General features: G+C 41.5%; 1 protein-coding gene across 1 annotated transcript; it reads right to left on the reverse strand.

Moving 5' to 3' along the window:
- Positions 1-25162: 25162 nt before the first annotated feature.
- Positions 25163-97663, reverse strand: LOC115022594 (cadherin-6-like). Its single transcript, XM_029453636.1, is given in 13 exon segments — positions 25163-28573; positions 28575-28873; positions 34599-34850; positions 36147-36264; positions 39219-39340; positions 40292-40428; positions 43918-44168; positions 45977-46164; positions 58883-59056; positions 60790-60909; positions 61013-61307; positions 72586-72886; positions 97548-97663. Coding segments are annotated over 12 exon segments (2424 nt in total). The 5' UTR covers positions 72805-72886; positions 97548-97663; the 3' UTR covers positions 25163-28324.
- Between the last annotated feature and the right edge of the window lie 46516 nt (positions 97664-144179).

Below are 144179 nucleotides of genomic sequence, written 5' to 3' on the forward strand. Positions count from 1 at the left end.
CAGATATCTCACACGGAGGTTAAGAACGCACGTACAGATACTCACAGAGGTTAAGAACCGCACATCAATATCTCACACGGAGGTTAAAACCGCAGCAGATATCTCACACGGAGGTTAAGAACCGCACGTCAGATATCTCACACGGAGGTTAAGAACCGCACGTCAGATATCTCACACGAGGTTAAGAACCGCACGTCGATATCTCAACTAGAGGTTAAGAACCGCACGTAGATATCTCACAAAGGTTAAGAAGCACATCAGATATCTCAACAAGGTTAGAAACCGCACTTCAGATATCTCACATAGAGGTTAAGAACCAAACGTCAGATATCTCACAGGAGTAAAGAACGCACAGTCAGATATCTCACACGGAAGGTTAAAAACCGCACGTCAGATATGTCAACATGGAGGTTAAGAACCGCACGTCAGATATCTCACACGGAGGGTAAAGAACCGCTTATCAGATATCTCACACGGAGGTAAAGAACCGTTTATCAGATATCTCACACGAAGGTTAAGAACCGCACGTCAGATATCTCACACGGAGGTTAAGAACCGCACGTCAGATATCTCACATAGAGGTTAAGAACCGCACGCAGATATCTCACACGGAGGTTAAGAACCGCACGTCAGATATCTCACACGGAGGTTAAGAACCGCACGTCAGATATCTCACACCGAGGTTAAGAACCGCACGTCAGATATCTCACATAGAGGTTAAGAACCGCACGTGTAGATATCTCACACAAAGGTTAAGAACGGCACATCAGATATCTTAAACAGAGGTTAAGAACCAGACACACGTCAGATATCTCACATAGAAGTTAAGAACCACACGTCAGATATCTCACATGGAGCTAAAGAATCGCACGTCAGATATCTCACACGGAGGTTAAGAACCGCACGTCAGATATGTCACATGGAGGTTAAGAACCGCACGTCAGATATCTCACATAGAGGTTAAGAACCACACGTCAGATATCTCACATGGAGCTAAGAATCGCACGTCAGATATCTCACACGGAGGTTAAGAACCGCACGTCAGATATCTCACATGGAGGTTAAGAACCGCACGTCAGATATCTCACACGGAGGTAAGAAACCGCTTATCAGATATCTCACACGGAGGTAAGAACCGCTTACGTCAGATATCTCACACGGAGGTTAAGAAACCGCACATCAGATATCTCACACGGAGGTTAAGAACCGCACATCAGATATCTCACACGGAGGTTAAGAACCGCAGATCAGATATCTCACACGGAGGTTAAGAACCGCACGTCAGATATCTCACACGGAGGTTTAAGAACCGCACGTCAGATATCTCACACGGAGGTTAAGAACCGCACGTCAGATATCTCACACGGAGGTTAAGAACCGCACGTCAGATATCTCACACGGAGGTTAAGAACCGCACGTCAGATATCTCACACGGAGGTTAAGAACCGCACAGTCAGATATCTCACACGGAGGTTAAGAACCGCACGTCAGATATCTCACACGGAGGTTAAGAACCGCACGTCAGATATCTCACACGGAGGTTAAGAACCGCACGTCAGATATCTCACACCGAGGTTAAGAACCGCACGTCAGATATCTCACATAGAGGTTAAGAACCGCACGTTAGATATCTCCACACAAAGGTTAAGAACGGCACATCAGATATCTCAAACAAAGGTTAAGAACCGCACGTCAGATATCTCACATAGAGGTTAAGAACCACACGTCAGATATCTCACATGGAGCTAAAGAATCGCACGTCAGATATCTCACACGGAGGTTAAGAACCGCACGTCAGATATGTCACATGGAGGTTAAGAACCGCACGTCAGATATCTCACACGGAGGTAAAGAACCGCTTATCAGATATCTCACACGGAGGTAAAGAACCGCTTATCAGATATCTCACACGAAGGTTAAGAACCGCACGTTCAGATATCTCACACGGAGGTTAAGAACCGCACGTCAGATATCTCACACGGAGGTAAAGAACCGTTTATCAGATATCTCACACGAAGGTTAAGAACCGCAACGTCAGATATCTCACACGGAGGTTAAGAACCGCACGTCAGATATCTCACCAGAGGTTAAGAACCGCACGTCAGATATCTCACACGGAGGTTAAGAACCGCACGTCAGATATCTCACAACGGAGGTTAAGAACCGCACGTCAGATATATCCATTCACACCGAGGTTAGATACACTGCCCGCACGTCAGTATCTCCCCGCACGTCAGATATCTCACCCGAGGTTAAGGAACCGCACGTCAGATATCTCACACGGAGGTTAAGAACCGCACGTCAGATATCTCACACGGAGGTTAAGAACCGCACGTCAGATATCTCACACAGAGGTAAGAACCGCACGTCAGATATCTCACATAGAGGTTTAGAACCGCACGTCAGATATCTCACACCGGAGGTTAAGAACCGCACATCAGATATCTCACACGGAGGTTAAGAACCGCACATCAGATATCTCAAACAAGGTTAAGAACCGCACGTCAGATATCTCACATAGAGTTTAAAAACCACACGTCAGATATCTCACACGGAGGTTAAGAACCGCACGTCAGATAACTCACATAGAGGTTAAGAACCACACGTCAGATATCTCACACAAAGGTTAAGAACCGCACATCAGATATCTCAAACAAAGGTTAAGAACCATCCATCCATCCATCCATCCATCGTCTACCGCTTATCCGGGATCGGGTCGGCGGGGGCAGCAGCTCCATTAAGGAACCCCAATCTTCCCTTCTCCGGGCCACATCCTCCAGCTCCGACTGGGGGATCCTGAGGCGTTCCCAGGCCAGTGAGGAGATATAATCTCTCCACCGAGTCCTGGGTCTTCTCCGGGGTCTCCTCCCAGCTGGATCTGCCTGGAACACCTCCCTAGGGAGGCGCCCAGGTGGCATCCTTACTAGATGCCCGAACCACCTCAACTGGCTCCTTTCAACGTAAAGGAGCAGCGGCTCTACTCCGAGTCTCTCACGGATGGCTGAGCTTCTCACCCTATCTCTAAGGGAGACGCCAGCCACCCGTCTGAGAAAACCCATTTCGGCCGCTTGTACCCGTGATCTCGTTCTTTCGGTCATGACCCAGCCTTCATGACCATAGGTGAGGGTAGGAACGAAGATCGACCGGTATATTGAGAGCTTTGCCTTCTGGCTCAGCTCTCTTTTCATCACAACGGTGCGGTAAAGTGACTGTAATACCGCCCCCGCTGCTCCGATTCTCCGGCCAATCTCTCGCTCCATTGTCCCCTCACTCGCGAACAAGACCCCGAGGTACTTGAACTCCTTCACTTGGGGTAATGACTCATTCCCTACCCGGAGTAGGCAATCCACCGGTTTCCTGCTGAGAGCCATGGCCTCAGATTTGGAGGTGCTGATCCTCATCCCAACCGCTGCACACTCGGCTGCGAACCGATCCAGTGACTGTTGAAGGTCACAGACCGATGAGGCCATAAGGACCACATCATCTGCAAAGAGCAGCGATGAGATCCTCAGGTCACCGAACTGCAACCCCTCTCCTCCACGACTACGCCTCGATATCCTATCCATGAAAATCACGAACAGGATTGGTGATAAAGCGCAGCCCTGTCGGAGGCCAACATTCACGGGAAACGAGTCCGACTTATTACCCTAACCCTAACCCTAACCCTAACCCACTTCACAGATGGCAATTAGTCGAGGCCAGGGCCTAATAATTTAACCCAATACAGGGAACATATGAACAGAGATCATTTTTAATACAAATAACAAGAAAGCAACAGCGACTTCATGAATTCCTATGTCGTTGTTGTGCATCGCGGGGGCCCGGAGGGGTGAACCTGCCATGACGAAGGATGAGGATGGCCAGTGCACTTGATCCTGCTGTCTTTTTAAGCGGCGGGATCCAACCACACCCCTACCTAACCCAGCCCGTGCCCCGAGTCCTTTATTAGTGGTGGGTTTTGCTTCTTCCGTGCCCTTGTGATGCTTCACTTTCTTTGTTTTTATGATGCTCGTGATTCCAATCTAGCCCTGACCTTTGACCTGGCCCTAAACATAACCCAATTGTGACCCCTATTTAAACCCAATACCCAGCTTCTACTCAATGCCCAACTGTATGCATGAGAGAGGAATATACTATGGTGGGAGGAGTCACAGGCTATATAAGTGGAGCAGCTCTTCTCTCTTTCTCAGTCCACACGCAGCTGCTCAGCCAGACAGAGCTTAACATAGCAGCTGCCATGAGACGTAAGACTCGAAATCCTCGAGCAGTACTCCACAGACATCCGAAAATACGGAGTCTACCGAACAAGTCCGCCTGATGAAGGTCAAAATAGACCGAAACGTTGCGGGCATTAAAACTTGTTCAAAGATCAATCGATCAATTTATTTTAGTGTGTGACATTTATATATGAGAGATACTTACCTGATGGGAAGAACAAAGAATATTTTAATACTTACCTCATTAGCGATACACATAGCACTTCACAGATGGCAATTAGTCGAGGCCAGGGCCTAATAATTTAACCCAATACAGGGAACATATGAACAGAGATCATTTTTAATACAAATAACAAGAAAGCAACAGCGACTTCATGAATTCCTATGTCGTTGTTGTGCATCGCGGGGGCCCGGAGGGGTGAACCTGCCATGACGAAGGATGAGGATGGCCAGTGCACTTGATCCTGCTGTCTTTTTAAGCGGCGGGATCCAACCACACCCCTACCTAACCCAGCCCGTGCCCCGAGTCCTTTATTAGTGGTGGGTTTTGCTTCTTCCGTGCCCTTGTGATGCTTCACTTTCTTTGTTTTTATGATGCTCGTGATTCCAATCTAGCCCTGACCTTTGACCTGGCCCTAAACATAACCCAATTGTGACCCCTATTTAAACCCAATACCCAGCTTCTACTCAATGCCCAACTGTATGCATGAGAGAGGAATATACTATGGTGGGAGGAGTCACAGGCTATATAAGTGGAGCAGCTCTTCTCTCTTTCTCAGTCCACACGCAGCTGCTCAGCCAGACAGAGCTTAACATAGCAGCTGCCATGAGACGTAAGACTCGAAATCCTCGAGCAGTACTCCACAGACATCCGAAAATACGGAGTCTACCGAACAAGTCCGCCTGATGAAGGTCAAAATAGACCGAAACGTTGCGGGCATTAAAACTTGTTCAAAGATCAATCGATCAATTTATTTTAGTGTGTGACATTTATATATGAGAGATACTTACCTGATGGGAAGAACAAAGAATATTTTAATACTTACCTCATTAGCGATACACATAGCACTTCACAGATGGCAATTAGTCGAGGCCAGGGCCTAATAATTTAACCCAATACAGGGAACATATGAACAGAGATCATTTTTAATACTAAATAACAAGAAAGCAACAGCGACTTCATGAATTCCTATGTCGTTGTTGTGCATCGCGGGGGCCCGGAGGGGTGAACCTGCCATGACGAAGGATGAGGATGGCCAGTGCACTTGATCCTGCTGTCTTTTTAAGCGGCGGGATCCAACCACACCCCTACCTAACCCAGCCCGTGCCCCGAGTCCTTTATTAGTGGTGGGTTTTGCTTCTTCCGTGCCCTTGTGATGCTTCACTTTCTTTGTTTTTATGATGCTCGTGATTCCAATCTAGCCCTGACCTTTGACCTGGCCCTAAACATAACCCAATTGTGACCCCTATTTAAACCCAATACCCAGCCTTCTACTCAATGCCCAACTGTATGCATGAGAGAGGAATATACTATGGTGGGAGGAGTCACAGGCTATATAAGTGGAGCAGCTCTTCTCTCTTTCTCAGTCCACACGCAGCTGCTCAGCCAGACAGAGCTTAACATAGCAGCTGCCATGAGACGTAAGACTCGAAATCCTCGAGCAGTACTCCACAGACATCCGAAAATACGGAGTCTACCGAACAAGTCCGCCTGATGAAGGTCAAAATAGACCGAAACGTTGCGGGCATTAAAACTTGTTCAAAGATCAATCGATCAATTTATTTTAGTGTGTGACATTTATATATGAGAGATACTTACCTGATGGGAAGAACAAAGAATATTTTAATACTTACCTCATTAGCGATACACATAGCACTTCACAGATGGCAATTAGTCGAGGCCAGGGCCTAATAATTTAACCCAATACAGGGAACATATGAACAGAGATCATTTTTAATACAAATAACAAGAAAGCAACAGCGACTTCATGAATTCCTATGTCGTTGTTGTGCATCGCGGGGGCCCGGAGGGGTGAACCTGCCATGACGAAGGATGAGGATGGCCAGTGCACTTGATCCTGCTGTCTTTTTAAGCGGCGGGATCCAACCACACCCCTACCTAACCCAGCCCGTGCCCCGAGTCCTTTATTAGTGGTGGGTTTTGCTTCTTCCGTGCCCTTGTGATGCTTCACTTTCTTTGTTTTTATGATGCTCGTGATTCCAATCTAGCCCTGACCTTTGACCTGGCCCTAAACATAACCCAATTGTGACCCCTATTTAAACCCAATACCCAGCTTCTACTCAATGCCCAACTGTATGCATGAGAGAGGAATATACTATGGTGGGAGGAGTCACAGGCTATATAAGTGGAGCAGCTCTTCTCTCTTTCTCAGTCCACACGCAGCTGCTCAGCCAGACAGAGCTTAACATAGCAGCTGCCATGAGACGTAAGACTCGAAATCCTCGAGCAGTACTCCACAGACATCCGAAAATACGGAGTCTACCGAACAAGTCCGCCTGATGAAGGTCAAAATAGACCGAAACGTTGCGGGCATTAATACTTGTTCAAAGATCAATCGATCAATTTATTTTAGTGTGTGATAATTTATATATGAGAGATACTTACCTGATGGGAAGAACAAAGAATATTTTAATACTTACCTCATTAGCGATACACATAGCACTTCACAGATGGCAATTAGTCGAGGCCAGGGCCTAATAATTTAACCCAATACAGGGAACATATGTAACAGAGATCATTTTTAATACTAAATAACAAGAAAGCAACAGCGACTTCATGAATTCCTATGTCGTTGTTGTGCATCGCGGGGGCCCGGGAGGGTGAACCTGCCATGACGAAGGATGAGGATGGCCAGTGCACTTGATCCTGCTGTCTTTTAAGCGGCGGGATCCAACCACACCCCTACCTAACCCAGCCCGTGCCCCGAGTCCTTTATTAGTGGTGGGTTTTGCTTCTCCGTGCCCTTGTGATGCTTCACTTTCTTTGTTTTTATGATGCTCATGATTCCAATCTAGCCCTGACCTTTGACCTGGCCCTAAACATAACCCAATTGTGACCCCTATTTAAACCCAATACCCAGCCTCTACCTCAATGCCCAACTGTATGCATGAGAGAGGAATATACTATGGTGGGAGGAGTCACAGGCTATATAAGTGGAGCAGCTCTTCTCTCTTTCTCAGTCCACACGCAGCTGCTCAGCCAGACAGAGCTTAACATAGCAGCTGCCATGAGACGTAAGACTCGAAATCCTCGAGCAGTACTCCACAGACATCCGAAAATACGGAGTCTACCGAACAAGTCCGCCTGATGAAGGTCAAAATAGACCGAAACGTTGCGGGCATTAATACTTGTTCAAAGATCAATCGATCAATTTATTTTAGTGTGTGACATTTATATATGAGAGATACTTACCTGATGGGAAGAACAAAGAATATTTTAATACTTACCTCATTAGCGATACACATAGCACTTCACAGATGGCAATTAGTCGAGGCCAGGGCCTAATAATTTAACCCAATACAGGGAACATATGTAACAGAGATCATTTTTAATACTAAATAACAAGAAAGCAACAGCGACTTCATGAATTCCTATGTCGTTGTTGTGCATCGCGGGGGCCCGGAGGGGTGAACCTGCCATGACGAAGGATGAGGATGGCCAGTGCACTTGATCCTGCTGTCTTTTAAGCGGCGGGATCCAACCACACCCCTACCTAACCCAGCCCGTGCCCCGAGTCCTTTATTAGTGGTGGGTTTTGCTTCTTCCCGTGCCCTTGTGATGCTTCACTTTCTTTGTTTTTATGATGCTCATGATTCCAATCTAGCCCTGACCTTTGACCTGGCCCTAAACATAACCCAATTGTGACCCCTATTTAAACCCAATACCCAGCCTCTACTCAATGCCCAACTGTATGCATGAGAGAGGAATATACTATGGTGGGAGGAGTCACAGGCTATATAAGTGGAGCAGCTCTTCTCTCTTTCTCAGTCCACACGCAGCTGCTCAGCCAGACAGAGCTTAACATAGCAGCTGCCATGAGACGTAAGACTCGAAATCCTCGAGCAGTACTCCACAGACATCCGAAAATACGGAGTCTACCGAACAAGTCCGCCTGATGAAGGTCAAAATAGACCGAAACGTTGCGGGCATTAATACTTGTTCAAAGATCAATCGATCAATTTATTTTAGTGTGTGACATTTATATATGAGAGATACTTACCTGATGGGAAGAACAAAGAATATTTTAATACTTACCTCATTAGCGATACACATAGCACTTCACAGATGGCAATTAGTCGAGGCCAGGGCCTAATAATTTAACCCAATACAGGGAACATATGAACAGAGATCATTTTTAATACAAATAACAAGAAAGCAACAGCGACTTCATGAATTCCTATGTCGTTGTTGTGCATCGCGGGGGCCCGGAGGGGTGAACCTGCCATGACGAAGGATGAGGATGGCCAGTGCACTTGATCCTGCTGTCTTTTTAAGCGGCGGGATCCAACCACACCCCTACCTAACCCAGCCCGTGCCCCGAGTCCTTTATTAGTGGTGGGTTTTGCTTCTTCCGTGCCCTTGTGATGCTTCACTTTCTTTGTTTTTATGATGCTCGTGATTCCAATCTAGCCCTGACCTTTGACCTGGCCCTAAACATAACCCAATTGTGACCCCTATTTAAACCCAATACCCAGCTTCTACTCAATGCCCAACTGTATGCATGAGAGAGGAATATACTATGGTGGGAGGAGTCACAGGCTATATAAGTGGAGCAGCTCTTCTCTCTTTCTCAGTCCACACGCAGCTGCTCAGCCAGACAGAGCTTAACATAGCAGCTGCCATGAGACGTAAGACTCGAAATCCTCGAGCAGTACTCCACAGACATCCGAAAATACGGAGTCTACCGAACAAGTCCGCCTGATGAAGGTCAAAATAGACCGAAACGTTGCGGGCATTAATACTTGTTCAAAGATCAATCGATCAATTTATTTTAGTGTGTGACATTTATATATGAGAGATACTTACCTGATGGGAAGAACAAAGAATATTTTAATACTTACCTCATTAGCGATACACATAGCACTTCACAGATGGCAATTAGTCGAGGCCAGGGCCTAATAATTTAACCCAATACAGGGAACATATGTACAGAGATCATTTTTAATACTAAATAACAAGAAAGCAACAGCGACTTCATGAATTCCTATGTCGTTGTTGTGCATCGCGGGGGCCCGGAGGGGTGAACCTGCCATGACGAAGGATGAGGATGGCCAGTGCACTTGATCCTGCTGTCTTTTAAGCGGCGGGATCCAACCACACCCCTACCTAACCCAGCCCGTGCCCCGAGTCCTTTATTAGTGGTGGGTTTTGCTTCTTCCGTGCCCTTGTGATGCTTCACTTTCTTTGTTTTTATGATGCTCATGATTCCAATCTAGCCCTGACCTTTGACCTGGCCCTAAACATAACCCAATTGTGACCCCTATTTAAACCCAATACCCAGCCTCTACTCAATGCCCAACTGTATGCATGAGAGAGGAATATACTATGGTGGGAGGAGTCACAGGCTATATAAGTGGAGCAGCTCTTCTCTCTTTCTCAGTCCACACGCAGCTGCTCAGCCAGACAGAGCTTAACATAGCAGCTGCCATGAGACGTAAGACTCGAAATCCTCGAGCAGTACTCCACAGACATCCGAAAATACGGAGTCTACCGAACAAGTCCGCCTGATGAAGGTCAAAATAGACCGAAACGTTGCGGGCATTAATACTTGTTCAAAGATCAATCGATCAATTTATTTTAGTGTGTGACATTTATATATGAGAGATACTTACCTGATGGGAAGAACAAAGAATATTTTAATACTTACCTCATTAGCGATACACATAGCACTTCACAGATGGCAATTAGTCGAGGCCAGGGCCTAATAATTTAACCCAATACAGGGAACATATGTAACAGAGATCATTTTTAATACTAAATAACAAGAAAGCAACAGCGACTTCATGAATTCCTATGTCGTTGTTGTGCATCGCGGGGGCCCGGAGGGGTGAACCTGCCATGACGAAGGATGAGGATGGCCAGTGCACTTGATCCTGCTGTCTTTTTAAGCGGCGGGATCCAACCACACCCCTACCTAACCCAGCCCGTGCCCCGAGTCCTTTATTAGTGGTGGGTTTTGCTTCTTCCGTGCCCTTGTGATGCTTCACTTTCTTTGTTTTTATGATGCTCATGATTCCAATCTAGCCCTGACCTTTGACCTGGCCCTAAACATAACCCAATTGTGACCCCTATTTAAACCCAATACCCAGCTTCTACTCAATGCCCAACTGTATGCATGAGAGAGGAATATACTATGGTGGGAGGAGTCACAGGCTATATAAGTGGAGCAGCTCTTCTCTCTTTCTCAGTCCACACGCAGCTGCTCAGCCAGACAGAGCTTAACATAGCAGCTGCCATGAGACGTAAGACTCGAAATCCTCGAGCAGTACTCCACAGACATCCGAAAATACGGAGTCTACCGAACAAGTCCGCCTGATGAAGGTCAAAATAGACCGAAACGTTGCGGGCATTAATACTTGTTCAAAGATCAATCGATCAATTTATTTTAGTGTGTGACATTTATATATGAGAGATACTTACCTGATGGGAAGAACAAAGAATATTTTAATACTTACCTCATTAGCGATACACATAGCACTTCACAGATGGCAATTAGTCGAGGCCAGGGCCTAATAATTTAACCCAATACAGGGAACATATGTAACAGAGATCATTTTTAATACTAAATAACAAGAAAGCAACAGCGACTTCATGAATTCCTATGTCGTTGTTGTGCATCGCGGGGGCCCGGAGGGGTGAACCTGCCATGACGAAGGATGAGGATGGCCAGTGCACTTGATCCTGCTGTCTTTTTAAGCGGCGGGATCCAACCACACCCCTACCTAACCCAGCCCGTGCCCCGAGTCCTTTATTAGTGGTGGGTTTTGCTTCTTCCGTGCCCTTGTGATGCTTCACTTTCTTTGTTTTTATGATGCTCATGATTCCAATCTAGCCCTGACCTTTGACCTGGCCCTAAACATAACCCAATTGTGACCCCTATTTAAACCCAATACCCAGCCTTCTACTCAATGCCCAACTGTATGCATGAGAGAGGAATATACTATGGTGGGAGGAGTCACAGGCTATATAAGTGGAGCAGCTCTTCTCTCTTTCTCAGTCCACACGCAGCTGCTCAGCCAGACAGAGCTTAACATAGCAGCTGCCATGAGACGTAAGACTCGAAATCCTCGAGCAGTACTCCACAGACATCCGAAAATACGGAGTCTACCGAACAAGTCCGCCTGATGAAGGTCAAAATAGACCGAAACGTTGCGGGCATTCATACTTGTTCAAAGATCAATCGATCAATTTATTTTAGTGTGTGACATTTATATATGAGAGATACTTACCTGATGGGAAGAACAAAGAATATTTTAATACTTACCTCATTAGCGATACACATAGCACTTCACAGATGGCAATTAGTCGAGGCCAGGGCCTAATAATTTAACCCAACACAGGGAACATATGTACAGAGATCATTTTTAATACTAAATAACAAGAAAGCAACAGCGACTTCATGAATTCCTATGTCGTTGTTGTGCATCGCGGGGGCCCGGGGAGGTGAACCTGCCATGACGAAGGATGAGGATGGCCAGTGCACTTGATCCTGCTGTCTTTTCAAGCGGCGGGATCCAACCACACCCCTACCTAACCCAGCCCGTGCCCCGAGTCCTTTATTAGTGGTGGGTTTTGCTTCTTCCCGTGCCCTTGTGATGCTTAACTTTCTTTGTTTTGATGATGCTCATGATTCCAATCTAGCCCTGACCTTTGACCTGGCCCTAAACATAACCCAATTGTGACCCCTATTTAAACCCAATACCCAGCCTCTACCCAATGCCCAACTGTATGCATGAGAGAGGAATATACTATGGTGGGAGGAGTCACAGGCTATAAAGTGGAGCAGCTCTTCTCTCTTTCTCAGTCCACACGCAGCTGCTCAGCCAGACAGAGCTTAACATAGCAGCTGCCATGAGACGTAAGACTCGAAATCCTCGAGCAGTACTCCACAGACATCCGAAAATACGGAGTCTACCGAACAAGTCCGCCTGATGAAGGTCAAAATAGACCGAAACGTTGCGGGCATTAATACTTGTTCAAAGATCAATCGATCAATTTATTTTAGTGTGTGATATTTATATATGAGAGATACTTACCTGATGGGAAGAACAAAGAATATTTTAATACTTACCTCATTAGCGATACACATAGCACTTCACAGATGGCAATTAGTCGAGGCCAGGGCCTAATAATTTAACCCAATACAGGGAACATATGTAACAGAGATCATTTTTAATACTAAATAACAAGAAAGCAACAGCGACTTCATGAATTCCTATGTCGTTGTTGTGCATCGCGGGGGCCCGGGAGGGTGAACCTGCCATGACGAAGGATGAGGATGGCCAGTGCACTTGATCCTGCTGTCTTTTAAGCGGCGGGATCCAACCACACCCCTACCTAACCCAGCCCGTGCCCCGAGTCCTTTATTAGTGGTGGGTTTTGCTTCTTCCGTGCCCTTGTGATGCTTAACTTTCTTTGTTTTGATGATGCTCATGATTCCAATCTAGCCCTGACCTTTGACCTGGCCCTAAACATAACCCAATTGTGACCCCTATTTAAACCCAATACCCAGCCTCTACCCAATGCCCAACTGTATGCATGAGAGAGGAATATACTATGGTGGGAGGAGTCACAGGCTATATAAGTGGAGCAGCTCTTCTCTCTTTCTCAGTCCACACGCAGCTGCTCAGCCAGACAGAGCTTAACATAGCAGCTGCCATGAGACGTAAGACTCGAAATCCTCGAGCAGTACTCCACAGACATCCGAAAACTACGGAGTCTACCGAACAAGTCCGCCTGATGAAGGTCAAAATAGACCGAAACGTTGCGGGCATTAATACTTGTTCAAAGATCAATCGATCAATTTATTTTAGTGTGTGACATTTATATATGAGAGATACTTACCTGATGGGAAGAACAAAGAATATTTTAATACTTACCTCATTAGCGATACACATAGCACTTCACAGATGGCAATTAGTCGAGGCCAGGGCCTAATAATTTAACCCAATACAGGGAACATATGAACAGAGATCATTTTTAATACAAATAACAAGAAAGCAACAGCGACTTCATGAATTCCTATGTCGTTGTTGTGCATCGCGGGGGCCCGGAGGGGTGAACCTGCCATGACGAAGGATGAGGATGGCCAGTGCACTTGATCCTGCTGTCTTTTTAAGCGGCGGGATCCAACCACACCCCTACCTAACCCTGGTATAGTAAGAAACTATGTGCAAAGATTCAAAGAGCAGATGTACTCTATTATCAGAGGGATGTTACAGACTTGCATAATGAGCCAACAAGCTCTCCAACAACATGTCTCATTCGCTGCTCACCCAGTTACATGTTGCACATAACGCACTGCTTTATGTCGACAGAGACACTTCCTCTGCTGTCAGGACTCCCGGGTATCTATAATTTAACAGTAGCACAGCGAGTGTAAGGAGGTATGAAGAATTCAGAGAGCCACTAGCCTCAGAGACCTCTCTCTCTATCACACACACACACACACACACACACACACACACACACACACACACACACACACACACACACACACACACACACACACACACACACACACACAGCAGAGAACAGTGTGTCCTCCCCTCCGCTGGGGAATCTAAAAGCAGATACCATTAGTTGTCTCTCAAGACCTGGTGGACTTGAATCAGTGATTTGTTTTTCTGTTTCAGCTTCGTGCTTGGGGACATATACTCTCTCATAAGCCCTCAAAGTAATTCCCAGAATGTTTTGATATGTTTGTTAAACATAATGTTAATTTGAATAAATCCATTGATTTCCGTTTTTGTTTTGAATTGTGCTTTTGAACAGCAACATTATAACAGTACACATTAGTACACGTCTGCAGTGTCGCTGCTCTCATGAACCTGGGTTGAATCAAATCCAGACTCGTGAAATATTTATGGTCTTTGTAGAAATGAAAGTCCAGACTTAATAAATAGATATTATCATTTTGAATAAAAAAGCTCCATTACTATTCTTCTCCTAACATTTTGGTAAACACAACTCTTAATATGTCAGCTTTTTGCGCTCATGAAGTAGTTTGGCATTATTTTGGATTTAAATAAAAAACACAGTCTGACAATACCAGAATAAATGGACCAACCCTCCAGTTCACACAATCTGCATAAGCCACACTGATGAATGTTCCTCGTGTCTATTTTAAAATTACTGTACATTTTGATTTCAATTTCAATACATTAACCCAAAAAAGAGAAATGGGTAGTCATAATGGCATGTGTATTGGTAAAGTATATATTTAATATTATTAAACAATGAGAATAAATGTTATTCTCAGCAATTTATGTTTTCTGTATGAATGTATTTGTGATGCGCTTGTTTTTGGTTTTGTATTGACGGAGAGACTCACAGATTGTCAGGGTTTTAGTCAGATATGGCAAATACAAGACATACAGTACATCCCAAATCCAATTTAGCAGCAGTGTGTGAAACATTGAGTGTAGTGCTAAATAAAGGGCTCACATGTTGTTCTGGCTTTTAGGCATAAATAGATCATCTCATCCCATTACGAAGCTCAGATCTTGCTGCACTGTATCAGAATCAGATTGCGGGCTTACGTAGGAGCACAGAAGACAAAGACGGCGGATCTGCTTTGCATCACTGGCAGGTCTACATACGCTTTGTGTGTATTGTATGTATTTATCTTTCATTTGAACAAAGATGGCACAGTAATAATCACATTAAGTCTATTTTACAGTGTAAAGGCCTCGTCTTTGAAGATGCATGGCCGCTAAAAGAATTACGTTGGTGTACTTAGCTGCCTTTTACTTAAAGTTATGTATTGATCAAGTTAGAGTAGTGCCCTCTGACAGGGAAAAACAAGCTATTTTTAGGCACAGTCACACTTTGATGCGTTCAGTCTCAATCGATGGGATGACTGAAACAGAGCATGAAGGTGTGCTTTAGCTGTGAGGGGAGTGATGCGAAGTTGATGTGATGAGATGTAATTACTGCATTCAAAAAAAGTACCGCAGCAACATTAAACTCTCTCTGCTGCATGCAAGCTGCAGACAGGAGATCTGAATTTCAGCTAGAATGTGGTGGTGGTGGAAATGATGAATCACTTTGCTTGTTTGAATCATTTCATTGATCCAAGAATGAAGATTCAAAGGCAAACCCAAAAATATATACATATAAAATAGAATAAGTAAAATGAATAAGAAATGTAAAATGAAATACGGTACAGTAGAACAAATAATGTGTACTTTATATATATAAATATGTGGATGATAAACAGATGTGTGTACTGTAAACGCGTGTAAGTAGTGACACTTCACAAAGCTCAGGAGTTCAACTGTCTGATGGCCTGTGGGATGAAACTGTCCCTGAGTCCCATGCTGACGGGGGTCTTTGATGGCTGTGTGGCACCGCTGGGTGTAGAGCTCCTCCATGGATGGCAGCTCCGTCCTGGTGATGGCTTTCACCCTCTGTAGACTCTTGCGGTTGAGGGCGGTGCAGCAGCCGTACCAGGAGACTCTGGATGGTGCATCTGTAGAAGCTGCAGAGGAGAATCCTGGAGTCCATGTTGAACCTCTGCAGCCTGCGGAGGAAGGAGAGCTGCTGTCCTGCTGTCTTTGTGACGGTGTTTGTGTGATAAGTCCGGGTCAGGGCCTCACTGGTGTGAACCCCGAGGAACCTGAAGCTGCTGACTCTCTCCACCCTCGTCCTGTGATGGTGATGGGGGCGTGTCCCCCTCCCTGTTGCTTCCTGTAATGTTCTGTGATGATGAAACTATTGATAGTCACTTGTTCAAAAGTTATACCACCTCCTCTGCATGTGTTTGGAATAATAAAAAACAATTTAATCAGTATTTCAAAATAGACCCCTGAACAGAACACAAATGAAAGATAATTCAGTAAAGCACATGCAAATAGAACATCTCTATCAAGGACACTAAGCAGGGTTAGTTTCTTTACTGTTCAGCTGAGGTTAACATAAACTTTTCTATTTTCATCATGTGAAACTAGTTACCTCAGCTGTCAGAATTACTTTGATTACATGCTAGCGAGTCCAAAGTGAGTATGTTTTCTGCCACCAGTATGGCAGCTGATCCAGCCTGTGATGTCAGTTGCAGCTGAGTGGACAAGAGAGCTCCACTGGTAACTCATTACAGTTAGTTCAGCTGGAGGATTGGCTGTGAAATATTTGTTATTCTCCAGCCTGATTGCTGAGATTGGTGCTGGTCCTCTACCGTGTTGGAGTTATTAAGGAGCCGTGCTACAGAACAGTGAACTTGTGGAGTTGCTTTGTTCTGCCATATCTGGTGTGTCGCTTTCTGCTAAGAAAGTTGTTTTCAGTTTTGCCTTTTAGTATTGGTTGGGGAGTTTTTCTTTGTATGTGAATTAAATGCCCTTGTTTATGCTTTACAAATCGGTTGCCTCGTTTTCCTTTCTTCACCTGGGTTTTATTTCTAGTTGTTACTTCCCTTCCCTCCTAGACCAGTAGGGAACGTAACAGTACATGAAATAAACTGAGACACATTCAGTGTTTAAGTGTAAAACTGTGTGATGGTCTTTATATTGTAAAGTCCTGACGGCTCCTTTAAAGGCAGTTTCTGAATACGGCTGTGTGTATTTCTTCATGGAGTTAGTGTTTTGAGACTTTCACAGTATTTGTATAGCACTAAGAACACTAAGAAGACATTTTAGGCTCGTCTTCCCGGTGTGGAATCGATCACCAGCATTTGCCGCACAATGCATGCTGGTTAGATTTGTGTCAGACTTGATCCTGACGTGCTCTGACGACGTGCACCTGTGGGTGATGAGAACCTCACAAGATCGAGGCCACCGCAGCTTTTAGAGCCAGCACCATAGCTGCTCTAATAAAGAAAGAATCAAGTGAATGGTTTGAATTGGTGCTTATTTACACGTGTGCTTTTCTTACGTTGACAAGTCACTGCCGGCTCCTTCTAGTTGAACTGGGAAGTGGCAGCAGCAGAATATACAGGAAGTCATAGAAATATTTACATCCAGTGAGATCCATCTGTAAGTTAACTGTGTTTGCATTGATTTATTTATATGTGTTACTAATTATATATATATATATATATATATATATATATATATATATATATATGTGTATATATATATATATATATATATATATATATATTTAGGTTATGGTTTCCCATATGTGTTTGACGTTAGAGCACACAAATGTAACCTGCATGTGTTGAGCTGCGCAGGCCTGGCCCATCTTATGAGGAAAGCCTATCACTTCCTTTTCTACCGTCTTCCAAATCACACCAATAATCAGATAACCATCTTATTTATAAATACCAGAAGAACATAAAAGCAAGTAATAAACAGCAAGTGCTGTACAGTGGCGACACACAGCCATTCTACAACACACGTTTGGCTTCTCCTGCTCTCCTCTTCTAACCCTTCACGGTTGCTTGCTGGTGCACTACAGTGTTGGAGATCAATGACAAGACGAGAGCTCATTATTATTCTTAGTATTTATTATTTATATTACATATTGCTTATATTAATTTTGTATTTAAATTCTTATATTATTTTCTTCTTATTAGGCTGCTATATTATGCTATTATACAAACTCAATTTCTCTGAGATTGAAGTTACATAATAAAGTTTCTAAATAATAATAAATATTATATTATTTAAAAATAATATTTTTAACCTTCAATTGCCCTAATACACCATGTACCCAGGGAGCAAACAAAGCCATTTTATTCAGGAGTGTTAAACAAATGCAACGGTAAGAAGTTTGAGATTCAAACTTTAATCAGTGTCATAAACTGCAGCCAATCAGACATTCAAACTGTAACCGGTGTTAAACACAGCAGCCTCAGAAATGTGAAACAAGTTGCACAAAGGAACAAGCCTGAGGCGCTGCCCCCCCCCAACGGAACCCCATGTTTTTTAAAGGTTTTATTTTTATATATAGCGCCAAATCACAACTCACTTTTCACGTTGAACAGGTGCTCTTTTATTGCATAAATAAAACACTTATGTTATTTATCTAATTTATGTGCACGTGTCCGTGTCTACGCTCTGTGGTTTTGCGTTATTCACATTCTCTCCTCTGCTGTTTCGCGAAGGGCGGGGCTCCGCTCCCGACACACACACACACACACACACACACACACACACACACATACACACACACACACACACACACACACACACACACACGTGCGCGTGCGCGTGCGCGTGCACCTCCAGTCAGACACAAAGCAGAGGAAAGGAGAGGAGTGAACTACAAAGTGCAAAAAAGTCAAAAATCCAACACATTAATTATAAATGGATTGACGTCGACCTCAACGTACGGAAACTCAGGCAAAAATATCCACATTTTTTAAAGGCACATAGCCTGAATCAGCAGAAGTGATGCTGGTGTTAGCTCTGCTACTACCAGCAGCCAGAGTGCAGCTCGTCTGCTGCTGGTCCAAGTCCCGACCAGAGCAGTAGAGTTTTAACATTAATTTAGATTAGTTTTATTCATGGTATATTCTTGGAATAACATTCATGCTGTCGAGCAGTGGTGGCTGAGGGGGCGGCACTGCTTTTCTTTCTTTTTTCAAGCAACACTTTATCGCTCAGCAAATCACTTTATCGGTCAGAATCAATTCAGAATTTGCTTTATTGCCAAGTATATTTACACATACAAGGACTTTGTCTCGCTCTTTTTTTCAAATCTCAGATTTAACAACATAGCAGAGCCTATAAAAGGGGGGGGGGGCTTTTACTATCAAGGACCATTTACATTTTTACAACATCCTTCGAATTATTAAACTCATAGCCTCTGCTAAATATTTTAAGATACAGCCCATTAATTTCAACTTTCTTTCATGCTGTTCAGAAAAAGCAACTTTTCCATCCACATATCTTTCTGTTTTATCTTTCCATGTTTTTATGTTACGCTCTGGAGAGACCTGCTTGTTGGGCAAAACTCTGCCGAAGAGCGTTAACTTTAAACACACTCGTCCTTTCAGCTCGTTTCCTGCTATAATGATGCTCGAGAGCCTTTTTCATGACCGCACAAACTAGGCACACTGGCCTTTAACTTCCACAAAGAAATAATCGTTCGTCCATTTCTCCTGGAACATTCCGCATCCACCTTTCTTTTTTTTACACTTGCCATGCTGCGTTCACTGATGTCAATGACAGTCTTGTTTAATATTGAAGTTCTTTGACTTGACGTGATGGCACGTTTCGCTTGTGTTGTGTTCAAGGACCCTGCCAGGAAAAAAAGTCAGTTGTCCGTTTTATTTTATTGCTGACTAGATTTAGATTAATGTTTTTGGAGTTGATTTTTTCATGTGTTTATGAATTACCTCGAAGGCCAGAGGTTCCCCACCCCAACAAACGCCCACCAAAAACACATGAACGCCCCCCTTTCTAAAATATTGCTTCCAGCGCCCCCCGACGTTCTCTGAACGCCCCCTAGGGGGCTTCCCCACCGCCCCCGTGGAGAACCCTTGACATAGACTGCATTATCTTGCCAATACTACATTAACATAACTTAAATCTGGCAAATGGAATGCCACATTTTGAATTTAATTAAATGTATATCATGTTAGTGACATTTCAGACATTTTAAATATGTGTGATCACATTCTAAACTGTAAAAGTTGTAAATAAGATTTTTGTCTTAATAACTGATGCACTTCAGGCTAATTAGCCACATTATGGTTCTATTTTAAACAGTGCAGTTGGACAGGATGCTCAGTTTCTAAAAGGCTGATCTGAGCTGGCACAGTTTATTCAAACAGATGGTCCCTCACTCTCTCTCCTCTGTTTCACACTTCACAATTTCACACACAAAAGAAACTCTTCAAACATGCCTCCCTTCAAATCTAACTGTCTAGGCATCTTTACCAGAATCCATTAAGAATTTCAACCTCCCCCTCCCCCCCACACACACCTGAAAACACCTCTTCTCCATCTTCCAAAAAGCACTTAGGAGCCTGTGACCCTCCCTTCTGTTCTCCCTTTCCTCATTTCTCTCCCACCTCCCGGAGAGCCTTCAGATGGAGGGTCTAGATGGAGCCTTCTGCCTGAGTAAAAGCTCAATGCTCAATTCTAGTGTCTGATTATGCACATTATCGAATGTTAATGTGCATCCTTCTGCTGTATTAAGTTGCCTTATTATTAATGAGCAGGGTGTACAGTACGGCCCTTCATAAACTGAGTGTGTCCAAGCAGCACTGAACAAGTGTACGGCTTAATTAAAGCTTCACTTACGGATGTACACAATTATTAATTTTTTCCTCTCTTGCCTTATTTGTAGCAACAGTGTTGCTCTTTGTTGTAATATCTTTTTACATATTATTCTTCATAGGAAGAAGAGGACGGCAAGCAATCGTTCCAATAGTTGTAAGGGGGCATGCACAGAGTCTGATAAAGAAAACCTGGTTGATAGCCACCTGTTATCTCTGACGGGGGCTTTAGGCTTTGTCCAGCCAGCTAAAGCAAAGACAGGCTGGCTCTGTCCAACTTGCTTTGCGCTGCAGCCCTTAGGCAATTCTTTTCAGTGAAAAGGTCTGATAAAGGATGTGTACTGCAGCAGCAGACAGCAGACACACACTGCTAGAGACACACTGCTAGAGACTAGCTGCTAGACATATGGAGCATTTAGCATAAAGAGACAGAGATTATTCTCAGGAGTTGATTGGAACCAAACCAGAAGAAGATTCATCAGGTGGACACAAACACGACTCCAGATCGATGCTAATCAGAATCAGAATCAGAATATCTTTATTGTCATTATATTAAGTTTACAAATTTACAGGTGAGTTATAAAATTTCCATTGTGGATGTAATCTTTGAGGGGTGGGGGTGTGTGTTTTTATGTGTGCCACACAGTCCTCGGTGTGTGTGTGTGTGTGTGTGTGTGTGTGTGTGTGTGTGTGTGTGTGTGTGTGTGTGTGTGTGTGACAGTCACAGTTATTGTAATGTATTCTGTGGTTGCGTAGGGATTGGTGTGATGGAGGCCACAGCTCTAGGGAAGAAGCTGTTCCTCACTCTGTCGGTGTGTGTTCTTATGATCCTGTATCGTCTGCCGGACGGGCTTTTGCATCGGAAACACTTTTATTGTTGACACATGTTCTGTGCAAAGGTTTATGACTCAGTATATTCCCCGAGATCTGATCCTTCTGTAAACAAATCCCATTCTGTGTTTTATGTTATTATGTTTAATGTTCCTGTGTCTGCAGGATGTAAGTAAGTAGCTGTTAGCCAACATGTTTAGCACATCAACTTTAAAGGGGATGTCTTTGTCGTTTGTTTGTTGTGTTTCCAGTCTGTTATTCTGCTTTAAACTATTTGCATTCCTAAACATTTTAATAATTCTCATAAAGTCTACACAGAAATGGCCTTGCCACTTATAATCTGTCAATTGATGAAGACATATAACTTTCAGTCAATAATCTTTTCCAGTGAAGGGTTAACAAACCGCGTGGATGGAGTTTCAGGTATATGATAATGAAAGCAGGACAGCTAGGGTGATGCAGGTGTAGAGGTGAGGTGATGATGGAAAGGTGGAATACTGAGGACAGCCGCAGAGCAGGGAGGGAGCAGCAGGCTCTGCAATGACACAAGACTTACAGGCAGAGATGGCAGGCGATGTCAACATCATTTAAAGTTCTTAATACAAGTGGAAGTGAAAAGCTTGAAGAACGAAGATGTGATCCACTGGTCTCATACTACACATACATACATGAACTGTACATGCACACGTTCACACACATAGATACACTGAATACACACACACAGATACACTTATTCACATGTTAAATGAACTGAGAAATAATTAGCATTTAATCATTCTGTACACTATTAATGTATTGAGTCTTAAAGTTCTCTCTTGCAGTTCTCTGTTAGAATCTGGAAGTTAAAGAAGGATGTGTCTCATTTAGAAAAGTATGTATTATAATAATCAAAGCAGAGGATAATCCTTTAATCATTGGGAAATATAATGAAACAATTTGTTATACATTAGAAGGTATCTGATTAAATGTTACACATGAAGAATGTGAGTTGCTCTCTCTCCCTCTGCCATCTGTCTCTCATTTAAGCACATATTTAATCTGATTTGACTTTACTGCCCTTGCTGTTTTAATAGTTCTACTTTATTTTTACTTTCTACATTAACTGTTTGCTTCTTCTTTTCCTTATTTATCTCCACTGCATTTCATCTCATAATATTTTCCTCTAATCAAAGTGGTCCAACAAGACTTAGCAGTTACGTGCCAAATGTCAGCAAATGCCATGGATTGGAAAATGAGCTCATATCTAATAATGTTTTAAATAATGTCCTAATATGGAACAACCTGTTTAAACCCAAATACAGAAAAAAAATGGAGTGGATTTTTACTTTTAATGCACTCTTAAATCATTAGCAACACTTTTTGTTTTAAATACAATACTTCAATATTTGTTCTTTTTTCTCTCAATTCCAATGGACAATGAATCTGAACGTGAGAAACCCCCTAATAGTAAAAATGACAATACACAGTCTTGAGAGACGTTTTCTCAACAAAAACAAGAGGGTTTTTTCATGAATAGTTAACACCAGTGGCGGGCCGTGCATTTCACACCTAGGCCTTCAGTGATGTCCTACACAGTCCTACTTGAATTATTCCACCTCTTAATACCATCATTATGACATCATGGCTCTAGAAACTATACATTTAGACAGAAACGCAGTATAACTGGGCGTTGCATCACCCTAGCAACAGAGTTATATTAATATTTCTGAAACATTTAGTTGTAAATAGCAGGCATTCCCAGCAGTACAATGTGCAGTGCCTCTCGGAGGCTGTGAGCCGGGGGTACCGCTCGTAGTTAGTGAAGTGGCGGACAAACCCTTTTCCCAGCTGTGATAGGCTCGCTAGCGTCGGGGTTGGCCGTTCTCTTCTCACAATGTTGATTCTGAAGGCCTAAGGGCAGATTTCTTGGACCCTGGCAACACATTATGGCTGAAATATGATTGGATAAAAGCTCTAACATAAAGGCCAGCCCTCCAAATCTCGATCTGAGGCTGGAAGCAGCGCAACCAAGAGGAAAGCTATGAAATGAAGAGAATAGACTATGGGGAATATTTTAATACATATTTGGAAAATGTGGAAAGAATATATCAAAATTATATTTATATTCTGATGATGTTTAGGCCAGCAGAGAAGGCCTTGCTGGCCCTGAATGCCCACCACTGGTTAACACATATCACTAAATAAAGTGAGGCTTTAAAACATGTATGTGTGAATGTTTGTTTTTAACAAACATGAAAAATGTAATTATCTACAGAAAACAGTATGTTCAAAGTGCAGAGCAGCAGCAGAGCAGCAGCAGAGCAGCAGCAGAGCAGCAGCAGAGCAGCAGCAGAGCAGCAGCAGAGCAGCAGCAGAGCAGCAGCAGAGCAGCAGCAGAGCAGCAGCAGAGCATGATGTGTTCAAACCCCTCTGGACTAAATGTTTTTCCTGACCTACAGTCCCAGTGAAAAAGAATACATGATTGCATCAATACAGTTGACAACATTTCCCAATGTTACAATGTTGCTAAAAGAACCGATGTATTGTCGTTCTCTGTCTTTCAGTAGCAGCCTGTGTTGAACCTGTGGTGGAGGAGAAGCCCTGCCCTGCAGGCCACACAGCAGAACCTCTCAGTGGAGCAGCTCAGCACCTTGTTAAATCCGTGACTTGAAGAATGAATGGTCATGTATTTCTGAATAAACAGTGTCAATATGTGTGTGTGGTAGACTTTGTGCGGGGGTGGGGTTAACAAGTTTGACAGTCATTTTTTATCTCTTTACATGACAGCCCCATCAAAGATTAACAGTGAGAAAAAACATGGGGCACTAATGGAGGCATGCAGTGTACTTGTGGCATGGTAAAGTTACAGCTGTCATCACTAATGCTGCCACTGTGTAACCACACACACACACACACACACACACACACACACACACACACACACACACACACACACAAACACACAAACACACACACACACTGAAAGTTGGACTGAAGTGACTGAGTCTGCCCATCAGCTGCTGACAGATGGTTCACAGTAGAACAGGCTTGACTGTTTTAAATATGTCCATTCTGGGGAAAAGAAAATCTAACTGCCCTCCATCCACATAAAACAAAATCAAAACCCCAACAGTCCAAAATGAATCAGCCCGATCACACTTCTACTGTCTGACTTCAGAATAAAAAAGTGCAAAAACCTTTATGGAATTCTGTTTTATCTTTATAGGTTATTTATTCATTTCTCTGTTTCAATTACTGACAAAAACATGGTCATGTGGAGTTAAACATTTATATCAAAGCAACGGTGGCCCATTTTAAAAATATGATATTATTCAGTATCTGTGCTAACAAAATAAACCAAGACATCAGTAACGTCCAAACGCACAGGGATCCCACATTGTAGAAATACTCTGTTACAGGTAGAACTCCTGCACTAAACGTTTTACTTCAGTAAAAGTATAAAAGTATCAGCATCAATATATACTTATGTAGTGGAGTAGAAGTAAAAAGTAGCATACAATGGAAATACTCAAGTAAAGTACAAATACTGCAAAATGATACATAAGTAAATGTACTTATGTGTCTCATGACAAGGTAAAGATATAGGATTTGCATTACTCAAAGCTTTAGCAGGATATTGCATAGCTAGCAGTATTTTAGATGATATTGTGTATTGTCAGAGCATATTCCAACATTTTGCAAAAACATTTGGCATTAATTAATTTACAACAAAATTACTGACACGCAGTGAAACTGAGTTTTAATTTTTTACCAGGGCCGTTGGGGTGTAGTACGCTCTAGTCATAATATAATTCATAATATAGGCCTACTGTTTTAGAAGTTTGTTTACAATAAATCAATCAACACCAACAGCATATCAAAAATGGATTTAATATGTATACTGACAAATGAATTTGAACTTGTGAATGTGTCCTGCTCCAATAGTTTTCAAACATCCTTTGGAGACTGAGACAGGAAACAGTATCCAATGAGAGTGCCGCAGGAGATCAGGAGGCGGGCGGTGGACACACATCTCTAACCAGACACACCTCAGCTGTGTAGTTCATGTCAGCAGGACAGTCTGCGACAGAAATATCTTATGTGAACTTTTGTAGATTTGCTTTTAGTGCCTTGTGTGTTGCATGCACTGGGTCAGATTGAGCCTCAGGGCGCCCCCCCGGGACAAACAGGCTGTGGGCACTGGGCAGTGGAAATACTTTTTACTGAGCTACAGAACTGAGTTTTGTTTCTGCTGTTGGAAGGAAAAGCAGAATGTGTTTTCCCTCTGTGGAGACTTCATTTTCTGTAGTTGAGTAACTTTTTAGAAGAGGCATTTGTAATGAGTGGTTTCCCGTGGTTGTTTCTTTCACTGTAAAACTTTATTTTGATAAAATTAAAGAACTTGATAATACATCATATACGGACGGTAGACTGCCACAAAGAGTTTCACACCTCCAAAATGACATTAAAAAACAGTGAAGCTGGACAGTATTTACATTTTTTTCCCTCCAAGAATATCATCATCGTTTCCTATAAATATTTGGTACAAAAAGAATGAATTACAATATAAAGAAAAATATGTGGACATTGTTGTTTTCAGCCTTCAGAGCAGATCACAGTCACAAAACACAACTAGAATAAACTGCTGCTTTTACTGGAACTGCCAAAACACACAATACAAACTCCTGATATCAATTCAGGATAACAAAAGTCTGAATCAGTAAATGATCCCGACTTCATACTTTCATCCCTCACTTGAATTATGTTATTCTGAACATAGCACTGAGGTTGACTGTTGTGATTTTGACCTTTTGCTTCAGTAGTACTGGGACATCAAAGCAAATGATGAATACGGTGCCTTCCAGTGTCAGTTAATTACAACATTTAACAACAAAACCTCAAGTCTCTGAGTGGGCTGAATAAAAGTGAGCAAATAAATCAGGAAAGCTTTTTTTTTTTCTCTCAGACAAAGTAGAGAGTAAAACACATGGAAGAAAGCAGGTTTGAGCAGGAATTAATATGAAGCTGAAAATAAGGTTACCAGTCATTGTAAGACATTCAAGCTGCAATGCTGGCTGTGAAGTAGGGCTGTCACTTTTTCAAAAGGTCAAGTTTGCACGATTCAGCCCGAACACATAATTTGTTGAAATGAATTTGAATCAAGCCACAGAGCCAGTCCTAAGCTAATGGTGGGCCGACATTGTTAGACTGATGGCGTCCTGCTGCCTTTACTTTTATCTTTTTCAGCATCCATCTAAAGTGTTCAATCCAAAATGCTTCAGCACTTTACTTCTCAGATGGTTTGGTGTCATGATTATCTGCTGAGCACATTTTGTTAGTTTGTGTTAGACCTTCATTTATTGCATTTTTGGCCATTTGCCAGGCAACCAGGGGACGTTGGCGCACCCATTCAACAAATAGACAGAATAGAAATAGAACCTCACCCTGTTTATTTTTACTCTTTGGTTTTTGTATAAAAAAAAAACGAGATACACGGTGTTAATTAATTAGCTTTAGAGGTGCTGGCAGGTGGATGCTGTTTCCCCTTTTTTCAGTCTTAATGCTAAACTAATCTAAGCTAAATTAAGCTAAAATAAGCTAAACTATCTGTCTCTTTACCTGCTCAATGCTCCAAAAGAGGTTAATGAGAGCGGTGAGACTCAGTCCAAACTGTAATACTGCGGGGCGGAAAACCAAATCATAGAGCTGAAAGAAAAAGTGAATCTGAATTCTGAATAAAAAGTGACAGCTCTACTGCGTAGGCAGGGATTCCACATGTCCTTTATGTAAATATAAAGCATATTCTCAATGTAAATACTTTTTTTTTTAAAAACATTGTTCAACATACTGTCTGAAGTTGCATTCCATCATAGAAAAAAAGAGTGCAGTGAAATTAACTATTTATAGAACGTACATAACTCAGTTCAACCACATTTCTGACACAATATACACATACTCAAGAGGAATACAATCTAGAAATTATGCCATGAACATTATCTTCTTTTTGTGTACTGCACAAACATAAAAAAAAATATGTAAACATAAAGAAATCAGTGCATTTAGTCAAATGGTTTGTCCTCTTTTTACTCTGTGCCCCGAAGAAGGCGTTTTTCAAGCGAGGATTCTTCCATCAGCTCGTCTGGAATGGTCCATTTTTACAAGACAGCAAAAAGACAAAAAGCAATCTTGCAAGAGTCATTAGCCCCCTCCAGTCTCAGCCTACAGGCATCCATAGTTCAGCTTGAAGGGCAGCAGAAGGGCACTTAGTCAAAAAGAAAAAATGTGTCTTCCTCACACTCTTCACTTTATATCTGCAGAGGTAAGTGTGTGTGGTCCGGTCCTGAAATAACTACACAGGGGTTTTGTTGACTGACCTGGTTGCCAACACTTTACTCCATTCAGTTTGCCTTCTATTGTGCATGTAACGCCACAAGAAACACTCTGCAAAATGGTGAATTGGTAACACAGGAGAAAACCTGAAAGTATTTTAAGTCGAAGTCTACAAAATACAGTCCAATTTTGATTAATTGAGGGTCTTTGAAGAGGTTCACACTGCTTCATTGTTGCACTGTTTGATTAGCATTTCTATATCCATTCGTTCCCATCCCCAAAATGAGATATTTAGGACTTTTGTCCCCTGTTTAAAATGACTTGGTAAGCTCTCCATTGTTGGATCCATGTGCAGTGAAGACAGGCCAAGGATCAGGTGGCATTCTCTAATATCCCATTAAATGGAATAAACATCTGCCAGCAAGATTTTCTTAAAGCTCATCAATAATGTTCGTAATCCCTTATATTGAGTTTGTGGAAGTGGAGTGTTGCTGTCCTTGCCCTGCATTGATCAAAATCTTTCCTGAAGCTGTCTCTGACAGGGAAGTGAGTTTGTGTTTGTTAGGAGAAGTCATTGTCGTCAGCCCCGTACAGGTCAGCTAGTTTCCTGAACCTGGGCCCCCAGTCACTCAGGTAGTGGTAGTCCTGCTCGGCCTCTGACGACGCTGAGCCCAGTGAGCTCAGTGACTCGGCCACTGAGCCTGCGCCTTCGTAGGCGTAGGTGGCCAGCGAGTCGTATGGCGGTGCTGTCGGGTTACAGTCGTTCTCCAGCACTCTCTGATTGATGAACTCTCGTACGTCCCCGTTATCCCGTGACTGGCATGCTTACCGGCGGCATGATGAGGCCAGAGGTGGCAGCGGCATGTCGGCGGTGTGGCGGGTAGAGCAGAGTGTCAGTGGGGATGATGTCACGCCTCTGTTTGGCCGACTCCTCTAAGGCGGCGGCTGCGTCAGGGTGTCGCAGTGCTCCAATGTCAAAAGCCTGAGTGTCCTCCTCGCCTCCACCCTCGTCATTGTAGCTCACCACATTGTCCCGGACATCTTCCTTGGAGATGATGAGAGGCTCCTGCTTTCTTTGGCGTTTCAGGGCTGTGAACAGAACCACGATCACTGCAGAACACAACAGCAGAAAGATACGAGATTAGATCATGCTACAGTGAACAGTACTGATGGGAATATACAGATAATACATCAAGGGAACATTGTAGTTCAATGGTCTCTTACATGTAAAAACCACATTGCACCAAACAACAATGTGCATGTACAGCTGTGGTAACTTCATTCACACAAACCTGCAGCTTGGTGTGATCCACAGAGAACGTGTCTGAATCTGAATTCCTCACATTGCCCCTCTACCACAGCTGGGTCGTCTCTTTTCAAAGGTTTGGTTCCACGCTTGTTTTATTTAATTCAAGCTCCAGTAGCTCATTAAAGTTAGATTGTAAAGAATTAAAAAACATTAGCTCTTTATTCATTTAGTTTGTAGTAATTTTACAGAAGTTAGGGCAGTAAAATCAACAAGTATAGTGTGATGGGGGTCGTTGGGTTGCCTCTCCCGAGTTCATTTACATAAAGCGGAACCTTTTTCATCTTTCCTATGTTGCGCCATGGGACGCCTTTGGAGTCTTTGTGCCGCAGTGGTAGGCACCAGGGGTTTTTCAATAATGAATGTCATATCCAGTGTGTACCTGTGCATGGCTGCCTAAATTAGATAGAGGTACGTAGTATGATAAGTCAAAGTTGAATCACGTGAATCTGTAACTGTGATAGATGTAACAAACAGAAGCAGGCAGCCTGGGTACAAATGTTATTTAGCATTAGCTTCCATAGAACTTAACCTGGAGATTTGTTTATAACCACTCTGATTGTGTGTCGCCAGATTCCCAAATCCAAGCAATTAACTTGGTGAGTACTATCTTATGAGTACAGATAGAGCTGCACACGCCGGCTACAGGCAGACAGGACAGCAGCCTTTGATTTCAGAGAGGACTCAGCCATAAATAATCAAGCAGAACATTTGATTGGCTAAGCTCATGCAGGCCAGTTTAAATTTAAATCAAGTCAGTGCACAGTTGCAACAAGAAAGAGCAGAGGCGGAGTTTAGGTCAGGGAACTGAAATAACCAATAATGCATACACAGTAGCACAGTATGAAATGTCTGCAAAGGAGCAGGAGAGCGTGAGCTGTGATGTGAATGAGATATCAGATACTGAGAGAAAGAGTATAAGCAGATATAAAATACAGAGTAGTCCAGATAGACAGTTAGTGCACAGTATGTACAGGGATAGGATGAACAGAGGCAGAGAAGAGCAAAATGAAAATGATATGATGATTGAGGTGATGATGAATATCAGCACTACAAAAATACTACAGCTTGAGGCTGTATTTTGATTACCATGTTAAATAATATTCCAAAATGTGATTTCTCCGAGGAGCCAGACTGAGGACTAGCTTCACCATTTGCTCTCTTTTCTAATATTGATCACTCTGAATACACTTCCTGTCTGTGTTACATTTACAAGTGTTACAGACAGTGTTCACATCTAGAATGAAAAGCTGCTGTATTTCTGTGCACAGTTACGAGCACACCAGGACTTAATAAGATGAGTATGATGGACCTGTCTGCACTCTTCGCTGTCATTTATCTCCTTTGGTGTTCATTCCTGTTGAGAGCACTGTTGTATCGTATAGTATTGTATCATATAGTGTTGTATCGTATAGTATTGTATCGTATAGTGTTGTATCGTATAGTGTTGTATCGTATAGTGTTGTATCGTATAGTGTTGTATCGTATAGTGTTGTATCGTATAGTGTTGTATCGTATAGTGTTGTATCGTATAGTGTATCGTATAGTGTTGTATCGTATAGTGTTGTATCGTATAGTGTTGTATCGTATAGTATTGTATCGTATCGTGTTGTATCGTATAGTGTTGTATCGTATAGTATCATATAGTGTTGTATCGTATATTATTGTATGGTATAGTATTGTATCATATAGTATTGTATCATATAGTATTGTGTCGTATAGTGTTGTATAGTATTGTATCGTATCGTATAGAGCAGTGGTTCCCAAACAGTGTGCCGTGAGACAAATCCCGGTGTGCCGTGGGATTTTGAAACAATTAGGCCTATTGCATTTAACTGTATGGTTATGAATGATTTTTTATTTACTTCAGTGTTTCCCCTAGGTATACTGCTCTGCAGGGTGTTGCCTGGGCTGGATCAGGTCCGTGCGTGGCGCAGATTTTTTAAGTTCTCTCCTCACCTTTTCTCCACTCTGTCTCTAAAACTGTAATTGTGTGCGTTCGCGCGTTTGTGTGGGTTCGGAAGCGGAGCTCCGCCCTTCACGAAGCAAAGCAGAGGAGAGGAGAGAATGTAAATATGCAAAGCAACTGAAACATGCACATAAATGAGATAAATGAAGCGTTTAGTTAATTTAATAAAAGAGCACCTGTTCAATGTGAAAAGTGAGTTGTGAATATATATATTTTTTTAAACGTCTTGAATTTCAGGGGGGGGGGAAGGAACGCAGCGCAGGGAAACACTGTACTTTATCAGTACTTTGTCCTACACACTTATGTCACAATATAGAAACAGTAGGTCTTATATGCTTTGGCCTAAATAAAAATAAAACAATCATTAAAAAAAAGAAATCTGTCAAAGCGAAGCCGTTTCAGCCATTTGCGCATGGTGGGAAATATTAGAGTGTGACACATCAAAGGCTCTCTGCTAGTGTGAAGAAGAATAGCTTCTTACAAGGACTAAATAAATGATAACAGTGATACTATGTGTTATAGAGGGGATTTTTCCCGGATATGAACTCAGGTGTGCCTTGAGATTTTGGCTTGGTCTTTGGTGTGCCTTGGCCACAGAAAGTTTGGGAATCCCTGGTATAGAGTATTGTATCATATCGTACAGTATCATATAGTGTTGTATCGTATAGTATTGTATAGTATAGTGTTGTATAGTATCGTATAGAGTATTGTATCGTATCGTACAGTATCATATAGTGTTGTATGGTATAGTATTGTATCGTATAGTGTTGTATAGTATTGTATCGTGTAGAGTATTGTATCGTATAGTATCATATAGTGTTGCATCGTATATTATTGTATCGAATAGTGTTGTATGGTATAGTGTTGTATCGTATAGTGTCATATAGAGTATTGTATCGTATAGTATCGTATAGAGCATTGTATCGTATATTATTGTATCGTATAGTGTTGTATCGTATATTATTGTATCGTATAGTATTTCATCGTATAGTATTGTATCGTATAGTGTAGTATCGTATAGTATTGTATCGTATATTATTGTATCGTATAGTATTTCATCGTATAGTATTGTATCGTATAGTGTAGTATCGTATAGTATTGTATCGTATATTATTGTATCGTATAGTATTTCATCGTATAGTATTGTGTCGTATAGTGTTGTATCGTATAGTGCTGTATTGTATAGTGTTGTATCGTATAGTGCTGTATCGTATAGTGTTGTATCGTATAGTGTTGCATCGTATAGTATTGTGTCGTATAGTGCTGTATTGTATAGTGTTGTATCGTATAGTATTGTGTCGTATAGTGCTGTATCGTATAGTGCTGTATCGTAGTGTTGCATCGTATAGTATTGTGTCGTATAGTGCTGTATTGTATAGTGTTGTATCGTATAGTGTTGCATCGTATAGTATTGTGTCGTATAGTGTTGTATCGTATAGTGTTGTATCGTATAGTGTTGCATCGTATAGTGTTGTATCGTATAGTGTTGTATCATATAGTGTTGTATAGTATTGTATCATATAGTATAGTATTGTATCGTATAGTAACACTCCATGCCAACATTGACCCTTTCACACAATGTAATGCTTACACTGATGGCTCAGGGCTGTCATACAAGGTGCCAAACTCATCTAATCTAACAACACACTTATAGCTATGGGAACAATTTGGGGTTAGAGTTACGGATTGGAGGAGCCGGGGATTGAACCGCCATTCTGACGATTAGTGGCCCGCTCTACCTCCATTGCATCATGTTGGATCGTGCCATGTAACAATAATTTCCAAATGGAGACAATAGGAGTATGTGAGTGTGTATGTGTGTGTGTGTGTGTGAGTGTGTGTGTGAGAGTGTGTGTGTGTCTGTGTGTGTGTGTGTGTGTGAGTGTGTGTGTGTGTGTGTGTAAACGTGGTCTCTGCATTACAGCACTGCCTACATACTCAGTGTTTGTGTGTATAGTGACAACAGGATAAGAGATTTAGTTTTCACTCATAATTATACAAAAAGATAGATCTAGTAACTAGAGGTTGCTCTTAAAATTGGAGGTTTGCCACATTATTCATTTAATACGTTTTGAATGACACCTGAGTGACTCACTGGAGAGACTGCTGACAGGGACAAACAGAATGGCTGTATCGGCATATTTATGAAATGGCTGTTTCTGCATCACTATAAACTACTGTGTGATTAGGTGGTTATAGGCCACGTCTCTCAATCCCTCCTTCTCTTTTTTACAGTTTTCTCCGGCTGACTTTAGTGTTCCTTCCTGTGTTGCTGTGTCTGCTTCAACATACAGTATGTTAGTGTTTAAGTTTGCTGTCTGTAACACATTGTAAAATTGGTATACAATGTTGTTAATAACTGTTAGATATAAATTATCCTGGCCATTCAAATGAATGCAAAAAAACAAACACAAGTGGCGTAGCATTTAGTATGACATCATTACATTGAGTTTTTCTCAGTACCCCCGACTCTGATTAACTTCCAGCGTTCCTGGTGTGTGTCCACTAAGTCTGCAATGACTGCACTTTCAGAAGCATAAATATGTATTCCTTTTCCAGCAGCCTACTGGACTGTGACCACTGCATGAATAAGAGGATAAGTGGGGATGTGGTGGCAGATGAGATGCATTCATTTCCATGTGAAGTTGTATTCTGATGAGCAGCAGCAGACGAGCGCTCTGAACCAACACTGTTTTCCATTACAGCAAATGAAAAAGCACAACGGCTACTTGTGTTTTCAATTTTATACGGATGGAAGTACTGCAACGGGCAGACAGAAGTGTGATCATACATGCTGCATGTTGTGTGCACCTAAATTTCACATCATTTCTGTCACAATAGATTTGCTGCTATTTTAAGAGAGCTTGTTTATATTATCGTTATCATCTTGCAAACTACATAAAATACTTTGCATCTGGAGAGGATCAGACATGTCCTCAAGCGATTGTGGAACCATTACTTTTGCATTTGGAAATGAACGGAGAGTTGAAATAAGCTTTGTGATTTAGGGGACTTTAAAAGCACTCCTCAGGAGGGATGGAAGGACAGCTGTCTGGAGGGGCCTGAGTGGGGTTCATTTTGCCATTTTTATTTATAATTGTTCTTCATTATTTCCCGCATGGTCGGTTTGGAAGGCTTGTTTTAAGATTCTGTGTTATTTGTATTTCATTTATATTTTGCATCTGCTGCAAGAAAAAGAAGCGTTATGTTATATTACTTTGCTATAAGCTTACCGGCTTTTACTAAAAGCATAATAGTTTTGTAATATGTATACATACCAACTTTGGTTTTATTTTGACCTGTGGTTTATAAACGGGGATATTATGAGATAAGGGGATCACACACATGACATAATAGAATCATCACTATTGTTTTCTGATAAAACTGTGCAAGCTGAAGAGGATCTGCTGATACGCCACATCTGCGCTGATATTCTCCTTGTATCAGTCTCGTGACAGTCCACCTACAGTGTCAGTTGTCAATGTCATTTTAAAAGTTAGTGTTTCTGCTAATGTGGCACCACCTGTGGAGTATGTCTTACTATATTTTCCCACACTTACTCAGCAGTATGATGGCGCACAGGAGGATGGCGATGAGTGCTCCGGTGCTGAGACCTGGAGAGCTGCTCAGAGCCTCTGCATTGCACAGTTCCATGTTGCCTTCACGGTCGCAGGTGCACACCCTCACAGTGAGAGTGCCGGTGCTGCTCTGCATGGGGTAGTCGCCGTCGGTGATCACCACAGGAACAAGGTAGATGCTCTGGTGAAGGCGGCTGTAGCTGGCTCTACGTGTCAGGATGCCAGCAGTGTTATCTGAGTAGGAGAAAGTATCATTGTAGCACACATGCAGAGCACAGCAGCCTGCCCATAACAATCTTTTTATTACCCGGTTGTAAAAAATGTAGGTCCAACAAGGCATTCTGTCTCACTGAGGAGACAAAGCGTGCGGATGAATCTGTTTTACAACTTCAAACAAACTATCAAGCAGGGCTGGCTGAGAGAAACAATATGTATACTTATAATGCACTACAGGAATGCAGTACTGTTTCTCTTTTCTTTCTTTTGCTCTCCCTGAGGTTTCTAACATGCCCCCTTTAATTGTGAGGTTAGGAAGTTTTTCCTTGTGCGATGTGAAGGTCTAAGGACAGAGGGTGTCGTATCCTGTACAGTCCGTAAAGCACACTGAGACAAATTTGTCATTTGTAATATTGGGCTATATAAATACATTTGATTTGATTTGGATTTGTTCTTTCTTATGTAGCATGTAATGTATTAAATGGACTACAACTGCATTTGGTTGTGCAGACCTGTGTTGCAGAAAGACAATAAATGACCCTTGAATCCTTGAAATCCTTGAATTTATGAGTACAAAAAGGTTTTTACAAAATCCAATCTCTGATGTACTGTGGATAGGGAACATGGGCTGATAGAGAGATGTGGCCCACATTGACTAGAGCAAGGCAAAGAACTGCCATTGTAATGACCACTATAGACTGGGACCAGAATCAGTTGTCAGTATAACAAAAGTGACTGTACATACTGTACAATTTACTGGGTACAAAAACTCTATTTAGTGTCAAGTTATTTCATTCAGAAAAAAACAAGTGCAAGATTTAAACTGATCAACGTGATTGAACTGATTGACCCAAACTATGAGTTCTGAGGCTACAAACAGATTCAAGCATGAGATGGCATGATTTTAGTAGATTTTATTTATTAATCTTCTACAAGAGAATTATACAATTAAAGGAATAAGTCAACATTTTGGGTGAGCTTCAGAGCTTCAGAGGTGCTGGTATGTGCATTCTGTTTCCTTTGGACAGAGCCAAGGTTAGTGTTTGCGGTCTTGATGCTAAGCTAAGCTAAGCTGACCGACTGCTGGTTGTAGCTTCATATCTAACTGACATGAGAGTGGTGTCCATCTGTTCAGCTAACTCTTGACTAGAAATCAAATAATCTATTTTAAAAATGTTGAACTTTAAGGCAATTAAGGCAAAGAAATATTGAGTTTATATAAGGCAATTGTTTAACATGTAATGCCTGTTTTATATCAGGCCCTTGTATGAAATGTCAGTCATGAGTAACCTGTGCTGGTCAAGTGTTGCCTACCTCCATTGTCTCGGACAGTGAAGTTGCTGCGATGTGTCCCCTCAGGAGCCAGGCTGAAGAAAAACTTGTGTCCCATCGACGGCTCATCGGCATCGACGGCACTCACTGTCTGGATCCGCTGTCAGAGACACAACAGCAATTAACATGAGCATCCTGATAAAGTGAAGTGAGGAGCAGCAGTTGGTGAGTGGAAGGGACTGTCAGGGTTAGAGGTTCTGCTCACTGCTGTCCTCACTGTGTGTGCTGCCAACAGAGCAGCCTGGATGTTATCAGGATCACTGCTGCACAATTCAGAACATAATGTATCACACTGAAAAAAGTCACGCACAACAACCAATCCAATCAAACTAAATATTTGATCAAATCTATGACAGGTTTCTGATATTATGCATTTTCTGCTTCCCGTTATGCAACTCCCTATGCTGCAGCTTTACACACCATTACACCTGACATGTTAGCCTTATACATATTTATCAACTGGAAATGGTTGTTACCATGTAAAAACTATTTTCTTTTTGATATTCTAATTTCTTTGCTATCCTTTAGTATTTCTTATATATTATATTAAAATGTGATTTGTTCATTTATCATTTTTGGACTAAATACCTGGCTTCCTGTGGAGCTTTAAGGAGACACACAGCGGGACAGGAGCCATGTACTAAGCCTGATTGGAGTGTTTGGATTGAGTGAAGAGGTGGATTATGCTGCAGTAGTGGTCTGACAACTTTCTTTTCCCCCACAGTGTAAACTTGTCACCATTGGGATCCATCATGGCTGACTGAATGCAAGATGAGCACAGCTGCTGTTCTCTGTGAAGACGCATGCTGCAACCTTTTTACAGCTAGCTTTCAACTCTACAGAGGGCGAGAGCTTCGTATTCCAAACAATTTTGCGTTTTGAATCACTTTAATATCCAACAACACTGACACAAGATCTAAATGGAATGCCTCTGAGTTTCAGGGTTGTGGATGAAAACCCTGAGTTTAGTTTGGAATGTGAGCTTCAATCACAAGTTAAAAAAGGGCTGGCTTTTGATGCACATATGACACCTACGTTTCAGCACCAATACCAAAACAGTATGATATTTTGATATCTTAGTTCTGGAAATGTAAACACATTTTACCCTACTCAATACACCTGTGTTAAATAAGGGATGCTAGCTAAATGAAATAAAGTCTAAAGCTAGAAATATTTCTTGTTTGACGTCAGCTTTAATGTAGAATTTTTTACATATCAGTGCAGGGCACCACGAGGAGCTGTATACTCATCTCTCATTCATTCTATAACTACAGTCTTATTTAATTGAATAGGAGACACAATCTGAGAGATTAAAGGCTTTAACAAAGAGTTGTGGCAATAACACACACATGCACCAAACAAATCCAACAAACAAATAGTGATGATGAACAGTGATGGACAGATGAAAGGGCAGAGGAATTAAAGGATGACAGGATGACAGGGACCAGAGGAGATCAATGGCAGCGAGCCACCATACAGCACACTGTCAGGATGATGCCGTGTGTGAGCGTGTGTGTGGCATTAGCATAGTGTAGTTGTGCATTATTGTGTTATATTTAACCTGTTATGTGTGTGTGTGTGACGACATATACAGATTTGTGTTTTTATCCTATTAATTGTTGCACGATATTACATGCGTGATATCTGTGTGTATATTTGTGTGTGTGTGTGTGTGTGTGTGTGTGTGTGTGTACAGTATGCGCAGATGAGCTTGTCTGCTTTAGTCACATTAGTTACATATCATACATACAGAATGTGATGACTCATATCATGAGGTATTACAGCAGGGTACAATTACACTAAGTACTGTGCAATCCAAATTCAGATTTCTGACTGATGAAAGATTCACTATTGATGTCTAACAAAGTCAACGTTGCTTCCTATTGGACAGTCAAGGCCGTCAATTTGTAATCTATGGGGGAGCTCATTAAAAATGTTCTGTGTTATTACTTGCATTTGTTAAAACACAGAATGTTCAGATTGTTGTGATGCATGTTATTTGGTATGAGACATGTTGGCCTATATTCATCAAACCCAGTAAAAGGGTCATTGTGGTAATAATGGCTGATTCCATGCAACCGCTGTGTTTTTCTATTCATAAAAGGGGATTAGCAGCTCACTTTAGCCTCTTGCACTTGACATCTCCCATTAGTGATTCATAAAAGCACATCCCTGCACAATAACTACAGAGCCACCTGCTCTGGGCGCGCTGCAGAGCTGCCAGCAGTTCTGTATTGGAGGGCGTTGAAGTTGAGTGTTTCCCACTAAAACAATGTCACAGCATTTGTGAAACATCAGTAAACAGCAGCAAACCACTATGTTTTGTTTTTGTGTATAATACAAAAAAAACCTTTCTAATTGTCTGATGCTTGCGCCTATTTAGTGTCTTTAAGTGTCTTGTTGTGAGGGGTTATCATGTTGATTTCCTATCATTTCCTGTCCTCTTCTATTCTGTGAGCTGTCTGTCATCCCTCTCCAGAGAGAGCCCCTGCTGGCTCACAAGAAGCAATAACTTGCAGCTTGAACAACGCCCTTTCTTATTTGCAAAGAGAAATATATAAAACATTCAGGTTCTCAGTAACAGTCAGACAGATCTGCTTCTGCTGGTTAAAAGGACAAATGAGCTGTCGCTAATTAATATTAATTCTGTAAGTAACTTGTCTGGGTAATGTGCCAAAGAAGTTTGTGGAGTAAGAAACAGCCCGATATGATCCTGAGAGTACTGCTGGTGCTTCTCTCTCCGCTCAAACATTGGGTCTGAACCTCCCAGTTATACTTCATGCATAGTTTGAATTTAGAGCATGTGCCTCATCAAAAATAAGAAGTGCTAAAGTGCATGGATTTGAAGATGAATGTGGTAAATAAAGTACTATTGAACCCCCACCCTGCACTCTGATGGTCCTTCAGTTTGGTTGCTTAGCTGTCAAAAGGACCTTGTATGCTGTAACTGTAGTGACTTATAAAACATTCATTCAGCACTCCTCCTGCCAGCCCCAAGCTATACAGTACAACATCTCCACTTTCCAATACTTTGAAGTGATAAAGTTGCAGTACCTGACCAGCCTTTGTCTTCTCACAGACAAAGGTTTCGTACACGGTGGCGAAGGTGGGAGCGTTGTCGTTGATGTCCAGCAGGCGGATGTAGACGGGAACATGGCTGCTCTGACGGGGGTTATCTGAAGGGCAAACATAGGGAGAGTGAGCACCCCGCTCCACTTTCACGTACTTCCACCGACCCACACTGCCAGCTGTCTGATACAACATCAACCTTTCTACTGACGGACACCACTGAGCAGCTCATTGCCTTGCTCAAGGGCACTTTAGCTGATAGTTAGTGTTAGTCATCTACTTTCATCAGACACAGTGTGTTCCCTCCGGTTCACAAGCTGTCTTCACAATCTGAGGCCACACACACACACACACACACACACACACACACACACACACACACACACACACACATGGTGAAATGTGAAAACATGAAAGAAAACAACTAAATAAGCTTTCAAGATGTAATAAAAAGGCATATTTTTGTAATTTTCACAGCGTGTCTCAGTTCAAGCCAGGAAACTAATCAGGCTTTCATTTCACACTTGTGTCTGAGTCCAGCTGTTTGTGCAAGCTTGATGATAATAAAACCTGAAACTACAAACATAAATTATTAATTCGACAAAAACTTAGCTTGACAATATTTAGGGGATTCTGTTTTCATGAGCAGAAAATCATCAAGGTCCAACCGAGTGTCGGCCCTGAGCAGCCGGCAGGAGCAGAAACACACTCCTGTACAAAGTGGTGCCGATGGGTCCCTGCTTCATGTTAAAAGCCACAGCCAGTTAATGACATATTAATGTTTCTTTTTCTTTACATTAGCTTCAGAGCGAGAAGTCGTGTGTAGCCTTGTTTTAGCTATCTCCCTACTGTGTGTGCGTTCACTTTCTCATCAGGACGTACAGGGAGCTGCATGATGGCAGATTTATTCCATATCAAATCAAATAACCATTTCTTCTGTGGAAAGTAGTTTATATTTAGGTCTGTAGATTACACATGTTGTTTAAATGCCATTTGCAGATGCTCTGATGAGCACGGGTGACATTCTCTGCAAATAGTCCCGGGCCTGCTGGACTTACTGAACTCAGTGGCGATGATGGAAATATTATGCCAGGCAGTCTCCTCTCTGTCCAGGGCTTTGAGCAGGAACACAGATCCATTCCCTAGATGGACGTTGAACAGGTGGTCCATGTCTGTGCGGCGGTCAATAGAGTACCTGTAAGAAGCGAGACAGAAGGTGAGAAAGGGCTAAATTAAGCCAGCGGGTGGGATAACCTACAGTAACCCTTTATCTGTGCAGCCCCTGCAGGGACTTCTCTTAATCTGTGATGGACCAGAGCTCATGGTCATGTTTAAGTTTGTTAAGTCTTTTTGTGGTGTCAAATGTTCCATTAGCCCTCTGGCCAGACATAACAAAAGCACAATGTTTTAAATAATCCCAATACAACAGCAATGTTTCCATGTGAGTGTAAATAACACATATCCTGCTGTGTGGCATAGGAACATGTATAAATATGTCTTCATTAACCCACATTTACAACTACAATCTGACACTGAAAAGTCATTAAATACAGACCATCACATTAAAAGAATAGTTTAACTCTGATCTTGTTCATTTTCTTTCCCAGATTGAGTTGAGAAGATCGATGTGGTCATCCCAGCCTAGTTACAAAATATGCCGGCCAAGCCCTGAGTAATTATCCTGTAACACACAGTAGTATATGTAGAAACGTCCAGGGGGAATCACATGCTTCAACATTTTCTATTCTATTTATTTAGTTTTGTACTTTGCAGTACTAGTCTTTATTCTTCAGTCTGTATGCTAAGCGATAAGGCTAACTGTGTCCTGATTCTACATGTATGAGATTTAAATAATGTCTATATATAGATAGATATACATTGTACATGTATATAAATGTCATTTGTTTAACTCTGAAGTGAATTCTAAACAAAGATGTATAGTCTTGGATGTGTAAGGGTGGACAACAAGAACAATCTTGATATTGTAACAGTTGGAATCACATACATGTGCTGCATTGTGTGTTACTGTAGCCTGTTCAAATGTCTCTCTGTCTGAGGACTGCTCACAGAGCCTTCTCTATTCTCAACTAGTTGTTGAATGCAGCTATTCACAGCTTCACAGCACTTCATAGATAATAGAAGTGAGATGCCTTTGTTCTGCCTGTCAAAGTGGAGGCAGACTGCTCTGTGAACAGGAAGTGCATAACGCACTGTACTGTACGTGAACATGTTCACTATGGACTCCACAATATAGCATCACACTGCAATCAGCTGTTAATGATGTAGCATTCAATCTAAATGAATGTTTTCCATAAAGAGATATATGAGTCTAAAAGAAAACATTGCTTCAGTGCATCCATGCTCCATCATCATTTGAAAGTGCCCAACAATAAAGTAACAGTTCACATACACAAAGGCACAAACACAGAAATAATTGGAATTGTGTGTGTGTGTGTGCCCCCTTGTGACACATCATTTTAAGAGCACTCTATGGTTCCATGCATGTTTTAATTGGAATACATTCCTCATCAGCTGGCCTGCTATAAGTGTAGAGAAATAAGAGCTTACTGCTCATCCTGCTGTCATCATCCATCAACACATCCTCAGTGTTTCCTACAGTTCTTGTGTGTGGTGCACCAAGTGCCCTCCAACATCATCAAGTTTCAAATGTCGCTGCAGCAGATGAGCAGAGAAGATTCCCAGGGTGTATTGATGCTGTAATGCTCAATGACTAACCGGAGAGTAACAGCTCAAAGTATCCTAATGCCCAGCATCAACGATGGACAGTACTGCAGTGAGGCATATAGCCGGTAGGGGCAGGATTCACACTCTATAGTGTATTATCTCACAGTCCTATCTTTTAACGTACTTCATATTCCTCCTCTATTTCCCCTCGTTTCAGACTCTTATCAGAGCTCCTCACCAGCCTTCAGAGAATCCAGCTCCATTTGAAGTCAGGCTTCTTCCAACTTCAATGTAGTATTGCTGAGATATTTAAAACAGATATGTCTGTTTTCAGTGTCATATAAGGAAAGATTGCTTTAAAGTCCAATTGAAATCAAAATATATAAAAAATAATGTGAAAATGATTTGTTTTTTTTATAATGAAAAATGAAAGAAAATAGAAACATATATTATTGTCAAGCTATCCTGAAAGACAAAGCACATCAGCTGTATAAACTGCTGACTGTAGCCTACAATGTGAGCAGTGATATTTAACAATAAGGACAAGTTAGCATCTTAACCAGGGGTGGGGAACCTCCGGCCTCCGGGCCGTGTACCATCGCGTGGTCACGTCATGTCAAAAAACTTCAATATTAAACGAGACGGTCATTGACATCAGTGAACGCAGCGTGGAGAAATGGACGAACGATGATTTCTTTGTGGAAGTAAAAGGCCAGTGTGTCTAGTTCGTGCAGACGCGCTTGCTGTGATGAAACAGGCTCTCGAGCGTCATTACAGCACGAAACATGCCAAACTACACGAGTGCGTTTGGATAAAGTTAACGCTCTTCTGTGGACATACAAACATGGAAAGATAGAGAGGTAGACCACCACACCAAGAAGAGACTCTTCCACCACTGCTGTGCAATTATCACTGTCATTTACAATACTCACTTTATTTTCTATCAACCACGTGGTACTTATATTATTTTTTATTATCTATTATTTGTTCTATATGTTCTTTTGCTGTGACAAGATAAATGTCCCCGCTGTGGGACTAATAAAGGATTGTTTTCTGATAAAACAGAAAGACACATGGATAAAAAGGTTGCTTTTTTGCACAGCATAAAATAAATGTGAAAAAGATGGGCTGAGTCTCGAAGGATGTTAGGAAAAGGATTCCTTCGAAAAGGATCGAAGGAAAAATAAAATGGCCCTTGATAGGAAAAAGGTTCCCCACCCCTGATCTAAACTGACAAACGCTGACATTTGCTGCTAAATCTTTGAGCTGTTTAATGTGGGACAGCTGACTAGCAACACATGCAGGACACATCCATTAGAAAGCTGATGCAGGTTGTTGTTGTGGTTCTTGTGTTGTTGCTGTTAGTCAGTGTGACTGATGGAGCCGTGTATTACTGCTTCATGAAGACCAGTGCAACTCCTGTTAGTATTGCTGCTGGCAGCTTTCTCCAGAAATGCTCATCCAAACACACAGACACATACAGACACACAGACACACAGACAGACACACAGACAGACACACAGACAGACAGACAGACTCCTTCCTCTTTGGTGGGATACAGTTTAAAATGAAGATTTTATTGGCTATAGGCTAAACAATAAATCAGATCAGAAGATTCACTGAGCAGATCTGTGTCCTCTTATACCTCTATATTTGAAAACAATGTGGGAGTGATTTAGTGGTCATTTGAATAAACGGACTGCTCCAATCACCAGGAAAACAAAGTACAAAGAATAGTTGACAGAAGATGTAGTACGTTAATTGAAACTAAAGCTGGATTTTACACAATTTGCTAAAACCTTTGCTCACTTGGACAAAGGGCAATCATCCAATATCTCATAAGTGGATACAAACAGTGTAAATCTGATCTACACTCAATAGAAACCAAAGTCCAGTGAGATTCTCTGGTTTTCTGTCATTGGTTGATTTTCTTGCCTTATTAGTTAATAACCCATTGTGAAGATCATTAAAAAATGAACATTTGACGGAGGTTCCTTACTTGACCATGCTGCGAGCTCCATCGGGGTCCATGGCGCTGACTGAACCCAAGGCCACGCCCACTGCAGCGTCTTCCTTCACCTCCATCAGATAGCTGGCTTTGTAGAACAGCGGTGGCTCATCCACGTCATCCACACCAATCCGAACCGTGGCCATGGCTTTGGAGCCTGCGGACATGAAGCGAGGGTCCACCTGGGTGTTCTGCACCTGGATCTCTACTGTGTACGACGGCTTCTTCTCAAAATCCAAAGGCTGCAGAGGCAAAGAGAAAAACACAGGAAACACAGGAAACACAGGGAGGTTAAGAGCATTGTCTCTGTTGGTACAGTAAAAATAAAGCTAATTTTAACACTACAAGTTACGTTTCTGCTGAGGTCACCAATCAAATCTATTGAATTTATTGTATATAGACAGAAAATATGTGCCAGAATGATAAATCAAATATGAAATAGAAAATGATTAATAATTAGAAAAAAGTCTTATAAATATACGTCCAGTATTCACTCTCTTTTAGCCCGTTGGTCACCACCAAGTCCATCAGCATGTTACTAAATGTGTCCGTTGCTGTTTGGTGCCGGGCGTGTATTGTACAGGGGCTCAGAACTTTTTGCACTAAACCCTAAACTAAAGTCTGCAACCTCAGTTCCTGCAGCTGGAAGATCAGAGTCAGAGCTTGTGAGCAGGAGAACCAAAACAACGAGGCCAAAGCATTTTGGCGTCTTTGAAAGCGCTGCACAGTGGATGATAATTCTTCAGGAGTTTGTCACTACGAGAGACACCTGTCACATTACACCTAGTCATTAGATCCCTTGAAAATATGAAGTTATTGATAAGTGCAGTTTCATTATTGGAGACCCATATTGAGATTTAGCCAGTAAATGCAAAGTTCGATAGTTTTTGAGCTTGACGAGGGGAATATTTGAACCCGGTTTAGTACAATTATTGATACATAATCATACATTTCTTATATAAGCAGGGCTCATAGCTGAGCAGCCCAAACACAAATAGAGTTTTCATACTGCACATAGTCACAGTAATAGTATGCTTGATGGAATGACTTTAATATATCTTTTTATTTGGTAGATGAGAAGTTGAGCATCAAAGACAGGATTTATGGAATGCGAAAACACATGTCTTTGCTTGTATCAGGACTGTCTGAATGATCAAAACAACAGCACATGCTGTGACGGAGCAACATCTAACATTAATACAACTGATATAAAGCAGCTGACATATTCAATCTGATGACAAATGATAATCATTTTTCAAAAGTGCAAATACTGTTGATGAAATGTGTTTCTTGACATCAGCGGGGACAGTTCTGCACGGTTGTTTCAAAGCAGAACAAAGCTTCAGATTAACTTGAAGAGCTCGACATGAGCTGCCTTTGCTTCCTGGATATTGTCCTCATCGTGTTTCCTGCTGACAGAATGTCATTACTTCTTTGTTGGAGCTCGCACACTTTCTTATGGTTGTGTCAGCAAGACGAACAAAATTATTTCTATGTATCAATGTTGATTGTACATGAGTAAACAGGCACTCTGAGAGGACACTGTGATAAAAAGCTACTGCAAAGGCTAGGATGGGGGGGGGGGGGGGGTGAAGGTAAATAGGAATACGTTTAATTTGGTTTCTTTCATCTGTCAAGCATGCCCAGGCTTTGCATATTTAACAGTACGTATTACACAGACTACGTGGGCAGGATCCTTATGAGTATAAAGTGGGAGTGTGGGATCTGCTGAATCACTGCTTTAGAATTTATTTGATTTAATGTCGTGAGAAAAATATCAAGATAATTAAAAGACATTCTCACCTGGATGTGGGCATCAGGAAAGCAACATATTTAACATTATTTACAAAAGATGCCCTTTGACTTCTGCATTCCATTCTGCCCTATGTACTCTGCTGTTATTCATGTTACTAGCTTATATTATAGCTTATATAACGCATCTTTTCACATGTTTGGAAGATGTTTTATTGTATTTCCTCCTTGTTGTTCCTGTTTCCTTTAACATTAGGGCTTCACAAACTGCTGAGTGTTGAGTGTTTCTCCCTCTCACCTTGCTGACAGTAATGACTCCCTGCTGAGTGTCCTTGTCAGTGGAGATGTCGAACATGTCCATGCCGTCTCCACTGACGATGGTGAAATACATCTCAGCGTTCTTCCCGATGTCTCTGTCAGTGGCAAGAATTCTCCCAACTGGATTGCCAGACTTGGACGACTCAGGAACTTTGAACTGGTAAATACCTGAAAAAACGACAAAGAGAGCTGAGCGTCTGCTGCTGCTTTTATGAAAGGAATGCTAGGATCAACAGTTTTTTGCACATTGTTGCCACTATTAGCCACTATATAAAATAGCTATTTCTGACTTCAAGACCCCCCCAGTGGTAGTTAAAATAAGACACAGTGCTGGGTAGCGACTAATCCCCACAATTTGGTTGAGAAAGCATCATGGCCAGGCTTGCTCCTTCCAAGTTAAGGCCACATTCAGAACGAGCAGAGGCCTGCCTGAAAAACCCCTTCCTCTCATTCATTTCAATGGTGCCAGTCTTTCAGTGCAGTGGATGAACCTGAACCTGGCTCAAACCTCATGACATCGTCTAGCAGGGCACTGCGTTGGCCAATCAACTACACACCAGCACACATTTACTTTGTAACATGAATGCTGTGTTTTTACTGCTTACCTACTTAAGATAAAATAGTTGCCACTGTGATCATTTTTCAGAGTTGTAAAACCTTCTGGGTGACTGTCCGAAAGAAGTGTTATCAGAAGCCCACGGTTCACCACCAACCGCTTGCTGTTTCTAACAGATTCTCCCCACTCAGTGACACACTAGCTGAGAAGCCAACTCTGGTTATCGGTAGATCAATTTTGAGATACGTTCATTTTGAGACACCAGCGACGACAGTCACGTGCATTCTGGGGGCCAGAGCGGGCGACATAGAAGCACATTTGAAACTGCTGGCTAAGGCTAAACGTAAATACAGTAAGAATGTTATTCACGTCGGCGGTAATGACACGCGATTGCGTCAATCGGAGTGTACAAAAGTTTATGTGGAGTCGGTGTGTACATTTGCCAAAACTATGTCGGACTCTCTGGTCCTCTGCCAAATCTTTTGAATGATGACATGTTTAGCCGCATGTCATCACTCCGTCGCTGGCTCTCATGGTGGTGTCCAGATAATGATGTGGGCTTGGTAGACAATTGGCGGACTTTCTGGGGAAAACCTGGTCTGATTAGGAGTGACGGCATCCATCCTACTTTGGATGGAGCAGATCTCATATCCAATAATATTACAAAGTCTATTAGTGGACCTAATCCATGACAACCCAGAGTTGAGACCAGGAGAAAGAGTTGCAGTCTTACACACTTCTCTGTGCTTCTTTCCGGGCAGTCACCCACTCAAATCCCCATAGTGACTGTGTCTGCCCCACGACCACTGAAACTAATCAAGTCTATGGTTAACAGAAGAGGAGTTATACATGAAAACCTAATAAAAAATAAACACCACCGCTGCAAAAGTGCAACTAAATCGAAAAATTAAATGTGGGCTCTTAAACATCAGATCTTTATCAACGAAAGCTGGATTGGTAAATGATTTAATATCAGATAATAAGATTTATTTATTTTGTCTCACTGAAACCTGGCTGAGACATGAAGAATATGTCAGTCTAAATGAATCTACTCCACCTGGTCATATTAATACTCACATTCCTCGAGGTACTGGCCGAGGAGGTGGAGTTGCGGCCATATTTGACTCAAACCTCTTGATCAATCCTAAACCTAAACTAAACTATAACTCTTTTGAAAGCCTTGTTCTTACTCTCTCAAACCCAACATGGAAAACAATAAAGCCAGTTTTATTTGTTACTGTGTACCGCCCTCCTGGTCCGTATTCTGACTTTCTATCTGAATTCTCAGAATTTTTATCAAGTTTAGTCCTTAAAACAGATAAAGTAATTATTGTAGGTGACTTTAATATTCATGTGGATGTTGATAGTGACAGCCTTAATAATGCATTTATCTCAATATTAGATTCAATTGGGTTCAGTCAGAGTGTACATGAACAAACTCACTGTTTAAACCACACTCTGGACCTTGTTCTGGGATATGGTGTTGAAATTGAAAGTTTATCAGTGTGTCCACATAATCCTGTTTTATCAGACCATTTTTTAATAACTTTTGAAGTCCTGTTACTGGACTACAAGCCAGTAGGCAAAATATCCTACGCTCGATGTCTATCTGAAAGTGCTGTGACTAAATTTAAGGAAGTGATTCCATCAGCACTTAATTCAATACCAGGACTCAATATCAATATAATGGAGGACTCCAATGCTAACTTTAGTCCCTCCCAAATTAATCATCTTGTTGATAGCGCTGCAGCCTCACTGCGAATAACACTCGACTCTGTCGCTCCTCTAAAGAAGAAGATCATAAAACAGGAAAAGAAAGCTCCATGGCTTAATTTACGATAAAACGATAACGATAAAATTATAATTATTAGAGACAAAATTAATCTCCTCCTGACCTCAATTGGTAATGACTTAACTTCAACCTCCGGAATTTTAAAAACATCTGTAACTCCTGAAATATATCTAGACTGTTTTACTCCAATCAACCTTAACCAACTAACTTTAACAATCTCATCGTCTAAGCCATCAACCTGTCTTTTAGACCCGATTCCAACTAAACTGTTTAAAGAAGTTTTACCCTTAATTAAAACCTCGTTATTAAATATGATCAACCTGTCTCTATTATCTGGCTACGTACCACAATCCTTTAAAGTAGCTGTAATAAAACCACTTCTTAAAAAGCCTTGATCCAGAGGTTTTAGCCAACTATAGGCCGATATCTAACCTACCCTTTCTCGCTAAGATCCTTGAGAAAGCAGTCGCAAAACAGTTATGTGATTTTTTACATAATAATAGTTTATTTGAGGTTTTTCAATCTGGATTTAGAGTTCATCATAGCACAGAGACGGCACTGGTGAAAGTTACCAATGACCTTCTATTGGCATCAGACAAAGGACTTGTCTCTGTTCTTGTCTTGTTAGACCTCAGTGCTGCTTTCGACACTGTTGATCATGACATTCTACTACAGAGACTGGAACATTGTGTTGGCATAAAAGGAACCGCACTAAGCTGGTTCAAGTCCTATTTATCTGAGCGATCTCAATTTGTACTTGTTAACGATAAATCCTCCATGACAGCCAAAGTCAGTCTTGGAGTTCCGCAGGGTTCTGTACTTGGACCGATTCTATTCACCTTATATATGCTTACTTTTGGCAATATTATAAGGAAATCTATAAACTTTCATTGCTATGCGGATGATACCCAATTATATCTATCAATTAAACCAGATGAAACCAATCAATTGGCTAAACTTCAAGCATGCCTTAAGGACATAAAAAATTGAATGTCTAGCAACTTCTTGATGTTAAACACAGACAAAACTGAAGTTATTATACTTGACCCTAAACGCATCCGAAACGCATTTTCTAATGACATAGAAGCTCTGGATGGCATTAATTGGGCCTCCAGCACCACTGTAAGGAATCTTGCCGTCATCTTTGATCAGGATCTGTCTTTTAACTCCCACATAAAACAAATCTCAAGGACTGCCTTCTTTCATCTACGTAACATTGCAAAAATAAGACACATCCTGTCTCAAAATGATGCAGAAAAACTAGTCCATGCATTTGTTACTTCAAGGCTGGATTTCTGCAACTCATTATTATCAGGTTGTCCCAAAAAGTCACTTAAGACTCTTTAGTTGATCCAAAATGCAGCGGCATGTGTATTGACAAGAATAAGGAAACGGGATCATATTACTCCTGTATTAGCTGCTCTGCACTGGCTCCCGGTAAAATACAGAATATAATTCAAAATCCTTCTCCTGACTTACAAAGCAATTAATGGTCAGGCTCCAGCATATCTTAAAGATCTTAAAGACCTTATAAACCAACTAGAGCATTGCGCTCCCAGACTGCAGGGTTACTTGTAGTTCCTAGAGTCTCTAAGAGTACAATGGGAGCCAGAGCCTTCAGCTATCAAGCTCCTCTCCAGTGGAACCAGCTTCCAGTTTGTGTTCGGGAGGCAGACACACTCTCCACATTTAAGAGTAGGCTAAAGAGTTTCCTTTTTTATAAAGCTTATAGATAGGGCTGGCTCAGGTTTGCCCTGGATCAGCCCCTAGTTATGCTGCTATAGGCTTAGACTGCCAGGGGACACCTCCCTGCTCTCTTCCTTCTCTTCCTCTCTCATCCCATCCCTCTCTTCTTCTCCCTCTCTATCTGTATGCATTTATGTAAATGTATGTTACTAACTCATCATCCGGGGTATCATTCCCGGAGTTTCTGTTTCTCATGTAGCAGGTTGCCACTGATAAAGTTTACGTCAGGATCAGGAATCGTGGCTGTGACTGCTGCCCTGGTCCTGCTGGACACCGGGAAGCCTTTTTGACATTTTCCTTGATTCATCCAAACTTTCTCTTTTTCAACACAACATAATTTTCTGTCAAATGTTGTATTTGTACTATGTTGTTTATCCTGTACACACAACATCTATTGCACGTCTGTCCGTCCTGGGAGAGGGATCCCTCCTCAGTTGATCTCCCTGAGGTTTCTTCCATTTTTACCCCTTTAATTATGGGGTTTCTTTTAGGAAGTTTTTCCTTGTGCGATGCGAGGGTCTAAGGACAGAGGGTGTCGTAACCTGTAGTCTGTAAAGCACACTGAGACAAATGTATAATTTGTCATATTGGGCTATACAAATAAATTTGATTTGATTTGATTTGATTTCTGTTCAGTCACTTCTGATTTCCAAATAAATAAAGTGAAGGCTTTTGAAATACTACACAGAGACTTTAATGAGTCTTATTTGTGTCGATAAAAAGCTCTGACATTGCTCTGACATTTACAACTTTACAACCCAATGATCCGATTGCGAGGTCACGTATTCAGATAGGTTTGTTTGAAGTCAGTGTAGATGGTGGAAACAGAGAGGAGCACCAGCAGGAAGCTAAGCAATATGCTGCTGTGACTGAGGCAGCAGCACAGTCTAGTTTAAGTGTATGCTATATTTAGAATATTTTCACCGCTTCACCTTACTGTCAGACAGTCCTTCACGATAAAGAACTGAACAGACATTTTACCTCGCAGAACACGGCGTTGCTGGTGTACCTCTGCCTTCATCAGTTATTGTGTTACTCTGGTGAATCCAAACTAACCCTTTAAAACACCAACATCTCTAAGATCCCTCTGTATTCTGATGATCAAATCCATTGTAAGGGGGCGCAAAATAAAATCTATATAGATAAACGTGTAGCTGTAAAAACCTCAGATAACAATAATTCCACTGAGCACAGTCGGGGATCGAACCGCCGCTCTTCCGATTCGTGGCCGGCGGTGTGAGCTCGTAGCGATAGAGCAGGTCATAGGAAATGGAGGAAACACATAAACTTAAACTAAGACATTGAGAAAGTTTGTTCTTCCTTGAAAAAGATTCCTATGGCAGCATAAACGCTGAATGAAGAAACAAGCTCTTCCTGTTGTCTTTGAAGTTCATAAAGACGGTTAGACAGGTAGACAGCAAGAACAAAAGAAGCATTCTTGGTCAAATAAAAGGAGTGTAAATGCTGATGGAAGCCAGTCGCTGGAACAATGTCTCTCCGACAGACTGCTGACTATCATTTAAAAAGCATTTCAATGTATTTTCTGTGAGTGTGATGTATCCCTTTGTTCTCTGGAATAAGCGCTAACATCGTGTTCTGCCATCACTTTGTTATGGCAGTTTGAGATGGCAGTTGCTAAGAGTTTTCCTTCTCATTGTGAAACAAACACAGCCTCGTTCTGTATGAAAAAAGCAGCTACTTTGAGTCACTGAATGGAGTCCAAGCACACAAACACGTTTAAAGGAATGCAGATGAGATGTCACTCTGCTGTATGAACCTGAGGCAGTTCCATATCAGCACACTTTCCTTTACTCAGGATGTGTGTGTGTGTGGTCTGTGTGTGCATATCTATTGGTGTGTATAAACCATTTGAGTGAGTAATTATATGCTGCTGTGTCACAGCAGGCGTCATACACTCTGGCAGCTAGACAGTACTCAACCTTCCACTGTTTTGGCATACTTATGTGTGTTTGTGTGTGTGTGTGCCACAGAGAGAGAGAGAGAGTGAGATAATGGATGTGTATACACACATTATCAAACTGTCACAGCTGCAGATGCTTACCCACTAACAAATAATAATTTCACTCCCTTCTTGACACATACATATGTTTCTCTGTGAAAGGCAGCTGTCCATCTGTCTGTCCATAGAGAGAAACAAAAGAACAGAGAGCTCATGAAACCTGTGATCCAGAGCTGACACCAAACTAAACCAACGACCAACATCATACCAACCAGCCAAATCAAGCGATCCCAAAATATACTACTAAACCAACACCGAACAAAACTAGCCAAGCTAAAGCAAAGCTGTAATAAGAAGAGAGTTCAACACAGGTATGCTGTTTGTAGCTTCTGACCAATCACAATCATGGAAACGTGTACTGTCAGCAGAGCGGCATATTTCACAAATGACACAAACTACAATGTTAGACAAGTACAAAGAAGTTCAACACTTAATACATGCTGAAAGAAACATAGATGCATCTGCCAAATGCAGGAAGGACAGCTGGCAGGACAAGATTGTCGACTGAGAGAATGCGTAAATGAACAGGCTTATAATATAACGGCCACATCTAGGGGAGATCTGAATTATATTTGTTGCTGCTTAGATGTGTTCCTATGGAATAAAATAGAAGATATAATTAATTTGTCCCCTTGAGGAAATTATGGCGTGTATGACAACATTGGAGCCTTATTCTTTGAGCTGCAACCCTGGCTGTGAGAAACAGACTTTGGAGAACATTGAAAATAAATATAAGAGCATAATTCAAAGCGGTAGCTCTTTTTATTCACAACAATTACTGCCACTTTGTGCTCAGTGGGTGGCACATCTAGACCCTGGAAACACATACAGTATGCTCAAACTGAAACAATGTGACCACAAAGAGCAATTTCACTATTCCAATACTTTTGGTAGTCGTTTTATGTCTCTTAGCACAAAGAACAAACAAACTAAAGAACCCTTGTGGGAGCCTTGTGAAACCCTGAGGAGCCCAGAGGTAAAGAGAGGAGAAGCATATTTCATCTCCACTCAGGTTTCTTTCTGGCTGGTTGGAGATTGTGTTGCCTCTTGGCTCCGACACCAACAGCACTGATTGGAGTCATGGTGTGAAGTGAAATGAATAAAATGTGTGGACGAAGGTGTGTGTGCGACTGTATGTTCTACTTGTATGAGAAGACATTTCTGACCTTCAGAGTGAAGGAGCGGGTTTGGAGTTAAGAGACAGGGAACATACAGTATATCATTTATGATTTGTCCTCATATGGGTAGAAACACAAGCATGTGTGTGTGTGTTAAGTGTGGTGACCTAACAGAATGATGATGCCACTTGCAATCTGTTCAGCAGATCCTAGCGTGATCTTGTTTTGCACCCTGAACTGGAGACAAACACTAAGTGAATGGTGCTAATGCTGTGTGGAGAAGAGGAGGGAGACACTGACAGTGACACAGAGGCTGTGATTGAACCAGGCAGAGATGGAGAGGGAGAGGGGAAACAATTAGAGAATAGACAAATAGAGAACTAAGTTCTGCCTTCATGTCCATTTATAAGGATTAGACGAGAGAATGATCGAGAGAAGTAAACACACACACACACACACACACACACACACACACACACACACACACACACACACACACGTATAAAAGAATGAAAAGCTTCCACATTAGAGCCAGCTGTTGCGATGTTAAACTTCAACTGTTATAAAGTATCTACTAAAGTGAGATAAGCAATGATTTAGATGGAGCAGGACTTCTGACAGATGTAACTGCTGTGCTGCTGAGTGACGGTAAATGTTCTAAGAATATGACCATGCAACATATTGTGAATCATTCTCTACATACATACATCTAATGCATGTTGGATTAAAAAGATGAGGTTCAAAGTTCATCCTTGATCAGCATTTGAGGAAATAATCTCACCAGTGTCCAATTAGTATGTCTTATTGAGTTTCACCATCAGAATGAACTTTGAACATCACTTTACACGACAACATTGATGAAAAGAGTTTAGAAAAAATTGAAATTAGAACGTTTACAATTTCATGACAACTGTACAAACTCCATCTGCTGATGAAGACTCTTTCCAAGGTCAAGAATGAACTGTGGCCCCACCCGTTGGACCCCTTGACCCCCTGTTCTTTTACCCTCTTTGTGTTGTGTATGCATTTCTGTTGTTTAAGTATCCATTAGGTATAAAGTGAAATGAGAACGACACATACACATAGTCGAGAGATGGAGAAACCTACTCCTTATTGAGTTACAATCTTCCCCATGTTTGCTGTGTGTCAGGTTATTGTGACACAGGACACATTTTATGGATAACCTACATTTTGATTCTGGAACATTTATTCAGCACTGTAAACGCCTGACTTCAAAGTGAAAGGTTGTACTGTCTTCTTATTAAAAGTTCATCCAAAACAACCAGCAAGAATTAAGAATGGTCAGAGGCCATGGTACAATGTGTGGTAATTTGATAATTTTTTTTAAATGCATGTGATACAATAAGAAAAGTATTCAAACTCAAGAGGCCTCTGAAGATGAGTTAAAAATGCAGAGGCAACCTTAAGGTCCCTGTCACTTCAGGTTATACTGTGCGTTCAAAGTGCATGTTCCCAAACAAAATTACATTTCATCAAATTACCACAAACTCATTTCCACATGGGGGCTGCCTGCTTTACCCGGATCCTGTCTTGCCCACAGAACTAAAATAGTTACTTTTAAAAGATTCAGGAGCAACATCCTTTTCCAGAGACTGTGCTCCTGCTACTCTGGATAATCCTAAAAGCAAGCTGTCAGTTTTCATAGGGACTATTTCTTCATCCAGAAGTAGCTCCACTGAAACGTGTGACTGGGAGGTCTGGATTATTCAGAGTAACCAACACTATCTGCATGGCTCTACACCACTGGAGGCAGAGCAAGTCAAACACAATGGTCTTTTAAAGACTACTTGGAGAAGATGCTGTCAACTGGTATGACATAACTAAACCTACATGCCATTTGTGATTCTGTTAATATTATGCATTAGTATCATATCTGCATTATTAGAGCAGCTGTGGCTCATCCAATAGGCAGCTAGGTTCATTAATGAAGCCCCCATTCAGAGACCTGTAGATTAAGTTCCAATCATGGACAGTAGACAGTGCTCTCACACCTGTTATCATTCATTAACTCTTCTGGATCAATGTGTTCATTTATGTATTAGCACTGACCATAGTGGATCTGTTACCATGGGAATCAGTGGCAGACTTAGTAATCCAAAGATTGTTCTGGTGTCCACAGGGAAAGTCCCTCTCACACAGGTGAAGACAGTCAGACGTGTTAAGTAATGGTACATGTCCCACATCAGGTTCACAGTACTAGTCATGAGGTCCAGTACGAGTTCCATCATGTCTTTAGTAGCTTGTGAGGGAGCGCTCCAAAGTCTGAGAGACAGATCCTAATGATGTCGTCAGGGTTATCTCAGCTTGGCTCTCTTGGCTTTAGTGACAGCAGATTTTACATCTTCGGCTTCTTTGATTTTGACCTTTTTTAGATGCACACTGTTAGATTACCCCTCCGCGAGCGTTGCATTGAGGATTGGAGGTGGCCATGTTGGCTCTTTGGGTCTTAAATTACCAAGCTTGAATTTGCTATACTTTGTAATCTTTTCAATTCATGTTGCTTCATGTAACTTACACCAGTGCTGGATAGAAATACCAGTGTACAAGTCACTCTGGAATAAGGAAGTGATTAGTCAAATAATCAACAACAATTTTGATGGTTAATTTATTATTCAAGTCATTTTAGCAATGAGAAGTGTACAATAGGGTTTGCTCCAGCTTCTCACACTTGAGTATGTGCTTCTCTCTCTGTTTTAAATCGCACAGCTTTTGATTTTTGACTATTGGCCGAACATAACAAGCAGTTTGATGCAACATTTCAAAAGCTTTATCTTAATAACTAAATGATTCATCAGCAAATATTCTTAAGACTAACCTATAATTAAAATAAGTTACAGTATGCTTCATTAATAGACAGTATAGTCTCCAACACTACAGCGGGGGTCTTGAGAGAGTTACAAAGCCCACATGTTTACAGTAAGAATGTTTCGATGATTAAGGATTCATTTAATTTAATTGATTAAGAAGACTTTCAGGAAGAATGAATGTTACTTGGTGTAGTTCCCCTGAAAGTCTCCGGCAGAACAGACTGGATTTTTAATGAACAGACATGCTGGGAGGGGACGGAGGTCCTGCTGTGACGGACTGCATGACAAACTTCATTGTGTGCTGCCATGGCTGTAGTGCAAAAATCTCTGGCCCTGACATCTGAAATATGTGGCACCTGAGCACAACGATTTACTGATCCATAACAGTAATGTGGGAAGGAGTTGTGAGCAGATAAAAGTCAGATGTTAGAAGCATCTTTCAGTCCATATTCAATGTAGCATTTATTAGGTCTGGTATCAACGCTATTGTTTTACTATTTTTATAAATGAATAAGCTGTAACGGTCCTCAACTAGACGGCAAAAAAAGTTATGAAGAGAGAGTGGAAATAAGACACTGATAATTTGGCGCAGAACAAACTGTGCTTTATGAACAATGTGGCGCCCCAAATACTTCCAGTGTAAATCCAGAAATCTAAATATTATGCTGCCATGTGTAATATGTTTCCCTTTCCTGATGTGTAATGTCCCGTTTCCTCTTGAAGCCATGGCAGTGTCGAGGTGGAACCATAAGATCAGTGGTCATGTGCACATGTGCTACTTCAGTACACTTCAGGAACAAATATTACTGGGACCACTATACAGAAAATTAAAGAGGAATAATTAATATCCAGGAACTCACATTAAAGACACCACTGACTATCTGGGTTACAATTTGGCCACAATTAGCACATTGACCATACACCGTCCAGCCATGTATCGGTCTCCACATAAACTCTGCCTCTCACACTCAACCCTCAACGCCAGTCTGTCCTAACCACAGCCCTGCTGTGTCTCATCTTTCCTCTCCGCCCTGCCGCTGCGGTTCGAGGGCTCCTGCCTGTGGGTCCACAGGATGTGCGGAGTCTTGAGTGACATGCATCGGCCTGTGCCTTACCTTTGGCTCCCTTTTCCAAAATGCCTAGTTGCTGCACATGAATGAGGAAAGAATTCTCTCACTAACCCTAAAGCTGCTTTGAGACAGTGAGGGTAGTACTTTGAATGACTGGCAGCTGATACTCTGTACCACACAGCACAGGCTGCTGCTACCTACTATAACTACTCATTATGTGGCTAAATATAGCAGCTTGTATCTGGAAATAGAGGGAATGGTTAGTGAAATGACACAATTAATAAAGTTAGTTAGTAAAGTAGCAACTATATTGGTCGGACTTAGAAGATGTTTCTTCATTAACAATTCTCTTCATTAATCTGTTTCCCAAGATGTATAATTGAGGGAACTCAAATACCTGTATTGTTACACTCATCATTCTCAACCAGGACCTATGTATTTCTCCAACGCGCATTGAATGTTACTTAGCGTTTTAACAGGGGGACCCCTGGGGGTCCACGGAGGTACTGGGGGGGTCGCAAAATTGTTTGTAGATAAAGCAAATATCTTTTTATAAAAAATAAAAATAAATTGCACATTCACATCCCCCCATCGCACAGAACTCAGACAGCACCCACCCTTCGCACAGAACTCTGACAGTACACCCCCCCTCTCACAGAACTCTGACAGCACCCCCCCTCGTTTGAATACTGCTGCAGTAGGAGGTCCCTGCTCCATGTTACACCATTTTGGGGGTTCTTGGCCTGACAAACGTTGAAGACCCCTGCGTTAGTTGTTTATATTTCTATAAACTAATCAAGCCTGCCTGTCTGTGTATTTAGGTCCCTGGGACTGTGGCACAGACACGGCAGAGCAGTTCGAAGTCAAAATGTCGCTCATGAGGAAGGTCTGGAAGATTATTTGGATGAAGTGATTTTATTTATTTTTTTACTTTTGCGAGCAGTGACGCAATCTGATTGTATTTACTGCCCGACATTTGTTGGACCCCGTCTGTGTTACTTCAGCAGGCTTGAGTGTTACAGTAGGGGACCAATGTGTTGCTGCATTAAAAATATTCATTTTTAAATATTTTTTACCATGTTGCTGGTGTACAATTTATTATTTTAATAAAATGACAATTTAGTAAATTTGTATCCATGTATATATTTGTTACATTTTGTTATAACAAAGTTAAGAAAATACATTTCTAAAGTCAAGTGTGATTCTGCCTTACACATAGTAGATTGATGGCAGCTTCCTCCCCACAGAGAGGCACACAGCTTATTAATGGACTGTTTTGGGAGTTTGATATGACAGCAAAACAGCTAATTCCATTTCAAGTTGAAATAACATGACTTTAAACACTCGGCAGCTGTCAGAATCTGAAAACTTCTGAAACAACTGAGCAGCAAAGAGAAATGCTCTCATTGTCTGAGCCCTTCCACAGTGCAGTAGTGAGCAGTGACACTCACTCACTAACCAACCTCTCCATCAGTGCCTGCACATTGAGCTGCAATAAATGCAAAAAAAAGAATCATTCTAATTAAATGGTAAGATATGAAATGTTTCAGAGGTGTGTGTTAAAGGTACATTTGACACAGCAGGTCTTTACTGAAACGTTTCCAGATATGATTACATGCATTTGATTCTGGTGAGTAAATTGTTCGTACTTCACAATTTATGGAAAAACATAACAATTCTGCTTTCTGCTGCTTCTGAACAGTAGAACTAATGAGAGTGTGTGACTCCGTGTTTCATCATTTGTATGTTATCTTACTCTGAGTGAAGCGGGGAGGGTTGTCGTTGACATCAGTGAGGGTGATGTTCACCATGGTGGTTCCAGTGAGCCCCCCTCTCTGTCCAGCCATGTCTTTAGCTTCAATCACCACCTGGTAATGCTCCCTCTGCTCTCGGTCCATGTCACCAGGACCCAAGGCCGTCCGGATCACACCTGAATGAAAGTAACATGCTTCTGTTTAAATGTATTTAAACAGAACTCTATCATGCTAAACTCCAGAGATTCAAATGTGTTTGTTAAGGTGAGACTTAAGCCGTGTTTCCCCTGCAGGCTACGGCTCCACTTGACTTGACTCGCTCTCTTTTGGTTTCCACTTAAACTTGTGTCAGGATTTACAAATCACTTTGTGCACACACTAGTGAAAAGTGAGTGACAACGCAGAAGCAAAATTGTTCTTGTGAAGATGGATATCAACACAGAGCTGGAGTCAGGACGTGCGTAAAGACTGGACACATGGGAAACCTCTGCCTCTGTCCAACGTTAACACTACGAACACCTGTAAAGCTCCCTGAGGGTACACTGTGTTTCTTTTGTTTAATGCATGCATACACAGAAGAGTAAAAACCAAAATGTGTGGTTTGATAAGGACTTTTGTGCTGGAACTATTTCTTGTCAAATAACAGCAGACTTATTACAATATCACCCAAAACAATTTGTTCCCACCTTATCTAATACACATTACTACTACTGTTTATTAGGTGACTTGTGATATTTGTGATAGTTTGTATTATTGGAGGTTTCCCCAATGAAAGGTTAGGCTGTACTGCAATGAATCTTCCTCTCCTTTTACAGAAGTATGATTGAGATGACAGGGCCTGGAGTTCAGAGGAATCAGTTTCCCTATTCAGGAATGAAAGCATATAGTGTATGTGTATTTCCCAAAATGTTCAACTATGCCAATAGCTTCAATATACGTGTTCTACACATGTCACTTCCTGTCAGCGTGGAGAGAATATGGTCGAATATTGCTGCTTAATCCAGTAATGTGTCCAGGACCCTGACTCAGATGAGTGGAGAAGGGCAGATTACGGCCATGGTTATCTCAATGGAGCGCTAACTTTGACAGAGAAAGTACATAAGATCAGGCAAGGGTTGAGCTGAGCTGTGTTTGTATTATATGATTTCACATTTTATGACAAACTCCTTTCCTCCTTCTTTTTCCAGTGCAGGTACATACATGTGAGGGTGTGTATTTACATTGTGTTACCAGTTCTTTCCAGCTTTTTATGTTGAAGAAAATGTATTGGCTTTAAACGAGATATGGAGCTCCAACAAAGACGAGCATCCTATTCCTGCTACCTGAGACTATGCTCATTCAATGTGCTGTTGGTACACTGGTAGGACATTTCCTGCACAGACCTGATCTGATAAATTGAATACAGAAGAGTGAGGCCCGTAAGAGTTTGGAGTTTTTAACAGCTGACACTCTTTTAAACTTTTACTTTGAGCGGCCACAGGAAGTGTTGATGGGGATAAGTAGCCTCAATACTTTCTATATTCAAGCATTCTATTTTGGAAAAGTTATTGTACGTATATGTGTGTGTTTTGATAATATTTAATATTTTAAAAGTTTGGCTTCTTTTCTTAAATGCAAAAATGGGTTCATTGAATAACAAATATACTTCTTTAATTCTTCATCTTAAAAGGCGGTATTTACTTATAAAGCTGTGCTGTGGTGAGGGAGCGCTCCTGTAAGAGCACAGTACTAGGTATTACCACTCTGCTGCTCTCACCTTCAAATGCTGCTTGTTTGTTTCATAATAATGTGTGCTCATACTTGTTGGAGAAGAGTGAGAGCAGTAGAGCATGACTCTGTTATACTCTACTGTTACACTGTACTACTAAATGTATCATGTGCTTTGTCTGAGGGAAGTGATCCCATGTACCTGTGTTTGGGTCCACGGAGAAGTACGGGTGTCCCTGGCTGATGCTGTACACCAGTTTGGCACTGCTCCCATACATACTGTCATCAGCATCTGTTGCTGTCACCTGCATGACTGATGTACCTGAGAGACACACATCCACATGGCTATTACTGACACATATCCCACCACCTGGGTTATCCCCGTGCTGCTCTGGTTAATGCTGAACATAATTCAAAGTCCTCACCGATATCCGACCTCTCAGGTACGCTGCCGGTGTAAACTTCTTTGCTGAACTGAGGCTCGTTATCGTTGATGTCGTGGAGTTTGACGGTGAACTCGGTCTCTGGCTCCAGCTTTAGACCTGTCCGTTTGTTGACCACTGTGGCTTTGAGGATATAGAAACCCTTCTCCTCGCGATCCAGGCGGCGAGTGGCGTGCAGGTCACCATTATTTTCATCAATGACAAAGACGGTGCCGGCCCCCTCGCCAGACAGGACGTACTTGACTAAGCCACTGCCGTGATCCTGGTCCGACTGGAGCTGCAGAGGGACACAGAGAGAGGAAGGGCAGAAGCATCATCCTCAGTCCTCATCTGATCTATTGTTCTACAAACCTTTTCCTCCTTACATGTGTAGTTATCTCATGTGGTATCTGTCTGAAGGCAGTTGTATAGCCCACTGTCCACAACAGTGTACGGCCCAGTCTTTAGAGCAGTGGTCCCCAAACTAAGGCCTGCGGGCCGGATATGGCCCACCTCCACATTTGGCCCGGCCCCCTGAACAATACCAGAAACGCATTATGATCTTTTTTTCAGTCTAGCCACGTGAATCCTAGACTAGCCCCTGTCAAATAGAACGGAATAATGGCGAAAAGGTTAGGTAAGAGAAAAATTGATTCAGAATGCAGGGTATTTAACCTGCAGTGGTCAAACGATAATTTTTTTGTTCAATGCAAAGAAAAGGCTGTTTGTCTCATCTGTCAAGAGGCGGTGGCGGTATTCAAAGAATACAATCTGCGCCGACACTATGAATCCCGTCACAAAGACAAGTATGATAACTTGCAAGGCCAAATGCGAGCAGACAAACTCTCAAAGCTAAAAAGTGGACTGTTAGCTCAGCAGAATACATTTGTACGCCAAGCTCAGCTGAACCAGTCATCCGTTCGGGCCAGCTTTCGGGTTGCTCAACTGATAGCAAGCAGCGGTAAACCTTTCACTGATGGAGAGTTTGTCAAGAAATGTTTGAATGCTGTCGCGGAAGAGGTGTGTCCCGAGAAGAAATATGTCTTTAATGCCGTGAGTCTGTCGGCGAGTACAATCACCAGACGCATTGAATAAATCGGGGGTAATGTATATGCCCAACTGCAGCAGAAGAATTTGACTTTTTTTCATTAGCACTGGATGAGAGCACAGACGTGCAAGACACAGCGCAGCTGCTCATTTTTATTTGTGCAGTTAGCGCAAACTTTGAGATGTGCGAGGAGCTGGCAGGGACTACAGCGGGGGAGGATATTTTCGATATTTTCGGCAAAGTATGCCAAACCATGGAAGAGTTGGACCTAGACTGGTCAAAGCTTGCCAGCATCACGACTGACGGGGCTCCTAGTATGGTGGGCGCGTCTCGGGGTCTAATAGGACGCATGAACCGGGAGATGGAAGAACGGGGTCTCACCGCCCCGCTACAAGTCCACTGCCTAATTCACCAGCAAGCACTGTGCTGCAAAGTGTTGAAGTGGGATTCTGTCATGGTGTCATGCATAAACTTCATCAGAGCAAAGGGACTTAAACACAGCCAGTTCCAACAATTCCTGTCTGAACTGGAGTCTGCGCACGACGATGTGCTGTACTACACAGAGGTCCGATGGTTGAGCCAGGGCAGAGTTTTGAGGCGTTTTTACGAGCTGCTACCCGAAATTAACGCATTTCTTCATTCAAAAGACAAAACGGTCCCAGAGCTGATTGACCCAGAATGGAAAGGGCACCTCGCATTTTTAACAGACGTGACAGAAATGCTGAACAGCCTTAACTTGTAGCTACAAGGCCAGGGGAAACTGATTTGCGACATGTATTCTCACATAAAAGCATTTGAGGTTAAACTTGCGCTGCTTTTGGAAGAAGTGAAAAAGCACAACTTCATCCATCTCCCTGCTACCCAAAACCTCTCTGCAGAGAACCCAGCGGTCCCATTCCCAACTGAAAAGTGTGTGGAAGCACTGGAAATGCTGAAGGCGGAATTCGGTGTGCGATTCCGGCAACTACATGTTAATGCAAAAGAAATCCGTCTTTTCTAGAACCCCTTTCTTGCCGACATCGATGAAGCCCAGCCTTCTTATCAGTTTGAGTTGGCACAGTTACAGAACTGTGATGTTCTGAAAGACGCATTCAAGCCCAACAGTCTCATTGACTTCTATGCCGCCCTCCCAAACGACACGTACCCTAACATAAAAAAACACGCAATGAAGATGTTTACACTTTTTGGCAGCACGTATATCTGCGAGCAAACCTTTTCACACATGAAACACATGAAAACTCCGATGAGATCAAGATTGACAGATGAACATCTGCATCAGTGTTTGAGACTGGCTGTGACTAGAATGGAACCTGACATTCAACTTCTCACCAGCCAGATGCAGGCCCACAGTTCACACTGATGAACATACATAGGTAAGCTCACTTTTCTGACTTGATTGAGTCATTCTGAGTATAAACAAGTTTAATGTTTATGTTTAATGTTTAATGTTCTTTATGAACTGGGAATTGACTGTGTCTATTTATTATCTATTTACTTATACTCTAATGTGCAGATTTGTATGTCCTTTATGTACGAGTCAAATGTAAGATTTTCATTTCAATAACATGGGAACATGTTTATACTATGTTATATTATAACGCCTTTTCTCCCTCAAGATTATGACTTTCAAAATCTTATGATTCATGACTTAATTTTTGAAAGATGTTATCCTCCAAAGTGTGTTTGGGCCCCGACATGCAGAGAGGCTGTGCTGGCCAGAAGAACCACAGCATTTGTCATTTGTTCTAATAAAAGGTCCCATGTTGATGCTTTCCTGCCAGAAGCTAAGCAGGAATAGTGTCACGTCGCTACACAGCATGGTTTGGTTTACTGACGGATGGTATTGGTTACCACAATCTTTTCCCAACATTAAAGAATACATCTGGTGACATTCTATATTTTCTTATTGTCAAGCCAACAATAAATGCAGTGTGTGTGTGTGTGTGTGTGTGTGTGTGTGTGTGTGTGTGTGTGTGTGTGTGTGTGTGACAGACGCATCTTTCTTCTTCCTCTGTGCCAGAGCTCTGAAGTTATTAAAATTCATCTGTGAGCCTTACTGTTACACTGACAACTTCCTTCATCACCATGAACACACACAAATTTATTTTTACTCAATCCCACATGCTGCCACAAATACTCACTATGTGGATTAATCCGCCTCTGAAAATAGTCCTCAACAACTGCACTATTTACTCCTGTTTGAGTAACGTTTGGTATAAAGTGGTCAGCTGGTTTAGGAAGAGAGTCAGAATCAGTACGTTTGAAAGCGTTCTAAAGGTTTACGTCTTCTGTGGCCTGTGAGACACAGACAGGCGTCTCTATCGGACACCCCAACACATTGTTGCTTTTGATATTTACATGAGATTTGTTGACAATAACATAACGGAATATTATCCTCTTACCGATACTGTCGTCATTGCAAAGTGCTAATATGAGTCGGTTTGGAAAGCGATGCATTATTTTGGAGGACTAGAGCTTCTTAAACACTGCCATGTACTGTATGTCATATTCCAATTGATCTGCCCTGAGCAGCCTGACAGCATCCTGCCTCCTCAGTGGACTGAAAGAAATCAATGCAATGAGCCAAAGCATACATGTGCAGTACAGCTGGACAGTTTCCACTTCCTCTGACAATCAAGCACATGCAATGCTACAGCTCTATCACAGAACAAGGAGCAAACAGACATCATGGGGTCACTTTAAATTCAAACTCTCTAACATACATTTCCTTTCATATATGGAAAGAGCCTGCTGATGGTGCATGGATGGAGGGAATAGGCCAGTGGATGATGGTGACATGTTTATATAAGACAGAAGCAAAGAAGAGCAAAGACGCAAACACAAAAGAAAGACCAAGAGTCACCTCAAGACAGAGAAACAAAAATAAAAATCTTCTGAAGGCAAAAAGCGCAGCTGCAAATGAAGAGAGAGCAGCAGAAAGCGAGAGTTTGTGTTGTGCCTGAAGGAGTAAACATCTATGGGATCTGCTGTGAGATCTGCTGCTTTTACTGTGATACCTGCAGCAACAACCCGGCTCCTTCTCTCTCGCCTCTTGTCTTTGTCTGTATCTCTCAACCTCAAGTGGCTCGCTGTTCACCTTTCATCCCTTCATCCCTGCTTCACTCCTTCAGGCCAGGTGTCGGGGTGAAGCCTTTGATTATACGTGTGTGTGCGTGTGTGTGTGTGCATTTGTGTGAGCGAGCCAATTTTAGCAGCTGCTTTTCCAACTACCTGTGGAAGGTGTGAGCTACTTACAAACACTGGCTTCGGATAGATTTCTATAAGGGTGTATTATTTGAATTTTTATAAAACATCAGATTCATACAGTAATTGCTACCTTTCCTATGGGAAGCCCATATCCTTAACTGAATATGAATCTCATTTTGATTCAATTTCACTAAACATACTGTATGTTTTAGGGTCCTGTCCCTATGAAGAGATTGTTGAGAGACGTGTGAGTGTGATGCAGTTCACTGTGAAACTGTAAACATAGTGCACAGCGTGTTGTCATGCACTTGTTGTGTTGCCCTTTGGTCGACGCCATTATCGGACACCCCAAACTCTATTAGCCTCCCTTCCTACTGTTGTAGACAGTGAGTGAGTAACCCTTACTCAGCATTGCTGCTGCCCTGCTCTGTGTGCTGATGTTGTTTGGTATCATTTCATAGACAAATTGGAAAACCCTGGGAAGTGCAGCAAAATATGAAAGCAGCGAAAGAAAATAACAAAAAATAAGAAAGCAAACAAAAGCCAGACACATATCCAACGTGTCTTTGTGCCTGCTGTTATCAACCAGCACTGACAACATGACATGTTTCCAACTGTGCCGCTATCAGCCGGCCGACAGGGCTTCAGCTCTGACACCAGCCACTTGATTGGGTTGGCTAATTATCATTTCAGATAATCTGATTATGATTATCATTCACATAAATGACTGGATGGATGAATACTGGCTGTGAAGTATTTCTGTTGTTAGCGTGCAAGTGATGGTATGAATTTCAGTGATATAAAAACAAGACGAAGAGTGTACGGTGATGCTGCTCTGTGAGTAAAGAAGTAGTAGGAGTCCTCTTCTGGGAACCATGGATATCTGCAGAAAGTTCTTAGAAATAACCCACGCTGTTTCAAGTGAAACATAAACACACTTTACTCAATATCCAACGAAAGACAGTACTTCTATTAAACAGCCACTTTTAAAATATACACCACCACTTGAGTTATTAGTGCCAACAGACAAACCTACTTCTGGGTGGGCTCCGATCTACACTTTAGTTTGGGACCACTGCAACTAAACAGGCACTGTAACTAAGACTCTGCTTCTACACAGAGATAACAAGAATAGGATTGTCTGTGAATTTGATGACAAACATGTGTTACATGTTAGAGTTCACTTTTCGTCTGTTGTACCAAACCTTAGCAACAGCAGCAGGTACTTTACGTGTTGAGGACTCTGCAGTGCGTTATGTAGGACTTTGTTAAAAAGAGCAATAAGTGAGCGCTGCACGGCCCCACAGCGTAGGCTTCTATCATATCTCGATGACTGGGCCAGCTTCTCAGCCTTCCTGCCCATACCAATGAGCCTTGATGGGATACAAGACTGCTGACTCACAGCCTCTTCTTCTTAAAAAAAAATCCAAATCTGCAGACTTGGCCTGTTGGAGTTTTGCTGGGTTGTCAATGAGAGGATATTCCTTTCAACTTAATATATCTGTTCCCACAGCTCCACCGAACCAAAAAAAAGATCTGCTTAAGCTACTGATTTGTATTACAATGCAGAAAGTGTAAATGTTGCTGAAGTCAGCCCTGCTCAGGAGGACTGCCTGGTGCACAAACGTCACACGTGACGTGATCAAACACCTTGAAGCTTGTGGCCTTCTCCTGGCCACTGGTGTGTTACTGCTTTAGGACTGAACGCGGTGCCCTGCCTATCTGTTCTTTTATTTAGGTTGACAGTGATTTCAATTGGTTTATCCCCAACAGGGTTGTAACGGTACTAAAATTGACGATTGTCAAACAGTGCATTTGCTTATCTGTGGTATTGAAAAACCCTGACATCAGTGAGTGTGTGTGAGATAAAGGTACATACAGGAGCACCTACAGTATGTGTAATTGTTAATAATCAGAATAAAGATGGGTAACGGGTGAAAGGAGAAACCAAATATAAAGTGGGTGTACTTCCCTATGAAGAAGGATGGTTGACTAATGAAAGTGCAGATGCATGTATGAAACAAACACTGGAATGCTGCACTAAACTGAATTAAAATAATTCCTCATGTGGAGAATAATGAGTTTAATAAAACTTTAGTATGTGCTTATGCTGGACATGCTGCTGCGGTGGATGACGGAGGACTGGGAATAACCAAAACACTCTGAACTGAATTTTGTCCAACTCTGATGAGACTGTGGGGATAATTAGACTCTTGCACACTTGCACCACATTTCAAAGGCAGCAGAAAGCTATTTTTTCCCTCAGGGTCTTCCTGGCTCACTGCTGATAAACCCCCCCCCCCCCCACACACACACACACACACACACACACAGGAATAATTGTGTCACTGAGTCAAACATATAGACACTGTTTTATTTCAGGAACCAGCGATGTGCGGTGAAGACATTTTGAGCCACTATATTATATGTATTTCACATATATTTTTTCCAGCTCCTCCGCTCATGTCGCACATTCTTTTCATAATAATGCAGCACAAATGTGTTGCATGAAAAGTGTATGAGGGTTATCAAATCAAATCAAATCAAATTTATTTGTATAGCCCAATATCACAAAATATACATTTGTCTCAGTGTGCTTTACAGAATGTACAGGTTACGACACATCATCATTTCCAGGAGCAGTAATGTCACTGATCTCACTCACAGTAAAATACACAAAGAACCTTAATGAGATTCTCTCCTGTACTCTCTTCACATCTGTCACATAAGGATATACTCATCACATGACCAAAACAAAACAATTCATTCAGCACATCCTGCCAAGCCTATTTCATTTATCATTTAACAAGTGAAACATCCACTAACATCACTATTGACTGGATCATTTCTCAATCTAACAAAGTGCTGCAAGCCAGAGTGTAACAGCGAGGAAGCTGTACTGAACTCTAACTCAGCATGTCTTCCTCGTGTGGACCTGCAGTCTTTCACCTTCTCACTCTCGACATGTCAGTATACTTTCTTTCTGCTGCCCTCACCTCTTTGTCTTCTTATCGCTGACTCTCTGTCCTCTTGTTCTTTTACTCTACCAGACCTCCTCTTCTCAACTTTTATTTTAACAACACCTTTTCTTCACATTACAATGCCTACATTTCCTCTGTTTCCCCCGTTCCTTTGCTCCCTTTCCTTCCCTGCCTCGCCTTCACTCCCTCTCTCCCTCTCCCCCTCTCTCCTCTTGATCCGTGCTGTCTTTTCTCTCCAGCAGTGTTCAGTCTGATTTGATCTGTCAGTCTGCAGGGCTGCAGCACCTCCATGCTTTCACCTAACACGAGCTGACGAAGCCTGCGGACATTTCACCACAGCACATATTTCCAGAGCAGAGTATGCTTTCTGGTGTCCATATGTGTCCCAGATGACTGTCTCTGCTATCATATCTCCACCAAACAACCACCTTTCGGATGACATAGACATAGAATATGTTGATTATGAGAACACCATACTCAACATTTAAACTGCTCAGATCAACAAACCAGACGACAACTTGTTAACAAGCCAGCAGTCTATCCAGATGATCTAAATCAATTTATTTGGAGGTCAAATGTGAATTGAAGGACCTGAAAGGTCAGTAATAACCCCTCACAGAGGGTGGGGTCTGTACACTGTGATGGATGTTAGGGGACTAACCTGTGTGGTCGTCTCACTGCTCTTTGTGTTGCTCAAAGACCCCTGAAATGAACTGGATGAGTACAATCTCATTTTAGCCATATCCATGGACAAAACCCCAGAACACATTATCTTTGAAGTTTCAGGTGACTGTAGTTGCCTCTGCACATGAACACACAAAGCTCCTTGTGTTACCATCCCGAACACTGTGACTACTGGGGTTTGTCTTCCAGACACGGAGCTGGAGTACGAGGAACTCAACTGAGGCCTGGAGTTGTTTGTTATTTGATGTTTACTGTTCTGACATGGAGATGGAAGACATCAAGCGGAGGGAACGTAATGCTTGCTGTGTAACTGAATATTATTTAGATCAGGACTGGGTAAATAACTGTTTTAGACGATTCTTAAATGTCTGAACTCCATGGCATCAGGAGTAATGCTATACACATCCCATCGCAGCTAATCTGTCTCTAAACCATATTGTTGTCACTGAGGCGTATCTGAAGCACCCAGCAGACCCCCCGCAGTGAAGGCAACACCCCAGCAGGGACGTTTCTCTCTGTGTTTACCTCAACCATGGCACACTCCTGTTTGTTTCAAAACGTACTTTGTTTTGTGCCGTCAGACAGCATGCTTCATACAGAGCATCTGGCTGCTGATCAAACAGTACCGCTCCAACTATCCTCACACTGCACAGGACTGCGCTGTGTGCTAACTTCACTTCAGGCCTACAAGTGAGAACCTCCTGCAGATATTAAATAGAACCGCCAGTTAGATGGAAAGTCCCTACATAACCCTGCTGTCTCCTCTGTCATGACTCTGGATTTGTGTTCCTGTTTTATTTTGTAGAGTTCACCTCCCTTGTGTCATGTCTTGTGTTTACTTCCTGTTTTTGTGTGGTTTCCCGCCATCGTCAGCGTCTGCCCCGCCCCTGATTGTTTCCACCTGTTCCTACTCACCTCTTGTATAAATTGTCCTGTCTCCCCTTGTCTTGTGCCAGTTCATCTTGTCATATCCTTGAGAGATCATGTGCAACTACCAGTGTTCCATGAAGTGTGCTTTTCAGAGAAATTTGTATATCGTCCTTGTGAGTTGTTGTTTTTTGGAAGTAAAGTTTTAGTTTATTCTACACTTTACCCTTGTGTCTGGAGCCGTGCAATTGAGTCTTCCTTCCCTGTGTCCGAGTCGTAACATCCTCACAAACATTATACACTTACGAGTGCAAAAAAAAATACATCAACAAACAACATATTTCAAGTGCAGCTTCACTAAGGGCCTTAACAAGTGATTTTGTAAAAATGTTTTTTTCTTGATACATTTTTTATGAGGCACATTGTGTTCATTGTATGAACTTATCCTCAGCGTGATAGATTCCAGTCATTCATTTATTAATCAACATACTGGCAAGGCCACATTTAGCACAGCACGCACATTTGTAATCTGCCAAGCAAAGGATGGCATTGAAAAAATAGACATTTTGAAACAAAATCAGTGGCTTTGATCAGTTATGTTATTACTGATATAACAAACATCATTTTATAATAATAATAATAATAATAGCATCAAACCTCATTGTTATGGTTCTCCTCTGATTTGTCCAGAGCTCCAGAATAGCTACTAAATGGAAATTGAGATGTCAGTTTGGGTTTTTGTTCTCTGCTTGCTCGACCCTCCGGTTCCCGAGCTAAGTCCGTACGGCCTCTCCATTGGGTTGTGGACTACGTTTTTTAAATCTCGAGTTTGCCGTTTTGGCCGTAACCATCTTGATTTTTGGAAGTGACACATAGAGGGTGGAGCTAAGTACAACCGAACACTGAACAAGACATTTGTAGGCGACCAAAATGTTACAATAGAAACACATTAAAGGGTTAAATGTAGCCCCGCTCTAAAGCAGACGCTGCTCTATCGTCTATTTTACTCTAGATGGGACCATCAGTTACTGAATGAAACTAGAGATTGAGACCTGAGGTACTCTGGTAATAAATCAAGTGACAAGTTCATTTTCTCATAGACTTCTATACAAACTGACTTATTTTGTAACCAGTGGAGTTGCCCCCTGCTGGATGTTAGAGAGAATGCAGCTTATATATATGATGATGATATACATTTGGGGGAATTTCCCCTTGAAATACATACATGAGATACATTAAAGAAAATAGGTTTCTGCCTTTCAAGAAACAATGTGATTTCATAGGTGGATGTTATGGAAATGGTGGGAAAGTACTGATTTATGAACATATAGTATATAAGTATTGATATGTATATGCAACATACAGTTTAACATACTTGATACTAGATAACAATGAGAGGATTAGGACAGAGATGGTACTGATACCAACACATTAACCACAGGACTCATCATGTACCGTGTCTCTGCATGTGAGGTGGAAACTCTACAGTCTACACCTTCCTGATATATTTAATTCACATTCTGTCTTTGTGCCTCTCCTGCCCTGAATGCATGCTGCACAGCGCATCGCTGGGCCACAAACACATCATCAACACAAGTTTTGGAAGAGAACAAATATCACACTTTTAGAGATTCCATTATATGAGCTGTGAAAAGTTCTCCCGGTGGCACACTGAGGACACAGAGCTGTAGCAGCGGAGCTTTCTCTGCTTCACAGAAGATACAGAACTGCCGAAGTCACCTAAAATACATATTGTACAGTGTCTGCTGCTGTACTGCGTGTTCAGTGTACTCTGCACTGCCTTCGTGAGGGAAAGCCCCTGTGTAGAATGTTTGTGTGATTATAACTTTGGTGGCATAAGACCAAGACATGGAATTGTTGGGACACAGATGGTGCTTGTGGATGAGGTGGAGGTCATCATGATGAGCACTCGTTCCTCCTAATTCTAACCTTCACGCAGAGCTGTAGCAGTAGCAGTACACCCGAGTGTCACCCAGTATACAGTGATCACACCGGATGCTTCACGACTCCAAAACCATCCCCACAATCAGTGGTGTGAGATTTGAGTTGGCTAATATCTTTCACAATTAAAAGGTGCTTACAGAATATTATGGCTCACTAACACAAATAACACCGCTGGTTTGAATGGTTATGATGAAGTGGATCTATACGTAACAGGTGATGTAAGTGAAAATAAATGTGAGAGGCATAATTATAGGTATAATGATTCACATTTAATTTCTACAATCTGGATTCAATTCACCTGAGTCAACAGTTTGAACTGTCTGAATAATGTGTCCATTAACATTCTTCCGTCAAGGTGGTTTTATGATCATAACCTTTGCTCTGGACGCGGACGGGGTACGCAAAGATTATAAATGAGGCTCCTGGTAAGTCTGTAGCAGTGAAACCCCCGAGCGTGTAGAAGAAGGCAGGGCTGTGTTTGAACGAGAAACTACGGCATGTAAGTTACACAAAAGCTAACATGGTGTTGTTGGTGTGTGAGCCTTCATATGAGAAGAGTATTAAACGGTAGAGGACTTTTGAACACACTCTGTAGCAGTGATCATCAGCAGTAACTCATTATGCTTGCAGGCACAGAGGTTATGAGCGAGATGGGTGAATAGTCATTAACCAGCATGAATTCATATGAATAAAGCCTGTTATTCAGGAGAGAACAGAGATCTTAGGAGTGGATTTCTAACTTATCAAGATAATGTTATTAAAGACTATATGTGACAATGTCAACATTCAGTCTATGTCACTAATAACTGAGGCCCAGCTCTTACCTTGCCGATGTACTGGTAGTCGCTCCCTGTATACTCCTCCTGCAGGAAAAACTGGTTCCACATCCAGCCTCGTCTCACTCTTTTGAGCAGCTTCTCTCCTCTGATGGCAGCTTCAGTTCCCTCTCCATCTGCTGTCTCTATTCTCCGTCCATTCAGAGACAACGCGTCCAGGGACAGGCCAAGACAGAGCCATACAACGCCCAGGGAGATAGTCCTCATTTCTCTGGAGGAGGTGTAGCTTTTATCTTCCCAGCTGGTTCACCTTGGACTGGGAGCTCTTTCAGTCATAGTCTTCGAGTGACTGAGGGAAGAAGCAGAGGAACATAAATGAGTACATGGCTGGGCTAAACATCTGAGGAGAACATTTAATAAGATTGTGAGGGCAGTTTATGGAATGCAGAGTGCAGAATCTATTATCCTATTGATTTGGAAATGTCTGCAAATCAAGTAGTGGTAAACAGAAAGAACAGCGACACCGTCACTAATGTTGAAAAAGAGCATCACACCTTTCATGTGAGAAGTCCTGGTGGTCTCCACCAATAACAGGTAGAGATGAGATAAGCAGCTGACTCACATTCTGCTGATTGATGAGGACTCACCCAAACTAAAACATGTAAACGTAAGTTACTTTGACTGTATTTTGTGTTTTATATGTTTAGCATGTAGTTATACTGAACTTGTGCATTAGTGTAATTAAGAAATGCACCTTTCTACCCTCATTCAGAGAGTCATACAACTGAGAAATATTATTTATTTCTTTGATCGTTCCAGTCTCTTCCCCTGCGCAGGTCTGTGGGGTGTTTTTATGTCAGCATCAATGAAACACAGGTGAGTGATGTATTCAAATGCTTTCGTGAAGAAGTCCAATGGCTGCTCGTTTTTCAATGTCGGTTAAGCTACTGTGAGAGAAACTCTTCCTGCAAATGCTTCAAATTAAAAGCCAACCAGCAAAGCGTAAATAATATATTCTTCGAGATCCCAGGTACCCAACAGCTACAGTAAATCAAACAAACCAAGTACCTTGGAAGGACCAACCTATAACAAATTAAAGATCAAGTCAAACACCTGCACAATTCCAGAGAGAGTTCTTTAAATCTCATAAACAATGTTTACACACTCACAGAGCCGTTAAATGTTTCAGTGTACCTCTCTCCATTAACACCTGGCATAAAGAGGACGACACATAAATGCACTCCCACCGCCCAGCCGCACATTCATTAGTGACACACGGAGAAAGAGGTTTAACAAAAGCAATAGAGTCGGGCTATCATTTCACATTAACACAACAAAGGCAGAAAGCCATTGAAAAGGCCACAGAGAGAAGATACTGACGAGGGGAAGAAATATGAAAGGTAAGTGGTGTGTAACCTTCACTATCTACCACTGCTGAACACTAAGGCGTTAAAAGGCCTTTTATCAAGATGTGTTTACAAAATGAGAGCAGTGAATTATTTATGATTGAATAGACTTTCAGTCATTTGAAAGTCATGATAAAGGCAGAACTGAATACCTCCTTTCTGCACAAGCTCTATCTTTTGTTTCAGGAACTAAACCTCCACATCCACCTGCCTCATTAGATGAATATGATCAGCTTTCTTTTAAAGCTGCACTTATTGATTATTTCCATATTGACAATGGCCAACCCAAACTCTGCTCTCATCAACCTGGTTTCCAGCTGCTCTGATAAAGCCACAGTGCTCGACACACACACAGTCAGAGACCAGCTGGTGAACATATGGAGCATTTATAGGTTGTTTTTTTAGCTTTGGAGCATGCGCACGTTTAATTGACTGTGACTCAGAAAAGTGGTTCAGAAAAGTGCATGAGAAGTTGGTAAGATTTCTCTTGCAAATGAAGCAAAGATTGATGAAATGTACTTAGATTTGTTTGGCCAACATTAAATCTATTGATAGGCCTACATTTTATTTTGGATTTAATCCAGGTTTAAATGTTTCATCATCAGGGTTAGAAATTAAATCTTGAATTTTACGGACTTAATCCTTATTGGTTCAACCGGGCAGAAAGGGTTAAGCCTCATTTCTCTCTCTCTCTGCTGCTCACAGGAAACATGGTGTTATCTCAGTACTGTTGTGAACTGTCTGTAGTGTGTAGGTGTAAGCATTACAGAATGGCCTTACACCAGTGCTTAAGGTATTTGATTCTCCTTCCTCTCTCTACTACATGCATTATTTCAGGGAGACAAATTGTCTTTTCTTTAATACTTTTTTCCCTCAAAAATGTGATTGACCACTGACTTAGTGGCCAATCAAGCATGTGAACAAGCCCTCCCAAATACTGCTTTTGCGCACTTAAAAACTGCACTGGATCAATAAATCCATACACATTCTCCTTGAAGGATGTGGAAGGAACGCTTACACAGCAATTACGACACTGAAAGGAAATGTGTTTTTATCTTCCCACACAGGGCTCTGTCAGTGTCTTGCTGCAACAAGCTAAATAATGTTCTTTTCTATCTGAGCTACTTTCCATACAAATGTAACCCATTGCATTCAGTTGACACAGCATAGCAACACTTTGTTCACACCAGATCAATGTCACATTTTTAGGATTGATAAAGACTTGTGGAGAATAAAGAGTGAGGAAGTGCTTCTTAGAGGCTGCTCGTCAAGGATAAACAGACAGGATCATGAAGCGACTGATTGAAGTGATTTACCAACTAACTGTGCTCATTGTGCACTTGACCTTGCACAGCTGTATTTGAAGGATAATCCACAACATCAGTTCACAATTCCAGCACTAGGGTGCAGGCCTGATATGCAACAGTGGTTATCAACTTGACTGTGGTGCTTCACCAGCATGGCTTTCACAGTCAAACCTTTATTCTGACCAAGTCAAGATTACACCATATCCTGCATTGTAAAGACATGTAATCTCGATAATGCTATTCAAGTAAGTCATTAATGTTGTTAGAGCCCTAAACTGACACATGACTAAGCATCCTTACTGCTGCCCTTCACGGTGTCCATGTTGCTCTGTCTAATGTTCCCTCTCCCTCTCTGTCTGTACTGCATTGGTCTCATTACGTTGGTGCTATATGAAAAGGCTTTAATTCAATCAGGTGAAGAGCACACAGGAGACAGATTGATTCTGGCTGGACGCCCTCACTCCGTTTTGAAGCAGCCTCACTGCTCCATTATTGTGCAGTGAAAGAGGCTGGAGCCTTCAAGTTCTCTGGTTTAAAGGGATTTCCCCATCGCCTAGTTTGTGTGTGTGTGTGTGTGTGTGTGTGTGTGTGTGTGTGTGTGAATGTCACCAAAATAATAGCCAAGCACTCAAGAAGCCAGCACCAAACTCACAGCAGGATCACTTTCATGTCTGCTCATAGTTCACGTTGTATTCACAGCTTTTTCTTTATCTCTCACTCCAAACCACAGGTCCCTGAATCTGCAGAGCCTGAAAACCTTGACTCATGAAATGCTTGATATTTTCCCATCACAAAACAGTTAGAGGTCTTCGAGGAAAATAAAAATGTCAATAGTTGATCATTATAAAGGACCCCACCACTGTTTTTGCACTAGAATCCCATTAATATGACATTACTGCAGATCATTTCTCAAAGCAGACCAAAGTGTTTTAGAACTCCAAATGTATCTGTCTTTCCAGGCAAGGATTCCAAATCATTTAGGCAGTAGTAGTGTTCCATCACACTTTCCTGTTTTACATCATCATTGGTGTTACATGGAATGAATAAGCTGATATGCCTGACCTTAACCTAAAGCATCTTCAACACATATTAAAGCTTATATACAGTGAACAGACACAGTGAACATATTCACTAAGGATTAAGGATAGGATGTGTGGGATGCTGATTATATCCTGCAACAGGTTCATTATGTGTGATATGTGATGAGACACTTTCCAAACACTCTGCTATCATTACTCTTGTATCCAGAGGAGCTTCTAAACATGTTGACAGGGTGTCGCTGCACAAATGTCAGCGGAACTCTTGACAAAATCTATCAGCGGTTGATCTTGAGCACCATCTGCTCAAAAGGCTTAACTGTACAAATGCAGCCCTTGCAGTTGTGGATGTAAACATACAGACTGATACTTCAGTGATTAGTCACGCTACGAATAGAGGAGGAATGTTTAGACCATGGACACGGGGATACCTCATGTACCAATGTTGTATCTTGGCATCATCTCCGATCAGGATCCGTCTTTTAACTCCCACATCCCGCTTAAGACTCTTCAGTTGATCCAAAATGCAGCGGCACGTGTATTGACAAGAACAAGGAAACGGGATCATATTACTCCTGTATTAGCTGCTCTGCACTGGCTCCCGGTAAAATACAGAATAGAATTCTAAATCCTTCTCCTGACTTACAAAGCAATTAATGGTCAGGCTCCAGCATATCTTAAAGATCTTAAAGACCTTATAAACCAACTAGAGCATTGCGCTCCCAGACTGCAGGGTTACTTGTAGTTCCTAGAGTCTCTAAGATTACAATGGGAGCCAGAGCCTTCAGCTATCAAGCTCCTCTCCAGTGGAACCAGCTTCCAGTTTGTGTTCGGGAGGCAGACACACTCTCCACATTTAAGAGTAGGCTAAAGGTTTCCTTTTTGATAAAGCTTATAGCTAGGGCTGGCTCAGGTTTACCCTGGATCAGCCCCTAGTTATGCTGCTATAGGCTTAGACTGCCAGGGGACACCTCCCTGCTCTCTTCCTTCTCTTCCTCTCTCCTCCCCTCCCTCTCTTCTTCTCCCTCTCTATCTGTATGCATTTATGTAAATGTATGTTACTAACTCATCATCTGGGGTATCATCCCCGGAGTGTCTGTCTCTCATGTGGCAGGTTGCCACTGATAAAGTTTACGTCAGGATCATGAATCGTGACAGCGCCTGCTGACCTGGTCCTGCTGGACACCGGGAAGCCTTATTGACATTTTCCTGGATTCATCCAAACGTTCTCTTTTTCAACACAACATCATTTTCTGTCAAATGTTGTATTTGTACTATGTTGTTTATCCTGTACACACGACATCTATTGCACGTCTGTCCGTCCTGGGAGAGGGATCCCTCCTCAGTTGCTCTCCCTGAGGTTTCTTCCATTTTTCCCCCTTTAATTGTGGGGTTTCTTTTAGGAAGTTTTTCCTTGTGCGATGCGAGGGTCTAAGGACAGAGGATGTCGTAACCTGTAGAGTCTCTAAAGCACACTGAGACAAATGTATAATTTGTGATATTGGGCCATACAAATAAATTTGATTTGATTTGTAAATAACTTTATTTATTTATTTATTTATTAGTATGTTAATTTAAAAGGTTAGAAAATAAAAAACATATTCAAAAAAGTATTGTTTGAATAACTTTGCATTGACCTTCACAAGACCGAGGAGCTGTGGAGGAGCTTCCCTTCCCTGTGATGTGATGCGTGTGGATCTGCCCATCAGAGTGGTGACAGCTGATGGAGCTGTGTTCTGACCCAACACTGTGAGGTGACACTGCACACTTTCAAACCCACAAACACTTACTAATCACAACCCCGTCATTACACTTGATGACTTCAGATGAACATCATTGCTTAAAGGATATTTACATGATTTGTATACTCTTGTACTATGCACATACGTAGGTATTACCTGTCAATGATGAGTGTCTCTTTATTTATTATAAGGTGCATGCAGTTACTTTTTTACTTGACTGAGAGATCTGAAGTATTCCGGTGCCCTTGTACACTTGTTCCTGAGCAAATGGCAAATCAAATCTTGAATCTTGATTTCAGACTAAAACCAGCCCTGTGTTAAAACAACGCAGGGGGCTGCGAGGGTGGGGGGTGCCTTGCTTCAAACACAGCACAATAGTTACTAATACTTGCAAACAGGATTTTACAACTTTGGAAAAGTCACGACAAATGCAAAGTAAACAGTAGAAATTAGTTACAAAGTAATCAGCCAGGAATGTGTGTTTGCATGTATTTCAATGGCCAACGTGGTGACTTTGTGTTGCCTAGCGGCAGAGGTGGAGTCAAGTCCAACCCTTTGGCCAGGTGACCCTGCATTGGTTTGCCCGAGCCCCCAGTGTGCCATATGCAGCATAGTGGTGATTCTAGATTAAAACAAAATTATGAAATCTTTCATAAATCTTCATCACAATCCTAACTGCAGAGAAATGTCTTTATATTAAATGCAAAGGAATTTTCAGCTCCATCATTCAGATTTCAGAGTTGGGCTTGAGACTAACATCTCACATGTCTGCATGACCTTTGTTGTACCCGGAATGTATTCAGTTGTGTAGTTTAGCACACGGCACTACATAACGGCAGTGTTTTCATGAATAGTTTAGGGGGAAATATTAGGATTCCAGAACAACTGCTATATTTTCCAGCCAAGGCAACCAAGCGAGTGATGCAGTTGTCCAATATGTGAGGACTCATGGAGTGTCTGAGTAAAAGACAGAAGTGTCACTCATAACTCTACAAACTACTGACACGAAAAATGCCTAATGCGCCTTTCCACTGAGCTACCACAAAGTACAGGGTCCTTATGATGAAATGGGGAATTCCAGTTCAAGTACAGCACAGAAATGAAGTACTGAGCATATTCATCTATGTTATGTTGAGACTTAAGCTATACAATCATAAATGCAATCCCCGTTCACACCTGTAAGAGAGCTCTGCACATCACATAGGACGTTCTGCAGGCTGGAGTCAACACAACCCAGCTAGACTTCCCTGGCCATGCTTATAACTAGGTGGCCTGTATGAGTTGATATGCTCACACTGTAGTGAGACTGTTATTAAAGCAGTCAAGATTCATACAGGAGTCTTACCCAGTTCGGAACAGCAGCACAGGCCAACGTGATATTTCCTCTCCACTCTTGTCTCCACAAACAGTGATAAATGTTCATGACCTTCAGGTGACAATCACAGCACCTCTCCTCTGTCACCTCCATCTCCTACTCTCCTGATGCATAGCTCTGTGTGTGTGTGTGTGTGTGTGTGTGCGTGTGTGTGTGTGTGTGTGTGTGTGTGTGTGTGTGTTGCCACCTTGCAGACAGCCACTGACTCTGACAACTCCCAGAAGACCAATTAGAGGTGAAGAAAAGAGAATGTCAGCCACCTAGCAGCTTGTGTGTGTGTGGGTGTGTGAGACAAGTACAAACCCAGCCACCCCTTTCCATCAGAATAGACCAGCCATCTGAAGGCAGCCAACAGCATCCACAACGCCTGTCCAGCTTTAACTCACACATTGTTGCTGTCACTACCTCACTGTCTACACACACACACACACACACACACACACACACACACACTCACTCTCTCTCTCTCTCTCTCTCTCTCTCTCTCTCTCTCTCTCTCTCTCTCTCTCTCTCTCTCTCTCTCTCACAGAGCCGTCAGATAGTCCAGTCCCTGGTCCTTGGGAGTGTGAAGTCTGATTATGAATAAACCATAAACGAGGTGCATCTTGACTTTAGACACTTGACTACAAGTTTTTAAAGAGTGAACTTTTTCAGCAACTTTTTTGTGATCCGCCATGAATCCGTCTCTTTAATTCAGATCAGACATTAGGAACATGAAGACCTAAAGGTCACCTAACCACTCAGTCAGTTCACCATCAACACATGTATGTCTTCTTAATCCACTGAGCAGTCAGTCATCGTGTTGGATATTCAGTCTGAGGGGAAACGCAGGGACAACCCAGTATGTAACCCAGTTTTTTGGCTTGGTGTACTGTATATAAAAAATATAACTGGGTTATGATTATGAGGAACCCAGATAAATTAAGTCACATTGGAATGGAAATATCTTCCTCTTTTAAATTGGAGTTTTCATATCTGTCAACAGACATTTGGATGTCAGCCCCATATTACTGCTACTCAGTGGTGGGCCGTCAGGGCCAGCAAGGCCTTCTCTGCTGGCCTAAACATCATCAGAATATAAATTTAATTTTTATATATTTTTTCCACAAATATGTATTAAATGATTCCCCATAATCTATTCTCTTCATTTCATAGCTTTCCTCTTGGTTGCGCTGCTTCCAGCCTCAGATCGAGATTTGGAGGGCTGGCCTTTGTGTTAGAGCTTTTATCCAATCATATTTCAGCCATAATGTGTTGCCAGGGTCCAAGAAATCTGCCCTGAGGCCTTCAGAATCAACAGTGCGGGCGCCTGCCGCTTAAAGTGAACGGAGACAAAACTGTGGCGTTAACCAATCAGATTTCGAGTTGGGGACACCGGGGCCAGCTAGCAGGCGTACGATAACGTCAGCATGTCCACGTCTTTTGATTGGATACGCACTATTGAGAGGCAGAGCTATGCTGAGCTAGCAACTGACCTTGAACGAGCTAATTTGTGTAGATTTCTACACGCTGTTTTTTTTCAACCCACAATGGCTGAAGGAGGAGAAGAGAACGCCATTTTCAAGACAAACTTTTCAAGAAAAGATAGACATTGTGAGAAGAGCACGACCAAACCCGACGCTAGCGAGCCTATCACAGCTGGGAAAAGGGTTTGTCCGCCACTTTTAAATCACTAACTACGAGCGGTATCCCCGGCTCACAGCCTCCGAGAGGCACTGCACATTGTACTGCTGGGAATGCCTGCTATTTACAACTAAATGTTTCGTAAATATTAATATAACTCTGTTGTACTTGACTATGTTAAGGTGATGCAACGCCCTGTTATACTGCGTTTATGTCTAAATGTATAGTTTCTAGAGCCATGGCGTCATAATGATGGTATTAAGAGGTGGAATAATTCAGGTAGGACTGTGTAGGACATCACTGAAGGCCTAGGTGTGAAATGCACGGCCCGCCACTGCTGCTACTATTACTACTGAGAATAGCCTTTGTTTCTACCGTGTAAAGACTAGGGATGGGCAAAAGGGGGTTTGTACATAAAATATCAATATATATCATGATATAGTCTATATTCTGTACATTCAATTGAGAAACTTGTATTGTAAGAATAACAAAGTCAGTTTTTGGCTGCTAATCATTCAAATGAGGATAACGACACACACTATCCTCAAAAGCATTCATAGTATTGTGCTTTCTCTACAAACAAAAAGGGAGCAAGTAGTTTGTATAAAGAATACAAGAAAAGTTTAAACCCTGCCAACTTGTTGGAGGCAGCCCCACCAGCGCCCGTTCCCTGTGGCAGAAATGTATTTTAGTTCACCCCTCTCCTTTCTTCCACTCTGTCTCTCACTGTAGGTGTGTGTCGCCGCCCTTCGCAAAGTACAGCAGAGGAGGGAATGTGAATGGAAATGTTTTATTTTTGAATTGCTTTATCTACAAACAATTTTGCGACCCCCCTGCAGTACCCCCTGTTGAATACCTATGCTTTAGAGACCATAAACGTCTGATGGACTGAGCAGCTCACTGATTGATCAACAATGCCACACCTCTGCTGTCAGAATGTGCTGTATACTGTCTATGTGTCCACTCTAGCGTCTCTTATTCATGTTTGCTGCAGAATGTTATTGTGTAATATTCCAGCATTTTCCAACTGAGAGAGATGCAGACTTCAAGCTTTCTGAAATCTTCAAAAATATTCACTGTAGTTCAAAGCAGAGGACTGTGGATAAAAAGTCATCCAAGCCAGTGCTCCTGCTCTGCCTTGGACTTCAAACAGACAGTCCAGCTGCTGTTGCAACACTGAAGTAGCTCTTTACTAATAATCTGTTCCCTACATTTAGTTACTGGTGGAAAGCTTTGTGTTACATTTACAGAAGATTTGTACAGGGATGGAGTTTCTGTTCAGACTCACAGAGACTTTATCTTGACATGATGGTGGACACTCTGGGTCTTGCTTTCGGTAAAATGTACTTGTTTGTGGATAGATTTTCAGCACTAAATCATGAAAACAATCTGGGCATCAACTGTTTTCTCATAACTCCAGAGTTCAGCATTTATAAAATACTTAATAACATTCTCACCAATTAATTATTAAGTAGTTAGAAATATATTAGCATGAATCTCATGAAAAGTCTAAACCTACAATGTGTTGAGTGTGTGTTAGGTCTTCCAGCCACTGTGGTGTGTTCAAGTGCAACTCATTGGCCAGACACAGCTGACCATAACGATCAATATATGTAAAGCTAGATATCTTGGTGCCATTATATAAACACAAAGTTTTATATAATGATAATGATCAGTAATGACAGTCACTGTTTAGATGATGACTTCCCGAACACAACAGGACATTTACTTTGGTTGTTTGGTTGAGACAGCAAAGTCACATGTTGAAATGCTATAAGCTGTTGACATTTATCCTTGCACATGAACTGATGACCTCCAATATAGCTGCCAAAAAGGGCACATTACATCACATGAACGCCCTATCACAACTGAGCCACGACTGCAAAGCCAAAGCAAAAGGGAGATGCTACATGTCATTTATCATCATGATTTATCAATTTAATTACCGATTGTTATTGAGCATTACTCTCAAATAGTCATTGCATAGCTGCTTTTGTTCACTGGCTACTGATGGAAAGTTATGGCGTTTGCCCCTGGTGTACACACTTCGCCCCCCTTGCTAGGACCATGCATATCTTCAAACTCAACCTTCCTTTTCATGTCAACTAAACATTTTTTAATTTTTGTGACTGCAACATGCGCTATCACAGTCACAAAAAGCTGTTGACAGACACACACACACACACACACACACACCTTGTGAGACTCACAAGGTGAAAACAATACCAGCGTTGCAGTCATGGCTGGTAATAATACAATACTTAATGTGTATCCAGGTAGTCAGCTCGCCATCCACCCAGCCAAGCAGAGATCAATAATACCAACACGTCAACACATATTGCACACATTCACACATGATCTTTGTGTATGAAAGGCAGCTAGAGCTCCTGAAGTGTGTGGTCCGCCAGCCATCACACAGCATCCTGGCTGTTCTCTCCTGCTGTGATCGAGACTCTTATTATCATCACGCAGCTCTCTGATGCTTCAAATACAACAAATCAGTTTCATAAGCTATGGGTCCACGTCTCAGGACAGTTTGTGAGAGAATAAACAGGTTAAACTCTTGCACAAACCATTGATGGGAGAGGATTACTCCATCCAAATACAACTTGGAGATATCTGAATGATACACATCTCATCTATGCCAGCTCAGACCACATCACCATGAAGAGATCAGTCAGTGTTTTAGGAAATCAATGACCTTGTTGACGCTGTAGCTCAGTGTGACGGTGGGGTTAGTGACTGGAATTAGTCAACTGGCACTGATACCTTGTTGCAAGGCAGACACTGGTGCAGTCATTAGGGTGTGCTTGGCTCTGATTTTATTTAGCATTGTTTGCATTTAATGCCTCTAATTAAAGCACATAGCATCATCTAAAAACATGCAGAGCCTCCTTGTCCCGCCTGTCCCCTCTGGTGTGTGTGGGGGTCGGGGCTGTACAAGCATAAAATGACCTACATATCTTATATGTTATTTAGTGTAGCAGTTTGGACAATTAAATGGACTTTAAGGTCTTTACTGCATGTAAAGTAAATGACATTCAGGCTTTGCTGTGAATAGGGCATAAACATTTGATCCAAAGCTCTGAGCTCTTCTGTATTATACTGAAGCCATTTACAAGCAGGCTTTTAGTCCAGTGTAGTAGTTCACAGGAACTGACAAAGCACACAACAGGACCTGTATGTTGTGGGTCATGTAATCCCTGCCTCCTATGCTTGACCCCAACACACACACACACACACACACACACACGCGCACACACACTCTTTGGGTGAACCATTCCCAGCAATTACAAATTCCCATCCAGCCTAATCCCCCATGCAACCTGAGCTGCTTTAATCTTAACAAAGGGGAGATAATAGATGTTGAAATGTGTATGTGTGTGTGTGTGTGTGTGCGTGTGCGTGTGTTTTGGTTTGTATGCTTTAGACATGTATGCAACAAAGTCTTCACAAGTCCATTTCTGAGAGTGTGTGTGTGTGTGTGTGAGAGAGACAGACAGACAGTGAGACAGACAGACAGACAGAGACAGATAGATAGAGAGAGAGAGAGAGAGAGAGAGAGAGAGAGACGGGGGGAGAGAGAGAGAGAGAGAGAGAGAGAGATACGGGGAGAGAGAGAGAGAGAGAGAGAGAGAGAGGGGGAGAGAGAGGGGGGGAGAGAAAGAGAGAGAGGGGGGGGGGAGATAGAGCTCTGATGATTGTTGCCATGTGCATCAGCAACAATTAGTGATGGATAGTGTTGTTGCTACCAGATGGTACTTTGGGATTTACAATGTTATATAAGCAGTAAGGGCTTGGGGGGGTCAGCAGGACTGAGGAAGATGTGAGACCTGACACATCATGTGCAGCTTTTATCACACACCAGCAGACCCAAGACCCAGCAGTAGACACTTTGGAAAATCATTGACCTGAAATCCTGTCACAACGTCTTCCTCTGGTTGGGTGGAAGACACTTTCTCTGGACAAAGGAAGGAGCTGCAGCTGTCAACTATCAAGTTATTTTAATATTTTCATCTCATTTCATAATGTTCATTTTTAAGGACTATTTCCTGGCTTTAGTCCCACAGTAGTAGTGAGAGCTGCTGCAACATCTCTTGCAGGGATAAGACACACTCTCTGATTTTCATACAGTTACAGTTATAGTAAATAACATTTCCGGAACTTACCTGTGGGGCCACTGTGGACAAAAAGTCTTGTCATGCATTGTACTAACATTAGAACAAGTAACAAGTGTGCTTTAAGAAAGCAGTTGGAGAAGTAGCATGTACTTGCTAAGGTTGACAGTGAACAGTGTGCTGAAAGGCTTTGGTCTGGTGCGTCTGCCGCTGTGAACGCGTGTTTTAAGGGACTGTGTTTCCTCACTGTTTACGAGGGTCTGTAGTGGTGTTCTGTTTGCAGTTCTTTCATTCACAAGGGCATTTTATCATGAGAACTCCTGTTTTATGGCTGCTACAGAGCCGAGAAACAGCAGGAACACACATACACAATGACAATGCTTTTGTCACTATCCTTAGGAATGTAGCAGGCCATTACAATGCAAATGAGCAAACATCTCCTCAGCTTGTAAACTACTGTGTGTGTTTACACGAGTGAGTAAGAAGCGTGGATATAGTTAAGACTGTAAAAAACATGGCGACAGGACAAGGCTGGGTGTCAAGAAAGAAAGCGTCCATTTGAGCTGAACATGAAGATGTGGTCCATTAATCCACTTTGATGTCTTCACTAGGAACATGCGGCTGTCTCATCTCAGACTGTTCCTATACATTACAGCCTCCTCCTCACTGTGGGGATCACTATAGTTTGCTTTCATCTTAATCTCCTCTACAAGGGATAAATCCAATTTGGAAGCAGTTTAGGAGTCTAGTGATAAATATCTACTTGTTCCAGAAAACACCATCAAATATTTATATTGAGCCAGCTCCCGCTTCCAGGCCACTCGTTTGTATGTCACATCTAAAAGTGACTGATATCAAGGTTCAAAACCAGCTGATTAAAGGAGGAAGTGTAGTTTTATATTCACAAACTAATCCCCTCCTGAAGGATAGGTTCAACGACTTGACACCCATGAACGGAGGGCAGCAGCCCGGTCCTGCAGGGAGCTAACAGCTAACGCCAAGGGAGGTGCCATTAAAAAACATTATGTGTTCATGGTCAATGGTGAATAATAACGTTATCTTCAATATAAAACAGATGATGACCTGTTTAACTTCCCAACACTAGCTCTAAGCATCATATAGTACTTATGTATTTGGTATCAAATTGGGTATAGAGAATTATGGAATATCACTGATATTGGTATCGACTACTACATTTCTTGTATGGTCCATCCATCGTCTACCGCTTAACCGGGGTCGGGTCGCGGGGGCAGCAGCTCCCATAGGGAACCCCAAACTTCCCTTCTCCGGGCCAAATCCGCCAGCTCCAACTGGGGGATCCCGAAGCGTTCCCAGGCCAGTGAGGAGATATAATCTCTCAACCGAGTTCTGGGTCTTCCCCAGGGTCTCCTCCCAGCTGGACGTGCCTGGAACACCTCCCTAGGGAGGCGCCCAGGTGGCATCCTTACTAGAAGCCCGAACCACCTCAACTGGCTCCTTTCAACACAAAGGAGCAGCGGCTCTACTCCAAGTCTCTCACGGATGGCTGAGCTTCTCACTCTATCTCTAAGGGAGACGCCACCTGTCTGAGAAAACCCATTTTGGCCGCTTGTACCCGCGATAGGCTCCAGCATATCTTAAAGATCTCATAGATAAACCAACTAAAGCATTGCGCTCCCAGACTGCAGGGTTACTTGTGGTTCCTAGAGTCTCTAAGAGTACAATGGGAGCCAGAGCCTTCAGCTATCAAGCTCCTCTCCAGTGGAACCAGCTTCCAGTTTGTGTTCGGGAGGCAGACACACTCTCCACATTTAAGAGTAGGCTAAAGACTTTCCTTTTTGATAAAGCTTATAGCTAGGGCTGGCTCAGGTTTGCCCTGGATCAGCCCCTAGTTATGCTGCTATAGGCTTAGACTGCCGGGGGACACCTCCCTGCTCTCTTCCTTCTCTTCCTCTCTCCTCCCCTCCCTCTCCCCTCTTCTCCCTCTCTATCTGTATGCATTTATGTAAATGTATGTTACTAACTCATCATCCGGGGTATCATCCCCAGAGTGTCTGTCTCTCATGTGGCAGGTTGCCACTGATAAAGTTTACGTCAGGATCAGGAATCGTGGCTGCCCCTGCTGCCCTGGTCCTGCTGGACACCGGGAAGCCTTTTTGACATTTTCCTGGATTCATCCAAACTTTCTCTTTTCCAACACAACATAATTTTCTGTCAAATGTTGTATTTGTACTATGTTGTTTATCCTGTACCTACGACATCTATTGCACGTCTGTCCGTCCTGGGAGAGGGATCCCTCCTCAGTTGCTCTCCCTGAGGTTTCTTCAATTTTTCCCCCTTTAATTATGGAGTTTCTTTTAGGAAGTTTTCCCTTGTGCGATGCGAGGGTCTAAGAACAGAGGGTGTCGTAACCTGTAGTCTGTAAAGCACACTGAGACAAATGTATAATTTTTGATATTGGGCTATACAAATACATTTGATTTGATCTCGTTCTTTCTGGTATGGTGTTATCCCTAAAAGCAGTACTCAATGCTGGTCATTGTTTTGTGTTATTAATTGATTTCCTACAATAAATAAACATTTGCATAAAGCAAGTCTATTTGTTAAATACCATGTTGATAAGAGTATTCAATACTTGAAAAACCTTCCTTTAAGGTACATTTAGCTTTTACCTTTTGCAATGTACTGTAACGGACAATCATGGGATGAACACGATTAAATGTTTTAATCGGATGACAGCCCTAATAATTATACTAAGAGGTGTTTCTAAAGTACAGTATAACCTTATTGATATTATGGACCATCGTCATTGGACCTACACTGGATGCGACACACAAACAGAGTAACTAGAAAAGGTGTAGTTAGTGAATGCGATACAACTGCTGCTTTCCTGGGGAGTTGACATTGTGTCAGTGTTGAGAAATAGAAGTGTGATGTGACCACACCACCAGTGTGTGTTGCCCTAATGCGTTTCCAAACGTAAAAAAGTAGTTCCCAGAACACCGGCAGCACCTGTGATACGAAGTTTTAAATGATATCTCCTATTTTGGCCTTCATCAGCAAACATTTTGAAATGAGTTTTAGGAGCTAATGACTACGGCAGAAATTCACAGAATAAATGCAATTAATTCCTGGTCATAGGACCCACAACTGCTAGAATATTTCCCCTGACCAGGCCATGTTGTTTCTTGTGTTGAAATCAAATGTCAGTGCTTCTTCTATGTCATTCACACTTTTCAGAATGGATCTGTAGAAAGTGGTGTCCCAGATTTGACCTTTAAGAAATGTACTGCTCCCTGGCTACCATGCTGGGATATCTTATAGAAAGTGGATGGATGGAAGACCAGCCAGTGAGCAGCTCACAGGCTTGGTAGTGGGTGGTGGCTAAAAGAGGAGAACCCTACAGTATGTTATCTAACAGAGGAGTATAATCTGTACAAGGCCGTGGCGAGTGGAGAGCACTTGGCTTTATGTGCTTGTATTGTCCTCAGGGATAAAATCCTTGTTATTAACTCAGCCTGACTCACAGGCCTCACTTAGCCATCAAACAAATTCCTGCCAGTCATATTAAAGCCCCAAATCACGACACCTGACACATGACCACTACCTGTTTTCATAAAGATAAAGATAAAGATTACTCACATTTAAAAAGGATTTATGGTTCCATCCATGCTATTGCCGCAACATGTGTAGTATTTTCTATTTAAAGAATCACACAGAGGAATACTCTGAAGATAAAAACCTGATAGCCCATCGAAAGCACATTATTAAAAGCTCTCTTTAAAAAACAGCCTCTTTTATTACACAGTTTTATCGCAGCAGCATGTCCTGTCCAATCCAATGAAAGTGAAGCACCATTTAAAAAAAGAATACAATTGAACATAACCTTTGTCTTTGTACTGTCCAGCTGACACCAGGAAATACAATTAAGCACAGCCGTGGTTAGTTTGTGACGGAGTGTATTAAGCATTCTGTTTCAAACCACTGTTCAGTCATCTCCTGCATGTAGGAGGTGTTACTGTGGATGCCAGGCCGGCCTTTTCAAGCTTCATACAGTCTGCAACCGACCACAGGTGTGCTGTCAACTTCCAAACCTTTTCTATCTGCATCCCCATCATTACTTACTATTATACTTGCCATCATATTATCCTATATTTATCTGAACTAGACTATCAGACAACATACCATAAAACACGTGAAAATATAGATTCTTTAAAGTTCTTTAAAAATTATTTCTTTGTCATTTCAGAGATTTTCTGTGATTGTGCCTGGATTACTGTGACGCTTCTTCCTTCTGTAACAGCTGCAGTTTGAATTTAAAATGTCAGGCTTTTGACAGTGTCTCATCACATACACTTTAAAGGAACACACCAGAGAAAGTATATCTTTTGAGTAACACATTTTACCACTTGTAGGCTTGAAAGGTGGTTGTGTAAGTGTCACTCCTCTGTGATATGCTAGTCACAGCAGTTCAAATTGCTTCCAATGGAGAGCCACAGTGGTCTTAGTAAAGACACAGCGTTATGTGCTTCTTCACTCCATATAGTCAGCATGTATTGTGCTGTTACCTCACCATAGCTCACTACAGTTGAACCTGCTGGGTATACTGATCAGAGGTGAACTGAAGACATGGACACTTTGACCAGGACTATAGCTTCTGTCCTGAAACGCTCTGAGCCACCCTCAGGACTACAGGGTGCAGCTTTTCCATCCTCAAAAGATAAATATATGTTTTTGGTATTGGCATAGTACTCCTTAAAAGCTGCACTGTTTGATATTTGTATAATAACAATTGATAAATGACTACGTGTAAGGTCAAACATGTCACAGAGAGAGAGCCCTCATAGAGGCTTTTTGTATCTTGTATTATATGGATTTCCATGCTTCTAAATTCATTCATATCAACATCATTGTGAACAGCATCAGGCATCTGTTGTCAGTGAAGAGCTGTGATAAAGACACTGTACTCTACCTGCTCAGAGCACACAGCAGACACACAGCTACATCGCTGGGGAACACAAACAAACCAAACAAAGAGTTTATAGTGGACCAAAACATGTTCCACATAACAACTTAACAGTGTGTTTACAGCTTGTTCAGAAGAAAATAATCTAAGAATGCAGCTTTAATTTAATATGCACAATAGATTTGCTACTCTGCCATTAACACCACAGTGTTTAAGCTAAAGCAGCAGCTTTGTGATACAGGCTGCAGCCCACCATTATATACTAATATCACATGCAGTCATCGCTTTTTGTAGTCAAATATATAGCCAACATGTTTTTACACGTATTGTTAATAGTTTTTTATTTTCAAAAGAAAGAAAAAAGGTCTTTAGTGAACTATGAGAAATGTTCCTTTCCCTCTCAGTTGGCTGTAGGGGCCTGTCTGTGGTTGATTGACAGCAGCTGGCAGGCTGGTGTTACACTGTAGGAGTCACAGTACACAAACCTGCGCTGTAGCCTACATGTGGTGGGCAGAGAGTGTGTTGGTAGTGGTATTCACGAGTATGAACCACGTCCTGCTACTGACATTTCCATTTCCATGCTGTTTACTGTGCTGCAGCTCAGCAGCTCATTACGTATCCTTCTAAGTGACGTGTGTGTGTGTGTCTCATTCAACAAGTGAAGGTGCAGGACAAGCTGTGTGTTCATGTCTGTAAGTCAGATGGGAAGGAGACTTTAGCAGAAAGCTGGTGAGTGTGTTGTGGAGCTGCAGCTGGCTCAGTTTGATGATAAAATGCTGATGTTATTGCTTTATGAGACATTTGATTGGGTTCAGATGAAATAAGGATTCATCTACGTAGACGGAAAACGGAACATTCCATTTAGTTAATGCTAAACTTTTGCTTTCTGATTCTTTCTCAGGACAAGTGAGCAGATATGTTGCTGTAGCAGACACAAAGAATACAATTTAATATTTCCGTTGGACTTAAATGTGTCCACTTCAGTCGTGATGTACGATGTCAGTGTGAAAATAGCCGTTGAATTAGGGACGAGCTTGGAAAAGCTATATTCTGTACTCCCCCTTTCAATTTTCTCTGTTCCATTTTCATGTTCAACAGAGCTCTCTCTTTTGTTACCTAGGGTTCACTATCAGACACTAATTAGATAGCTTGCATGTAGGATCAAAAAAAGCCTCTCATCTGATTTCCGTCAACACGGTGAAGCCGTCTGGAGAGTTTTGACATTCTTCCTGACCCGGCTTTGATGAACAGCGATCTACTGTATTTTCAAACACTGGGCAGAGAGCTGTAATTGGAGGAACTGTCAAGCCAGAAGAGAGGAAGGCTGAAGTTGTCTTCCAACAACAATTTAGCGGCTCCCTTCCAGACAGATGCAGCTGAACACCTGTCAGAGGAAAACTGTTCATTTGATGTGAAAGCTTTCTGCACTTTGTTAAAAGCTGCTGCTATTCACATGCACGCCAATTTTGTATCTGCTGTTGCCTCGAGTTACGGACAGGAGGTGCTAGCTAACTGTTAAGGTTGTCTCCTATCACAACCATGCACACAGTGTATTAAAACTTCCCATGCCATTATACACAGCCGTGTTGATAAAGGTCTACAGGTTAGAGAAGAGACCCGACCAATCAGCAAATTGTCTGGGAAAATGTGCACAGGAAATGTGCTTTCCATGGAAAATAAAGATCAAACACACACACACACACACGCACACACACACACACACACACACACACAAAGCACACACACAAAAGCACACACACACACACACCTCAACTATAGCCACACTTCTGCTAATCCACTTAATGTACCTGACGATGCACCTGGACTGCATCTGTGTTATCACCCTAAACACACACACTCACACACTCATACACTCACGCATCTCATGCATACAGAGCACAGAGACTATTGTTAGGGTAGTTGTGGGATGTCAATGTAAATTAGCACACAGAGCAGTTTCAGGGCTTCATAATGAACTGTGTGTGAGAGGCTGCTCTGTCGGACCACATTATGTACTGAGTGCTTTTATTATGCACTGCTTTAATAACTGTCTAGCATAACAACTGATATTATTCGCACCAACAACATGTCTGTGTGTGTGGCTTTTCATACAGTAAGTAATCATGGGCAGTATTCCAAGACACTTGGCTTTGTTGTACTACATTTTTACAACTTACATTAAGCCTGGTGGAAAGAAGCTCTCACAGTCAGAGTGGATGTTCCGTCTGTTCCACCAATATTGTAAACCAGTCTGATGAGGACAACAGCCATTCAAAAATGTTTTTTGAGGCATCCTAAGTTATGATTTCTATTTAATGCTGAATATGTCTGTGTTCAGCTGTTGGGGGTCCAGGACAGAAATGTGCCTTTGTGTCGTCCTGACTCACAAGCCTTACTGCTGCCTGTGATTTCTCACATTAATAACGGCTTCCTCATGCAAAGGACACAAGCACACATATAATATATGTATCAATTAGGGATGCAACAATTATTTTCATTATCAATAAATCTACAATGAAAATATCAAAATAATAAAACAAATTAAAAACCATGACAACTACAAGAGTCCAAGAGGAAGCCTTTAACCCAAAGATATTCCATTTGTTATGAAATATAACAAAGAAAAGAAGCAAATCTCTCATTTAAGAAGTTGGAACCAAAGACTATTTGGTATTTTTTCACAATTTTTGCTTGAAAAATTACAATTATCTCAAAAGAGTTGCATATCATTCTTCTGTATACCCTGTAGGTTATTGTAGTGATTCAATAAATAAAAAGTAGGCTACACCCTATCATATTAATAATTCACACAACATAGAAAGCAAGACAGAGTAAACAACTGAAAGTATTTTTAGTTTTATGTGGAAAACCCACATTTTCAACATTTCTACAAGATCCTATCAGCACATCCTCTTTAAGGATGAACGTAGTGTTTCAGAGCTGAGAGAAAGCTCAAAGCACAAAGTTTCTGGTGACCACCAGCTAATGAAAGACATATCATATCTCACATTTCAAAAGTTGAAGATGTAAACCTTAAATAAGTGTCTAAACTCTTCTGACCAAGACCAAATAATTCCAGGTTTTCATTTAGTTCTCATCACATGCTGTGGAAACCCCGTTCCCCCAGTGCCTCTGTCTCTGGAAGGTCGACTGCTGATAAAAAGAGATCATCAGATTGTTGCATCTCTTTATCTAATCATCATATTGATCACTTGTGCCAGTTTGAGCTGATCTTACATCACACTGAAGCAAACGTGACCTCTGTGAGGCTGAACTAACTGCTCTTCAGCTGTACGGCAACATTACAGACCAATTATAATAATGGTTCCAACAACAGTTCAACTGTTGAATATTGTTTAACTGTAGAAAATGACTTTCCTGTATTTCCTGTAAGTGTGCACATGTAAAAACCTAGTTGGAATGTGGGTACATGTACACAAGACCAATAAACTCCTAGTTGTTCTAATCTTGTATCCCCTTTTCAAAAACTAAGATGATTATATGACATATAAGAAATGAAGTGACTGCAGAGTCTGTCAAGCCAAGTGAACATTACAAACTGTCCTGTCTGCATTAGTGAATCATTAAAGAAAAGGATGACATGTTTCAAGCCAAGTTGAAGCTGCCCACAGCAGCTTAATAAACACACCAGGCTTGTTTCCAGGCCATAATTTGGAATGACACACTAAAACACTTTTTACAGTCAAGCTTTTCTGGTCATCTCAGGAGCATTGCTATACTTAGGTCCATCCTGAGTTTCAGCGATACAGAGGATTACATGCTTTTATCTCGTCTTGCCTCTGCTGCGGTGGCCTGTTTGTTTTCCTTAACCAGAAAGAGAAGGCCTCCAGTGTGGTGGGAGTGCTGAAGCAAGGCTTTTACCTACAGCCAATATCTCCCTCTCCTTGCTGATGGCTTCACTGAGTTCTGTAGTGATTATGTGCAAATGTTTTTCTGGCCTGGCTGCAGGTTATCTTACTGCTTAACAGACTACAAAGTGAACGAATGGTCTGACTGTGTCCAGGCTGAAGAGTAAAGGTGACTGAGCTTGTGCCATCACGGATCAGAATATCTGAGACTGGCAGTGTCTGTGTCTTCTTCTATAAATATCTTCCTGACACTAAACTATGTCTTTTTTTTTTAACAATTGTTATTTGAGTTACCCTGTATGCTATATCTTGTATTATGTTCATCAAAGCTCTTCATCCCTCATTCATCTTTCTCTTCTCTTTGTGAAGCACTAAAATAATTCCTTGACCACTTCTGCATCTCGCAGTGTTCCAGATGAAATGTTGATTTGTTTGAAAGCAATGGACAATACCAATATACGAGTACATAGAAGAGTTAAGGGTTTTTTGTCAAACTGTTTCCAATGTCCAGAATTTAGCTGAGTAAAAAGTTGAATGAGATATGTTTAAACTGATTTATTTTCCCACTAACATGAAGTGAAAAGCAGAAGCACTATTTTAATTTGAATTTCAAAATGTACTTATGCTTATGTTTTTACATTTATTCTGCTGTTCTCACTGTGATAACATTGTTTTTGGCAAGTTGTTGAACTGTAAACTGTAAAATGTGCATGTTGATTAAGTGTTAATCGGGACACAAGCAGTCACAGCCCTCAGGGATTCGGGGAGTTTGGTGGAGCTGATTCTTCATTTGTCCACAGTGCAGTAGCCAGGGGTACGAGCACTGCCGCTCTGTGAGCTCACAGTTTTACACAGCCTTCGTGTCGCCATGTACCTCCAACAAAATCCACCATTGACATGGAATTATTTGCTTTAGATTAAAGACAGTTATGGTTAGAGTCAGAGTCAGGACCACCCTGGGATTTGTATCTGGAGGCTAAACTTGGGGAAACAAAGTCCTCTATTATAGTTTTGAGAGTTGATCACAGTGGCCACCAACAACACATGGTGGTACAAGCAAGCACTGTGAGACAGGTTTCTGAGCCAACGTCTGTCAGTGTCAAAGTCACCCAAGTACTTGTGGTTTGGACTAAGAAGCACACCAGCACAGAGTGGATTTCCACATGATTAGCAGCTAAATCATTTATCAATATGCCTGTTTTTTGGCTAGAACATGCAGAAGAACTAGACTTAAGACCTTTTACAAAATGGCAGTGTCTTCTGGTGAATTTTGAATAATTACAATATTTTATTTGTTAAGAAATAAATGATAATTTATAGAACAAATCCACACTGGTCACTGCTGTCTGACAATGTGTCCTGGTAGGAGAGCATCATGAGAACACAAACATACTGCACAGTGGATTGGATACCTAATGTATGAGTCTTTAGTCAGACTAACAGTTACAATAAACTCATTATGTGCCAACCAGCCAGCAGGCTACTTTGGGCTCTTCCTCTCTGAAAAATGCAAGTTTTGGGCTGTAGGGCTGCGTAGAGGTCACATCTGAGTTAATGAGCAATGTTTGTGAGCACTGACAGGGATGATGGATGCCAGTGCTAAGTACATTTCTAAGGCACTTCCATGCATGCGGGGAAACCCCAGAACCCTACAGAGTATAAATCAATGGCTCTCAGCATGAGTTCTGAATTACCAACCAGGGCTTTGAATTCCAATGGGCCGTTAAGGGTTTCTACATGTTTATGGGTTAACAGTTTAATTTCACTACAGTGCAATTATTTTTCCACAGAATTAATGAGCGACTAATGTAATTATTGCATTTTTCTCATTAGTTTGTGGATATAGTCACCAAATATTGTCATGTTGTTTTGACTGATCTCTTTCAGAGATATCAGTGTGTACAATGATCCTGCTTTCATTAGTATTCTTTCACTGGAAAGTTGTATGACTAAATTCTGCGTTTAGAGGTTTTTACATCACACATAAAGTAAAATGATGGCATACATCCTGAATCCTGAATACCTAGTCATTACACAGCAAACGTATAAAAAAGTGTCTACCTTTTCTTTTCTTTCTTTCTTTTTACAAAGCATGTCACAAACTCTTCTTCTCTTGAAATGAGAGGATGGGATTAACATTATGATCAACACTGTTGCTACACAACTGCCCAGATGATTCAAACCCCCCACCAGCACGCCAAGCAGGTCGAATCCAACAGGGAACAGCCTGAAACTTCAAGTAGTCCAGTCTGAGACAACACGATTAACAGCTGGGTCTCACCCAGTCAAGTCAACAGCCCAGGGAAGCCATGGTGGAATTGCTTTTCCATGTTAATATGATGTGGGTTAAAAGAGAGGGTTTGGTATATTATCTGCTAGTGAGATGTGAGGACATGGATGCAAATTAGAAAATATATCTTTATTAACTCATATATCCTGAAATGAGATGCTACCTGCAGACCAAGGTGGAGTCAGGGGAAAAGAGAGAGCGACAGAGAAAGAGAGGGAGGGGGGAGAGAGACGGAGAGAGAGAGAAAGACAGAGAAAGAGAAAGAGAGGGCGGGGGGTAGAGAGACAGCGAAAGACAGAGACAGAGAAAAACAGCGAGACAGAGACAGAGAGGGAGAGGGAGAGATGTGAAAAAGACAGGAGTCAAATCTGTCAAAATCAGTGTGATGGATCAGCATCACTCCATTCCGCTTCAGTCTCTCTGACTCTCTCTACTCAAACCACAATAAGTTAAATAAAAAACTAACACCATGTCATTAACGTTTCAAGCTTTTCTCAGTGATGAAGTCTAAAATATTATACTGGGTAAACCACAATATGTATTTCAGTTACACAACATCAAGTTTCCATATACTATGATATTACCAGGCAAATTATATTTCCGACTGAAAACAAATCACCAAACGTAGAAAAACTTGGCCAACAGGAAACACACCGAGCCGTGGTTTCGACGGAATTTCAGCGACTGCAGGCTGAACATTGAACGCGTATTTACAAATGTACGTCAGCCTGCGAATCTATCCACGTACATTGTAGCACAATTCATGATAACAAGTAATTAATAAAAAGGTCACTATTTTTATTAAACACCTAATATGATAACTATAAGTTACAATTCTGCTGTCGACATTAAGAAACGAGGATCTGTGGTCCGCCAGAGTAGAACTTTCACATACACAACTATCAGTAACGGAATACAGGAGGGAAAGAGAACATAGGAATCATGTATGTTAGGGGTAAAAAGTCTGCTTTTCAAATAGTCTTACAGGTTAACAATAGTGTTTCCAAAAACTGCCCGGAAAAGCTGCTGAAGCCAATTATGAAATAAAGTTGCTTACTAGCTGTGCCAGAATATTTCCTCAGTTTTACCCTGAAACAACCTCACTCAGTGCCCGCGAGCCCTCCGTCAACACCCGAGCCGACCAGTGACAGGCTGCAGAAGAATACATTCAATTACGCATCTCCTACAATAAGAGCTTCTAAAGTCTCCGACCACTATATAATACAAATGTAGATTAATATCTGATATTTCATGTGGCCTGAAGCCGCTGTAGGGAGAGTATAATTAGTGCCACTTACCGCTGTGTGCCGAGGATGGAGGTTTAACCAGAACAACCAACAGCAGCGCATCCAACGGAGAAGGACTGCTCTCTGCCTGTCCCCTCTCTCCTCCCTCACTCTGCATCTCTCTCTCTCTCTCTCTCTCTCTCTCTCTCTCTCTCTCTCTCTCTCTCTCTCTCTCTCTCTCTCTCTCTCTCTCTCTCTCTCTCTCTCTCTCGTGTAGTTCCTGCCTCTCTCCACAAATACCCCCGTCCCCCCCCTTCCCCCTGGCCCCCCTCACCAATTCAACAAATTGAGGAGTTGAAGTGGCTGCTGATTGGTGATTGCTATGCCGTCGGCGATTAAAGGGACATACACAAGCTCACGCGCACAGGAACACACACCATGTGCTCAATATTCGTCCCAACTCTTAACCAACAGACAGAGTGTGACTGCTACTTGGAGAGGTCCCAGTTCACCCCCTGCCCTGCACCTTGAGCAAGGCACCAGATATCCCCCTTCTCCCCTCACTCCCATTGGTCCCCTGTCCTATGAGCTGCCCACTGCTCTGCATGTGTGACCATTAAAAAGAGTGTTTCATCCCTTCGATTCTATCTATATGAAGTACACTTCTGCAACAAGTAGCTACATCTGAAAGGGCATGTGTTGTTTCTGATGAGCTTTAATAATGAAGCTGGCAGAATGGCACTCTAAAAGTGGCACAGAGTTACAGTAAACTATTCTAGATAATTAAACGTGTGACTTTGTGCTACCCGATTTAAGCGCCTCCAAATACACTTCAAGTTTACTTTTGGTATTTTGAATTTAAAGCTTCACCAAACAATATTTTTATATTAACACACATTACTCTTTTTTACATCGCACAACTTTACTGTTTTGGTTCAGCCTCAAAACTCACTGTACACTAGGGCCTCTTAAGGCAATGGGTCCAAGGTGAAGGGCCGCACTAAGAGCGATTCATAGATTTTTTTTTTTTTTCTTTCTCGTTTGTTTGTTTATATAGTTAGCTTTGTGTCACTCACTCTGTCAAGCGTCTTTGAGTTACAAGAAAAGCGCTATACAAGTCTAATGTATTATTATTATTATTATTATTATTATTATTATTATTTTGAAAATAAAATTCCAAATATAAAACATTCTGATTCATTTTAATCTGTCGACACCAAAACAAAGAAAGAAATAAACTCCTCCTTTTCGTCAGGTAGCCAGCTAGTTCATCTGCTTCCAACCCTTAACACAGAAAAGATGTGGAAATTACAAAAAGATGAGGATTACCGTACGTTCCAGGCCGCGTGGACAGAGGACTGTGCCTCTGTGGAAAGAGCAGGATCTGCGGTATGTTTGATATGCAACGAGAAAATTGCATAGATGAAACAGACAAATGTAAAGCCTCACTTCGATACACACCATGCATCTCCTGGCTTTACGTCCAATCTCCTGCAGTCATTCAAAGCGGGGGTCTCCATCAGAGAATTTGAGCTGGAATTGCTGACCTGAAGGCGTCAGACATGTGGGTGAGTAAGGTCCTTAATGGAGAGTTGGAAATACTTGCGCGACAGTGAGCAGAGCTGGCGAGTGAACACAAGTAGACAGAAATTAAAAAACTTCAACCTGAAGACCAGTTGATTCTTAAAACTTTGAACGAGCTCCCCGTCACATGCAATTCAGCGTGTGAGTGTTGCCATATTGACCATGTTTGGCTTTACATATGAATGTAAACGTCTGAGAAACATGAAGACCAACCTACGCTCACGTTTAACTGATGGAAGCCTCAACGCCTGCATGAAGCTGAAACTCACCACTTATGAACCAGACTACAAGGCCATCAGCAAAACCATACAGTACCAGAAGACGCATTAATGGTAAGACGTATTTAATTTATTATTAGTTAGCTACAGTATATCAACAAGGGTATTAAGAAGAATAAAGATATTTATTACATATAGCGCTTTCAATACTCTGTTATACTTTACAAATGTATGTCTTACTTAAAAAATGCACGCATAAAGTTGCATTCAATTTTATTAAATATATGCCTCACAAGGAAATACATTTAGAAATAATTGGCTTTTATGGCTCTCCCGGCCTTCACATGATCAGCAGTAAAACTGCTCTGCGCTAGGTGTGCCGCTGTTTTCCTATGGGAGAGTGATGCTGGCAAACTGGGCTTAAGTGTTTCCCTTGGTGTGGCGCACCGCTTGAAATTGCTGCTGACCTTTCGAAGCACAACTAAAGAGATAACATAGCCGTAGACGTAGCCAGCAGCGACACAGGCAAGCAGGGGAGGTAACCATAGAAACAAAACCACTTCTGCGAGGCAGCTTAATAACAAAGGAGGCCGTCAAGCTGGAATAGGTAGACAGAGACAGGTACTGGGAGAGCAGAGCGACTGCTAAACAACTAAATAATTCATCTTGTAGTTGAATTATCCATCTTTGAGAAATGTTACACTGGACATATGACTTGAAGTGAAATAGCAAAGTAAAATGTGTTTTTTAATCTCGCAATATTTGTTAAACATTTTTCACGCCAAAATGTTTAGCTGAAAGAAAGACTACATACGTATAACATTGAGTTGCATATTAAATTGGGCCTAATGTGTTCAAAACATTATCAAGCAATAATTTGGTGACCCCCTGAAGTAACTCTGAAGACCCCCTATTGGCCACAGACCCTCTGTTGAAGGAAATGAAAGAAAGAAAGTAAGAAACATTCTTTGTCAAAAAACACACAGTCATTTAACACAAGTCAAGTATACTGCCAAGGCCTCTCTGGTATACTGAATTAAATTAGTGAAAGACAAGGGTATTCCCACATAAAAGGAACTACTACTACTTGAAATCATACATAGACTACAAGACATGGCCCAATGCCACATACAGTATTTCAGTCAACAGTCATGACCCTGATCCTTAATGTGTGGAGTTGGTGGTTTAGTTATCCTGCTCACTGTGGAGTGCCACTTGAGACTGCCCCACTGAGAGCACAAGCTCTCCAGGTATGGATCTACTGCTCGCATCTATGTCAGCTCTTCAGTAACAGCCTGTCCTCCTCTGGCCCCAATACACCCATCAGCCCTCAGATGATTCTTCTAGTTTGATGTTGATACTGCATGAAATGTGCTGCTGACAGGATTTATATTGTTGTGTCCTTGTTGGGGTGTTCAGCCCTCTACAGGTATGTATCCATACTGCTAGGAGGTTGCTGCTGTTATAAAGGATAATTTTCCCTATAATCCCTAATGATATTCAAACTTTAAGGACAATCCTGATGCACAACATTTAAAAGGCTTGTATTTATTTAGGTATGAACAAACCAGAGTAGTACACTGTCTCCTGAACCAGAGGTAAGGACACATGTCTAAAAGAAGACATTTGTGATTCAGGACAATTGTTCAGGTGGACACAAAAAAAAGCACACAGCGGAAACAATGTAATCACTTTAAATTGTGTTGTGAAATGACATGTGATATCATGATATCCTTGAACATATAAATGTTCTACTTTAACTCGAGTGGGAATACAATAATATTTGTAGAGAAAGGTTTTGTAGAGTTTGAGCATGGAATTAGTTTTCTGATCTTTGGGAACAGTATACCATCACAATAACAATAATTAAATAAATTATAATAGTAAAAATAAAAGTCTATATTAAGCTTTCATTCACAGTTTAAGTTTTTAAGAATCTTTGATCTTAGATTATTTTGTTACATAGAATTGTACTGAATTGTATCTTTTAAAGTGTCTTAGGAAAATGGTACACCAATTTTTATACCTTTTTAAAATGTCTACATTTGAAAATACATGTATCCACTGCAAGTGATGAAAATGTACCTTTAAACAAAACATGTCCTATAGATTGTTCCTGAATCCCACTGCTGGTCTGGAGAAGGTGTGGACAGCCAAGCTTCATAAAGAAGGTGTGAGCAGTTTGCCCCCCAGTGTTAAATATTACGTTGCAGAAGTGTGCTCTCATGAGGACCATTACGGGCGAAATGTGTGAAAAATGTATGCGAGTGTGAACTGAGCACCTGAAGGTCATGACGGTCTACAGTCTTCCTCTTCCTGGTGATGCTATAGGCACTAAATAGCAAGATAACCAATTAGAGAAAGAAACAATACTGTAGCTCATACCATTCATAAGTGTTATCTATATTTTGATAGAGTCCTATTTCTGCCATCCAAGCTTGCCAGTTGGCTCACTTGCACTCTGAATAAGTGCTTGGACTCAACATTACTTCTGCCTCACGAGCATCTCTGCCTCTGAGACATACTCAGCACACTACAACAACTGATTCAAAGCAGTGCCTTCAGCACTTTGGATTACTTTAGCTATTATCGCATTTGTGTGGTGGATTCTGTAAAACATTCAAATGCAGATGTTTAGGTAAAGGCTTTGGTTAAAAACACAAGGTGAAAATGATACTTTCCCCATCCTACTACTGACACGGCTCAGGCTCAGTGGTAAATTGTGGCATTGGAAGCACTTTCATTCAAAGAAAAGCCCAAATGGAACGTCAACAAAGTTACAAACTGAAAACACTAATCATGGTGGGTTCTGATTTGCTAGCAGGTTAAAATTGTACATCTGGATACAAACAGTTAACAATCTTAGTAAATCACTACCCAGGCTACATTAAACTGCAGGTGATACAATAGTTATGCTTTGTGATATTTGAAATGATATGCTAGAATGTGATATTTTAAGTAGTACTGTATTTTCAGCTTGTTGCTTGTTCATATCTAGATGGAAGATATATTTGATGTAGTATAGGATATTTCATCTTTACTCGTAAATATACATATTATAAGTTACTGTATATTGCTTACAGAGCTGACTAGCATAAAAAAAGAAAGCACATCTCCACAGTTGTAAACTAAGAGCAATTTCACTTCCTTTGAGCAAAAAGCTTTTTCAGGAAGTAGTTAAAGTCACAGTGAAGGAGGGAAGGAGCAAACAAGAACTTCAGGCTAGACGAAAACAGTAGCAATATCTTTTGGTAAAGCCAGCAATGGGTATTTTTAAATTGTGCTTTTTTCAGATCTCATAAAGAAAAGTCAGGCTTTGAGTGGCTTTACATTATAATCATGTCACATGTGGTGGAGACTTAAAGCCAGCCACCTACAGTGGTTGCAAGTATCACAGGACACAAACATTTTACATAAGATGCATTGAAAATGGCTATTGTTTCTTTCACTAATTCAGTCCGTCGTTGAATATTTGAGAGGATTCTCTCAGGCTTAGCACAGGAATCTCTAATCCGCCTTAAATCAGTTACACCATATTGGCTGACTGGCTCTGGCAGTGCTGTTTACTGTGCCTTGCCAAGACAAAGTGAAAAACTGGAGCTCTGACTGAATAAAGATGCTGGGATGGAAGCAGAAAAATTAGCCTTTCATTCGGCTTTTTCTGTGGCTGTATAAACACGGGGGTGGACATTTTCCGAATTTCAGTAAATCTTTTCTTGAATATGGAATTGAGAATTGTGACACTGTTGATATCCATTAATACCTATTTTATAAATTCAGAAGTTTAACATTAAATCCCTGGAAAGGTCTGCTCTTTGTATGTTGTCAATAATCAGAGCCAACTAGCATGGCTACCCCCATAAGTCATGTGACCCTTGATCGTCGTGCATGTTGTGGTACAGAGACTTCAGCATGGCTGAATTAAGAGAAACTGTATGCCATGCTCCATTCATTTCCATGAAGGTTCCTCGCTCCCCAAATGTTATTGGGAAGGTAATGTTATAATTACATTCTAATAGCAGTAACTCAGAAAAAGGTATTCATCATTTTATAGCCACTCCTTTTCTAGTGATAGTGTGGGAAAAATGCCAGTGTACATCACGTGATCCGGCAATACTGAGTGTGGCCACTAAAGTCCCTTCACAGCCAGTGCTGCTCCTGGGGGCTTAGCTACGAAGCAACGCTGCTGTATGGACTCCATGGTGCTAACACAGCAGCTTTTTGAAAGGCAGATTGAGAAAGCAGGAAGAGGCAGAGGTGACCATTCAATATGTTGGGAAGATTGTTTTCTGTAACCTGCATTCACTTAATTTTGTAGCTACTAGGGAAGAGCAACATACGGTAAACACAACATGCATATTCTATCACTTTGTGAAGTTGTAATGTTTAACATGTCAGCAGACACTTACCTATTCACACATTCAACAGACATGATCATTCATGTGGAGTCATGTTTGTGTCCTCATGATGAATGAAAGTCCAATATTCTATTCACTTTACTTTTAGCTTAGCTCTCTGAAAATATCTGGCTATTAAGCGCTACAGTCTGAGATATTTCACTGGAAACAGCTGATGTGGCGGTGAGAGTGAACCGACACATTAAAGTAAAGCCTGTAAAGCCAAAACAATGAGCTAAAAGCTGAAATGTGTCAATGAGCTGAGAGGAACCTCAGAGTTGATCATTGCCTTTGAGTTCATCACTATAAGTGACACATGTAATTATTGCACATAGTCATTTAAGAAAGTATTAACCATTGTGGTCACACCTGAACAATTTACACCTGCTTAAAATCCATGCAAGCCAGACCACATCCAAATATGGCACAAGCCAATAGCGTTCCTATTACGATGCATTTGCACCATCATTAACAAGCATTATCCCCCATACAGGTAAGATATCCAGATCCAGATCACATGGTAATACCAGGTGGAAATGAGGTGATGACACTTTCAACCCTTAAAACTTTCTTAATAACTGTACCTGCTGTATGGGGCTTTTCATTGTACTGCTTAAAAAAGGCTAAAAAACAAGAGCCAACCTCTTGGCAGCAGGGCTTCCTGTAAGCAAATGGCCGAAAGGTTTTTTCCCTTCTTTTTAGGCTATTTTTGTCTCACTCCCCAAATGTCAAATGCAAATTTATGCTAATTTTATGTTCTTTTCAAAATGATGGACATATTTAAATGCAGACTATTTAATCAATGTGTAGCTGAACAAAGTTTATTGCTAGTCCTCCGACAATGAAACATTATTGTGCAAATATAATGACACTATCTTTTTTCATCTTCACTGGCCATGCTGTTTATGAGCTGGAGACACTTCACAGTCATCCATCTTTGTTTTCCTTCTGGACACACAGGGTCACCTTGTCATCTAGAGTTTGATGTCCAGGGACTGAGAATATTACAATGTCTGCACAAAGCAAACTCCTAAAACATTATTCGCACGACATCAGCTTATTGGCTCATACTTCATACTATATATATATAGTATATTTCTGAATATTTCTGAATTAACTTAACCCACCTTTGGCTTTATTGTCGGCCAGGAGACCTGCTGCTGGTAGCTTGACTCCATCACTAGGATGGTTTGATTTCATGGAGTCATTCAGGCGCAGTAACTGTCAAAAACAGATAAGAACTTATTTCAAAGACGGAAACAGAAAAACAATACTCATCATAAACATGCATAAGACAGTGGCCCCGCCATGCATGTGACAGACAATCAAGCAATCATACAGACAAGGTCAAGCAATGCAAGCAAGGAAAGACAAAGGAACAAACAGACAGCAGGAGCTGTGACCAGATAGAAGGTTGAGCCATTGTGAAAGAATTGTTTTGCTTCCACTCAAAAGGCTTCATGGTGATACAGCCTCAGGTAGTTGGGATCATTTAGATGTTCTTGATGTTCATAACATAGATAGATGTGTTGATCTAAAGTGTTTAGTATATTTTTGTTAATTGATTTTAAAGAAAGTATTTTCCAAAATTGGCATGTAGATTTGAAGCAGTGTGCTAATGTGGACTAAGTGTTGTTAAAAAACTGCCACTTTCCAGAGTTATTGACACGGTTCTGCTTTGGAAATGGTTGGCCAGAAATGTGGATGTCCTTGATAGATTGCGCTTTTAAGGATAAGTGTGTCATTATTTGAGACTAATGATATGAATCTACATATGAATCTCAAAGTTAACCATTTGTTATATTCTTTGTTTGAATGTGTATTTAAGTATCACTGAAAACAGCGTATTCGTTTAGGAAAAATTAGAAATAATAAATATTCTGCCCAAAAGAGAAAGCAACACATGTATCCAGGTTGATCAATTTGTATACATGCTCAACAATAGTCTTAAAGGGCTTTGCAGTTGTAACACATGGTTAAAGATTTCTGTGATTATTAACATTTATCTGGACATCCTCATTAATTGTGCAATTGTTGAAATATGTTAGCACTCTTCTTTGCTGGTACAGCACTGACAGTCTCTGGACTAGTGCGCTTTCTCAAGTAAACCTAACGACCTATGTTGCAGTTATTATAACCACATATGTATCTACCATCGGCAACTATTATGTTATATCAAGCTAAAAGTGGACATTATAGGCTACCTATAAAAACATGCAAAGTAGTTGATGTATTTTTTTTCATTTGGATGGAGATGAAAGTCTGCTGGATTTTAATGTTATTTCTCCAACGAAGCGATTGGACCAAGGGGCAAACTCCAGTGCTGAGCAGTGAATCTAATGCGGAAGTGCCAAAAACTGCAGTTCATCCAATGGCCGCAATTTCCATAGACCCCCATGTTAAAATGTCCAACTATAGAGCAGAAATAAAGGTTCAATTATGCATAATTAAGGGAGTGGCCGCTTTGAGTCACTGCTGGCTAGCCGCTAGCTAGTGTCTGCCCAGCTCAGCGGCTTCGGGTTATCCAAGGCACAGAACTTGACCTCCCAGCGTGTTTGTGGTGTTGGTGCCTTTAGGAGAATGTATGTTATTTTAATATTCATTTTTTAATATTAATATATATTTCGTTTGAAATTGATATTACTATACCTTAAAAAGTCGACATATGGGCCAGCACTAGCCCATATCATAGATGAATATTTGAAATGTAAAAGTATATACATTTAGTCAAATAAAAGAGTGTGTGTGCTAGTGGTACCAGCTGTGGCGCAGGAGGTAGAGTGGTTGTTGGAGGGTCGGAAGTTCAATCCCCGGGCCCTGCAGTCAGCATGTCAAAGTGTCCTTGTGCAAGATACTGAACCCCAAGTTGCTCCCGATGACCAACGGTGTGTGAGTGTGTGTGAATGTTTATCACTACTGACCAGCTGATGTGCACCTTGTATGGAGCCTGTGAATGCTGACATGTTGTCTCAAATGCTTTGAGAGATCGCACAGATTAGAAAATTGCTTTATAAATGCAGTCCATTTAGCTATTCTCAGTGTGGGCTCAAAGTACTGCAGGTCTTCCTCCATCATGCTACCACTGCTCTTCCTCACAGGGAGGGGGAGAAGACCTTTCACGCTGCACGCTGAAGTTGCCTCCCGAGGTCTCTGCAGCTCTCCGGGCACCACATAGCTGTCTCAAATCCTTTAGACAATACAAAATATAAAGGGTGGCTCAGTTTTATATGTTGACAGTGCTATTACCTTATTACTAATATGTCACATCTGTAGGATTAAATGGAACAGGGAAGCAACACCTCAAAATATAGATGTCTTTAACAATATTTAAGTAGGTTGTTGACTTTGTCTAAACTCAAGTAGCTTGTCCTGGTTCTTCCAGGTGTTATGCTGTGTGGTGTGGTGGAGGTATCACAGGTGGCCAATGATGTCAACAAAGACCAATACACAAAAAGAAAAAACAACAAATATAAAAGTGTTTTTCCTTCTCAACAGCCATATTCAAGATAATAATCTCACACAGTGTTGTCGATAGCATTGCACACAGGTTACAGTCCCTCTCTGTCAACGTCTAAACCAGTGGTCTTCACTATTTTTTTACGTGAGAGCCACATTGATAGGACAAAGTCAATAGGAGAGCCACTTTTACCGCAAAGTATGAAAAGCAACATCCAGTCATAAAAAGCATGTCTGCTTATCAACCTGTCAGCCCACCCAGAACATACAATATGCAATGTAGCCAACCAATACATTCAATAAAAGCAGGATTATCTTAATACTGGGATGATGTTGTCAAACTCTGCAAACAATATAGCTGCTGAAGCCAAAAAGCAGTGTTTCACAATTTTTGAGTCTGAGAAGGTTTTTTTGCCCGAGCCAAAATCCATGCGATTCCATGCGATCTCAAAAGATGTCTCAGTTAATCGTTCAGCTGTATTAGTTGTCCTGTGTACGAGCCTTTGTTTTCCAGAAAGAGAAGAAGAAAGCTGCTCTATTTTATTTACTAATTTCTCTTCCAGGTGCGTAAGTTTTGTTGAATTTTGGATGCGTCGTTTAGAAATGTCGCTCCAAATGTCGCTTCAAACCAGAGCAGGTCTGTTTGCACATTAAGCACAAAGGGTTCGACTCGTGGAGGACACATACAAATTCCAGGCCACTTTTCTTGAAATTTCCTATGCTCGTCTTCTATGGCTCGTACCTTTCTTTTTTTAACGGGAGCAGCTGTTGTCGGTCCACAAACCACATCTCCAGCATCTTCCTCTCGATTCCGCTGTGGTTTGATGCTCCAAAGACAAATCTTAATGTTCCTTGTTTGTCACGCTTTGTTTCTGTCCAACTGGTGTGCAACTCTTTAAATTTAGATATAAATAATTTTTTAGCAAATATCCATATTCGTAAGCATGCTTATGATAAGATATTTTTAATGACCTTAAGTTTATTTATTTCTATACTAGCACACCATGTATCTACCCGTCCAAGAGCACATTCACCATTGTAGTGCTGATAGACCGCCACAACTGGCAACTCCGCAGTGAGTCAGTGTTCCGCTGAGCAAGTTTAAATATCTTGTTTCATCATAGCACAGAGACGGCACTGGTGAAAGTAACCAATGACCTTCTATTGGCATCAGACAAAGGACTTGTCTCTGTTCTTGTCTTGTTAGACCTCAGTGCTGCTTTCGACACTGTTGATCATGACATTCTACTACAGAGACTGGAACATTGTGTTGGCATAAAAGGAACCGCACTAAGCTGGTTCAAGTCCTATTTATCTGAGCGATCTCAATTTGTACTTGTTAACGATAAATCCTCCATGACAGCCAAAGTCAGTCTTGGAGTTCCGCAGGGTTCTGTACTTGGACCGATTCTATTCACCTTATATATGCTTCCTTTGGGCAATATTATAAGGAACCACTCTATAAACTTTCATTGTTATGCGGATGATACCCAATTATATCTATCAATTAAACCAGATGAAACCAATCAATTGGCTAAACTTCAAGCATGCCTTAAGGACATAAAAACTTGGATGTCTAGCAACTTTTTGATGTTAAACACAGACAAAACTGAAGTTATTATACTTGGCCCTAAACGCATCCGAAACGCATTTTCTAATGACATAGAAGCTCTGGATGGCATTAACTTGGCCTCCAGCACCACTGTAAGGAATCTTGGTGTCATCTTTGATCAAGATCTGTCGTTTAACTCCCACATAAAATAAATCTCAAGGACTGCCTTCTTTCATCTACGTAACATTGCAAAAATAAGACACATCCTGTCTCAAAATGATGCAGAAAAACTAGTCCATGCATTTGTTACTTCAAGGCTGGATTACTGTAACTCATTGTTATCAGGTTGTCCCAAAAAGTCGCTTAAGACTCTTCAGTTGATCCAAAATGCAGCGGCACGTGTATTGACTAGAACAAGGAAACGGGATCATATTACTCCTGTATCAGCTGCACTGCACTGGCTCCCGGTAAAATACAGAATAGAATTCAAAATCCTTCTCCTGACTTACAAATCAATTAATGGTCAGGCTCCAGCATATCTTAAAGATCTCATAGTACCTTATAAACCAACTAGAGCATTACGCTCCCAGACTGCAGGGTTACTTGTGGTTCCTAGAGTCTCTAAGAGTACAATGGGAGCCAGAGCCTTCAGCTATCAAGCTCCTCTCCAGTGGAACCAGCTTCCAGTTTGTGTTCGGGAGGCAGACACACTCTCCACATTTAAGAGTAGGCTAAAGACTTTCCTTTTTGATAAAGCTTATAGTTAGGGCTGGCTCAGGTTTGCCCTGGATCAGCCCCTAGTTATGCTGCTATAGGCTTAGACTGCCGGGGGACACCTCCCTGCTCTCTTTCTTCTCTTCCTCTCTCCTCCCCTCCCTCTCTCTTCTTCTCCCTCTCTATCTGTATGCATTTATGTAAATGTATGTTATTAACTCACCATCCGGGGTATCATCCCCGGAGTGTCTGTCTCTCATGTGGCAGGTTGCCACTGATAAAGTTTACGTCAGGATCATGAATCGTGACAGCGCCTGCTGACCTGGTCCTGCTGGACACCGGGAAGCCTTATTGACATTTTTCTGGATTCATCCATACTTTCTATTTCTTTTTTTTCCAACACAACATAATTTCTGTCAAATGTTGTATTTGTACTATGTTGTTTATCCTGTACACACGACATCTATTGCACGTCTGTCCGTCCTGGGAGAGGGATCCCTCCTCAGTTGCTCTCCCTGAGGTTTCTTCCATTTTTCCCCCTTTAATTGTGGGGTTTCTTTTAGGAAGTTTTTCCTTGTGCGATGCGAGGGTCTAAGGACAGAGGATGTCATAACCTGTACAGTCTGTAAAGCACACTGAGACAAATGTATAATTTGTGATATTGGGCTATACAAATAAATTTGATTTGATTTGATTTGATTTAGTCTATATTTACATATTTTATCAATTATTATCAATTATTATTATTATTATTATTTGTAGGCTAATAGAGCAGACACTGTGTTTTAATGGTTTATATATAATAGCCCTGCTTGTTTTTAGTGTTTTTATGAAATATCTGTATTGACTGCAGTCATATCTATCACCCCTTTATTTAGCCTACTGCCAAGCAAGCCACCAATGAGTAACACTGGTCTAAACCATAAATATGCGCACTGTTTGCAACAGCTGTGTGGAGAATTATAATCTTTAATGTAAGACGTGATGCACTGATGCATCTGCATGGAGACGCAAAGCATAGTTTTCTGAATATCTTGTTTGGTATCAAACTATACCATTATATTTTATAACATTAATCAATTGCCTAAAAAATGCTGCAATAACAATTATGGCTACCCAAGCCAGTACCAATAAAACATCCATGGTCAGAACACTAACTAGCTACCATCACATGTAATTTAACTTGTTAACCGTTACTTATTAAAAAATATAATCCAGTGACACCAAATGAACGACTCCTTACTAAAGTCATGTGGAAATATAAATTCAGGTTTGCTTGAATCACGGGCAAACTGGACAAACGTGTGCATATCTCAACAAAATCAAGTGTTTACCACAATTATATATTTAAAAAACCGTGGAGGCATTTTTAATATTGTGTAGTCCAATCACAATAACATAAATCATTATGTAAATGTTGTTGTATAGTTTCCAGTCACCTTACCTTAAGTAGCGTAAGATGGGACACCGCAGGGTAGCCGGCTAGCAATGCGGATCCAGCCTCTTAGCCTAGCTTGTTAGCCTTGCTTGTTAACTTAGCTCGTTAGCCTAGCTTGTTAGCCATAGCTAGCTTGGTAGCTTGGAGCTATGTGGGCGCGTTTCAGCAGCCAGCTAGCCTCAGCTCATCCTCTTTGTCCATTTTTGGATTAGCCAGGAGTTATATATACAGTCTGTGGATAGGCAAACATAAGTCCCATTAGGCTCTCTAGTTCATTTCACTGTCGCCTTTCTTTTTTTTAGCTTTGTCCTCGTCTTCTTTTTGTCTTAATGGCTTGCTACCGTTACTTATAAGGTGCATACTACCTACTGTATCAGAGTATGTAGTAGATATTCATATCATTAGGTCAATAATTTTGTCTTACTCCTCTATCCTATCCGTCTCTTCCAATCACTTCCAAGAAATATCCGTTTTATAAAGCCTTTAAAAAATAAAATAAAAATAGCAACCTATTAATGATATGCTTTCAATCAATCACTTTAGTGTGTGTGATTAAATCACCTTCTAGACTAAACCATTGGAGCAGCATCGTGGCAATAGCCTCAGAATATTTATCAGAGAGCTCACATAAGAACGCAGCACTATCAGAGAGCTTATTTTAATTATTAAATTAAAAGTTAGAGGATCAACAAACTCATCAGAATGTATCCTCTGGCGTGTCGTGGCAATCCATGTACAGTACTAATTGTTGATATGTTTGTCTGTCTGCACCAAAGTGGTGGACCAACTGACCCGGGAGTTATGAGACCAAGAAAGCTATAGGGATGTCCCTGCCACAGTCACCAAAATGAATTGGGCAAATGACAAGATTATTAATCAATGATGCAATCTTACAAGTGAAGAAAATCAGAAAATGACAAAACAGTCTAAGTCAGCTTGTGTCATTGTGAAATATAAGTAAAAGTTGAGCCTGCACAGGTCTGACAGCTTGGTGCAAGTGTTTGAAATACCTAAAGCTTCCTGTGAATCAAGTGGTGTATGAGCTGCGTGTAGTTGGTGATTTGGCCTAATTCATGCAATAGCTAAGTGTCTTGGTAACTTAAATATCCTCTTGCAGGGATTTATGGCGGCCTTGCACAGAGAGTAAGACGTTGTCAACATAAAGACTCATTTTATGTCAAATACAGGCAGTTTTGAATTCCTTTGATGTTACTCATCTGCTCAAAGTACAGAAATTACAGCATTAAGGTGTTTGATGACTAATGCAACAAGGGAAGGATTCACCAAGCTTATGAAAGCATGTTACTGATATGCATTTATGGGACTGGGGGATGGGGCTACTCAAATAAAATCCTGCTTAGGGCAACAAAAAGGCTTGTACCGGCCCTATGATGACAGTATATTTATGTAGAAAATGTTGGACTGAGACATCATGTCCTCAGTCTGTCTGTCAGCATCAGTCACGACACTGAGGCTTTGGCTAAGTCAACGCCAGTCTCTAAACAAGCACAAGCTTGTTTATACCCTGCTGTTCATATCCCCATACATGCACACTTGCACACACAGAAATATGTACACACAGATAGAAACAGTATATAGATACACTAAATGCATTCACCTTTTCTCATACACACCACACACACACACACACACACACACACACACACACACACACACACACACACACACACACACACACACCAAGAGCTTCAATGCTAACATTCTAAAAGATAAAACCTTGAACCGACTGCCTGCTCAGCCTCCATGGTATGCTCCCTCTATGGCTCTGCCCATCCAAGGTCTCTTCTATTCTTTGTATTTCAAGTTTTTGTGAAGAGTTTTTACAATATTAAGATTTATGTGGTTGCAGGTATCCCTCAGGTTAGCAGGGGCATGTTTAATGTAGTGATTTAAGTGTGTAGGGCCGACTTATTGTCTTGTTTTTCCCCTCCTCCAAATTTAGCCCTTGTGTTGTGCTTCCAGCCCCCATGAGTTTCTCTTGAGAGAACGCAGTTGAACTACAGGAGTGTTCACATGCAGAAGTCTAAGTGATACAACAGGATTCATTTAATGTCTTACCCTTTAAACTGCTTTTCTCAAAGGAAATGTGTAGTAGTTTGCAGTTTGATGGGAAATCATTTCTTTGCAGCACTCACTTCCCATTAGAATAACAATGACATGCTGACAACAACTGTTAATTAATAATATTTTATTTTCTTCCCTATGTAAGTATGGTCTCAAAAATAAGTTTAACGGATACCCGACACAGAAGTCTCTCGCTTCAGGGTGGTGAATGTTATTCCATCCAGTCCCCTGTTAGCCTGCAGTGCAGTGACCTGGGATAAAATCATGTTTGCTGTTGGTCTTTGTCCCTCTGCACCTGACCAGGGATTAACAAGGCTCTCACACTGCTGTGGTACCAGCGGGCGACCAAATGCTTCTATAATAACTAATAAGCTCATCAAAGGTTTGTAGAATTATTGTAAAAATCACAGATAATACTTGAAGCTCTCAAACACAAATTCCTCTCCAATAAAAGCAAAACTATGTAACATTGAAAGAGGAAATGACATGTAACTCTTTATTAAAAGTGAAATGGTTAACTAATGATCAATAAAACACATCACTGCTTAATTCCCTATTTCATGTACTGGTTCAAGGTTCACACAAAAAGAAGGAAGGACACATTTGGTTTGAAAGAAAAGTGACAATTATTTATTAAAGTAAACTATTTACAGAATTGAATCAAGGCTATTTGAAAAAAACTAAAATCAGTAATGCAGGTGGGACATGGAAGAGCAAAGAATGTGTGCTGACAAAGCACACACAGAGCTGAGAGAGAGGGACTGAGCAGTCGGGGACCTCCCATCAACACAGACCAATAAAGTACTCTGTAGTGGGATTAAAATACTAGCTATAAACAAATGACCCAAAAAACATGAATGTTGCTTCATGGAGATAAGAAGGAAGGGAGAGTTTCCTGAAGTTAAAGACAAAAAAGAAAAGCAGTTACTGGTGAGTTCTGAGACCAGTGACAGTCTGAGGTGTCACACGCACGCACACGCACACACACACACACACACACACACACACACACACACATACACACATCCCGATGTCCCCCTGAAGTCTGAACCCTCAGGTCTTAACCCACGTCATCTGGTAAAAGCCTGAGTGTGAGAGGCTGCAAGAGTTCCAAATGATACAAACAGGAATGGGAAAGTACTTTGTGACTTTTATGATGTACAACTGTGGGGTTTTATTATTTTAGTTTTTGTACGGTCTGATTTGAACATCCTCCAGGCTCCTTCCTCACAGAGTGGACACACGGTCAGATAATCAGTTTACTGTTTTTTGTCAAAACAGCATCATTAAGCAAAATTGAAATAAATGTTTGATGAACACACTCGCTGTGTAATATAGCCTCTGCTTGCATTCCTCAGATGTCATGTGTTTTTATGTTTCATCTAAAATCCTTAATGTTAATGTTTCTGTGTAAATGTAATGTGGCAGGTAATGTGCTCTCCTATTTCTTTACATTATTTTAACGCCTCTGTGTTTAACATCACAGAGCTATGAATTGTGGGTGATTCCCTCAGTTGAAGTCGGCAGAATTGTGAACTTACGCAAAGTGTGCATAAAGGACTCAAAATGTTTGAGAGAGAACCTTCAAGCAATTGATGATTTGTCAGTGGAAGAGCCCTACAACCTTGTGAACCCCACAGTCTTCGAGGACATTGGGATTGGGCCACGCACTCTCAACATACACAGCCAGCTAGTATAATTTTTGTATTTTCCGTTTGGGGCAAATGAACAGACTGAAAGACCCTCCAGTGCCCACATTTAGTCAAATAAAACCTTGTTAAGGCATTTCCACACTCTGATTTAGCTTTCTACAGATGAAAATGTCATTATTTATATCACAAAAGTCCTGCTTGTAGTCGCATTTCTACATGCTCTCAGTCAGGTCTCCTCTGCATTTTTCTCAGGAGACATTTTGACATGACATGACAAAGCACAGGTTTCAAAAATGTATGGGTGACGTCACAGAGAATACATCCATATGTTATACAGTCTATGTGCAAAACAAACAAATAATGCAAACTGTTGAGGCACAGGATGCAGTGTTACATCACGTCTTCTGTAGCCCAAAGGTAGATCTTGAGCACACTTTAGGCGAGCTCCATATTCCTGAGTTCAAATCACATACAGTTAAGTCAGCACCATTCTGTTCTGTCCTGTCATCCAGAAACACACCCACCCTGATCCTTAAGCCCTCATAAAAACCATCAAAACAGGCTCTGTGCTGGAGTATAAAAGCCCCCTTTTTCCCATTTTACACTGTGGCGTGGGGGGTTCGGAGACAGAGATTAGCGACCCCCCCTGACTTCACAGATGGACGCTGCCATCCCCCTGCCATTAAATTCCTCTCAGATCACACTGGTGGCTAGCAGGATCAGCTGGCTTCCTGTGATACAATCATTTTTTCTCTTTTCTTCTTATTTTGCTGTGTTCAGGACGTTTCTGGGCATCAACAAAGAGCCTTTGGGCCCCATGGGGGGGTGTAACCCTCAGGCAATAAGCAGGGTGCCCATCATAACGGGCAATGCTAAGATGTAACAGTGGTACATAGAAGAGAGTCATAAAGTCTGACTGGCACTGTTCATTTCACAGTAATATCTACAAAAATCATAAGTTCGCTAACATTAGCTACCACTGTGTATGATATCTCCATACCTGACACAAGCAACATCATTATTACTATTAGTCATTTAGCAGATGTTCTTATCCAGAGCGACTTACAGTGAACAGTCTGGCTGGAGCAACTCGGAGTTAAGCAGGCACAATGGTGATGTTGAACTCACAACCTTCCAGTGTTCACTCTAACCACTAGACCAACACCACCATTTGACAGAAAAAGACACAAGGCAGAAATGAAAGAAGAAGCAATTCCCAGTCTTTTATTGCATCATAAGGAAATTCCATTACATGCTATTGTATTACAGTTGCTTACATTTTGACAGATAATTTCACTTTTAGTATTTTTGGTATTGGCATGTCTGGCCAATATCTGGACTATAGCCATTGATCTTTGGGAACTCAGCCCTGCCAAGGACAGATTACCTCAGACAACATTTTTCCAAGAGAAGCCATAAATGTGGTTTTGGCACCTCAAGCCACCCATGGGGCAAGAAGAAATAAAGAAATAAAAGAATGAAAATCCAATCATGTTTGTCACCAAACACAGGGCTGTCTGCCACCATTTCCATGACTGCCACCTGATATTATTCACAAGTTGATGAGGAATGTCCACAGTGCAGCTGCGGAGAATCCTCCCTCTTTGTCTTCCTTGTCCATCTTTGGAAAATCCTCTCACTCAGACAAGCGTGACACAGGATTAGATTTATGACATGAAATATAAAGTGAATAGATCCCTGAATTCCTGTGAACTACCTATAGAGGAGGCATGTTAATATGTGTGGCAGGCCTGTGGCTGGTGTGTGTTGTTAACAGTTTGTGTAATGTGGGCCCTTTCATGTGTATAGCCGTAGTCCAGTGTGCGTGTGTTTGTGAGTCTGCAGTGGGGTTAAGCCCCTATTCAGACCCAACTATTAACCCGCTACCTTCCTTTCTCTTTTCTTCCAGCCCTCATTTCCTTCCTTCTTCCATCACTGGAGCTTTCCCCTCTTGTCTCCCCCCTCTGTGGTGCCCTCCAGTCGTCCCTCTCCCCAGTTGCCTTGCCCTCCTACTGACTCTATCCCTCCTTTTACCCCATTCTTCCAATTATTTGGTGACTGTTTCACTCGGCAGACAGGAGAGAGACACAGGAATGCTCACCGTGTCCCTTTTCTAACGAGTCACAGCAAAGCTCAGCGGACAAGAGAAGCAATGAGGTTAATAGAAAGGTTACACAGTGGTGAAGACCTGCAGGTCACATTATGATTCTAGTGCTAATGTAAATTACAAAAAGAATATTAGCCAACATCAAAGCATGATATACTTCCTCAGAACACCAGCACCAACAAGTGGAACATGTGTTTGAAATTATTCCCTTTATTTCACTTACTGGGCGTTGTGACAAAGCTCTTGAGCTTCTCCTGTTGGTCATGTTAAAATTCTCAGCCATGCTCTTAAGGTAAAAAAAAGGTTGAAACCCTGCTCATACTGAACTCGTATAATCTGGGGAAATCTAGTGATTCATCATCACGTGATTCTAGCCAGTTCAACCACTTGTGAATTTCTTTAATCTATCAGATTAGAACCTTTGGGTCTGAGAATAGAGGCTTTGTCCCCATTTCATACCACTTAATAACTACTTTTTAGTAGTAGTAATTCTTACACTGTAAAGCAGGAAATTATATTAGTATATGAAAGACCTAGGTCTTTTATTTTGCGTTATATAACCTTTGGTAAAAAACTGCTCTTCACAATTTTTAAAAGGACATTTTCAAATGACTTGTTTTGTCTGACAAACCCAAAATGTAAAGATCTATCACATATACTGACAACCATCAGGGTTATTTTCTCAGTTTTGACTGTATACTAATTGTATAATAATGTATTCAATTATTATAAAGAGCCACACAAATTATAACAGATGTTTTCACAGGCAGAATGGCACAAAAACGTTTTAATCACACAGTAAAGTTACAGTGCAGTGCCCCTTTAATTCAGCTCTGGATGGCTGATTTTTCACCAAATTAAATATTTACACTATCCTATTGGTTGCACTATTCCTATTTTCTTTCTTGCCAAGAGTTTGATGTTCAGATTGATATTATTCTCCTGTCTGAACGTTTAATATGAGCTGTAGCCAAGCTACTTTAACTAGAAACTAGAAACAGGGAAACAGTTATACGGGCTCTGTCCTAATTTAACAACATCCACCCACCAGCACCTCTGAAGCTCACTGCTATTTGTTTAATCTGTACTGAAATCAAAATGTAAAAACATGTGGTTTTTTACATTATGTTAAAGTTACATTATGTAAAAGTTAATGATGTTTTTGCTGGTCACAGCATCTTTCTGTCGTCTTGTTGTCACTGTGAGGTTGCCGGGCAACTTACAAAACTTCACATCGTTATGAGTTGACAGAAGGAAAAGCAGCTGTGGTGGTGTGTGACTATCTGCTTGTTACATCTCATGTGTTGTTCGACTACATGTACTGATGATGATGATGATGATGATGATGATGATTACTGTTGCTGATATTTAATGTAAACCTGTGGGACTCTTTTATCAGTCCAAACCATGAGGATGTGCCTCTGTCCTTCACCTTGTCACCATGAACCATGACCATTTCCTTTTCCTGCTGCCTCCATCCTGTCTGCTTGTCTTTATTACCACACCTCATCCTTCCTGAACATACATTATGTTCTCACAAAACAACACACCACCAATTGTCTCTGTAATAATGTGAGTTTTTTTTATATATATGAGCTGGTCTGGTCATTTGGTCAGTGTTGCCTTCCTTAAGCTGTAAATACCACAAGTCATTGTTTCGCCATTATCCCCTGAAAGTGAAGCAGTATACATACAGTTTAGATACTCGGGCGGGCTAAGACTTCCCAAAATGGGTATCAAATTATTATGCTGAAGCTTTTTATAAATGACTTGGCTTGCTGACTATTATTTGTATACAGTAGCTAACAGAGGCTATTTTGGTGAGAAACGCCAACATTTCTACCCCCATGGTGAGAGTTTTGTTTCTCTTTTTATTTAAGGTTCTATGTCTAATGTATGCTTACATGTATTAATTGATTTTTATTGCCCACAAGTGAATGGATTGTAATATACCATTTAAATAATAACATTCGCCGTAATGCTGTTTTTCCGTTATACAGTTAAATATTGCAGCGGCGGGCCGGGATACTCACCTTTAAAAGCAACTGAAGCAACTTCAATTCAGTCAACCCAAGACAATGTGCTGGGGGTCTGATCCCGGAAAGCTCAGATTTCCTGCCGTACAAGCAAACCTTCTGTTGCTGCTGTTACACAGGTCACAGCTAACGTTAGCTTTCTTGCTAATGCAGCCAAATTGCCAGCTAGCTTACGAAGCAAAATACAGTCTTCAGTCCGCTATTTCATCCAGACTCCTGGGGCTGATCTGGCTGGTAAATTATCAAGCTTGCGGTTTGCATAATACTTTATGAGCTAATATTACGAAGCAACCAACACCAGATCAATGCCTAACCTTAGATAGTATTTTACTATTGTTAGCTTTAACAAGCAAGGAAGCTGAGTATGTTAGTTGTCCATCCATCCATCCAAGGCACTTAACCCGAGATGCTTCAAGGGAACTGTCCCTGTAGTTAGTTCACTGTAAGTAGCTCTAGATAAGAGCGTCTGATAAATGACCTGTAATGTAATGTAGAGATTAATTAGATTCCACTAGTTAGCGTAGAGTAGGGGTCGGGAACCTATGGCTCCATATGGCTCGCAGGCAATTTTGAGCTCTGTTTCGCGAAGGGTGGGGAGGGAAGGGACACAAATACATGTGCGCACACACCTACAGTCAGAGACAGAGCAGAGTAAAGAAGAGGAGTGAACAAAAAAAATACCTCCGTCTCACGGACCTCAGACAGCACAGACAGCACCCCCCCAAAACAGTAAACCTAGGGGAAAGACTGTGTGGCTCACAAGGAAATACATTTACAAATATTTGGCTTTTATGGCTCTCCCAGCCAAAAAGGTTCCCAACCCCTGGCATAAAGCAATGCAAGGCAGGGGCGGTCAACTAACAGTGAGTCATAACCTAAGCCAGCGGTGATCTGGATCTGGCATTGGTAGTCGCCATGACAGTATTTTGCTAATGTTAGCTAGCTAGCAATTTGTCCATAGGAGCATTACAGATAATGAAGCATTGCTAAAAGAGAAAGACTCCAACCACATGCCGGCCATCAGGACAAAGAACTGGTCGCCGCTCTGAACAACATTCAGTCCTTCATTAGCGAGATGGATGTTTGCCTCCATGATCTGAAAACCCGCTTCCGCAAACTTCGACAGCATTGCCATCTACATCTACTGATATTATATGTAAAGTTTACCCAGAACATAGATTTGAACCGAACACATATTTAGTTGTCATATCTATTCTGGTGATTTATGGGGGCACTCTCTTTTACGAGTACCACAAATCTTTCTCGGCTAAGGCACTATACATCCAGAAATCCAATCAAAGATTGGACTGGTTCATTGTTGATCCGGCTCTCATAAACAGACATTTCACAGGGCATCAGGCCCTCTCCTGTGTCGTGTGCAAGTCTTTTTTTCACACAGTGAGCCTCTGCCCAAAAACTGTAACTCAGAAGCTGAAGAAGCATCCAAATCGTTGTTTTGTGAATTATTTATTTATTAGGTTGTTTCAAGGTTTTCTTGTTGGCTTAAGTTTTCTTACAAAAGTATCCCATTTCTGTAATAACCTCCAATCTGCTGTGAAAGAAGCATAGTAAAGCAAAGTATTTATTTGGCTAAAACAAACAGGGCTACATGATCAGGCCTTATAATAGTCCTCCCTTTCCGCATCAATCCAATCAGCATAGCAACTTGCAAATATTCAGGAAAAAGCGTCTGATAATAGACTTGTCAGCCCCTCATGACAATTAAGCATTAATAGCCTCACACCTCTTGCGCCGTTTTGCCTATTCTATGCAACTGTCGATAATGCAATTCAGTTCATCAAGCTAGCCGGTAAATGGGCATGGCGAGGGGAAGCCGATATAACAGACGCCTTTAAGGTCATGCAGCTCTATCCGTAGTAGTGGCACCTTTTTGGCGTCAAATGGCAAAACAGTATTCAATGCCTTTCTTTGGGCCCATTCTTGTATACAGGTTTTCTGCATTGCGCTCCCTGTTTTGGCTGCTTGGCTATTCGAGGGAGCAACAGCTCCAATCATAACTGTATTTCCATTAATATAATATAATATATATAATTGTAATTTTCTTTCCAGCATTCTATTAACATGATGCTATTCAGTCCCGTGTAATGTAATGTCAAAAATGTAATTCAATTAGCTTTATTGCCATGAACAAAACATGTTATTGCCAAAGCAGTTTACAGAAGATTATACATACATATTAAATACATAGGTGTCACATATCCAGTTACAATTTAATTTTACAATTTAATACAGTTACTAATTACTATAGAAATCCCTACATTAGGGGATCTTGTAGTGGTTATGATGCATATATAGCTGCCAGAGGAGCTGCTGTCCTTTCACCTAGCAGATCTACCAGTTTCTCTACAGCAGTTAACATTTGGAAGTGTGGAATTATTTGGTGTTTTCCTTTGAACGTTTAAAGTTCTTTGACATAACTCAGTGTAGAGCTTCAATTGGGTGCTTGTCACATGTGTCCTCCTCCAAACTAATGAGCAGACCCAGATCTCACTTCCATATAAAGCTACCGTTAGAATTAAATGATCAAAATTTGAGTCTAGACTCTAAATGGAATGTTGATGTTTTATGACTTGGTTTTTAATGCACACATTGGCATTTAGTGCATTTATTGTAATTTTGAAATATCCTGATGCAGATATGGGGAGACCGAGGTAAGTATATTTTTTTGTGTTATCCAAAGTCAAATGGTATTTATTTTCAAGACATATCTTTTAAAAAAAAATTTAAGATCATTATTTGGGTTTTCTTAAAATGTACCCCCAGGGCCTAGTTATTTCAGTACGGTTCCAAGATGGTTGGGTTATGTTGAAGACCATCTGTGGTTGGGAACACGTGTGAGGCACGGAGCTGCTGAACGGACCAAGTGGTCTGCAAGTTGATTTATATACAGGTGGAATAAGGTTGGACAGCATCCTTGCTTCACAGTAAAATATTCTATTCTTTTAATGTTTCACAGCACACTGTTTGTGCTTGTACTTACCTTTGATAAGGTCATATACCTTACCACTTTGAAGGATTTTGAAGAACATTTCTTAATGGCAATTAGAATGGAAAGCTTTTTTTCTCTCTCTCTCTCTGTGTGCAGTGCATAGGTGGGAAGAGAGGAACAAAGAGGTGGGAGGTTCTTTCAAATGAGGCAGCTCAGAGAGTTTGTTGTTATTTTAGTGGAGTCTGAGACGAAGTGCTGTGAATAGATGTCCCAGAGCTCTGCTTGGGATTTTATCAACAAGAATAAACTAAACACTTGCAGCAAACTAAATATGGGGTCATGAATGTCTGTACAAAATGTCATAGATCTAAATCTATCCAATAGTTGTTGAGAAACTTTACTCTGGATCATAGTGGCGGGCCGACTGACCACACGGGTTATCAAACTGATATATGTCAATTGGGGTATTTTTACTCACAAGCATCAATACCTCTTAGGAAACAAACACTTTAGTAAAAGGATCAAACAGGATAAAAAGAAAGTGATCTCCAAAGTCAAAAGAAGATTGCCAGTTCAGTGGGCAGATCAATCTGTGTGTGTGTGTGTTTGTGTGTGTAGGTGTGTGCATGCGTGTGTGTGTGTGTGTGTGTGTGTGTGTGTGTGTGTGTGTGTGTGTGCGTGTATGCGTGTGTGTGTGAGCCCGCTCAAAGCACAATAGAAACAGCAACCTTCCTGATAAAAGATTTACAGTAGGCACCAGATTCATCAGGAGCAGCTGCATGATTAACAGCATGACTTCCTGCTTCAGACTCTGTATGTTGGCTCGTTTACGATGCCCTTTTACCCTGTTTTCTGACAGAATACATAAACAATATTCTATTTGGCTGATTGCATGCAAATGCTATGGACGCAGGCAAACTGAGATAGATGTAACTTCAGGCAGCACGAAGTGAGGTGAGGAGGAGTCACATCGTCAGCATTAAGTTTGCCCCCCACAGCTTTCACAGCAGCTATTATGCTCATTCTGTATTTTTGAGCAATAACTCTGACCAGTGACATCTGACCTGTTCTAAAAGCTCAGTTCACACTGGTGGGGCTGCCAAGTCTGATAAATAAAAAATACAGTTTTTTTTTATCAGATCTATCTTTCTCAATCAGTAAAATAAGTTTTAATGTTAAACTGAACTTCTCATACTCCAATATATATGAAGCAACATTTTAGCAACACTTTACCCCATTTGTATTATTATTAGTTCATGTTATACATTTTGTGTGCCTTATTTGAAGTGTTACCACATTTGGTTGTTTATTATTATAATAATAATAAAAATTATAGTTTTTACAACTGCTATTACTGCTATTTCTACTATGTTATGATTAACATGATTGTTATTGCTGTTATTATCATCACTATTTATCATTCATTTTTAGTTTTATTTTGTTTCTCTATTATTATTACAGTACTTCTGTACACCTCCACCCTAGCTATTATTCTTCATTAACTATAAATTAGTTAACAATTTAATCAATTCATTTACCATTTATTTCCTCCCTGCCTCCAGAATTGTCACTAAATACAATTACTCATGCCCCCATCATGCATACACATGTAACCAACAATCCATACTTATAAATACAGTACACTAGCACAACGCCATCATCTCTCTCTGATACATCTCTCTTTTCCTGCCCGCCTCACGTGTGGCCTGATATCCTTACATTACAGGGACAGTCTCCCTGGAGCAGCTCAGGGTTAAGTACCTTGCTCAGGCCGTTGGTATTGAACTCACAATTTGGAAGCCTAACCACCAGTCCATGCAAAACTAATGATAAATACCTTACATTTCTTGCTTCACAATAAAAGACACCTTGTATTTTGCCATTTAAAAACTTTCAATGTGAAGCAGCAGTGTGTCAGATTGTGTTTTGGTAATTAGCATTAGCAATAATATATATTTGACAGTTATAGAAAAGTACACAGTGAGACTCTACGAATGAGATGATGTACACGGGTGATTCAACTATCGTCATTTTTGTGTCCCTGGCAGAAATGAGAATAACTAAAACACATTTCCTATTTTTTATTTTTGTGACACTCACTCAACACCAACAAGAACATACAAAAATGTAATCATAGACCAGTCATTATTTTTATTACATAAAAAGTGACCTTTTATGTGTTGTTCTTGCTGTATGTCTCCATCCGTCCATCCATCGCCTACCACTTATCCGGGGTCGGGTCGTGGGGGCAGCATCTCCAGTAAGGAACCCCAATCTTCCCTTCTCCGGGCCACATCCTCCAGCTCCGACTGGGAGAACCCGAGGCATTCCCAGGCCAGTGAGGAGATATAATCTCTCCACCGAATCCAGGGTCTTCCCCGGGGTCTCCTCCCAGCTGGACGTGCCTGGAACACCTCCCTAGGGAGGTGCCCAGGTGGCATCCTTACTAGATGCTCGAAACCACCTCAACTGGCTCCTTTCAACGTAAAGGAGCAGCGGCTCTACTCCGAGTCTCTCACGGATGGCTGAGCTTCTCACCCTATTTCTAAGGGAGATGCCAGCCACCCGTCTGAGAAAACCCATTTCGGCCACTTGTACCCGTGATCTCGTTCTTTTGGTCATGACCCAGCCTTCATGACCATAGGTAAGGGTAGGAACGAAGATCGACCGGTAGATTGAGAGCTTTGCCTTCTGGCTCAGCTCTCTTTTCGTCACAACGGTGGGGTAAAGCGACTGCAGTACTGCCCCCGCTGCTCCGATTCTCCGGCCAATCTCTCGCTCCATCGTCCCCTCACTCGCGAACTAGACCCTGAGGTACTTGAACTCCTTCACTTGGAGTAAGGGCTCATTCCCTACCCGGAGTAGGCAATCCACCGGTTTCCTGCTGAGAGCCATGGCCTCAGATTTTGAGGTGCTGATCCTCATCCCAACTGCTTCACACTCGGCTGCGAACCGATCCAGTGACTGTTGAAGGTCACAGACCGATGATGCCATAAGGAACACATCATCTGAAAAGAGCAGCGATGAGATCCTCAGGCCACCGAACTGCAACCGCAGGATTGGTGATAAAGCGCAGCCCTGGGGGAGGCCAACATTCACTGGGAACGAGTCCGACTTACTGCCGAGTATCCGGACACAACTCTCGCTTTGGGCGTACAGGGATTGGATGGCCCTCAGAAGTGACCCCCTCACCCCATACTCCCGCAGCACCTCCCACAGTATCACCCGGGGGCCCGGTCATACGCCTTCTCCAGATCCCCAAAACACATGTAGACCGGATGGGCGTACTCCCAGGCACTCCAGGATCCTTGCGAGAGTGAAGAGTTGGTCCGTTGTTCCACGACCAGGACGGAATCCGCATTGTTCTTCTTCAATCGGAGGTTCGACTACCGGCCGAACCCTCCTTTGCAGTACCTTGGAGTAGACGCTACCAGGGAGGCTGAGAAGTGTGATACCCCTGTAGTTGGCACACACTCTCTGGTCCCCCTTTTTAAATAGGGGAACCACCACCCCGGTCTGCCACCCCCTAGGCACTGTCAGACTTCCACGCAATGTTGACGAGGCGCGTCAACCAAGACAGCCCCTCAACACCCAAAGCCTTCAGCATTTCTGGACTGATCTCATCAACCCCTGCGGCTTTGCCACTGTGGAGTTACTACCTCAGTGACTTACGTCAGGGAAATTGACGATGATCCCCGATCAGCTTCCAGCTCTGCCTCTACCATAGAGGGTGTGTTAGTCGGATTCAGGAGTTTCTCAAAGTGCTCCTTCCACCGCCCGATAACCTTCTCAGTCAAAGTCAGCAGGGTCCCACCCTTGCTGTACACAGCTTGGATGGTTCCCCGCTTCCCCTTCTGAGGTGCCGGATGGTTTTCCAGAAGCACCTTGTTGCCGACCGAAAGTCCTTCTCCATAGCTTCTCCGAACTTCTCCCACACCCGCTGCTTTGCCTCTGCCACGGCAGAGGCTGCCGCCCTTCTAGTCCTTCGGTACCCTGCAACTGTTTCCGGAGTCCTACCGGATATCATAACCCGGAAGGACTTCCTTCTTCAGTCGGACGGCTTCCCTGTCCACCGGGGCCCACCACGGTGTTCGAGGGTTACCACCCATTGAGGCACCTAAGACCTTGAGACCACAGCTCATCAACGCAGCTTCAGCAATAGAAGTTTTGAACATCGCCCACTCAGGTTCAATGCCCCCAACCTCCACAGGGATGTCTGAAAAGCTCCGCCGGAGGTGTGAGTTGAAGTTCTCCAGGACAGGGTCTTCCTCCAGAAGTTCCCAGTTCACCCACACTACCCGTTTCGGCTTACCAGGTCTGTCCAGAGTCTTCCCCCACCCCTTGGTCCAACTCACTACCAGATGGTGATCAGTTGACAGCTCCACCCCTCTTTTCACCCGAGTGTCCAAAACATGCAGCCTCAGATCAGATGATACGATTACAAAATCGATCATTGACCTTTGGCCTAGGGTGCTTTGGTACCACGTACACTTATGAGCATCCTTATGTTCGAACATGGTGTTTGTTATGGCCATTCCATGACTAGCACAGAAGTCCAACAACAAACGACCATTCGGGTTTAGATCAGGGAGGCCATTTCTCCCAATCACGCCTCTCCAGATGTCTCCATCGTTTCCCACATGTGCGTTGAAGTCTCCCAGCAAGACTACGGAGTCCCCTACTGGAGCCCCCTGCAGGGCTCCATTCAGGGTCTCCAAGAAGGCCGAATACTCCGAACTGCGGTTTGGGGCATAGACACAAACAACAGTCAGAGTTTTCCCCCCATAACCCGAAGGCATAGGGAGGCGACCCTCTCGTCCATCGGGGTGAACTCCAACGTAGCGGCGCTCAGCCGGGGACTTGTGAGTATCCCCATACCCACCCGAGTCCTCACAATTTGAGCAACTCCGGAGAAGAATAGAGTCCAACCCCTATCCAGGAGTACGGTTCCAGAGCCAAGACTGCGTGGAGGTAAGCCCCACCAGATCCAACTGGTAGCGATCCACCTCCCGCACTAGTTCCGGCTCCTCCCCCATAGAGAGGTGACGTTCCACGTCCCCAGAGCCAGCCTCTGCTGCCCAGGTCTGGTCTGTCAAGGTCCCTGACCATCACTGTCACCCGTGTGACAGCGCACCGACCCCAGCAGTTTTTCCCATGAGTGGTGGGCCCACAGGATGGATGGATGGGAGGCACCATGTAGCTTCTTCGGGTTGTGCCCGACCGGGCTCCGTGGCAAACCCGGCCACCAGGCGCTCGCTGTCGGGCCCTCCCTCTGGGCCTGGCTCCAGACGGGGGCCATGGGCTTCCTCCAGGCAGGGTCTCTCCTTTCCTTTCCCTCTCTATCATGAACCATTCTTAGTCTTGACCCTCACCTGAGACCAATTTGCCTTGGGAGACCCTACCAGGAGCACTAGGCTCCAGACAACACAGCATTCAGGTTCATAGGGACACACAAACCTCTCCACCATGATAAGGTGATGATTCCCAGAGATGGTAGAGAGAGTCCCTGGGCCTGATTTGTGATATTCAAACCTGCTAAGTTTTGAATTTAATATTGATTTCATATTAATTGTATGTGCAAATGATACATAAATGGTCATTTTGATTAAATGTATCATGTGTTGTAAGATATATTAGTATTTCATGTGTTTTTTATAAAAATAACACCTGTCCCTTGGGGTCCTTGTCATTTCCATCACTCCATGCAAAATGTGAATTTGGTGAGTTTTTAAAAACGTTTTTAAACTTGGTGATCACAGCTATAGTCATCTGACAGGAGAGCACATGGTTGCAGCACAAAGACAGCTCCATGAAGGGAAGTGATATAAGATAAAATCAAGGTAAACATTTGGTAAATCTTCTTTAAAATGTGACAAAATGTAATTTCCACAACAGTCATTTCCATCACTTTGATTATTGTCATGGAAAAGACAATTTGAGTGTTATGGCTCATACCAGTGAAAATAATGTATATTAAATTAAATGTCAGGGGGGTAGCTGATAGAGTGAGGTACAAAGATATATCTGCAATTACTATTCACCGACAAGGAACCACCAAAGAGATTGAATAAGGGACTTTTTTTTGTTTTGCGCTAAATAGTAAGCGCCACATTTGCAACTTGCTTGTAGGTTTCAGCAGTTTCCAGCAATTTTCTGCCATATGATTTTATCGGCTTAAAAGGTCAAAGTTTAGAATCTAAACTTGGAACTTTTAAGCAGATAAAATCTAAAAGTCCAGCTCTTCACGATTCACTTAATATAGCAGTCAAGGCAATAAACAAAATAAAAGCCTGTGCCCTAAATGACAGACTGTTCCGACAGCTGTGTCAGGAAAATTATGAGACATTTGAGCGTCTTCTTCTCCACACTGATATCCGCTGGCTCTCAAAAAGAAACTGCCTTGCTCATTTTTGTGAGCTGTTTGACAGCATCGTGGAGTTCCTGGGGCAGGTTGATGCAGATCTCGGGGAAAAGGTAATATCCAGCCGCTGCGACATCATGTAACTTGCAGACTTTTTTGAAAAAATGAACAAAGTCAAACTAAAGCTGCAGGGAAATGGCATAACCCTGGTCCAGCGCAAGGCAGTCATCCACAGTCTCACCTCCAGGCTGGATCTGTACAGGCAGAGCATGGGCAGGAGGCAGTTTGCTCATTTCCCACAGCTGACCAAGGTGATACTTAATTTCAGAAACATCACTAAATAGATATAATAGGCCCACCGTTATTACAATTAGGCTAATATATTTTATGTATTTGAATACATTATGTTGTAATGCTTATTATATTGACTTGTCTAAAATATGGGCTCAGGGTGTAATATGTGAAAAAATCATGAAATGTTTTTATTCAGGAAAATTAATCTCCAATTTGGAACTTAAACCTAACATAATTAACAAATATTTTTAATATATTTTCTTATTTAACTCATCAAGTATTCTAGCGTGATATTTTCACTGGATTACCCTTTCCCCATGTGGAAAAATATGGACTGAAGTCATGCAAAACAAAACATGCAAGAATTAAATAACGATTTCAGTCACATGGAAAGCAACACTCGGCCAGGCGTGCTAAAACACTCAGCTCTATTGTTGCACAATCACGACCGCTGACTGACAGTTTTGACAAAACTTTGTTAAAAATAGTTTAGCAATTGCACCCTGTATAGGCCTATATATGCACTACAAATACAAAAAACAAGCAATACAATACAATAAAATGTAATCGTATGGTCTTCATAAAGAACAATTAGCTGGTTATACTCATTGCAGGTGTCTGAGGCACTTACCGCCTCCTCATTTACATTGACCACCTGAGGATGGTTAAGGCGAACATGGAGATACGCATCAAGGACCTCGATGTTCCCATCTGGGTGGTGCAGCCCTTTCAGGCAGACGTAAACAAATGCGAGCCCGCAATCCAGGAGCATTTTATCGACATTCAATGCGACAATGAGGCCCAGGCTACTTTCCTCACCTCTGGCTGGGGCAGTATGTGGATCAAATATGCTGAGCTTTACCCGGCTCTCTGGGAGAAGATCTAGCTGCTTCTTCTTTCCTTTTCCACAACATATCTGGTTGAACAGGGATTCAGCCAGGTCCTCCACATGCAGTCCAAGTACCGAAATCGATTGGACTTGATGGTCTCCGGCGCACTACGGCTGAAACTAGCTTCTTTGCAACCCGCAGTGAAGAAACAGGCTGAGAAACATCAAGTGCAGGGCTCACACTAACTATGGAAGCAAGTTAGCTTATTCTTTTTAAAGTTAAGAGGAATCCTTGCTATTTTGCAGTACCCTCAGAATTGTTCCTTTGTTGGTGACTCGTTTTCTGCTTAAGTGTGCAAATTGTGTCGCATTTCTGAGGCTGCTGTGTTTAACACCAATTAAAGTTTGAATGTCTGACCCATTTCTGATTGGCTGCAGTCTATGACACTGATTAAAGTTTGAATCTCGAACTTCTTCCGGTTGCATTTAACACTTTTTTTTGCTCCCTGGGCACATGGAATATTAGGGAAATTGAAGGTAAAAACAAGAGCAACAACATCCCCCAAAAATAATTTTTGATAGGGGGGCGGTAAGGGACCTGGATAATGGATAGGGGGGCGCTGGCCCAATACATTTTGAGAACCACTGGTTTAGATGATGAAGTTCTTCCCTTAAAAAATTTTGTTTTTTTATGTCGGGGACAATAAAACTGAACATTGTTTAAAAATATTTTTGTGACCTATCATTTCCAACACATGCAGTCATTTCCGACACACAATGTCATCCCCATCACAACGTATATTTGAACAAAAAATGCATACAAATTGACATAATCATATTAAAAATGTTTTGTCGTTTGGAAAATTGTGCAGTTATAATTACCATTAATTAATATATTTTTTTAAACACAAGGTATATTAAATATTTTTTCTTTTAAAACAACTTTTTGTGGAGTGATGGAAATGATGATTTCCTCTGACTGTTTTAATAAAATCACAAAAATTGCATATTATTTAGAGAAATTCAGCATACCATTCTCATGCTGGATTCAAATGATCTACCTACGCATGGGGATTCACAGACAATGCATATAACAATATGTATATAACAATATGTGTATGGTTCCAATCCAGATCCTTTTACTTCCTGTTTTTGTATGGTTTCCCGCCATCGTCAGCGTCTGCCCCGCCCCTGATTGTTTCCACCTGTTTCACCTCTTGTATAAACAGTCCTGTCAGGAAATGTTAATACACAGGATGTAGAAATTGTTATGTATAAACATATTGAAACATTTTTCTAAATACATTACATTTTTTCTAAAAGGTTCCAGACCAAAATGGTCCATAGTTGAAGAATCACCCATACACATATTGTTGGATTATATGCATTGTTTGTGAATCCCCATGCGTAGGTAGGTCATTTGAATCCAGCATGAGAATGGTAGACTGTACCACTAGCAATGAAAACTACCTTATAGACATAATTGTCATGTCTCGTCGAGTTTGTAAAAGTTTTCATGTTGTCATGTCACTTCCTGTTTTATTTTGTACCTACCTCTTCCAATCCAGATCCTTTTACTTCCTGTTTTTGTATGGTTTCCCGCCATCGTCAGCGTCTGCCCCGCCCCTGATTGTTTCCACCTGTTTCACCTCTTGTATAAACAGTCCTGTCTCCCCTTGTCTTTTGCCAGTTTGTGTGGTTATATCATGTGCAATGAACCAGTGTATTAAGAAGTGTTGTTTTCCTGAACAGTTTGTTTATCCTCCTTGTGAGTTTGATTATCTGATTTTTGAAGTAAAGTATTGTTTTTCTACACTTTACATTTGTTTTTGGCGTTGTGCGTTTGAGTCTTCCTTCCCTGTTTCTGAGGCCTTGACAGTAATGTAATGTAAATGACCTGTAATATTATAGACAGATGATTAGAGAATGTAAATACATTGAATGGCTGTTGGTGAGAAATTGCAGACATATAGTATCACAAATCATGGCTGATATGAGCAATCCTGCCATTTTTAGCTTAACAAGTCAATGTCCATTTGAAAGCAAAACAAAAGCTTTACTCTGTATTAACAGTGTATTGATTAGAAAGTTCTAACTTATCTCACTACCTCGGCCACAACAATGGATAGCTGAACAATCCACCTTCATTCAAACACACTTGTTGTGTTTGTGTGTCTGTGTCTGCGTGTGTGGGTGGATGGAGGGCGAATGAGGTCACAGATAAGAAGTAGAAAAGAAAATGTGAAAGATGTGTTGCTAGACTGTGGTGGTGGGTGGGCAGGGAGGAGAGAGAACAGAGACAAAGTGAGAAAGCCTGAAGAGGAAGAAAGAGAGGTAAGTTTTCATCTTTTTCTGTGACAGTGTTCAGTCTTCCTCGACACTCGTCTTCATCCACCTTCTCTGAACCTGGAGTCCAGTGGCTCTCGGGCTGGGGGTCAGGACCCCTAAGGGAGTCACAAGATCATTTCTGGGGTTTGCCAGCTGGTTGTGGAGAAATCTTTTAAATAATATATTAAAAATAAAACATTTTAGACTTGGGAATAGCTTTTAGATGACAGTGATATATAATTTGCCTGATAATAGATTTTACTCAGCATACAAAGTGTGCTGCATATAACGCATTAAAAATCCTCAATGACTGCAACAAATTGGACAACATCTTTCTAATACAAACAATTCCACTTTCAAGTTCAGACAGAACATGTCGAATCAGGTCACTGAAAGAAGTTGTTATATTACTAAATGATGCTTTGCCATCAGTGTGAAATAAAACATGAACATTAACACACTTTACTGGAGAGGCTTTAGACAAAGTGGCATCTTTGTCTATAGTTGTTTAGCTATAGTGCATTCTAAACATGTTGCGTCTCTGCTTTCCATCACTAAATCTAAAATCAGTCAGGTGCCGGGATTCCTGTATTTCTATTTAAGAGTAAACAGGACTCCTTTCTGTTGGTGCCTTCAAGGACATCCCAACACCTGAGCTTTCAGAGCTGGCTGACAAACATCTTTCCTGCACAAAGCTGTTAAACTGACATGGACCTTTCAAACTGTCCTTTTCACAACACATTTGCTTATTGTTCATCTTCTGCGTTAGATTTCCTGACATCACAGATCAATGAATGTAAATCTTTTTGCTGTCTAACTCCTATATCTTAGTTACTGATCACAGTTTACGTAAGATGTCTAGTTCCCACTGAGAGCATGGCAAATGACCCTGAGCTTTTCATGGCAACTTCAGAGGTTGTTCAATAAACTGATTTCTTCCTACAAGACTTCTAGTCAAAGCTGTGCAGAATACCCACCCAAAGAAAGCCAGTATGTTTCATATGCAATGTTGTATTGGAGTTATGAGAGCTTCACTTTGCTGGCTTTAACTTTTACTGACAAGTGAGAAGCAACTTAAGAGAGTTCCTGGAGAGCACTTCGCTGAATAGTTTTGACGAACTGTGCAGAATGTGTCAGTGGTTTTGAACGAGCCCCTTTGATTACATACCCATGTGTAGTTTGATTCAGGAAGTTTTCACAGCTGACATCTGGACACAACCTGCCTTAATAATCCCGTGCAAACTTGTTTTTAAAATTTAAAGGAGATAGAAATGTCTAGTTTAAACATGTATTCAGCCTATGGATAGATTATAGGACCTTTTTTCAGTATTTCCAGCTTTATTTTCCAGTATATTTAGGCTCAGGATCAGTGTAGCTGAATGGAATGTGTGAGGCAACAGCAGGAGTCAGTTATAATGTAACAATGTAATCATTTGGTTTCATCCTTTAGTTGGTGAAAACTGGTGTTTTGTACCTGCGGCTGCGAGCCTCGACTCCACCCTCCATCATCTGACCAGCTAATCCTCACAGATTCATCAGCAGCTCCACTTCTGGCTCTGACATGTCACACACAGAACAGACATACAGGAGGAAATGAGAGCAGAGAGAGAGACAAAGGAGAAAAATACTAGAAGTAGTTACGGAGAATCCTTTCCATCTTTAATTAACTATTTCAATCATATCAAATAATAATATGGATGATTAATTATGTTCTCCTCATCTCTCTGTTTAATTAATTCAGTGACGCATACCGTGCAGCTCTGGCCTGAACCCAAACCTGTTGGAGGCTGAATCCAGATCCATAGACCAGTGTTTGTGCACATTTGTACACGTTAAATACACATTGCTTTTTCATTGCATCAGTCGAGTTGCAAAGGCATTTTACAGTGTCTTTAATTTTTCAATGTGGCAATCCAGTGCGGAATGACTTCCACTGAATTACAACTGACAAAGTGCCGATGTGAATGTTTATTCATATTTTATCTTGTGTCGTAAATGGAATGTCTTTGTGTTTGGGGCAAAACGAGACCTATGAAGACATAGACTTGGAAGTTGAGGTACACATTTTTCAACGAATCCTGACTTTTCCTTAAACCAAACGATTGATTGATTTGGAAAATAATCTGCAGATAAATTGATCATTACAATAATAAGATGAGATGAGCTAGATAGATAGGATCTAAGGCTATTCCATTACTCAGCCTGCTCCTGGCTGGTGTCCGGTCGTAGGAGAGTAAGATGGATAAGACTGAAGCTAACCCAGCAACGTCAGGGACTGTTGTGTCCACATCTCTACAGAGACCTGAGGCCTGCACTATGAAGCGAGTTCATCATATCTTAGCTTCACTAACCCTAACCCCCGCCATCCCGCTAAACTGTCGTACGACAGTGGTCATCACCTCATTAAGTGTACCCAGGGTTTCTCAGCCTGACGATGAGCCTTCACATTAAAGGGGCGGGGTTAGCAGCGTATGACAATCATAAACAGGAACAAGTGTGCTGTCATCAGAGCGTCATATTTCACACTTAAGAGTAAACTATAATATCAGACAAATACAAATAGTTAAACACATAATCGAGCTAAAAGTAACAGTTTAAACTGACACATGCAGGAAGGACAGCTGGTATAAAATCTCTGACTGCATGAATGTGTAAATAAATAGATATAATATGATATCACTAGGCAATCAGAGGCAAGAGTAGATCTCAGTATGATTACATATGTGTATTCAATTAAATGAAGGTGTTGTAATAAATGTATTCTTATAGAATATAAAATACTTTATTGATCCTTTTGTGGGCTATTTTAGGATCCGCAGACAGAGCTGTGATTGGTCAGCAGGCGCTGCTTTCACACGAGTTCATCTCTTATCTGGAACATAAACTTTAGGTTATGTGTGCAGCATGACGGTTATGACGGTAAGAAGTGAAGCACAGTCGTAGGACTGAAACCCAGCAGGTGAACCCTGAAGTTACAACAAAGAAGCTATTTGTGACAACTGTACGCCTGGAAAACTTGTTTGCTGGAAAGCATGTTGCGTCACTGGGACAGCCAGCAATCATGTCACCAAACTTAGTATTTAACCTGTATTAATATGGTAAATCTCATGTTTACTTATTATTTACTTACTTATTTCCTCCAACTCCAAAAAAAGTTAAACAAAACCTTTCAAAACACTTTATGACAGGTGATCAATTATAACATCAGAGTATATTTTTTATTATATCTATCACATTTGAGAACTCAGACAAATTTATATAATAAAATGTATCTTTTCATGTTGAGTCACAGGATCTCTTTCAGAAGAGAAGACGGAACAAAGAAAGGAAAACCACAATACATCTCAGATATAGTAGCACATCTGGCAGCATCAGACGGGTTCAGTCGAGTCTTTAAGAATACAACATTCAGAAGCACTAGATGTGTTATTAGAGCAGCAGCATCTCAGACCAAAACAAAGGGTGGCTCCAAGAAGCTCTGAGTCAAGCTGGAGCCCTCCAGCAGCTCACAGGGATCTGCTTCTGGGAAACACCAGAGCAATGTTGACTCTGGTCTTGTGTATGAAATGTGCTATATAAATAGATTGGCCTTCACTTGCCTTATCTCTCTCCATGTTAGTAAGCATTTTCAGCCAAACAACATGTATTCGTCGGTGGAGACAAATTTGGAACATTGAGTTAATTGGTGATTGAGCATAGGGTGTTGTTTTTCAATGCAAAATGTAATAGTTTCATTTAGTGCTATGAGAGAGGCATTGGGGGGAGTTCCACAAGTCCTCATTAAGTTCACGGCTGAGGCTGAAATTCATATGGTACAGCATGATTGTGTCAGACAGCGGGGCTGGTGCAGTGTGTGAGGCTCTGCTGACGGCTGCAGCCTCCTGACAGGATGGAGAACGTCAGCAGAGATGAGAACAGCAAATGATCCTTCACACAGAGGAACGACAGAGCAGAGGTGAAACCGTAATCTATCTATTCCTCTCCATTTTACTCTTCTCCGCATTCTCTATAATAACAATCTAGGTACAATACATACATACATACATACATACATACAAACATACATACAGTACATACATGCACAGTACATACATACAGTACATACATACATACATACATACATACATACATACATACATACAGTACATACATGCATATTCAATACATACAGTACATACAGTACATACAGTACATACATACACACATACAGTACATACATACATACAGTACATACTACGTACATACATGCATACTACATACATACAGTACATACTACATACATACATGCATACTACATACATACAGTACATACATGCATCTGCAGAGAAATACTGTCCTTTAATTCTGTAAATCACACACTGATTGGTTTGGCTTTTCATAGCATCTGTCAATTACCTTGCCAATAACTCGCCTACCGTCAGAACAGGAGTACAGAGGACGCCATCTCCACAGTCCCTCTCCCACCTGGATAACAACAACAACTGTGTGAGAATGCTGTTCATCGACTTCAGGTCATCATTCAACACCATCACTCCATATATCACCTGGGATGATATACTGGACTTCCTAACCGACAGATCCCAGTATGTCAGGTTAGACAACCTCACCTCCTCAACCCTCATCCTGAACACCGGTGACCCACAGGGCAGTGTGCTGAGTCCACTCCTTTACTCCCTCTTCACCCACGACTACACTCCTGTACATGGATCTAATTCCATCATCAAGTTTACAGACGACACAACGGTGGTTAATTGCATCAGAAACAACGATGAGACAGCCTACAGGGAGGAGGTCCATCACCTGGTGGCGTGGTGCACCCACAATAACCTAGACCTCAACACGAAGAAGACCAAGGAGATTATTGTGGACTTTAGAAAAACCAAAGGCGGCACACATACTACCATCAGCATAAATGGGACGGAGGTTGAGCGAGTCACCACCTTCAAGTTTCTGGGTGTCTACATCTCTGAGGACCTCACCTGGGCCCTCAACACCTCGACCCAGATTAAGAAGGCTCTCTAGCGTCTCTCCTTCCTGAGGAGACTGAGGAAAGCCCATCTGTCTACTCAGATTCTGGTGAACTTCTACCTCTGCACCATCGAAAGCATCCTTCCCAGCTGCATCACAGTCTGGTATGGCAACTGTTCAGTTGTGGTGAAAACTCCTTTCTATCGAGGCTCCAGCCCAAGCGGTGTATGCGGAGGGAGCGCAGCATCGTCAGGGACACCACCCACCCCAGCAATAGCCTGTTTTGTGTTGTGTTTGTACTTCCTGTTTTATTTTGTTAATTACCTGTTCTCTGTTTCTACTTCCTGCCCTTGTGTTTTTGCCTTTCTCCCCCAGGTGTGTCTCGTTACATTCATTATTCCTGTGTGTTTGCCCTTCTCTCCCAGCTGTGTCTCGTTCCCTCATTTAGTGTCTGTGTATATATCCCGTCTGTCTCAGTGTTCTTTGTGGGTTTGTTATTCATGTTATGTGTTTGTTACCTGCCCGTGTCTGCCCTGTGGTTGGTTTGTGTGTTTCAGTTTCATTTGCTACTTTGTATTGTTGATTCAGCTTTGTTTTATTAAAGGCTCACTTTTTTTGTTATAATACCGTCTGCTGAACTGCTTTTGGGTCCTCTCCTACACCACACGGTGACACAGCCTGTTTCCTCTCCTGCCCTCTGGGAGACGCTACAGGAGTCTCCAGGTCAGGACCAGCAGGTTTAGGAAAAGCTTTTTTCCCCTCAGCTGTCACCAGGTTAAACTCTGCACCACAGTGATAACTGTGCCAATTTGAGATGGGATATGATGATATTTTATTAAAATAACACACACATGTATTTCTATTAGTTTAAGATTAGGTGAACATAATGAAAAACACATTTAAAGTTATATTTAATAATCACTGAATATCATTTTAAGTCTCAGACTAGTTGTAATGAATTGAAATGTGATCAGTCATTGGAAGCCTATTTAAATGTATAACTGCAATAATCACCAGTCAATTAGATATTTTAACATTACATTACATCTCATTGATTTCAAATACGTTTTTGTTTAAAGTGATTTACAGGACCACCGCATCAGTCAGGGCCCCTTTAAATAATCTGATGGAGGGCACACTGTTCTCTCAACAGAAACATTTCAATCCTCCTGATGAAACATCAGTTTATCAAGGGCTGCACCAGGGGTACTGCCACCTACAGGAGTGTAAACTCAGTGTGACGGCCACTTCCTAATTTCAAGTATGCTTTTGCCTGTTACTATTTTCCCTTTATTCTTGATGGTATCACAGGAAGGTGTTTTCGGCAGACTGCCAGATTCAGAGCACCTGATCCGAGGGAATAAAAGCTCCATTCCAGAGTTGCTCTGGTCTCTCTTTTCACCTGGACTCAGCCCTGACAGCATCCACCTATTTTTGCTATTTGTTTGGCCTTTCACTTCATTATGCTCACACATTCACATCTACATTACTGACTGTTACTGGCGGACACACTGCATATGTGTAGCTATTGCTTTGCTTGTTTACTTTATTATAGTAAATACCTTCAATTTGCCAGCATCCATTGTGTCCCTACTCGTATTTGAAATTGCCTGATGCTGGGTTATGACATCATTTTTCATTTGCGCAACTGCAAAAGGCTTATTACTGATCTATTAATAAGTAGTAGATGACTTATTTACCATTAATACAGCTGTAAGGTAAAACCCTGACTAGCAGCAGTTAAACTGCAGTTGAAAAATCTCAACTTCAATTTGATTTATTCTAATAAATTAGCCCATAGCAGCATTTATGTGTGTGTGTGTGTGTGTGTGTGTGTGTGTGTGTGTGTGTGTGTGTGTGTGTGTGTGTGTGTGTGTGTGTGTGTGTGTGTTTGTCATCCAGCTCTGCCTTGTGTGTGTGGATGCCCTTGACTTATCTTGGCTGGTGTTGGGAAATCTATGTTGCCTATTGCTCATCATGAACCATCTGTGGTGATAACAGATTCACTGTGGAATAGGGTTACACACACACGCACACACAGACACACACACACACCCACACAAGAGCTTCAATGCTAACATTCTAAAAGATAAAACCTTGAACCGACTGTCTGCTCAGCCTTCATGGTATGCTCCCTCTATGGCTCTGCCCATCCAAGGTCTCTTCTATTCTTTGTAATTCAATATTTTATATATATTTTATTTATATTTAATGTAGTGATTTAAGGGTGTAGGGCCGACTGTCCTCCAGATGCTTACTATTTGCAAAAATTTACGTTATTGTCTTGTTTTTTTCCCTCCTCCAAATTTAGCAGTACATTTTCAACATTTGACACCCAGCTCCAGCTCCATGCCAGCCTCCAGGATTCTCCCAGCTCCTATTTGCCTAAAGGCACAGATCATGTTCGCTGATATTCATGTTCATTTGCCCAAGGCTGTAGAATAATATATTAGTGACAGAACTTTCAGCTTCTTCAATGTTAACTTTGTCAGCTATCTTTTTTTTACTCTCAGTCCTTGGTCAAATGTTCTTGTTAGCTTTTATAATAGTTAGTTGACCCCGTAGCTGAAAAAAAGTCTGAGCATTATCGTCTTATCTTCAGTCATAGAAAACCATAACTTTTTTGTATAGTTTTAGTCATAAGTGAACAGTTTTCAGATAGTGTTGATGGAATATCGCCATCAACCTTTTTTCCATGACTACCGTTTAACGTCATTAAACACTCACGGTGACGATATCAACCTGCAATATTGTTCACAAAAACACACTCACAGGAAGCGCTCAGTCGATCTCTGTCCCTGTCTCCGTCCTCACTTCTGACAATTATGCTACTATAATGCTTAAAGTTTGGGTCTGGTTCGGGTGGTTTTGCTCGGATTTGGTGTCATAACGGGCGGGTGGGTGTTGAATGACCTTCACCTACGCATCACTAATGAGCAGTCGGGAAGGTCAGAGCAAAGCTGCATCCTTCACCATCTAACCTGTGTTTTCAATAAGACAACATTTTGTGTAAAGAATTACAAAAGTATTAGTTTTGTCTTGACTAGATTCACTGATGTGTTCAATATTATCTCATAACTAAAAAAGGACATTTGACACAGGACTAAGATTAGAAGACTAAATAAAAGAATAGCTAACAAATTTAAAAGAGAAAACATTTTGACTGAAAGTAATGACTTCTCATCAAATCAAATCAAATGTATTCATATAGCCCAATATCACTAATTACACATTTGTCTCAGTGGGCTTTAAATCAACTAAAATTGGCCTAAAATATGTTGAGTTGTTGTTGTTGACTTACACAACACTAACTATATAGTATAACAAAGACTATAATGTGAATAAACTAATAAGTATTTTGTCTAAAGAGTAAGACTAAATATAAATGATCTGCAAAAGGTTATATTAAACATTTAAGTAAATATTGTCCATTGTTAACTTTAACTCAAGTATTCACTTCGAGTCTTCCTGCTGATTGAGTCCTGATGTCGAGTACACTGAAAAACATTGAAAAGAAAATGTATTTTTTGTCAACAAAAATAAACAGAGATTGTGATAAAGCATTTATTTATTTTAAGATATTGTTTTGGCATTTTTGCATTTATTTGGCAGAGGACAGTGTACTAATGGGGGTTGGGGGGAGAGGGCTGCGTAACAAAGATCCCAGGCTGGAATCGAATCTGTGACGTTGCAGTTACAAGGCATGCGCAGAAACCACTCATCTACCCAGGAGCTCCATGTTCGTATTATGTAAATAACATTACATTTTAGTCTTGTCTTTTTTGTGTTGAATGATGTCGGTGATGTCTCATCATCGTCTAGTCTTAGTAATGTAAAAAAAGACCAACCTATTATTTATATTTTACATACATGTCATAGTTTTTGTTGAAATGAAAACTGTCTCAGTCGTCACAGTTGCGTCGCACAGCTTCCAGGCCCATCTGCTTCACTATGACCGGTGGGGAGAAACTCTTGTGTGTGACCAGGTGTTGGCAGCTGTGCATCTGCACCTTCTGCCATTTTAACAATAAAGAACAGTAATAGATGTTGTAGAAAACATTTAAATAAACTTTGATGTGGTTCTTTAATGTAGGGCTAGATTTCCATCATCGGGGATATGGCTTGTTGCTTTCTCACCCTATTTTACAGTATTGGAAAATGTTAACCCAAACATCCTCCTCCTGGTGGTAGATAAACTGTTGCAACTGGTGTCATTGTCAAAGACCAACCAAATCTAATTATAGTTATGCTTCACACAGACACAGGTTTTAATGCCATTTATGCTACCCCACCTACACTTTATACAAACTATAATGTCTACATCAACACCATCGGTTCAAATCTAGCCTATTTTATGAAGATTTCTGATTCCAGTGATCAATTATCATGCCATTTTACTCATCATGAAGTACCTTTGAAGGGAACTGTGCTGGCTTTTCTTTGCTTCTTGAATGGATAGTATCTTTTATGCACGTATATACAAAGCAAAATGCTGTATAACCAGAAACACATCCTGACAATACAGCCAAGGGAGGCCAGACGGGATTCAGGCTACAGTGTAGAAGGAGAGAGAAAGAGGTGAGGGTGGGATAGATATGAGCATTCATGCCTCACAAATCATATTTTTCAGGCCTCACACAGTCAAACAGTCGCAGGTAATAATGCAAATATGCTTTCCCCCGGCTTCACCATGACCCTCTTCACTACGTTAATATTTTCTTTTACAAACACTTCTCATCTCCTGTGAAAAGACGAGCCGCTCCAAATAGGTGGATGCGAGTTAGTTCAGACTCAGCACAGGACAAGAATGGGAAAACTGCTGATGCAGTCTAGGGCTTCCGCTCAAGAGACTAAAATTAGAATGACATTTTAAAGGAAGTTTACAAGACTAAAGAAACAGCTGGTTTCTGGGTAAAAGTTTTCGTGCAAAAATCTGAGTTTCTTCATCTTAAACTAGGACAGTATTGTCCCATTAGCGACTGAGATCTAGCAAGCTTGGAGAGCTACGACTAGCACTAGCCTGTTCCTGGCTTGCTAGCATGTTAGCATGCCAGCTCCAGGAGTTTATCAACTTGCCAAACCTCTACTGCCACCTATTTTAGGAGGACGACACAGAAATGAAGGTAGCTGTGCTACTTTCATGACCAGGCTTTTAAGTTTGATGTTAAGGTTGGGGTGGATGTGTAAGGAGTGAATTAACACTGGGAGGTTGATGCTGTCGTATAGACAACTAAATACAACGTTAACTATTTCTAGAATATCTGTAGAACGCAGTGGGCTCGAGGCGTACTTTCAACTGCAACTGATACGTCGGCTGTGCGGTGATGCAGCTGAACCATTTTCAGGAGGTTTCTAATTCATCCTGGAACAAGAGTTATGTTACGACTTCATAAAACGTATAAATCCGACAATGGATATGTTCTGTGATTATATATCTGTCGTTAAATAATATTTTGTTTTTTTGTTAGCCGGTAGCTGAAGAGTACATAGTTCCAGGACATAGTGAGCAATCCATTAATATGTAGTTGTTGTTCCGTTTTTATACATTTTATTTGTCTACTTGAGATGCAAATTAACGGGAAGTGACATCAAAGGAAAGAAGCCTCGTAGTTCATAGCAAGTAATTCATTTATTCAGAGGAGCTGACCAACTCTGTCTGCTCAAAGCCAAGGGCCGTCCACTGGAACGACAAGTCAACAGAACCGGTCTCACTACAAAACTACAAACTACCCCAACAACAATACAAAGATTCTCTCAACAGTGCTCGCTCCACCCACTACTCCATCAAACGATCTGGCTCCAACAACCCAACACACTTTACTAAACCATCAACAAACTCCTCAAGCTCATGAGGCATTTCTCATTTCCCAGTTCGTACATCCTCGATTCCTTTCCTCGCCTCCTGTCCTCGCGTCTCAGTCCCGCCCATGGGAGAAGCGAGTCGAGGAGGAGAGGAAGAGACTCGAGGAGAGATGAGCTGTATATGTTATACTGCTGTAATTTATAATCTCTGTCAGATGAGCATAACAGTGTTTTTGACCACTCATATATTAACTTTTAATTCAATTCCCAATGTGGCATAATTTGACAACAATGTAGGCTACAGATGCTACAGATGCAGGCCAGGTCATTGAGGGGACTGTTCAAAATTGTGGGTGCAATTCTTTCATAAAATAAAATAAATGGATTAAACCATGGAATAGCCCCAGAAATGATAAATAACAACACCATATGGCTACAGTTTCAAAATCAAACAATATGTTTATTAATCAAGAGGTCACATAAGAACGTAGCACTATCAGAGACAATATATATATTTTTAATTTCCCTCACCTTCTGTCTGTGGATTGATACAATGGGGACATGGAATAAGGGCCGACAGGTCTTACAACCATAAAAAGGCAAGCAGGGACAAAACAATCGGAACTAACCTCTGTCTGTCTATCGATCTCCGCTGCGCCTACACACACACCTACAGTCCCTGCACACAACAAACAGCGCTGTCCTAAAACAACAGCGAGCAATACTCACATGGGTCTCAGCCAATAGTTGTGTTGTTGTGCAATTTTCTTCCAATTTTTTCTATAAAGCTTAAACAGCGGGGGCAAAAAATACAACTATAGCTTTCATTCATTTTTTTAAACACACGCACACACAATATATATTATATTCTTTATATCTTTTATTGTGTGAAGCACTACAAATGTTTGTATGAAAATAAACCTACTATAGAAATAAAGAGTGACATATGAATATATATATATATATATTTAAATATATTTATATATAACTTGGAAGCTGTAGGCTTTGATGTTTTTATGTGGTTTTACTGTTTATTTAAGAGGTTAGCCTGTTGACGTTAACATTAGCATGTTGCGTGGCTAATGTGGCTAGGTTCGATTGTATGATGAAATCAACTGCTCAGATGAGAGCCACACACAGTTTTTTTTTAATATGTATCATTCATTCCCCACCCGGCAAGGACTCAGCCTTTGTATGTGTGTAGCCCGCTCTACCAGGTGACCTACCAGGGCAACCACTTTCATGCAGTTCTGCTGAATAACACATCTCTTAGAGCTTTTTTTGACAGAACAGAAGGCATTAGTAACTCCTTCAGCTGCTTCTTTCATAAAGACAACAATCTGTATCAGGGTTTTACAAAACGCTTCAGCATACTATTTTCATGACTTGATCGTCATGACATGATAAAAATCACTCCTCCTGGTAGTATTTAAACTATTGCAACGGGTTTCCAAACAGGGCCAACAAGGCGTTACAAATTGGCATTCACCACATCATCGGTCAGGTCGCTGATGTTGTTTATTTTTTCCCGATTTGGGATCAGATTCCTGCTGGAATGTGTACAGTTGTGAAGATTTTGGTTTAGAACTGTTTTTTTGTTGAATTTTCATTGTAGAAACTCAGTTATAATGATTCCCTGGCTTGAATGACGCCTGCAGAGCATGCGAAACACTGACCAATTAGAACACACTTGTCTTTTCCAGTGGACATTTTCTCTCAATACTGGTAGTGCACAGCTGTCACAAGAAATAAATGGCCAAATGCATAGAATAGAAGAAAAAATATGTACTGTGGGAAAGAGGTTTTAGTTATTATCTTTGACGACGACCAAGAGGATGGAAACAACAGAGATTCAGAGTCTGACAGCTGGTACACAGATGAAGAGTGGAAGGTATCGATCCATTTGAGGAAGAAAAGTGAGTAACATAGACTA

This window comes from Cottoperca gobio, chromosome 17, assembly GCF_900634415.1.
Source record: "Cottoperca gobio chromosome 17, fCotGob3.1, whole genome shotgun sequence".
Classification (NCBI taxonomy): domain Eukaryota; kingdom Metazoa; phylum Chordata; class Actinopteri; order Perciformes; family Bovichtidae; genus Cottoperca; species Cottoperca gobio.